Below are 119,237 nucleotides of genomic sequence, written 5' to 3' on the forward strand. Positions count from 1 at the left end.
TCCCCTACTTTCAAATTTCACCGCGAGCTCAAATAATTGTTCTAGCGTATTTTGGGTTTCTCAATTAAAGAAAAAAAAAATACTGAATTTGAGGCAACAACTTAGGCATGATAATTTGTATAACTTCTGTACCGCGTTTCTTCCTATACAATAAGTTTACAACTTTTATTTTCCTCAATATAAATTCAGCCAGTTGTTCGACCCTAGTCAGGTATCTAACAAACAGTTCCGCTTCCAATTTCGTCCTGTCTTTCAGCACGGGAAATACTTTTACATGGGCGTCTTTAAACACTTCCAACTTGTAACTGGGCCCACCAGCGGCCGAGCGGTAAAGACGCTGAACACTGGTAGTTCGGTCCGAGGTTCGAATCCCGCGAACGGGCTGGCTGCATGGGCGTTTTCGTGGTTTTCCCCATGTGTAACGTGTATACGAGCCAGTTTCCCTTAGAAAGTCCTCCACGAAAGTCCTCCCTCCCCTTAGGCAGATAGCCCTAGTGTGCTTTGCCATAATTAAAATACACACACACACACACACCAACTTATAACTCTCGCTGCCTTGTTCTCCCAACAGAAATTTGCCAATGGAACTTTTATTAGCTCAGTGCCTGTCATCGCAGTGCGGAGATAGCTATCGTGATTTTCTGTACTTCTGCAACCAGGTAAAGGAAAAACTGAGAATTCAATTGTTTATGAAAAGTCACTACCTAACTCCTGCCATTAAAAGTAGCTGCAGGTTTTCATGGCTGGCATCGTATCAGCGAGGAATCCGAAGACTTCCATGCGACTTGTTGGTGATAGTGAAGTCTGCGATCTTGGAGGAGGCAGACTAAATATTGCCTTGTCTTGTGAAATGGTTCGTAATTTATTCGAGCCCCATTTGTAGGGTTTTCCTTAATCGGGAACTGTTGTCCCCATAAGACGTAAAGAGAATTGTCGCTTTGTCTAAAGTAATTCCAAGCCGTGAAAAAGGTGCAAAACATACTTTTTTATTAAGCGGAACTAGAACACACATGCACTTTCTTGTGCTAACAGAATCAACCACAACTGATGTAGCTAATGATAAATTTCAATTTAAAACGTAGGTTAGTAGTCAAAGACCACATAATTTAATTTAAATATAGGCTGGCTCAGAACATCTTGCCGGCGTATCCGAATAATTACGCGAAACGAATAATTACACACAAAGTGGAATAATTACAAATTCCTCAGAATTGGCAAGAACTAATGGAACGTGCCGTGAAAGAGAGAAACGCGCTGTGTCTTATAATTCAAAAACTTCACCTTAAGTCATTGTTCATTGCTTTCGCTCGCATTTGGTTTCAACTTCTAAGAATTATTACCAATAGATCCATAAACCAATTACGGTAGTAATAAATAAAGATGTACTTTCGGTACATCTGTCACTCGGAGGCGTGGAAACTTTCAGTACCAAGATATTTTCTGGTCGTGGGGAGGCATAGATTTCATTCATTAAATTTCTAGCAATCAAAAACGCTAATGATTGTACTCAGTCTCTGAGAAATTGAGTTAAGAGTTTGTAACATGAGAAGGGTTTGTAGGTTAGGTTCGGTTAGGTTATTTAATTACGGCAAAGCCTCGAGGGCTATCTGCCTAAGGGGAGGGATGCCTTCGTGGAAAACTTTCTAAGGGTACTGACTCGTATACACGTTACACATGGGGAAAAACCACGAAAACACTCATGCAGCCAGCCCGTTCGAGGGATTCGAACCTCGGACCGAACCACCAGGTTTCAGCGACTTTACCGCTCGAAAAACCTTAATATCTCTACAGTGGCCCCCGAACCAAAAAAGGTGGTGGATGATGATTCTCCACCCCCAGGATTTGGCGATTGGGTTCCCTAATCCTCAGTCGCCCTTTAAAAGGGGGAGTATATAAGATATTCCTCCCACCTTCTTAGCGTGCCTTCGTCGTGTAGTGGTCAGTACGCTCGACGCGTATTCGAGAGGTCCGTGGTTCGAGTCCCGGCGAGGGCATTGCTCATTTTTCATTCCTCCTGCTTTCAAAAAAATACCTAATGTCTCTACACAGTTATAGCTCGAATATTTCCAAATCAAACATTAAAGCTTAAGAACCTAGCTCCTATAGTAACAAACCTTCTCACATAACTACAACGCTGTTAGAGCGAGACGGCTCCTGACCTGATGCAACCTCGAGGGTGCCAAACAGGATTAATACCGCCCCGCCCTTGGATCAATCTCCGTGTAACGACCCCACAGAGCAAGGGCGGACAAAACAGTACCAGTACGGTCCCTGCCGAGCCTTACCCTGTCCCGAGGCCTTACCCTCAGGCCTTGTATGAAGAGTGCTTATATACCCCGTGGTTGAGAACTGCCTAGGTACAGATCCTAACCAGTACTTCCCAGGCATTCGCCTGAGTCAACCCCTTGGGGGGGGGCTCACATAACTACAAATGAAAATTTAACTCGCCAGCAGTTGCCACAATACTTCACCAAGTTGAATTGATTGACAAAGTTCTCTCTCGGCCCACCAGCAGCCGAGTAGTAAAAGCCGCTGAACACTGGTAGTTCGTTCTGGGGTTCGAGTCCCGGTGAACGGGCTGGCTGCATGGGCGTTTTCGTGGGTTTCCCCATGTGTAACGTGGATACGAGCCAGTTTCCCTTAAAAAGACCTCCACGGAGCATCCCTCCCTTTCCGTGTAGTGCCTAAGGGCGGAGCACGTAATAAGTAAAAAGAAGTTCTCTCTCTAGACGTAGATTCCCGCTAGCTGTTTAAACTAATTTAATTTGGATTTTCTGGCGAAGCTGATGAAATAGTAGAACTCCAAGAAAGATTCAATATAATCATTAGTATTAAGCCATAAGGTTACACTCGCATTGCAATGAAGCCTAAAGCAACAAATCTTAAGTAAAATAATTAAATTTGTTAATTAAAATGAACTTCACAAAGCGACCTCGGTAGATAAGCACGTTGGTACTTGTTTATGCATGATAAAATCAGCTGTTTACTAAGCTTTCGCGGCTTACAGCGTAACACCAGTTTTTCCTACATTTTTGTGAGCTGAAGCTTAATTCACAGAACTCTAAAAGCAACTTTTTACGTGAAATTAATCTTCAAGAGTGAGATTAGTTTTATTAGCCTAATTTTTTTATGCAAACAGTTAATTTCTAATTTATGTCTTTTAAAAAGTTTTTTTTTCCCTTTCAGTTGTTACAAATAATGTATACTATGAAATTTAAGCCATATGTTCATAATTTTTACCTAAAGTACAAAACATTTCAAATCCATCTTTTAGCTAAGATTTGATACTTCAGTATGTACCAAAAAATTAATTCATCATGATTTTCCGCAAAATTAGTTCTGTAAACGACCGAACATACCTTGTTTTTGCACATAACTTATTTTTAAATAGATTTTTGCATCATATAAAGGTAAATTTTGAAAGGAAACGTAAATATTATTATATATTCTCAATGATATTCCAAAAATTTAGTTGTGTAAATGATTACGAGCAAACATCTAGCTTAATTTTAAAATATATATTTCTTTAAACAAAGATAAATTTTGAAACGTCGTTATGTGTCATCGGTCATCTCCTACGTTTTTCACGACATCAATATAACATCCTAAGCAATCTAAAAGCCTTTCCTTTGTTTGTATTTCAGGATACTGTAGTTTAAGTCATTTGTAACAACTAGATAACACGAGTGAAGAACACACTTTTACTCAGAGTTGCCTAAAAACAACTCGTTTTCTTCCTGTAAACGTCATATAAATAACCTTCTATCAAATTTTTTGTGAAACATCAATTTCCATGCTGATTTAGTTGCCAAACATTTTAAGGACGTATAATTGATTTTTCGAAGTCTAATTTATCACTGAAAGATTCTTCCAGAAAAATGCAACTCTGTTGGGAAAACAAATGTATATAGAATGAGTGATATGCTTTCATTACTTTCTAAGATGTCAGGTAAAGTATAAAGAAACTGAAAGGTTGGAATAAATTGATGTAATCTTAACAAATGCAGATTCTCTCATTATATATGTTGCTACATGTTTTGAGGGAGGGGAGAAATGATGACCTATTTAAGAAACAAAATCCCATCCTTGACTCGCAGGTAGTCAACGTTCAAGTCAAGGTCGTGTGTCGAAATATATTGTTCCCATAAGCAATCTCTTTAAGGGTGTCATAGATACTGTTTCTTTTCAGGGAATTGATGCTTAACTAGAATTAATTAATCGGGATACATCCGTCGAAACTGAAGGCCGTTTAGCCAATGCTTTCATAGGAAACATTAACTATGTACAACAGTGTGCTATCCTTTGATAAAAGCGAGTTGGTTACAAAAGACAATGAAATTAACACCGGGCTCTCGTTGTTCTACAGCAGCTTCAAGTCACGTGTAGCTCATAGTGAATGCTTGCGTTAGTTGCGAGACAATAAAAAGTGTTTCGTAACGAAACTACTAGTAGAGCCCATGGCAACCCAATTTGTCTGAATATTATGTGTTATTTTGTTATTGCCCTGTACACATAAAACAACAGTTTGATTTCCTTTTACATATTTGTGTTATATGTTGTATTAGTCCCAACTTTTGCATTTTTTTATTAATTTAAGATAGTGCACTTTTGTCTAAATTTGTTGATCGCATAGCCTTTTTTGTTCCTTAAAAATTTAACAAATTCCAGTAACAAAAAAATACTAGATATGCTTGCAGATAATAAAATGTCTAAAACTGTGTGTGGTAACTAAATTAGCGCAGAAATCAATATAATGTTTTAAAATTTTCTTTTGTAATTTTGTGATTGCAATTAAGCGGTACAGCCCAACAGGGCGAATCAAGGTTCCCTCCTTTGCCTGCCCGGAGAATATAACGATCTCATAAAGCGAAAGAAGTTTTGCCCTTCCCTTAGACACTATAAGGAGTCTTCACGCTTAGAAGAAATCTCTCTTTCAGAAAGCTAAGGGTTACTATTATAATATTTACTTTTCGAAGGTAATAGCAGCTAGAGAAATGGAATTACATACCAAAGTAAAAATTATCTATCAAGCAGGCTAACTACTTGAATAACAGTAATAAATGCAAGAGCTAGCAGAGAAAATAAAAGGTAACACACATATCTGCATTAGAAACATCTTTCATTAACTGCAATACTAGAGCAAATAGGATTATAATAGGATTATAAATTAAATAATTATATAGTATACGAATTATACTTCTCATAAATTACATCTGTTAATGCCATTATTCATTAAACATCTTTCTTTAATAATAATAGTCGTGGTATGTGAACAAGACTGGAATATTTAATATAGTTAATTGGTGCGCAAACCATTATTCCGTACTAAAATAGAGTTCGGGACTAAACATGTTATAGGATAGTACATATTGCATTAGTTCTGTTAACTACAGTTATGATGCAAGAGTTTATGAAAGTTATCATTTAAATATAAATTGGCATAAATACAATACCACAATATACAAATTCTACGTACATGAAAACTTGAATATAATGCTATATATGAAAATAATACATCATATGAAAAAGAAGTGGATGAAGAAGATATGAAAATCTCAAGATATGGAATATAAGGGAGGTCGAATTTTTTTTTATTAATTATGAAAATGCTGCAGATGCTCATAATTATCCTCTGTTATTATTTAAGTGTGTAGTATAAATCAAATGTATGTCAAACTAAAAGAAGAGTAAACCACGATTAGAGTAATTGAAAACAGAGTAAATATTTAAACGTTTCTAATATTAAAATATGGAATTTGTAAGAGAGTTAAAGAACTTTAAAATAGCTTCGGTGATTAATAATGGAAAGCTTAATAAGACATATATTACAATAATATTAGTATGAATTTAGAACCGCTTTACAAATCTTAATTTTTAGATTTAATAAAGAGAATTTTTAATATTAAATTAGAACTATTTACCTAAAACGGTAATTTTGATAGTTAAACCCATTCTACTGTATAAGAAGATTTGTTAATATTTATCTAAATAATAAAACTTATTTAAGGTACCCTACAAATCTGATATTTGATAGGCTGATGCAGCTAAAATCTACAACATGGAAATTTTTTAATTCCTGCGGAGATTAAACAAGTTCTGCCTCAGTATTTTTAAGGTATAAAGAATAAGATAATTCTTTAAGGTTTTACACCCATTATAATACGAACGTGAAAGAAATTAATTTTTACTTTTAACAAGCACCATATTTTAATTTAATATTTATTTTGTATGCACAATTTTTTAAATATCTGATAAACGAAAATAGAGGTTTGTAGTCTCAATCAAAATGTCCCATTTCTAAGGATAAATGACTTTTTAGCACCTGTCTTCTTTGCTTACTGTAGGGGAGTTGGCACTTAGATAAGGAGGGGGTCTTCAATTAAATTTCGCGCAGTTCCTAGCCTACCCAATTAAGTCGACTAGATATCATTCCCCTGCAGCATAACGCGAGATACTTATAACAAATGTTGGATGATACTGCCATCGTCATTGAGCATTGAAGTCCATTTATTCAGGGCTTAGTCATAAAAGTAAAAGCACTGTGTTAGTTACGATCGATACACGCCCCTTCTCATACTGTCTTTCAACGTTGGCAGTGCTGCTGAATGATCTCGGTAGCCGTGACTTCAGATATCCCTCACAGTGGAAAATATCAAAAGGTTTTTCAGGTCAGGAGATCTGGTTTACCATTCATATTGAAAATGAAAACTTATTACTTACTCCATTTGCATTTACTTTGAGAGTAAGTACGAAGCAATATGTGAAAATTCTGTATCCTGCATGAATGGTATAAAATGTAATGTTTTCCTACCTTAGGTTAGTCAATTGATTAAGAACGATAATGCTGGCCTGTGAAAATAATAGTGACGGCCTGTGACAGAGCAAAAGTAGAGTCATCCTATATCCGCAGAGATATAATTGTAACTAAATATTTGAGTAATGAGTTTTAGAAAAGCACAATTTTATGCATATCTAGCTGAATGCATTACCACATATTGCATTAATTCTCTGAAATACAGTTTTTTTATCGTCTCCATTTTTTACTGTACACTTTTTAGGAACTACGTCTTTGGTCATTAGAAATTCAGTAATTTCAGTGCCATTTCAATTTACGAGCTTTCGATTTTGCGAGCTTTGTTTCCAATCCTTACGAGTTCATATAATCGAATCTAATGCAGTTTGTATCAGTCAGTTAGAAATGAAAAATACTCTGACACTGAGGAAAAGACAGGTTTTATTCATCAAAGGCCTGAATCTTAAGCCTGCAACTTTGTATCCTGAATATTAGATGTTTGTAACACAATTTGTTTAGACATGCGAAAGTTTAATTCCGACACAGGCGAATTTTACGCACTTTATGTATAACTTACACCTTGTACACACTTTACTTATAACTTACATCTTATTTATACTAGCGTTTGATCTTATAGGTATTTAAACCTGGAAATAAATTTAGATTATAAATTAGAATTTCATATAAATTCTCATCTAGAGGCGACGAATAAACACCGATAGGTTATCCGAAACCTATCTACAATGCATTGGAACCCATTTTCATCGTTTCTTTTCTGCATATTTTATACATCACACCTCAACCTTACGCAGATCTGAGTAGAAGGAAACACATAATCATACATTTTATTTCACTTTTAAATGAAAATAAAATTTTGAAATGGAAAAAAGTTGCATTAACTCAACATAGACTTATTTGTCTTCAAGAATACATTATAAATAACACATTTTACGTAAACAGACAAATGTAATGTTTGTTAATAAATGATATTTGAAAACACAGAAATTAAAGTTTTTCTGGTTTTTCCGGTTTCTTCAACTGCAGAGGGGGTAACCTCGCTGAGCATTGGTAATTCGACCCAGGCTCATGTCCCCGCGAGCGAGCGGTTTTCTTACATGTAACGTGAAACAATTTCACTAAGAAAGTCCTCTTTAAAGGTTTTTCTTTCCCTCTGGCAGATAAGATAGTGTGTTTTCCTATAATTTAATAAATTCAATCCAATTTTCTAACTTTCTATAGTAAAGATTTTAATATGTGCAAGGGCTGTTTATGTGTTACATAAAAAAAAAATATGTGTTTTTAGTTAATAATGAATTAGATGAACTATTACTAAAAAAAATGTTGTTGAATAATTAATCAGTTATTCTTATTAAGTTATGACTGAATATCATTTTTTAAATATATTGAAAAATAAAACTTCTTCCATCAATGCTACTTGACACCCTGTGGGGTCTGAGGTTTTCTCCTCTTACTCTTGAGGCCGATTTATGTACTGGGAATTCCTCCTCTACTGAAATTTTGGATACCTTTCGCCTTAACATAGAGGATATTTTTATTATTTAAAAAAAAAAAAAATCCTTTTTTTGCGATTCTGACATGCACGGCCTCATAAATCTACCTCTGGCTGTTGGCTGTCTCCGTATGTTATTTAACAGGCAAAATAACGCCGATTCAAGGTAAACTCACAGTCATGAGCATTGCGCCATCTATCGGCAAAAGTTTCATTTAAAGCTCTACTCACGAAAGATTACTAACTCACACGAACCGCTTACCGTATTTGTTCATTTAACACTTTTTTATATTTATTCTGTGGGAGGCCAATCCGGTACTACTACTAATATTTCTCAAATAATTAGCACTGGATATTCAGGTTGTGCTTTAAATGCATTAGCAATACTTCCGAAAACAAGAATCTGAAGGTATATTATGTGTGAAACTCCATAAATTAACCACAGTGAGTTAAAAAATCAACTTGACCTATCAGTCAGTTTCAAAACTTGAAAGCCTGTGTGTTTAAAAAATTTACTTTAAAAACGTTAAAAACGACTCGGGACTGCTTTTTTTTTTTTATCCACGCAAATCAAAAATCATATTTATGGTAAACTTTTAGCGTTTTTAACAATTCATAATTTCGAAATTTTTTCAAATTTAAAAACTTAAGTAGCAATATACAATTTTACAGTATATTTTAAAAGTCATTTATTCATAAAACTGGGGAAAAAAATAAAATGTTAAGCTATGCTACTAACTTTTGCTATGCCTTTTTTTATGACAGCATTTATTTATCAATCCAATCCAGTCACTTAAAATTTTCTGAAGGATTTACTGGTTTTAAAAAAAATTCAAAAACATAATGCACGTTTACTTTGTATAAAACAGCTAGATTTTGGATGTTGCATAGTTAATTATGGGATAGCACTCCGTGATTTCCCGCCCCTGAAAGCTCAAATCGATTAGGGTTTAAACGCTCAAAGCGTCGCCCTTATGGCAGTTGATCTGCCAAAGTATGCAAAACGCACGCAAAATTATTAAGAATAGAACGAACACTTCAACTTTCAATGTCAGAATACTTACACCAATACTTAGATATGGCTTCCGTCGTTCGTATTAATACTTACACCTAAATCATATTAACAATTTGTGAAATTCGATTTTCCCAAGATGACGTCCTAAAGAAATATTTTTAGTCAGCTTCTTCAAAAGCCTTTGTAGAAGATTGTCTAAATCTAGTGATTGGTGTTTATGTTAAGCATTGAGAAAACACTAAAATAACTGTACGGTTGGGCTAATTCCACCTTGGAAAATAGAACCTGGAAAAAATTCTCAACATGGATTGGAGCGGATTATTTAGATCATGGCAAAGATTCGAGAGGTAACTGTCTTCGTGGAGGACATTTTAAGAGATACTAGCTCGTATTGATAGTATAGATGGGAAAAAACACAAAAGCTCCCATGAAACTAGCCCGTTTGCCAGGATTTCACCGAAAGTTGTACATGCGCGAGCATGTTCAGCGGTTTTACCCGCTCCGACAAGTAAATTACGCTAAAGTGTTTGCTCTGAAATACGCAAGGAAAGTTAATTATTATCATGATTATAAATTTATAAGTAACTTTGTTGCATAGATACTGTCACACTTCTTCATTTATTAATCATATGAAGAATTTGAAACCTGTATATTATGCATACAATAATTTTTATAAGCTCTAATAAAAATATACGAATCTTGTAATGCGAATGGATAAGCAATTATAATTTTAGGTCACTTTGTCTCGGTGCACCAGGCTAATGAATATTTAAAAGCTGTTAAAAGTAACCGGTTAGTGAATCTAGTGGAGTGTGTAGCCACTAATAAGAAGGTACTGCGATAAGTTCTCAATAAAAGCTTAGAATTATAAGAAAATCTTACTAAAAACAAAGAGTAATCGATTCCTTTAAAGCAATATTTAACTTGCAAGGGGTCGTTCCGCATCATACGTAATAGGGATGTGAAAGATGAAATCTTAAGGAGATCGGACACTCATTTAATAATATTCGCTATTCTGGGGTACCTTCTGTAAGGGAACATGATGGATGCAGTTAAACTAAAGTTCAGGAAGAACTTTATCAAATCTATACAATGAAATCTGGAAAGTCTAAGAAAGAAAGGTCATGAGTTAGAGCCGTAAGTTGCTTCTCCAGCAACACATTCCAGTTAAAGCATATGGCTAGAGGATGTCTCTTAAGGCAAAGCAACAACTGGTGTTTGGCGTAGATTTTAGTCCAGACTCTATGGATTTCGAGGGCAAACAGATGCTGGTCCCTCTTCATCAGAAGCAAAGCAATTAGCAGCAAAGGGAATGTCATGGTTGTATTTATTATACCCAAAAGGAATGAAGCGAACGAGAAGGTAGTGCCATAATGGTGAGACAGTTAGCAGACATAATAATGAGAATTCAAAAATTAAGTGAATAGAATTTTAAAAGCTTTAGGAACGACTGGATTGGAATTAAACCATTAACTGAACAAGATAAAACATTGTGAATGCGAAAAGCTTCAAGAAAATCTAGTTCGCCAATGGAAGAATCTTTTGGGATAATTTTTGCAGACCCAAAATCAAAATTGTACTTAAATTTCCAGCTATGATTAGCTATCGATTGACTTGTTAATTTCGCCTTTTCAGACATAAGATTCGTATTCCCTGATGCGAAACTTTAACTCTCTTTTAATCTGGCCAAGATATCTCAAACCACACTGACAAAATATGCTACAAATTCTCCAAGACTTAAAGTCAGAAATGAAATCTTTAAGAATCGAATCATGAATTTTATTAATAGGCGAGAAAATGACTTAACATTAAACTTCTGGAGAAGTCGTGAAAGTTTGTAGCTGTTAGAAGGATGAAATAAAACAGCAACAAGGTTATTAATGCTATTTCCAGACATAAGATTCGTATTCCCTGATGCGAAACTTGAACTCTCTTTTAGTCTGGCCAACATATATCAAACCACACTGACAAAATATGCTATAAATTCTCTAAGAATAAAAATCAGAAATGAAATCTTTAAGAATCGAATCATGGATTTTATTGATAGGCGAGAAAATGAGAAGTCGTGAAATTTTGTAGCTATTAGAAGAATGAAATGGAACAGCGACAAGGTTATTAATGTTATTTCAAACTTCTGAGGAATAAGCTTTGAGAGCGCAACATGTAATTCGCTGTTTCCTATTGGAAGAAATTTGGTGTTCTCGTTTTTGTATAACTCATGGCTCATTTTATAGTAAAAGTCTACTTTTCATACCTTACATTTGCTCATTTTAAAAACTAATACCTTTCACAAATTTATTTTGCTACAAGCCATGCATTTAAATATACACCTGATTTTTGTATATGCAGAAAGAAAGCACGTTAATTTGAAATTTAAATTAAACCTAAATGCAGTTTTAGGCCAGTGTTACCAATGTCAAGCTAAGGTTGAATATTGTCTTTATTTGAAAATCTTTATGCCAAATAATAAGGGAATAAAATGTATGAAAAAAATATATACTAGAGCAACATATTTTAATCAGGTATTTTACATTTTGAATAAATATTTAAAAAATATTCTTTGATATTTCCTAGCATTTCATTACACACTTCATCAATAAATTCAGGTAATAAAGATGATATAACACTCAATCTCCGTTCATATGTCCTACGCATAAACTTAGCTCTCATTTCTATTCACATTCTTTAAATTGAAATTTACATAGTTATAGCAGTTTGAATACTATGCGTAAATACGTAAGATATGTACTACTAAAACTAAACTAAAATTATCAAAACTAAAATTCTTTGGTATTAATTTAACTAAAATTACTTGCTCTGGTGATCTAGATGTTAATTATCATCTGCATACTATATTTCTTTTTGAAATCTTACAATGCTCCGAGCATAAAACTTAACCCTTTTGTATCGTATGTAAAAATTGTCAGGCAAACTAAACTTAAGGAGAAAAAAAAAGCTGTATCTCAACAGCGTTCGGTTTTAATATTGTTCCAATAGCAGTTAAGTCCAACATTTTTGTTACTTCTTTCACAATCTTCTTACGAGCGTTTGCGGCTTATCTTTGGACTTTCATTTACAAAAACAAAGACCTAGAACATACAACTATCTGATCTTCAAGCAGAATATATTTAATTTGAACTTAGAAGACATCGAAAGCGTCGTTTCGTAAAGGCTTGGATGACTGTTCAACAACTTTTCAAGATAAAATTTTATGGTTACTTACACCCTGGCAGAAAATTTTCAAATTTCATATAAGCATAATCGGAATCAAAAATTCTAGTTTTTCCTTCTAAAATGCGATTTCTTTGCAGTATTATGAAACGGAATAATAATTTAAGTTTTCTGATAAGAGTGTCTTCCGATATAAACATTAATATTAACAAGGGAACGCTAAATAAATATCTGAAATATGCATATTATAACATTTAATCAAATAACTTCTCTAAAAGTTTCAGTTTTCAGTACTTTGGATTAAGAGACGCTGCCGCAACTTACCATAGGATTGTGAAAAACTTCTATAAAACATAAAAACTCTACTTAGTCTTATATTGATGAAGTGATTACATTTTCCAATGACTAGAATAAACGTCTGAAACATCTTGAGGAAGTTTTAAGTACACCAGAAGAACCAAATTTCAGTGTTAACTTCAAGAATTGCGACTTTGCAAAGCATAAAATTAAATTCCTAGGATATATAGTTGGTTCTTGTCCTCATGAACCTGCCCCAGAAAAGACTGAAATCATCCAGAATTTAGAAGTTCCTAGTACTAAGGAGTAAGAAGCATTTTAGGACTGCTATCGAGTTACAGATCTTATGAACCCAAATTTTCTGCTATAACTCAACCCCAAAAAGAAAAGCGCAGAAAGAGCTTACTTGGCTGTAAGAAAATGCTGAAGCATTTGCTATATTGAAACGTGAAGCTTGCAATGCTCCAAAAAGTGACCCTCCAAATTTTAACTTGTCTTTCATCATTTACACGTAAGCATCATCATGCGCTGAAGAAGCTTGTTCGGAGAAAGACGAAAATAATGAAGCAAAAACATGATCCAGACTTATAAAAAGAAAAAAAGATAAGCTGTAACTGAAAAAAGCTTTTGCCTTTATTTTTGCCATTAAAAAATTTTAAACTTTCATTTTTGGTTCTGAATCATCATAATCAATAACCGCAACCGTCTCAAGTTTCTCACTGAATAATCTCATAAATTTCGTTTGCAACGCTGGTCTTCAGCGTTACAATGGTTTCATGCAGCGATTACGTACAGTGAAGTAAAAATCATTTTAATGAAGACTACTTAGCTATTGTTGAAAAGAGCTATTTAGCTTTTTGCATTACTTTAATTTTATTTATGTACTTAAGACAATCTTAAAAGGATTAAGTTTAATGAAAAGAACTTGTTGACACGATGTTTACTAAAAATTTTATGTATGTTTCTTTAATTATATTTTGAAAGAATATGATATGTTTAGGACTTTTTTTAAGAAGAAAAGGTACACTATTTGTAAAGTACTTGGCATCTGTTGAAACGTAATAAAGACTCAATAGTTTTTGTTTTCATTGCATTCATAGATGTGTTTAAGTTCTAAGTTGAAATGAAAATATTTATTTATTATTACTCCTTTTAATGATTCAGATTACTGAATTTTTTTTATTTGAAATTTGTAAGAATTTAATCATGCTCGAAAAGTTCATGATTATTTTTGTTTCGAAGTTTGAGAAATGTTTGAATATGGGTTTGACAAGTTTGTGAAAGACGTAATCAAATCTTTTTAGGGGGGGAGCTGTAAGGAACCAATGATGGGCGTAGCTAAGGTTTCCAGAGCCTGGGGACAATTGAAGAATTTGCGCCCCTTTCTGTGTGCCAAAGATGAAAAACATTTCATTAAAAAATTTCGTAGCCTCAATTTGGCGCCCCTTGGATGCTGCGCCCGGGAAAAGATGTCAGTAGTAAGTGCAGGTAACCGGGCGGCGGAAGTGACGTCACAGAAAAGGGGGCGTGGCATCCGCCAATTTGAATTTCTCCGGAAGTGACGACACTAGCGCCATCTTGTATCACGTGATGGAATGACATCGTCAAAGTTTCGTTTTTATTCTGTGGCAACGATCTTTTCAAAGTTTTTATTTTTTGTGGCATCGACACTATTTTTTATGTTTGTGGCAACGATCGCTTAAACCACGTGTTTGGAATGACATCATCCATTTCTTGTTGGGACATGTTGTTTTACAAAATGGCGTCTGCCGTATCACACCTTTGTATGCCTCCGCTGAGGTGTATGGATACTTTTCTGTAAACCAATCAGATTCTTTGAAATATGACCTCACCGTCTCTTAACCAATCATCGTTCAGATGAAATAAAGAGTTCTTACCCGATATAAGGTTATCCCGAGCAACGTTCCACATTTCTTTCCTGCCTGTTGCCCAGAGTGTACGTAACTGCTTTTGCTTCGATAATCATTCTTCACTGCTTCGAATGGATCAGGCACGAAACCACAGAGAGGTAAGTAACTTTTTGAAATATACTGATTTTTTAGATTTTTAATCTTTAAAAATAGTTGAATTTGCAATATGTGCTTAATTTGTCTTTACTTTTTTCAGATGGAAAACCTATTTGAGAAAGAACCTATGCCTTTGAATGATAAAGTGTTGAGCCATGAAGACCGCACCCAAAATGTTCCAAGAGAATCAGCTAGCTCTTGTACCAAAAGAAAAGCAGAAGAAACATCCCATTTCGAGAAAAAGTACGTATTTGCAAAAAGTAGTTTATATGTCGAAGTTGATATTGTATGTGACCCCATTTTTTATGTATGTTATTGGTATACTAACTGATTTTATTTATTTTTTTTTCAGCGCAAAGGACTCTTCACTGAAGAGGCTATTCCAGAGGAGCTCACTCACACGGGAAACAATGTTTTTGTGGGACCCAGCATTTACAAGGGAAAAGTGACTGTGCACATCCGAGAGTATGCCAAATATGGTAAAGCTTACTATCCGACAAGACGTGGGGTGAACTTTGAGCCATGGTGTTTGAATATTCTCACAACCAACATAACAGTGGAGGAACAAGACCTGCTGACACTAAATCTGGAGTTGCCCGAGAACTTTGTGATCACGTATAAGGATTCTCACTTCACTCTGAAACAACTTTCTGCTCAAGGAGATGAAAAAGTAGCCTCAGCATTACAACTACGCAGTGGGAAGAACTGGTGACCAACTTTAGCCGTATCAGCGACATTGTCACCAACCTCGTTTATCAAAACATGAACTTTTGTGAAGCCTACGAAAGCATATCCGACGAACCTGTTAAGGAGGAAAATCTGTCCCAGTCCTTCCACATTTCTATGGGAAGAGCACGCCTCCAAACCATTCTAAAGATTTCGCTTGAAGAACTTCTTAACCAACAAGAAGGACTAAAATATCCGCGGCGCATAGACTGTGAAGAACTTGTTCATAAAACAGAAACTGTGAATGCCATTGCTCTGAGATTCAGAGTCGTAGCTAGGGTTTTCAGCGCACAGGGACAACTGAAGATTTCGCGCCCCCTACTGCTTGCCGAGGATGAAAAACATTTAATTCTAAAATGTCGTAACATCAGTTTGGCGCCCCTTGGATTCTGCGCCCGGGGACAGATGCCCCCTCTAGCTACGCCCCTGCTGATATTCAATGCTGTTTACATCGTCAGACAATTTTACGGAAATATTTGGGGTGAAGAATCCTATTTAATGTTACTGAAACCTGCTCACTACATTACCAAGGACTTTTTAAAATCTGTTTGTTTAAACCATGTACTCGATGAAGTAAGAAACACATTTTGTACAACCAATGGTGTATTGAATACTATGAATATTTGTAAATTAATTATGATACTCAATAAAATTTTATTTTGTTTTACAATGGCCTCATTACTGTCTCCAAGTTCAGACCTTATTTAAAAGAATTAATCTGTAATGATTACTCACATAAATTATTTTCAAAATACCTGTTGACTTTTATAGAGTATAAATAGTGTTATTCTTAAACATGTATCATTCATTATTCAGCCTTTGAGATGTTAAGTAACATTCATTTTTCTCTCTTGTTTTGTAGACCTATTTCTAGAATCTTAATATAAGTGAAACTAGGGTATTTTTTCTGTTCTAGTTAAACATATATAAATGAATATCAGTGTACGTTTAGATCATAACAACTGTTGCAATGAACGCAGCTCTGGCTCAGACCTATCGGGATCCTCAGGTCCCCGCAAGCTTCGGGGGTGTTGCTGCTTTGCATCGTGCTTTAAAAGGTCGCGTAAAAACAAAAGACATCCAGAAATGGTTGCAAACCAAGGATTCTTATACTTTGCACAAGCCTTTAAGGCACACGTTTCCGAGGAACAGAGTCATCGTAGGAGGCTTAAACGAGCAATTTCAATCTGATTTAGTGGATATGCAATCCCTTGCCTCGTTTAATGACGGATACAAATATTTGCTGACCTGTATAGATATCCTTTCCAAATACGCTTGGGCTATCCCTCTCAAAGGTAAAACATCTACGTCTATCCAATCTGCTTTCGAAAAGATATTTTCGGAACGTACACCCGAATCATTACAAACAGATGCACGGAAAGAGTTTACCAATAAACACGTTCAAAATTTTTTGAAAAAGAGAAATGTTCACTTTTTCACGACACATAATGCAACCAAAGCTTCTGTCGTAGAACGATTTAATCGAACTCTGAAAACGAAAATGTGGAAATACTTTACTGAAATGAATACACGAAGGTATATTGATGTGATTGATAAATTGATATCCAGTTATAACCATACATGGCATCGTAGTATTAAGACAGAATCTGTATCGGTTACATTACAAAATCAAGAAAGAATTTGGAAAACATTGTACGGACAATAACCAGCACAAATGCCTGTTTCTTCAGATTTAAAGATTGGAGATACGGTACGCATCAGCCGAGAAAAAATGGTCTTTGAGAAAGGATACGAACAAAACTGGGCAAGAGAAATTTTTACAATCTATAAAATTATTCGACGGATTCCAGTTGTCTACAAACTCAAAGATCTAGCAGGAGAAGTTATACAAGGAACTTTTTACAAACAAGAACTTCAAAAGGTTTCGGACTCTGGTTATTATCCCGTTGAAAAAGTTTTAAAAAAGAGGAAACGTCGCGGGAAAGTGGAATATTTTGTGAAATTTCAGGGGTACCCCGAAAGCTTCAATGCTTGGGTAGATGATGTTAGAAGGATATAAAAAGCCTGTACATTCTGCTTATCTGTCATTTGAACGAAACATGTCTTTCTTTATCACACTGATCAGTGACAGCTCCATGCGCTTTTTTCCAGACAACAAAATATCACAATTTACCACTCAGCTTCCTACTCCGATTGATTTAAATAGTCAGTGAGAGTTGTCTCTTGTGGACTTTATTTACCCTCACACATGGTATAACGTCCGAAAAGACAATAATTTATTTGGATTTGATTTGGGTGATGGAAAATTGGAAGGACGAAGAGTGCCTCCAGGATGTTATGAAACGATACCAGATTTATTAAAAGCCATGAAAATACCTTCCCATAAAAATAAGATTGAATTCAGTTATCATCCTGTCACGAAAAAAGTGACCATTAAGACCGACGAAAACTGCAAAGTCATTCTTCACGAAGGATTAGCTGAGCTTCTAGGGTTCGAGCCGGGTGTTTACAAAGGATTGGAGCAAAGTCCTTTTGTAGCCGATCCCAAAGTATCTTTTCCTGTCATGTATGTGTATTGCGATTTCGTAGAGCCTCAAATTGTGGGAGATGTACAAGCTGCGTTGTTAAAAATTGTCACCGTAGAAGGAAATGACGGAGACATCATAAATGCACATTACTTCCGGCCCATTTACTTGCCAGTTATCCGTCAACATTTTCAGACTATACATATTGACATAAGACTTCACTCTGGAGATTTAGTACCATTCGAAAGAGGCAAAGTATTTCTTGTGTTGCATTTTCGTCTGAGACAAATTCTATAAAAGAAGCCTTCATTTGCAAATTGATTTCATTTGGATTGTGTATGCAAGATTAGAAGCATCAAACATGCGGGTGCCTTATACGTGTTGCACGAAAACATTTGAAGATTATTATTTAGCTCAAACTGGAAATGGATTACCTTACTATCAAGGATCCATTTTACAGAAAGGTTATGGTATTGGTGGATTTTTTGCAAAGCTGTTTCGCAGTGCTGTGCCTTTTTTGATGAGTGGAGCCAAAACAGTTGGAAAAGAAGCTTTGCGGACTGGAACACAAATTGCAAACGCCGTATTGTCGGGAGAAAATTTTAATGTCTTCCTCAAAACCTGATCTAAAGAAGCTGGCAAAAAATTAGCGAGGAAAGCTGTTCAGAAAGCAGATGAGATGATTGGTCACGGAAGGTTTAAAAGGAAGCGCAAAACCCCCAAACACTTCATTTCGTCTAAAGCCAGGAAGGTGCAACGACGTGATATTTTTGACTCGTAATGGCTTTTCTGTTAAAAGATTCTCCGGAATGCGCAAAATCCGAATTGGATTTATTTTCGTTACCTCCCACACAAACAGTTATCGAAAAAGGTCAGTGGGTTGAATTTCATCCATTAGCCAATGTATCGGAAGGAAGTCCTGTCGAGTTCAATGTTTCTGGAAGCGGAGACGACTACCTAGACTTATCATAGACACAACTCTACATCAAAGTGAAAATTTTAAAAAATGATGGCAAGCCAATCACGGCTGAAAGTAAAGTTGGACCTGTCAATCTCTTTTTACATTCTATGTTTTCTCAAGTGGATATTAGCTTAAATGAAAGACTCGTTTCCACCAGTAATAACACGTATCCTTACAGAGCCATGATAGAAAAATTATTGAATCATGGTTTTGATACGAAAACGTCTCAACTGCCATCAGAATTGTTTTTCAAAGATACAGCAGGACGTATGAACGTTTTTGATATTCAAGACACTCAGCCGAATGAAGGATTCAACCAACGAGCAGAATTGTTTAAACTGAGTGCTTCGGTCGATATGATTGGCTGATTGCACTTGGATATGTTTCATCAGGAAAGACTTTTGCTGAATATGGTGGATGTGAAAATTAAACTTATACGCAGCAAACCTGAATTTTGTTTATTGGGCGAAGGTGAATTTAAAGTTTTACTCGAACAAGCTTCATTGTTTGTACGCAAAGTGAGAGTCAGTCCAGGTGTTGTGCTAGGACATGCCAAAAGCCTAGAAAAATCAACAGCCAAATATCCCATTAATAGAGTGCTCTGCAAAGCCTATTCCATTCCAACGGGAAATATGAGTTTTATTCAAGACAATATTTTCATAGGTCAAATGCCTAATCGTATTGTGGTGGTATGTGTGGATAATGATGCCTTTAACGGAAACTATAAAAAGTCTCCTTTTGAATTCAAGCATAATATGAACTTTATCGGCGTTTATGTGGACGGGCAACCGGTACCTCATAATCCTCTTCAGCCTAATTTTGACAAAAATTATTTCATACGAGCTTATCAGAATTTATTTATGAATGCAGACGACAGAGGACTTTACCTTTCAAGATCAGAATTTTCAAAAGGATATTCCTTATTTCGCTTCGACCTGTCACCTGACCTCTGTGATGGCTCTCATTTAAATCTGGTTCGACACAGCAACTTAAGATTAGAAATAAAATTTGGGACTCCCTTACAACAAACTGTTTCGTTATTAGTGTACGCTGAATTTGAAAATTTGATAGAAATCAATAAAACTCGAAATATTCTGTACGATTTTGGAAACTGATGAATTCATCACAGATTCATCAAATCTTACCTCGAGATCCTATTTCTTTGAGATATTATGCGGGTGTTTTTCCTTGTGATAAAATACCTGCGATTCAAAGTTTTCCCTGTGCACTGGTGCTAAATACTGATAAACATGATGAAAAAGGAACTCATTGGCTAGCTGTCTACATTGCAGACAAACAGACTCTGGAATTTTTTTACTCTTATGGACTCCCGCCTGAAGTATATGGAAAAGATATCACATCCTTTGTCAAGAAATACCGTCATGTTTGCTGGAACAAGATTTCGCTTCAGAGTTTAACTTCTAATGTATGTGGACATTATTGTATTTATTTTATTATTAAACGCTGTTAAGGACTCTGTATGGAACTCATTGTATCACCCTTAGATGGGAAGAATCATGATTTCCAAATATTTCAATTTGTCAAAAAACGATATGGTGTAAACATGATTTTTAAAAAATAAAGTTGTTTTAATTTGTAAAAATGTCTCTTGTGTTTCTTGTTTCTACACTTATTTAAACAAAATGAATAAATGTCTTATGCAAAAGGATTTTCGGTAAAGTATAAAAGTCAGCGTTTTCTTAACATGCTGTCATTTCCAAAAATGGAACTGCCCAAGTTCGTACATCCTTCTACTTGTCTTCTGAGCAGACTTACCGGTTCGGTTAAAACGGTTTTTGTGAAGAAATTGAGAGATCATAAAATGTTCCATCCCATGCCGACCAATATTATTTATTGCTACGGAATTTATCAACCTCTTTTTAATTCCATGAAAAATGTAAATTTTGAAGAAGGATTACCATCTAACCTGCAGACTCTCCAAAATGCTTTAATTATCATAGACGATTTAATGTCTGAATTAGCAAGTGATACTCGCTTAAGCAAACTTTTTACAAAAGGAAGTCATCACCGAAACCTTTCAGTCGTTTTTATAACACAAAATCTTTTTCACCAAGGCAAGGAGATGAGAAATATTCATTTAAATTCCCATTATCTTGTCTTATAAAAAAATCCTAGAGATAAAAGTCAAATCATGCATTTAGCTAGACAAATGTTCCCCGGAAAAGTAAAGGCCTTTCAAGAAATTTTTCAGGATGCTACTTCAACTCCATTTAGATACTTGTTGATTGATTTACGACCTGAAACAAGTGAAACGCTTCGCCTTCGCACAGGCATCTTTCCTGGGGATAAATACTATGTCTACCAGCCCCGATAGTTCATTTCAGTTTGAGACGTCGAATGGCTAACATGTCTTCTCCCATCGTGATCGATTTCGAAGGTTTTCAGTGGATGCCTCATTGTTACATTGTTAAAGAATTAGCTTTTTACTCCGTGCATGAAGGATATCACAGTTGCTGGTCATTTTTACCCCCTCAGCCTTGGAAAACATTATCACGATCTCAGCAAAAGTGTTTTGCTTGGGTCACAAGAAATCGTCATCATGTGAATTGGAGTGAGGGTGTTTTACCTTATACTCATCTTCGTATTATTTTGCAATATTTGTCATCTATTTATTCTGTCATATACGTGAAAGAATTAGAAAAGAAATTATTTTTAGAAAATTTATTATGTAGAAACATCATAAATCTAGATTGTCCTAAGATAGAGAATTTAAAAAAGAAAAGTTCTTTAACATGTTCGATTCATGCAAAAGGATTTAATTGCTGTGCTTTAACCAAATCGGCTGCATTTGCTACCTATATAAAAGAAAGTGTGCAAGAAAACGAGCTCATTTGTCATCAGAATGTCTCATCTGAAGGATGTGGATTATCTAAAACTATTAGGAAAACGTCGAATAAAAGCAGCTGTACTGAAAAAGTGTCCGAATCATCTCATCAAATCAGTTTGTGAGTGTGTTTTAAATCTTCTAAAAGGAAACGTACCCATCACCAAACGCGTCAAAAATCAACTCGCCCCTTTTAAAAGAACTTTAAGAAAACTAGCGGACAAAAAAGTACCTCTTTTTAAGAAAAGACGTCTTTTGGTTCAAAAAGGTGACGGTTTTCTATCTTTCCTGATTCCTGCAGCAGTCAGTGTCTTATCCTCTCTTCTCCATGGAACACAGTAAAAAATTTGCCTTGGTACCGCTGGATCGTATGCACCAGTTTGAAGATTAACATTTGAGTGATTTAGATACCCATATTCAAAACATCTTAAAAAAGAAAATGGACGATGAAGAAAAATCCAAATTGTACATCCAGGTTCTGCAAAAGTATGTTACGTTTCCTCATGTGAATGCGTCTGAAAAACAACCGTCTGAACAATTTTCTAAGATAGATGTAGAAAAGGAAATTTTGCAGACTCTTCCTGTGAAACAGAAAAGAACGGCACAGAAAATAATGGATTTCCTAAAAGAACATCAAATTTCCTGGACACACAATAAAGAACTGATTCTGGACGGTCATGTGTTTTCTGGGTCCAACATTGTTCAACTGATAAACTTTCTGTTGAGAAATAGAACTGAAAGACCTACTGCCTTTGAACAGTTTAAAAATGTACTGAATGTGAATAACTTTCCTCAAGACTTTGTGAAAAACAAACATTTAATGTATGTAAAAACGATGTATGCTAGACCTAAAAGAAAATCCTCTTCGAAACTATAGCCCCGTTCACAAGAGCAGATTCGACCGGTAGCGAAAACCGGTTCTTCCAACGTGTCCCGTTCACATGGGACAAGCATTAACTGCCTCGCCGAATTGGAGGCAGAACTTGGTTGAATGTTCCTTACCTCTCGGGAGATTTCCCGTACTATACTGCGCGGTTCACTTAATTTTAGTTACTGCTCGCTGGACTGTCAGCGAAACAATCGCGCTGATAGATGTCTGGGGATGTGATAGCATCCCCTCAAAAATTAGATAGAACTGTACAAGATATGCAAATTATAGACAAATACAGACAAGGTTATCTGATGCTAGGTATTCTAGAAATATCGTTCAAATTAAAATTAAAGAAAAACAAGTGCATATCGGCTTCAACGCGACAAGGGACTCGGTATCTTTTGAATGATTTTTTTTTTTAATTTAAGCATTTTCATCTACTTTTTATGAATATTATTAAATGGTTTTGTGAAACAAAACAATTTTAAGCTGAAAAAAAGTTTTTGCTAGTATTTTTTTAATTTAAATTTTTGAAGAAAAATTTTACAATTAAAATGTTTTTCTTCTCCTACAATTTTTAATGTCTCCCCCCAGTTTTTTTATAGTATTTATTAGAGTGTTCTTAATAACTTCAAGGAATGATTTTGCAATTAATGAATTAGTTTCTGAGAAAAAAAAATACTCTTTTATCTAAAATCTTTAAAAAAACAAATATATCAGTCACATTTTCATTTCAAATAATTTTTCTTTTCAGTATTTTGCAAAACCCATCCTTGTTTCAATAAAGTATATAATTTTAAATAAGCAGTAAAAATAATAAATAATTTAGTCTATACCTGTATATGTTTTAGGACTTTAAGTAAAAGGATTTATTGAAAAAAATGCAAAAGGTTTCTCAGTTTGCATTTGCAGATTAAGGAATACAAACTGTCTAAATAGACATTTAAGGATTTCAAATCTTTAAAATTTTATTACTGAATTTCAGTACACACACACACACACACATATATATATATATATATAAATCAAACCTAGTGCTATTTATTTAATTGGTAAATATAAACATAAATTACAAACCTTTTTTTAAAACCTTATGTGGCCAGAAAATTTGCAAAAACTCATAAAACGGAAGCAGAATTTTTCTTTACCTGTTTCTGTTTTGTAAAACACGTTCAAAACAATTTAATACATTAATTAATTATAATATTATTGCGTGCGTACGGGGTTGTAATAGATTGATAATAGTTAGTAAATGATTGTCATTGCACTCAAATCCGATGATAGCTTAATTAAATTTATTTTATCAACAGAAACACTTCAAAGTTCTGGAATTTTCCACAGAAATACTCGTACAAGTGTTTAGAAGTAATCTTAGTGAATATCACTAAGTATAATCAGTAGTTATGCTTCAATCTAATAAGAACGTTAAACACAACGGAATGCAAAATGCATCTTAAGAGAAAGTTAACTCAGAAATATTTCCAATCTAACGCTGAACTAACAATTGGCACCAATAACAACTTATATAGCATAAATAATGTCATAAAAATAGTGTGGTATAATGAGATTATTACTTTGAAACCGATGTTTCGAATTGATGCCCAAGAAGAACCAATATTTCCCATTCTCCTTCATTGCACATCTTTCAAAAAAGTAAAAAAAAATCATCCAATTAATTTCCTCTATCATTTTTTTAATGCAAAACGTTTGTTTTATAAGCTGTAAAAATGTCGGAAGTTTGTAACCGATATATTTTTAGATATGAAATTTTAAAATTAATGGGCGTCAAGAAGTCTAAAAATATGAACGATTTTCAAAAATTCTCCCAAAATATTTTTTAAAAAAATTATGCTAAAAATTTCATTTAATTTTTTTTCCTCCACAGTGTGTTATGGTGCAAACTATAATATTCTGAGATTCTCAGTTTTTTTGTTAATATTTGCAAAAACTCGTTTCAACTTTAAATTTGAAAAAAATTTAGTCCTCTAAAAATCAGAAGTGTGACACCACATCCACAAGCAGTGTATGTACAAAGTTTGAGTTCTATATCTTATCGGGAAGTAGTTTAAAAATCCATGACCATCTTTTAAAAATAGCGACAAGCACCAAGAGTGAACTAAATGAAAGCTTATAAAATAATAATAATAATAATAATAATAATAATTAAAACGCATATATTTTTCAGGAACAATTACGAAAGTTTAGGTACCAGTTGCGAAAGTCCAGATTACAAAATTAACAACAGTAAACAACGTTAAAAATGTGTAAACAGTATTAGAAATCTGCCAATTCGGAGACGTGATTGTTCACAGAGGCTTAGGTGTAAAGCGGAAGGAAGACGGTGGTCTTCTGAACGGGTCCTAAAAACGAAACTCTTTCATGTCTCCCCTTTTTCTCCCCTTGCTAACGGCAGCTGTGCGAAGGAGCGTTGCATGTGAACGGGGCTTATGGCTGAAATTGTAATGAAATGCTCATAATAAAAGTTAATTTCTGATTATTTGTGTTATGTTTTTCTTTGATGAAGTTAATATATAAAATCATTTTTTCTGATTAAACTAATATATACATAATCATAACCATTATTTTCTAAAAAAAAATATTTAAAAAAAACTTACCTTTCATGGCATCTTTTCCAAAGGAAAAAAGAAAAAACACCATTATTTTATCATTCAAACTTCTATTTTATTTTACGTTTATTTACAGATACTGGATGTATCATAATGTATATTTTACATGCAAACATTTTTTTGTACTAGCCTATTATAATATAGTTCATAGTCTTTCTTTTAAAATCCAAATGGTAAGATGCTCAAGTCTTTTTGTATCACTCCTTTGTCGAGCGCAATTTTGTATAGTCTTGTTTTTGGTTTATTGATGACCTTTCTTCTTTTTGGTTCACGGGTGATTTTGGAGGGGTTGTGGAGAGAGATGACATCCTTTTGGTTCAGACTACATACCAGACTTTTGATGGTGTCAAAGTTCAGTAACTGGGAATTGCGAAAGTTCAACGAAAATCTTCTGACTTTGCAACAAGTTTTCCCACTGACCGTCTGGTACGCATAGTTTCGGACCTCCTGAAAAAAAAAATAAAACATGGTGAAAAAAAGACATAACAGAAAAACTTTCAAGATTTTTGGTACATGTTAAATAAAGAAATTTTTTTAAAGGTCCTTACCAGAGACAAAGGTTTTGATGACATCACCCTCCAGTTCATCCGTAAATTCACCCAGGAAGTTGCCCAAGGGGGGATCATTGCGGCCATTCGAGGCATAGATGATGGAGTCTGTGTCGTGGTACAGGACATCTCTACCCAACTTCTCCATTTCATTATACAGCTTGAGACGAGACCAAGCTGTTGTGAAGGTCGCTAGGAAAATGTTGGTAGAGGCATCCTGCGGCACAAACTCCTTCGCAGATTCCCAGGAAATGGCAGCCACCTCAAGCGTGGGAAGAAAGACATCTTTGATCTGAAAATAGAAGAGTCATGAGTTAACAGCTCAAAATACATTGAGTTTACAGATTAATAGTCTATAATTAATAGTATCGGTAAGGAAACTTACTTTTTTGGTAGGATCAGCCATCATCTTATTAAATTCTGGCACCGTATGCACATAGCTAAGCTGTCCTTTGTTGACGTTCATACCCCATCTGAAAATAAAATCCAACATAAATCACAAAGAATTAAAAATGAAAATGTTTACAAAAAATTGGGTATAAAAGAAATCATCTTACCTGCCCCAAAAGCTATTCAGGGCCAACTTGGCGACTTGGCGACGCCCAGGGTTCTTGGAAATCTTTCCTGCGTCTAACTTGACACCCTCTCTTTCTTCATACTAGCGAATATACTCCAATTTATCATCCGATGTCACACAATTTGTTGGCCTTCCACTACTTTCCTGCTTGATCTTAAGAAACAGATCAATGTATGATCTGTTGGGATGTTGGGAAATGGTACACTTCATAAATCTAGAAAAAAGTAATAAATTTCAGTTATGACAAAAGTAAATTTGGGTTATGACAAAAGATTTAAAAAATTTTTGAATACTTACGTGTGTGACGCGGTATCCTTTCTTTTTCGCCAGCTTAACTTCCTCCGATACCCACGTGCCGACAAGAGCTTGCTCGTCGTCTGTGTGGGTACACGGAGCTTGCATTTGATGAAGGGCGCAGGTTTGACACAGGGGGAACATGAGTTTCTTCCGGCATCGGTATGGAAGTACCGGAAGATAAAGGTTCCGTGGGGGAATCACACGACATTGAACGAGTCCAAAGTAGTTTTCTACATCCCCGAAGCTTTCCGTGATGATTTCCGGATGTCCCACGGGGTAGACGCAGTACTTGTTCACCTGTGAAATAAAACAAAAAGTCAGAAAAACACATCATAAAAACATACATAAAAATCAGAAAACACATCATCCATGAAAAGGTTTTATAAAATGATAAAAAAGTACGAACCCATGGATTAGAGGGATGTGAAATCCACATATTTAGCGTCTCCCTCGTGGAACAATTTGAGGGCATTGGTCCGTCCTCCGAAAAATGACTCGCGAGGATTAAGCCGGTCCCTCGGATGGTGTTGATCCAGGAAAGCTTGGAGGTTTGGATTTTCTTCCTTCTGTCGTTGAAACTCATGCTCCCACATTTCTATGACGTGGAAACCCTGGGTGCGAAGCTTTCTTGTCGTCTCTTCTGTCTTTTCTCTTAAAGTTGCCATGGAAACTCCTTTTAAAGGGTGGATGACATCCCCGTCATAGCATAAACTACATCCATGGAAGAACAGCCCTAAAATAATACAAATACATTAATAGTGTTCAATTGTAAATTAACATTAAAAATGTAAAATTATTCAAAAGAATCACATAGAAAAAGAATGGTTATATTTTCTAACCTGAAACTGATAGACGGTTTGTGTTTCTTGGCAGAAACCGTCTACCGAGATTCCGGCGATTCTATGCTCTCCGGAACCGTTCAACGCATGTTAAATGGCAATGCTTTCCGAAGCAGCAACAAAGTCCAACCATCGGATCGAATCAGGGCTGTAATTCGTGGAGTTGACGTAGCCGTGCGTGGGCACCATGGCAATCGTGTCGGGCTGAATGTGGCCACTCCGATACGTTGCCATACAGGCTGACGCAATGGTCATGTATCTGAAAAGAAAAAAACAACTTCATGAGCATGATTATTCTGTAAGAACATAACTGTAAACATGATCATTATTGTATAAAAGAATTAAGAAAATAACTTACTGGAATGGATACACACCCGCTACATCCAAAAACTGGGCTCGAAATTCCAGGAAGCAACGACGAAGAATATCCACGTCCGATCTATTAAAAGAAAAAAATGTTAGAACAATACGAAACATAAAATATATGAATAAAACAAAATCTTAAATAAATAAGAATTAAGGAGGGAAAAAATATACCTGCAATAGGCCAGCATCTCTGCTTGGAAGTTAAATACATCCCCCTTGTGTTCTTCGAGCCAGGATAGAAATGCTTTTCGCGCTGGAGTACTCATGGTGTCCGGGCTGTAATAGTGGGGCTCCGGTAGCGTTCCGACATAACTCTGGTTTTCTCGGGAGTTGAAGAGATGCGGGTAGTATCCTTTCTTCAACTCGCTGAGGCCGCAGCATCCCGGCAGTTTGGCCAACGCCATCGGTAGAAAATTTAACGAGTCTATGACCCGAATGTTCAGACTAGGATGTCTTAAACACATGATCACAGACCCGTTAGGGATCAATTCCGGCACTGTACCTTGCTCCAGGAGCCAGGCCATCACGAACTGTCCGTCGAACCTGTAAGTAAAAAAAATATGAATAATATTGAAAAAAATAGTCGTACTTAAAAAAGCATGCAAACTATGGTATTTTTAATTTACCCTTTCATGTTATGAGCCACGGCAGTGAAGCCCTTGTGATCTGTGGAGAACAGCCAGGCGCAGAAGTTTTGACATGCCGTGTAGCCCGGAAACACTTTTTCTATGCCGTCGGCATACTGAGCCACCGCAAAATTTACGAGGTGTTACCCCGAAGACTGATCCGTTTCGAAGTCCAAGAAGATGAGCTTATCCTCGGACTTCTTCGGAGCAACACGTCGCAAATAACAACGGTGCTCAGCAGCCACGACAAATTGGCCGCAAGACGGACACTTGGTGGTTCCGCACTTATGCAACTCTTTAGAGCAATCCCGCCTCCGGATCACTTGGCAGCATTCCCTGCACTGGTATACCTGTAACGACAATAATTTTTTTAAAACACAACCATTTTGAGAAAATTATATGATCAATAACTTTGTTAAGATAAATTTTCAAAAAACACTTGCCCTGTCGCAAAGTGAAAATTCTTGTTTTCCAGTGAGGGCTTTGTGTCCTGCATAACAGGCATCGGAGCGGCAGAGACAGTCACAATCCTGACATCGCTGAGGCTGGCCTGAAAAGCAATCAGTCCTTAGGCATATAGGGCACGCATTGGCACATCGATGGCGTTCCGGGTGATCGTACGGCTTTTCACATGCTGTGCAATAATGGTTGCTAGCAAAAAAACCCTTTGAGGGACTTAATGACATCATAATGTCCATCGTGAAGCCATAAGTTGATCCGTTAAGGCCTCTCTCTTCCTTTATAGACCACCTAAAACACAGAAAGACAAACGTTTTCTCTTAAATTTCAAAAATCAAACTATTTAGACATTTTAACATGGAAACGAATTGCATACATAATCATTTAAAAATTCCCTGTGCATTTATAACACCTTAACGAATTGTGTGCATGCATAAAATGAATCTAAAGATTTCACCATGCGTTTAATTTTTACAACTCATATTTTTAACATCGAATCGAACTGCATACATTCATGCATAAAATATAATCTTAAAATTTATAGCAATTCAAAATTTCACCATGCATTTTTGTAAGACATATTTTAGCGTCTAAAGAAATGCATGCATAAAATATAAATTTTATCTTAAAAGTAAAATTATTCTAAAAATTTTTCAAGTTATGTTTTTAGCATCTAAACGAATTGCATACATGTATGCAATTTATGCGAACATGCATAAAAACATAAAGTTAATGTAAAAATCTAAAGTAATTTAAAAAATAAAGATATTTTTTAAACTTCGTTACGTTATATTTTAAACTTCTAAATGAAAAACTTTTCTCTAAAAATAAATTCCAAAATCGAAAAATTTAGAAAAAGAAAACATTCAGTTTTCCCCCATTATATTTTTTAATGTAGAAACGAATTTAAAGTATTCTAAAAAGTTAAAGTTCTCTAAAAATAAAAATTCACCCTGCGTTCAGTTTTCATCCATTATATTTTAACATCGAAACAAATTGTATATAGGCATAAAGTTAATCTAAAATTTCACTACGCATTTAATGTTTACAAGTTCTATTTTTTAACATGGAAACAACGAAATGATCATAAACTCTGCTAGTAATTTAATTTTTCAGTGCGTTGAAAACTGATATTTTTTTAAGTAATTTTAAAAAGTATTTTTTAAAAATTATTCATGTACCCAAATAAATTTTTATCATATAGCCACAAATTATAAAAGAACTAAAATCAAGTTACAATATGAAAACATATAGAAAAAATATTTGTAAGTATGAACATTTAAAAAACAGAAATATCTTGAGATAAAAATAATGACTTACTCGGTTCAAGTTTTCCGAAGAAAGGACGGCAACTTGGACGTCCAGGTGATCTTCAAATATGGCTATCTCAGCAAACGTGCAGGGGCCTAAAGGAACATTCACAGCCATATGAAGTTTCTTGGCACGTTTCACAAGAGCTAGTCGACGACGATCTTTCATGCCCTTAATAGCAGCTTTGTCGTCATTCAGATGTGCCAACGCATACACAATTACTTTAGCGCAACACAATCCTTCGTCGTCATAGGGAATAGACAAAATAGACTGTTTTCTCAGTCTGTCCATGGAAATGTTGATCACTTTTCTGTTTCCACCGGCACCCACAGGGCGTTTTATGGTGATCACATCCACCGAGAATCCTGTGTCTAGCTCGATTTTACTTTGGATTGTAGCACTTTCATCACGGCAGCCAGAATCTTTTCAACTAATTAAGTCGAAACTGCCATCAGGGACGTGCTAATCGGCTTAGCCAACCCTTCAGCTTGAATGCAAAACCGGATGAGGTCCGAGGGACCCAGATTAGCTGTTGTCCGGCGAATCAGCTGCTCGAACAACTCCCGGACGGTATCTGGAATTCGGACCATCGGGATGCCTTGCACATTCAGAGGCAACCGTTCAATGTCCACACTGGCTCGGAAAGTAATTTCCTCGGCTTGATATTTATGGTTCCGTCGACGAGACTTTTCAGTAAGCACTCATCGATCTGAAAAGTAAAAAGAAAGATAAGTTCTCGGTAATAATCAAACACTTTAAAAAAAAACAGTATTATAAAAATATAAATACACACCGATCGTTCATCGGAACCAGCCATATACATAGGGCCACGAGCTGATGCTGAAGAAGTCTAAAAATAAATAAATTAAAATAAATACATTCATTTCTAGTACTAAGAAAAAAATATTCTAACAGAATCATAACGAAACGAAAATTTACCTCAAATCCGGAACCCACTTGATAATACAAGGGCAGAACCAGGGGATTTTCCATGAATATTTGATCAAGTTCATCAATTAACTATCAAAATAAAATAAAATACGTTTAAAATACATTCAGAAAAAAAAAAAAAAAATACGTGTAAAAACTTACATCGTCATCCAAATCGTGGAAAGGACAGTCGGGATCCTCAAATAACACCTAACAATTAAATAATTAGAATAAATAACACAAAAAAATCGTGTTTAAAAATAGTAATCTAAAACTAAATAGAAGCAATAAATATACTTACATTAGATGCAGAATAAACTCGCTTGGCAGACATCGTGTACAAGAAAACGAAATGGCGCAGGAAAATGGCAGAGTCAAAATGACGTTCACTCAGCAAGAATCAGAGCAGAAATGATTGCAACTGACTGACTGACTGGCAGGTTATTGCCGGCAATGCAGTCCTGTGAACTGCGTATCCGGCTCTATCAAACTAGCCCTAATGGCGACATCACGATAAGTCTATCGTCACGTACATACAGTAAATAGGAGGTGGAAAAAAAAGGGGGGACCGGCATCATTCGGTCAGGAGAGCTAAGCATTATGGACAGAGGTGGAGATGTTGTCATATAATACAAACAAACTATTTTCATATATATACAAATTATCAAGTGGGGAAGTTCGAGTTACAGACGTGGGCCGCGAATGGACGTACGGTCTTTATCCTCCATTAATATGATATAGTTGAAAGTCAGAAAAATATTCATGTGATCACACTTAAGTGCCTTATCATAAAAGTGCCTATTAAGTTTGCGTATTTGCTCCTCAAGTGTATCCAGACGCAAGTCATGGTGAAGAGTTAAGTTACTGACATACATATGCGCGTTAGTAATAGTACGAAGCACTCTATTCTGTATTAGTTGCAGCCTTTTAATATCATTTTTACGTATCGTCGACCAAGCAGGCGATGCATATGTGATAACTGGCCTAATAGTGTAAGGATCCTAAGTTTTACTAACGTTTATTTTATTTTAAATCTTTAATATCACTTCTTATTTTCTACTTCCGGCCAGAATTAAAAGCTTTTAACTTATTTATGCAAATTTGTTTTGCTAACGCCAAGTACTTAAGTTGTGGCTTTTTGCAAAGCAAGAGAGAGGAAGGAGTTATTAGAAGCAGGCCGCTTGCCATAGTAGTTTTACTCGGTTGCTGGTTGCCTTCAAGGCCAGAGGTTTAATCCTCTTGATAATTTTAAACGTATCATAGTTTTAGCAGCTCTCTGTACTACATACGGCTTTTTGTTAATTTACGGCCAATCTTAAAGTAGGCACTTGTATATTAATCCAAAGTTAGTTTAGTTAGAGTTTTAGTTAGTATTTTTTATATTCTTACGTTCAGACCACAAGTGGTTGGTCTCTGTATTCCGAAGTCCGGAAAGCTCTGTAAAGATAGAAAAATAAAGGGTTTCGTATACCCTTCCTGTGTGTATTGTCTACTTCACAATTTATCGAACATAGCTTGAGTAAGCTCCCTGTTCCGAGTCAGGACAGTTAATGTTTCCAAAGCAAGTAAAGAGGAATACAAGTCCTGATAATAGTAGTGAGGTAAATTAAACGCTTTCTTCTCATTTCAAGACTTGAAAACTTCCCTAGAAGGGGCTCTAAGCTATTAATAACATGGAACGCCTTTTTGCGAACACGTGTGATGTGGTCCTTCCAGGTAAGCTGTTCATTAAAGACTATACCAAGATACCAAGGCATTTCGAACTTTTGGAACAACTTCATTAAATAATGTAATATTCTCCTGCACAGGCGTCCTGGTGTGTTTTCGTCGCACTATGAGCAAGTTAGATTTTTGGGCGTTTATGGATATTCTCCAATTCGAGCACCAGTTCTCAATACTAGGCATGATGTTCTGCAGCTTACGAATAGCAAAATTTGCATTTGCGGACTTAACGGCCAAGGCCGTGTCGTCCGCGTAACATCCCAGGAAGAAATTGTTATCTAGCTGCGACCTAGGAAAATCTGCTACATACAAAAGATACAAAATGGGACCTAAAATGGATCCTTGAGGGAATCCTGCATTTATTGGTCTGACGCTGAAGTGATCTTTTCCAATAGCCACCGTAAAAGTTCTATCTTGGATGAAAGACGCAATTAGCTGAATTAGCTCTCTCTCTATATTATAATGGTTAAATTTGAAGATAAGTCCCTCATGCCAGACGCAGTCGAAAATTTTCGCCATGTCTGCATGAGGATTGCCACATTCTGTTTCTTATGTAGTGCGTCTCCGCAAAACTCTGTGAGTTTTACTAACTGCTTTGTGGTGGATAACTTGCTTCGAAACCCGAACTGCTCCGGGGGAAGGACGTTCAGATAAGGCTTTAATCTGTTAAATATAACTCTTTCATAAATCTTTCCAAAGCCTGGAAGCAAACTGATAGGCCTGTATTCATCAGGTTTTGTTTTATCTTTGCCAGGCTTTGGAAGAAGTATGACCTTCGCATGCTTCCATTTAACGGGAAAGTAACTTAACTTTAAACTTACATTTATGATGCTAGTAAATATCGTGATGCAATTGACAGGCAGATTTCTAATAGCCGTGTTACTAATCATGTCATAGCCAGGTGCCTTTCGTCTCTTTAATTTCTTAATAATATCCTGGACCTCAGAGGGCGATGAAAATTTTGGGAGATTTCTGACTGTCGGCGCGTTTAACCAGTCGCGTAAATAATCGCAAACTTCGTAGGTAAAATCAATATTACGTGAGATGCGGTTTGGCATAAATTGCTATTCAAGGTGCTGCGCCAGTACGTGTGCTTTTGCGTTGTTAGTAGTGGCAATATTGTTAAGACACAATAACACGTCGAATAAATACTAATTCAGAAGTCAAACAACAAAAATCAGCGTCATATTTACAAAATTTTCACAGGACTAGTTTCGATGGTTTTACCGAACCACCATCTTCAGCTGCAAAACCGCAAATGAACAAGATAGGAAATAATGATTAGATAAGATAAGAAAGCCTGGACAAGAATAAGCAAGTTGCGCCATCTGTTGGCGAATCCAGAACTAAAACATAATTTCTCTAAAAGCCGAAGGCAAATTTGAATTGGAATTAGGATCGTTAACTAGAACAGAAAGATTTTTATGAATGTGAAATGCCTCTAGAAAATCCAGTTCTCCAATGGAAGATGTTTTTTGGATAATTTTAGCAGCAGAAAAATTGAAAGTGTGATTTTCGGACCAACAATGTTGAGCAACAGAAGACTTCTGTGTTTCCTTTTTTCTAACATATGCCTCATGTTCTTTGACGCGAAATTTTAAGGCTCTCTTAGTTTGGCCAATGTAAATTAAACCGCACTGGCAAGTGTGGTTTAATTTACATAAATACCCCAGGAATTCATATCCGGAATGGAGTCCTTGAGTATAGAAGTCCGAATTTTATTGATGGGAGAATAAACAACCCGAAAGTTAAATTTCTGCAAAATATGTGCAACTTTATAGCTAATTGATGGAAAGAAAGGAATGACAACAGAATTTTTATAATCTCCTAAAATAAGAGTGTGGCTTTTAGTGTGTTGAGATGAGAATTTTTTAACTGCTTGATTAATAATGTTGGGTGAAAAGCCCCTGTCAATAGCTATTGCTTTTAAATAATTTAGTTCTTCATCAAGGGCTAGTTTGGAGGAGCAAACTTGAAGAGCACGGAAAACATAGGAATAAAATGAAGCTAACTTTTGTTTAGTCGGATGACATGATTTAAAGTGTGGTGGAAGGCAAACCGATGAAGGTTTACGGTAAACTGTAGTACTGAAGTTGGATGTGTTACGTGTGACCAGAATGTCGAGAAACGGAAGAGAATTGCAAGTCTCAAGTTCAAAAGTGAACTGAATAGCAGGATCAATAGAATTCATTGTTGAAAGAACTTTATTTAAATCATCTTTATTACCTTCAAACAGGGTAAAAGTATCGTCTACGTACCGGAACCATGCCGGGAAGTTTAAAGTTTCAAACAATTTTGATTCACAATAATGCATGTAGATATCAGCCAGGATGGGACTGAGGGGGCTTCCCATGGCTAATCCCTCAGTTTGCTTGTAATGTTTATTTTGGAAAACAAAATGTGTTTGTATCAAACAGAGTTGAGTGAGAGAAATTAGCTCATCAATTTCGATGCAAGAGAAATGAAATTCGCGAAGTCTGGTTTCTAGACATCTTAATGCACCCTCCACTGAGACATTGGTGAATAATGATTTTACATCAAAAGAAACCATGAGTAAATTACTAGGAGAAATGTTTTTAACCTTTTTTACAAACTCTATTGAATTTTTTATGGTATAAATGTTATTGTCTAATAGAATGGAAAATCTAGAAACTAAATATTTAGCTAATGGATACGAGGCAGTACCTAAATTTGATACAATAGGGCGGAAAGGAACACCACTTTTATGAATTTTGGGAAGAGCATATAATCTGGCACAATTCGCAACAGATGGGATAAGCGAATGTTTCATAAAAGTAGGGTTTCTTTCCGCCCTATTGTATCAAAATTAGGTACTGCCTCGTATCCATTAGCTAAATATTTAGTTTCTAGATTTTCCACTCTATTAGACAATAACATTTACACCATAAAAAATTCAATAGAGTTTGTAAAAAAGGTTAAAAACATTTCTCCTAGTAATTTACTCATGATTTCTTTTGATGTAAAATCATTATTCACCAATGTCTCAGTGGAGGGTGCATTAAGATGTCTAGAAACCAGACTTCGCGAATTTCATTTCTCTTGCATCGAAATTGATGAGCTAATTTCTCTCACTCAACTCTGTTTGATACAAACACATTTTGTTTTCCAAAATAAACATTACAAGCAAACTGAGGGATTAGCCATGGGAAGCCCCCTCAGTCCCATCCTGGCTGATATCTACATGCATTATTATGAATCAAAATTGTTTGAAACTTTAAACTTCCCGGCATGGTTCCGGTACGTAGACGATACTTTTACCCTGTTTGAAGGTAATAAAGATGATTTAAATAAAGTTCTTTCAACAATGAATTCTATTGATCCTGCTATTCAGTTCACTTTTGAACTTGAGACTTGCAATTCTCTTCCGTTTCTCGACATTCTGGTCACACGTAACACATCCAACTTCAGTACTACAGTTTACCGTAAACCTTCATCGGTTTGCCTTCCACCACACTTTAAATCATGTCATCCGACTAAACAAAAGTTAGCTTCATTTTATTCCTATGTTTTCCGTGCTCTTCAAGTTTGCTCCTCCAAACTAGCCCTTGATGAAGAACTAAATTATTTAAAAGCAATAGCTATTGACAGGGGCTTTTCACCCAACATTATTAATCAAGCAGTTAAAAAATTCTCATCTCAACACACTAAAAGCCACACTCTTATTTTAGGAGATTATAAAAATTCTGTTGTCATTCCTTTCTTTCCATCAATTAGCTATAAAGTTGCACATATTTTGCAGAAATTTAACTTTCGGGTTGTTTATTCTCCCATCAATAAAATTCGGACTTCTATACTCAAGGACTCCATTCCGGATATGAATTCCTGGGGTATTTATAGGATTCCTTGCCAGTGCGGTTTAATTTACATTGGCCAAACTAAGAGAGCCTTAAAATTTCGCGTCAAAGAACATGAGGCATATGTTAGAAAAAAGGAAACACAGAAGTCTTCTGTTGCTCAACATTGTTGGTCCGAAAATCACACTTTCAATTTTTCTGCTGCTAAAATTATTCAAAAAACATCTTCCATTGGAGAACTGGATTTTCTAGAGGCATTTCACATTCATAAAAATCTTTCTGTTCTAGTTAACGATCCTAATTCCAATCCAAATTTGCCTTCGGCTTTTAGAGAAATTATGTTTTAGTTCTGGATTCGCCAACAGATGGCGCAACTTGCTTATTCTTGTCCAGGCTTATCTAATCATTATTTCCTATCTTGTTCATTTGCGGTTTTGCAGCTGAAGATGGTGGTTCGGTAAAACCATCGAAACTAGTCCTGTGAAAATTTTGTAAATATAACGCTGATTTTTGTTGTTCGACTTCTGAATTAGTGGCAATATTGTTGTCAGTATAAATGGGCCTGTTGCAAGTAGCAGTACCTTTAAAGGTTTTTAATAAACTTCCATAGCGAACCGTCCTCTGGGTTTAAATTCAGGATCCTTTCTTCCCAAACCTCATTTCTATGCTCAGCAATTTTCTTTTTAATGAGCCTGTTTAATTGATTTAACTCTCTCTGAACCAGAGGACTCTAAGTCAAATTCCATCTTTTCCTTAGTCGGTTTCTATCTTTAATTAAGTCCCTAATGCTCTTCGGCAGTCTACCGGCAAATTCCTGCTTATTAACCTGACGAGAGGCGTTATTGACTGCAATGTTTATGCTGTCTGTCAAATTATCAATGGCTGCATCTATATCATTTCTGGTTCTTAGACTTCCAATATTCGGAAGGTTCACCTGCAAGATGTCTTTGAAAAGGTTCCAATCAGTAAGATTAATTTTCTCGCAGATTCTTTCTTTGGTCGTACCAAGTGTAACGAGGACCGGCAAATGATCAGAAGTCAGCTCATGTACAACTTAAGTGAACATCGGAATTGAGGTGTTAGTAAGTAGCAAGTCGAGGATATCTGCCTGATGAGTATTATCAAGACGATATGTAAATTCTGCAGGCGCTTCTAGTGTAATTGGGTAATTGTTCAAAAAGTCATACAGGGTTTTCCCGTTTATATTTGTAGAACGACAACCCCATTCTCTGTGCTTAGCATTGAGATTGCCTGCTAAGATAAACTGGTTATGTTCAGGACAAATATTCTTAAGAATATCTTCGTTGAATTTCACTTGAGGAGGATTGTAGAAGGCACTAAAATAGATGGTACCCAGAAAGGGGAATAAAACCGAAACTGTAACTAACTCGTGAGAGTTGTTTCTATCCTCGGCAATTAAGCAAGACTGAAGGGAGTTTCGAACGTACACCGCAACACCCCCCCCCTCTGTGACTCAGCCTGTCGCAACGATATGTACGAAAATTGTTGATCCTTATGCTACTACACGGAGTAGCGTAGGTCTCCGTAATCAGGGCGATGTTTCATGATCAAGTAGAAAATTTTCAAACTCCATTAATTTATTTTGAATGCTGTGCGCATTCCAATACACTAATCTGATGGGAGCCTTAGTAATGGTGTTATTGGCCATTATGTTCACCGGATTTGGGAGTTTCATCAATTAAATTTTTGGCGTGTTGTAATTGTTTTGAAAGTAAGAAGCCGGAGCTTTTAATGACACTTACTAATTCCGCTAAATCCTCGAAAACCTTTTTTGCTTCTTTGATAGTGTCCGTGTAGAGGCCAGCGGATAAAGCCTGCGCAAATGTTTTATTTTCGACTACACGGCTTGGGAAGGTCTTAACCTTGTCCTGTTTCTTCTTAGGGAACTTTACTCACCCCCTGAAGTTCGAAGTATGTTCTAATTGACAGTTCGCGCACTTCGGGGGTTTCTCCTTACTTTTATTTGGACATTCATAAGAATAATGTTCTTCCGCGCATCTCACACACTTGGGGGTAAAGTAGCAACCGGCCTAGGTGGGGTGGAACCCCTGGCAACGGTAACATTGCAGGGGCCCAGCCCGACCGCGGTAATCCTCAATTTTGGTACCAAGTCCACATAAATTAGTGATATTATAAGTTTCTTTCGATTCGTCTTTTTTGGGAAGTGTAATTAAGAATAATGGTAACTTTATAACGTCACCGTTACGCCTACGGGTCATCTGCTTAATAGATTTAACAGTAAAGTTTTGAGCTTCGAGTGCGTCTTGTATGTCATTGATTTCAGTATCACTTAGTAAACCCCGGATTACAACCTTTAAGTCTCTATCCTGAGGGAGTATAAATGAGTGGTGTTCAATTTTGGCAGCACGAAGTAGTCTAACAATGACTTTGTAGTCATTAGCATCCTTTGCAAAAATTTTAATACCTTTAGGGGTATTTTTACTCATGACATCTATGTTTCTCTCAATGAATGTGTTTCTTAAATTTTGAAAAATTTTATTACTAACTCTGATGGTAATGTGCGGAACTCTACTTTTCTTAACAAATTCCGCTTCAAGGTCATCATTTTGCGTGGTAGTGTCTATTTTTGAAGTGCTAATCTGCTCATTAGCAGCAGAGGAAGTATCCATTATTTCGTTATCAGCTGTATTTGCATTTTCTACATTCTCTTCAATATCAGAATTTTTAGCGTTATTCATTTTATCCTCATCATTATTGTTCACCTTAGAAGGAGATTTAGTCATATTTTTATTTTTACCTGTACTCTATGTGTTGCTTTTAGCGGGTGCAATATCGGGTTTAGTTAAGGGAGGTAAGTTACTTATAACAAGTGCTTTGTGCTCTTGTTTTGATTTCATCACTTTCGCCTTAACAGTACGACTACGTACAGTTTGATCGCCTCGCCTTTTCCTGTAAAATTCCTCATCGGAGCTTACATCTTGATCTAATGTTATTTCATGATCCGAATTAACCGCAGAGTTTTCATTCAACTTTATAGGGCTACGAGAACGATCGTTGTCACTGTGTGTAGCATTCCTGTCATCTTTATGTGCATCAGTGTTATGTCTAGTAACGCCACGTGTGTCACTATCTGATCCTGCAATGTAATTTCCAATACATGCTAGCATTTGTTGATAAAATTTATAATCGCGCTCCTTATCACTCGCAAGTGCACCAGCAAGGCTACGTACCTCATCCAATTCAGCTAGAAGCTGCTGAAAAACTAGCCTTACTCTGTCCATGATCCAAATGAAAAAGGAAATCGAAGCGCCCAAAAACGCTCAAAAGAAACCTGCGCCCTGTAACCGGGCCCGCTCGACGGCGTCCCGGCAGACAGATGGGCAGGCGGAAAACTCACTGGGCTCCTGACTAACGCGTAACTGCGAAAGCTAGGGAGTAATTAAGTAAGCTAAAAATCCAGCTAAAAAATCAAATAAAACAAATCAGTGCTAAACCAACACCAATAAGCAAGCAGACGTTTTAGAGCAACGACGTGATAAATCAATCCTATGGCGTTGAGTCGAACCGAGCATCCACTAAGCCTAGCACGTGGCTGTACTCATCAAACTGTGAAATCGTCGCAGAGACCGAGAATTTCAGATCGAAAAGAAAGCACAAATTTGTACGCTTGTATCCCACACAAGGCCTTTTTACAGATCTCAGAACGCAAGGTTCAACGAGAATCTAACCTTTTCAGAGCGAGATACAAGGAAAGCTAAAATAGTAGATAAATCAGCAAGGCTTAGCACAGAGTGAGGGGGCTGAGCACCTTCACGCTCATTCATTCATTCATTCATTACAAATTATGCCGAAATATTGCATTTGATGCAACGTGTCCGGCTCATGACAAGTACGCCCAAAGGGCACATGACATAAAAGTGTCTGGACCGAGTGATAGGAGGCAATAGGAAATGAAATAAAGAGGGGGTGACCACATGACGCCACAAGCAGAGAATCGAACTTAAAGCCCAAGACCAGGAGAGGCAGCAATGTGTGGAGTGTCAGAGTAAAAGTTGTTCATGATAGGTATGCTACGAAAAAAAAACATGATATATTAGCAAAATACAATTTTTATTACATAAGATAAATACAATAAGTGAGCATATACAATACAAAATACAAAAGAATACGAGTAATAATACGAAAATTTATGTACAATATATACAAAAAAGATGAAGTTGCATGAAAGACTGTTTAAGTAGGAAAATTAGTGTCCCTGGTAAGGAAGGCCGCTAATGGTCTGATTTTGATATCTTCAGGAAACACGGTGTAGTCGAAAACTTTAAAAAGTAATTCATGTACGAGCAATTTCTCGCCTTATCAAAAAATTTCCGATTTGCATTATGGAGGAAATTCTCGATATTCTCTATTTTTAAGTCTCTGTGCAGAGTTTCATTGGAAACATAAAAATGAGCATTCGTGATTTGCCTTAAAAATTTGTTTTGAGTGATCTGTAACTTCTTGATTTCATTTTTCGAATAAGTCGCCCAGGCTGGAGACGCGTAAGAAAAGATAGGCCGAATAATGGCAGTATAAATATGTCTTTTTCTTCGTAGGTCAAGTTTTGAATTTTTTCCAATTAATGGAATAAGATCTCTGATAGCCGCAACTGTTTTGCCTCTTACTTTTTGGATGTGGTCTTTCCATGTGAATTTATTGTTTAATACAACACCAAGGTATGTAGCTTTGTTCACAAGCGGAACTTCGACATTAAAGATTTTAAGTTTGTTTACAAATGGACTTCTAGAGTGCCTTTTTCCTATAATTATAAGCTGGGATTTTTGTGCATTGATGGCTATGCGCCATTTCGTGCACCATTGCTCAATTTCTGGAATTTTATCCTGCAATTTAGAAATGGCAAGTTCTTGATCCTTCACGCTCAGCGTCCAGCAAGCCGAATGATGATTGCAACCGTCCACGTGAGCGAATATATAGACGATGTATAAGAAACAAACACGCTGATTGGCTGAAATAAGATAGATATTGTTATCGGAATGCTGATTGGTTGTTAAGATTGTATACGTTCGCCACGGCGGATGCAGAAAGCGTGAAGCGGTTTCGACAGGCTGGAACGTGAAAGAGGTGACGTTTGCCTGTTTCCCCCAGCCTAGTGACTTCATGGTGATTTTCGCTCCAAATGGAAAAATAACAGGTTTGATAACATGAGGGGCTTAGCCGAGTGGTAAAGCGCTAGACTCCCATCCCGGAGATAGCGAGTTCGGATCTCAACCGTGGAGTTATTTTTAAAATTCATTAAAAATGGATTAAAATATAATGGAGTCAATTAAAACTAATTAAAAATAATGACGGATTAAATAATTAAAAAGGATGATTCATAATTAAGTAATGAAACATAATTAAAAAAATAATGAATAAAAAAGATAAAATAATAAAGAAAAAAATTGGTAAATTAGGAAAATAATAAAGTTGACGTCACGTGGTTTAAGCGACCATTGCCACAAACATAAAAAATAGTGTCGTTGCCGCAAAAAATAAAAAACTTTGAAAAGATCGTTGCCACAGAATAAAAACGAAACTTTGACGATGTCATTCCATCACGTGATACAAGATGGCGCTGGTGTCGTCACTTCCGGAGAAATTCAAAATGGCGGAGGCCACGCCCCCTTTTCTGTGACGTCACTTCCGCCGCCCGGTTACCTGCACTTACTACTGATGTCCCACCTTGCCCCACCCTAGCTACGCCACTGACATGCGCACTTTAGCCTAATGGACGTGCACCGCCTCTCTCACACTCCAGACACTCACAGATTCTCAAGAAAAAGCTACGAACGGGACGTACTTTACACGGCTAAAAATGCCAAAAGAATGATACTACTTTACTAGATTTGGTGTACTATATACTTATATTTATCTTGTTCCCACGGCCGGTAAAAAGCCCAGCGCCGGCGCTGCTTGTTGTGTTATAAACTGTAAATAAAGTGCTAAGTATATCTAAATTTCAAGCCCACATAACGTATGCATTAATTACGAAAAGAACCCACACGACGTTGACAGGCACCAATAATAAATTATGTTGGCATTAATATTTAAAAAATTCGAATGACAAACTTAATGCTGATGTAAAAGAATGGGCGAATGAATTTAAACTTGCTAATCAGTATATTATAATGTTGTAATGAATTGTAGAACTTTTCGTTCCTTAATATTGCATATAGGTTTCACTCTTCTCTGTCACCAAATAAATGTTGAGGATATTTCTAGTCAAATATTTTCATTAAAGACTTTTATAACATGATATGATGCCCATATCATTGCATAATTACGCACTTGCTTTTTCCTTAACAGTATTTCAGAAATTAGCTACATTCAAGTTTTTTTTTTTTTTTTTTTTTTTTTTTTTTTTTTTTTTTTTTTGTGCGTGACCTTGCATCAAAGGCACATTTGATTTAACATTATTTTTATTTTTAAAACATTTCGATTGACAAACTTATTTCTGATATGAAAGAAGTTTTGCTTTAAAACATATTCCGAATTACATTTTTTCAATAATCTGAAGACGTATTTTTAAACATATAAGATTTAGGCATTTGACTAAATGTTCGTTGTGTACTTATAATTAAAAAGCATCTTAGGATCTCAATATATGTTGAAAAGTCTTTGTGAAAATTAAAAAAAAGAAATAGCTCATTTTTCTTCAATAATATTGAATATAAAAATGTAACTATAAAAAAATATTTTACTATATTAAAATTAATATCTTAATATCAATTTTGATATGAAATACTACATACATACTTTTTATATAAATTTAATTTAAGCTATATAAATCAATAACAGTTTTAATGTATGTTTTCATTTTATTAAGAACATAACCAACATTGTGTTTAATTCATTATGAATGTCATAATTTCATCGATATTAATATACACATTGAGTATTTTTATAAACAGTTTTTTGTGCCTTACTCCCTATCGAGTTAAGTCATATTTCAATTTCATATAAAAGTTCAAGTAAATTTCAATTTATTTAAATGAGCTTCGGTAAATTACAATATCACTCAAATCTTATTTAAGCTTTTGTTTGGCAAATCGGTAGAAATATGTTCAAATATCATAGCAAGTTATTAACATAAAATTCATATTATTAGTTCTAAACATTAATTTCACTTAATTTGTATTTGAAATAAAACTGTTTGGTGTTTCAAGGGGCATAGTATCCAAGATTTTTAACTTATATAGGAAAACCAAAGAAACTGCATCTGCTAAATCACAACGATGATGAAAACGTGCATTGAGTGATCATGACAGATGGTCACTGAAGGGGATTGTGATGAAAATTACGAGGGCTATAGCCGCAAAAATGATTGCTTAACTAAATGTCGCACTTGCAAACCTTGTCAGCACAAAAAGCAATATGATAGAAGATCCACAAACAGGGCACTTTTGAATGAGCTGCAATTAAAAAGCCACTCATCAGGGCCCGTAAGAGCCACTCATCATTAACAAAAATTATTAAATTAATTAATGAATTAAAAAGCCACTCATCATTAAAATGCCCATTAGAGGAGAAAATAGCACTAAAGTTATAAAACCTGGACTATGGAGCAATGAAAGGCAGTCATTTGGTCAGATGAGTCTTGTTTCACACCATTTCTGACTTCTGGGCGAGTTTACTTCTAGCAAATGCCATCTCAAGCGTATGATAGATATCATCTGTAGCCGAGAGTGAAACATTGCGGGGATTCGGTCATGGTTTGAGCAGCCGTATTTAGTATTCCATGAGACCCATCATTACTGTGCAAAGTCACATTACCACCAAAGATTACGTGACCATTCTGGCTGATGATATCCATCCTATGGTACAACTTTTGTTCCCAAATGGTGGTGCCATGTTCCAAGACGTTACAGCTCCTGTTCATTCAGCTCGCATCATCCAGAACTGAGAAGACTGCAAGCTGATTTGAACGCCAGGGGTTTTCCTACACAGTATTAGGCACATCAATATTTTTTTTTATCTCGGTGTTTCCATATTTTTGTCCACCCCTGTAGCTTTTATACGAAAATATCTGTAATTTCATTACACGGTAACAAAAAGTTTTAGGATATAATGTAGCCAGTTTTTGTATCTGAATGTTACTATGCAGCCAAACAGAGACAATTTCTTTCACTAACACAAAAGGACAGTCTTTCCATGATTCATCATGCAAGGGAAAGAGACCCATTCCAATTATAAAACATACCGCGGGTTGTTTAACTTCTAAATGCTTTTCTTTTTAAATAAAGTCACTAGAAAAAGTTGTAACTTTAAATATGTTGGATAATTACAGATTCTACATAGATATTGTTTAATCGATTTTGGAAAATGCACATGAAGGCTATTAGTCTAAGGAAAGAACGCTTTTATGGAGGATTTCCTGCAAGAAAATTAATCATATTCATGCTAAATGTAAGGAAAATGAAGAAATATCATAGCAGCCAGCCTGTTTGCTGGATCGAACTACTAATGTTCAGAAGTCTTATTCACTTGGTTACTAGTGGGCTTTCCTCTGATGATATTAAAAATTAAACTGGTACATTATACTAACGAGATAGTAAAGTAGCAAAGATTAGAAGAGTTCATCATTTAGAATAAATTTTCCAAATCCTATATAACTTGATCAGCTTTTTTGATTTGTTCTGCCAACTAACTCTATTAAATGAAGATTATCACATTTCTACGATGTTCAAGCATTTCAAAATATAGAAAAATACAAAATGAAATTTCCTTTAAGGAACATAATTTTTTAAGAACCTTTAAATTAAGTTCAACTACTCATATTGCTCAGAAATAAGTACAGTTGCATTATTTTAATCACATTCAGTCAGAAATGAAGTCTTTTTCACAAACAATAGTGTATGAGTGTGTGTATGGGGGGGAAGAGAATAACAAATGAAACCAAATAGTAAATCCTTAAAGAGAAAGACTAACAAAAAACAACTATCATTTATAAACTTTTATTTAGCTATGTTCCATAAAAATTCTTCAGAAATTCTATTACAGTGCACATTATACATTTTTATTTGATAATATTAATTACATCATTCTTAAAGGCAAACTGCTGATTAGCTTTGAGATATAGGTCACCCCCCTGTGCATTTAAAATCATATACTGAACCAAGATAAAGGAAAATAATCAATAAAATTATCAGTTTAAGGTGGAATAGAGCAGTTTATATACGTCAGCTTTAAATTTCATTTAATTAAAATGTATAAACAAAGCAGTTTTGGCTAAGCACATAAAATTTAACACAAATAATGGGTGTTTTAAAATATAAACTCTTTATTTTGTTTTACATAAAAAAATCTACACTGAAGAAATCTCAATAATTATAAATATAATACCATTATAAAATTTGACTGTTACATAAGACTTTGAAGTTAAATATTATAAAATTTTGAAATGATTGATGGAAATGTATACCACAGTATTAGAGTAAAAGGAAAAATGGTTACTATAAATGAAATAATTTTATACACTGCGAAGCTTTAAAAAATAGGAACTTAATATGCTCTATCTATTCCTTTTTGTTAAAAAAAAATTTAAGAATGAAAATAAGACTAACATATAAACAAAAGAAATAAACATAGGTCTGACTAATTTTAAAGCACAGAACTGTCATGCTTCTATCAAATCGATTACAATTTTAAATTTCAAAATACTAGCTAGACAGTTAAATACTCCACTGTTACAAAACCTGTACACTGGACACAATCAAAAGGCATTAAAAATGCAATGGACAATTAACAGAAAAATTTTCATATCAATTTTGTTACAGTATTCAGTGAAGTCATATAAGCATAAGTCTGAATTTAAACTTTATGCAATTAAAACTAATTTGGCAAAATATTAAAATTTATATTTATTTTTCTACCATGCTGTATTTAAATTAATTTTATGTAATAAAATATCAGTTAAGATTTGTTCTAAGTAAACTAACAAATATTAAAGTTCATTAAATGACAGGAAAATCTTAACAAGGGAAGAAAAAAATCTAATTTTTATTAAATTCTAAGCAAGGCTTACGAACTCATAAAACAGAAAATAATGTAGTGCTAATAAAAATTTAACAAGTAACAAAAATAAAAAAGTCAGTTATAAAAAGCATCAACAAAAATTCTAAAACTAATTAGAACAAAAAATATAATAAAATATCAAAGGAACCAATATAGGTATCATTCCTCCATTTCTAAGTTTGAATTTTTCAAGAAACAAAATGGATAACTCATATTATAAAATGTTTTCAAAAATTAAAATTAAATTTTGACACACTTTATAATGGAATATTTCAGTATCTAAAAAAGAATTTTTTCAAAGTTTAAAAATATTTATATAAAATAGAGTTATTTTTACAATATAAAGTGTATACTCCATTTTTGTTTTCAGACATTTGACAAACTGGTTGAAAAATGATATTCAGATTAATTTCCCATATATCTTACTTCCTACATGAGATGGCAAGACACACAAATGCAGTTTACAACAAATAGTGTGGAAAGTAAAATTCATAAATAAAACAACAAATACGGAATTGCAGTAAGGGCTAATTATTTGCAAATGCAATGCAAACAATAAAAATAAAGAAATCCACAAATCTAACAGCTGCCACTACACAAACAAATAAATGCATTTTCATTCCAAAAATTGACTTTAAGTATTAACATTTTTTGTGCATTTCTTTCAATATCAATTGGCAAATTTCACAGATTTCACCCACTTATTGAAGATCCAAAATTTAATAATATTTAAAATAACAATAACAGTAAACACTTGTTCTTTTATTTACACCTAACCAATTTTACAAATGCATAAAAAAAATAATGCTTTGTGTAACAATCGTAAAAACAGAAGAAATATAATGTAGGACTTTTCCCATCATGCATAGTTTTTGCATCAACTATCAATGGCTAAAATTAGACAATTTCAGATAAAAAGTCCTAAAGTATTCCCCCCCCCCATACAAATTGCTTTCACATGGAAGACTTTCCAAGAGAATTTGTTCAAACTTCAGGAAAGCACAAAAACTAAGCAGTCATTGTCACTCTATCTTGGAAGCTATATGTGAGATAAATTTATCAATAGCCAACAATATTATATATTCTTTAACATTCGTAAGCAAAGTCAGATAAATTATCTTTAAATCTTATTCAACTTTGATCTATTAACTGCTGTAGATTACGAAAATTAGTTTAAAAGAAAATTTAGAATAATAAACAATACTAAATCTGATCACTGGCCTAAAAGACAATGCACCTATTTGTCACTCTTTATTAATAGAAAATGTATAAGTCTCTAAATGATCACTGTTGTATTTTCAAAAGTTACACACTTTTGTTTGAGAAGTAAAACTGAGTATTACAGGGAAACTCTGTCACATAAATAACATTTCATAGCTCAAAAAATGCACTTAAGTAACTGATCTAATCATACATATTAAAAGAATACATATGGTCACAAAATTCTCTAATAATAGATATCATTACTGATGTCTAGTAATATTTAATTCCAGTTAAAAATGATTAAGAACTAAAAACCTGCTTTAAACCACTGAAATTAACAGCAAAAGTAAAATATATGTTACTGTAAGAAGAGAGAATTACAGTTTGTGAATTATTGCAATAAGTGAATGGCAAGCAAGTTTTAAAAAGTTAACCTTTTTTCAGAATGCCCCATGATCAAAAACAAAAATTAAATTTTAATAATTTACAGGTAGGCAATGCATATATAAGCATGCATATTTATATTGCTCAAGATCAACAACACTTCTCACTTTCTCATTAACACATTGCATGCTGGTATTTTGCTGTGGACATAGTAATGTCAGTAAATTTCCAATAAATTAATACATACAATACCTATTGTATTTATATGATACTACTCTCCAGCACAAATTAAATACATACTTTTATATGACCTGCCCACTAGTGACAGACTACAAAAAAACATAAAAGTACATTTTCTGCATGCAATGTGTTAATAAGTGATATAATTTTGAAAGTGATGAAAAGCAGATAAAGGATTATAACATCATTAGAATGAACAAATTCTGCTTAAACAGCCATTTAAATTGTTATAAAAATTTGTATATTTGCTTAACAAATTTCTTTAAGGTTTATGGAATGTAAATGAAAGAAATTTTTAAATATGTTTCCTCTGAAGTATTTAAAACACACTTTACCCATGCATTTCAACCTTCCTTTAAGAGGAAAAAAATTGTGCAGCTATTCATTAATGCAGGTTTCTTTCTATATACATCTAAAGATAGTACAGTGTCAGTGTGAGTGATATTAATTATAGAAGAAGAATGTGCATGTTATTCATTAAAATAAAATTTTGTAGTTTAGAACATCTTGAATGAAAATTTGAATATGAAGAATATGAAGAAGTCTAATACAAACATCAAAACAGAAGAAAGGATAACAATTTTCTCTACTTTTATCAGTATTGAAAACATTCAAATTTTTAAAAATCTTAATATACTTTTATGATATTGATTAAAAACTTATCCCTTCCTTACACACAAAACAAACAAACAAAAAACCTTATTTTCATGCTACGATCAATTCCTATAAAAGTGAAAGGGATATGACATTTTCCACTAAGTTTACAAAATTTTGATCTAAAGTATCTTGAGTAAATAACTAGAATTCTTACTTAATGTATGTAATTCTGCTACTTGCATACACTTTAGTAAAGAACTGGCAAATTAATAGCCAAAATACCTCTATATGGCTACACAAAATGAACCGTTGAACTTTTTTTTAATGACTACAGCTTCAAATACCCGCTTCAGGACTTTGCATTGAAATATATGTACGGCACATCAAATCACTTTTTCCGTGGTTACTAAATTACAACAATAATTTGTAATATTTTAAAACTAAGCATTAAATTTGATAACACTAAAGATTTCCTTTAAAATAAAGAATAGCTTTTTCAGATTCAATGAATTTAAAATAAATTAAACTGTTAATTACAGCAGTGTCAATATATTGAAAAATACAAAAAATTCACAGCAGTTTCCATTCTTGAAAAATTATTATGTTTTCAGTGAAATGAAAAAAAAAAAAAAAAAATATTTCAAATCATTTTAGTGAAAAATATTCTGATACTTCTGTCAATTGAATAATGATGCAAATAAAAATAAATTATTAAATAATCATGCAAACAACAACCCACATAAAGATATACAGCATTAATGCAACCAAAGATTCTCAGGATAAGCCACAATAAAAGAGCACTACTCAGAACAGCTATTAACATTTGCAGAAACTGAATAATACTGGGGGGGGGGGGGGGTGGAAAGAAATAATTTGTCTCCAGTACCATAAACATATTTAACCTATGAGCACATGCAAAGAGATGTATTACACACTAGCCAGAAAATTGTTTAAAACTGTGCTTCCTCAAAATTCATACATTCTAGAAAGGGGAAGGGCACCAGTAAAATGTTTTCTTATTGTTTTTCATAATTTAGCCCTTAGGATGTACTACATCCCATCATATTCTCCATTTAGTGTTTGATTTCAGAACAAATTGCAAAAATAAGAAAATGCCTTCTTGCTATTTGCTTCTTGAGTTTTAGAGAAGAAACAAAATGTCTGCAAAATTTTGTTTGTAGAAGTTTCAACAGATGAAGAACGAATGAATCTGATGATGAGAATATGAATGATCATTATCCAGGTATTGAAAATGATGTATCTGGTAATATTGTTAACCGGATTATGAATAAAAATAATGACGTTTTTTACATGGTTGAGAAAAAAAATTTGATAGAATAAAAGAGTTAAAACTACAGAGGTTGTTCACACATTTTTTATACGATGTATATTGTATTCACAAAACTAAATTACATAAAATTCTTATGTTTTTAAATGTTCTATTTGACATCCCTTATTCTGAACTATATTTCAACCCCGCAATTTCCAGGATAATAATGCCTTTTGAAGTGGCAGAAGAGGTATTCTATCCCTTTCCTCCCGAACAGCTCTCCATAGTCCTGTTAGGGTTTTGGGACAACATTTGGATTATGCAGTTTTTAGAAGTCTGAAAGCGCAAAAATCCACAGGTGACACATCGGGAGATTTAGTAGGGATATCAGTGAAGGGTATGGCCTTGATACCAGTTTTTTGTTCCATTTCTTTTAGGAAATTTACAGTGGATTTTGATGTGTGACTGCTAGCTTTGTCCTGATGGAGTATCACAGATTGATGGCACTGTGGGTAAAGCGATGGTATTTCATTCAGAAAAATTGGCGATAAAATATGTTCCTGATAGTATTTGGAGTTAATCTTGACTTTTTTTTTTTTCACTCTCTTTATTTTTAACTTGCCATTATAGGAAAAACCAGCAGCAATCATGAATCCCTTAGAAAAACTTTATTTCGATTCTTTGAACCATGTACTTAAATTTTTTCTCCCCTTTTATGACAATAAATGGCTCTTTTTTTGTTACAATCATTTACATACACCCATGCTTCATCTATTGTGACAATTGTTTTCCATTTTTCTTTGGATAAGTGTTTCTCGTATAGAATTCTGCAGCGTGTCCTGCGCTGAGCGATATGCTTGGGAAGAAGACGATGCACATTGCGGTTTTTCGCTTTCTTAAGATTTAAATCAACGTTTATCATTTTGTTTACAATGGACACAGAGCATTTTAATAATTTTGCAACTGTCCTTTGACTGGGGGATTTTCTTTTAACATTAAACAACGTACCTTTGCAATAGTCGAAGATGTCCGTTTTTTCCTCGGATACTTGTTTCGAATTTTTGTCCCACTTGAGGCACCAATTTGATGTTATTTTCCTTTCTTGTTGATGATATTACCTATCAACGCTTTAGATATCACAAAACAATGACTCCCACATCGTTTTTGGATAACAGAGTATGCATATTTCTCTTCGGAAAGAGCATAAATGTAGCCTTTGAACCCCTGCTTTGTTAAATTTGCCATTTTGAATAAAAACAAAACTTTCAAGCCACAGACGATAATTTTGACTTTTAAAAACATAGTACAATTGCAATTACTTCTTTTGCAGCAAACGATTTTTTATTACCGCTTACCAAAATCGTCTAAAAAATGTGCGAACAGCCTCTGTAAAAGTACTGCATTGAAATTACCAAGATATTTGAGAAACCTAACAAATGAAATAACTCCCTAAAATACATGGTCTTTTTTTCAAGGTGCTGGAATTATTAAATACTGTATGCAAACTGTATAAAAAATACTGTATATAAACTGTATTAAAAATACTGTATAAAAAATTAAGGAGAAAGTCCATGTGAGACAGATATTAAACATGTAATTAAAAAACACACAAAATAAAAGCATTTATTAGTTTACTGTCTTTATGCAGATTTAACATGGCATTCCACATAAATGTCCAAGGTTTATGGAGAATACACAGCATTCGCATACAAATATTTAGTAGCGTTATGCAAGAAAAATATTTTCTGTTTATAATTAGATACATGGTATTCAATGTTATAAAAACACAGCAAAATAAGAGAGGTTTGAATAAACCAACATCAATTCAAGAACTTTTCAAAACTCTGTGAATGAATGCGAAAAAATATGTATTACATAATAAATATATTACAAATGATAAAAAATGGAGCTATTCAGAGGCATACTTGCAATTCAGTGACATATGGCAAAATAATATGAAAAATATGAGATAAAAATAATTGGATTTGTGAAATCCTCAGCTAGAAAGACTTCACAAAGTTAACATTACTTCAAGTGTAATAGTAAAGTGACTCATGAGTAAATAGCATAACTCTGAATACAATAGGTGATATGGTTACAACATACAGTTCCCCTAGAATTTCTAACAGATGGATAGCGGTCATCATTCTTTCAATACTGAACGTTCCTAAAATAAATACACAAGTATGACTTTTATCAATTAACTGGCTAGCTTCAAAATTTAAACAGAGAAAACATTTTATTAAAAATTTTGGCATTAGACCTCGTTGAACATAGCATAGTACAAAGAGGATAATCTAAATATTGTAAAAGAGAGGAATGTTTTGGAAAAATTAAGCTATAAAAAGGGAACATTTTTGAATCCCCATGAAGAATAAGAAAACTGAAGGAGTTTGTTACTTTTCAAGAATAAAATTTGCCAAGAATATATAATATCTGCTTGTTCAGAATGCTTGAAATAGAAATATAAGCACCGTTTTGCATTAAAAAAAAAAAACCCTCTTATTTTGCTATAATTAATATACTATCAAAAAGTATTATTAAATCTATGTAAATAGCATAAATGATATACGGATGTGAAATACCCCTTTGCACATGCTCATGTTTGATAATGAGGTATGCATGTTTGTAGATTGATGAGTGAAGCATAAGAACAGTATTAACGAAATATTGTAAATTAGGGGGTCTTCAACCTTTCATGCCTGAGAGCCACATCAACAAATTTACAAAGATCTGCCGGCCACATGTTTATCAAAAAATAGTGTAGTCAGAAAATTTATATAAAAAAGGGAGGTTTGTTTTACAAGACTACAATTAATTCTAAGCGAAGAGATAGTTTTACAGATTTGTATATATATATACATTGGTTTCAAAGTGGAAACCGAATTTAAATGTTTTGCAACTTTTTTTAACTATGGAAAAAAGTATAAAGATGATTGCACAGAACGATGTACAAAATGCATTTATGGTTAAAAAAAAAAAAAAAATTAAATTATTGGCAAGGATGGTAGTTACTTTAGTTTTAATGCGAAATTTGACATTGTTTATTCTTGATTAAAGTTTCAATACCCGGTTTAATCTGTGTTGTTGCAATTCATAAAAAGCTGTTGACATATATGTAGGTACTGCCAAAGATAGAAGACATGAAGAGTGCCTGTTTTGGAATTCCTGGATACTTGTCTTCGGTCACGTACTTCGAATAAAAATCAATTAATGTAGAATTTTCAAGAAACTTGCATTTTATTGCAGAGTCACAGTGTAAATCTATAAATTCTAATTGAAGTTCAGGTGAAACACTTCCAACATCTACTGAAAATGGCGAGAATAACATTCTGATAAAAATTTCATTTTCACAAAAATCTGCTTTTGAATTCCTCATTCAAATTTGAAATGCATTCTGCAAAATTATTTGAATTCCATGTTGTAGATTTCTTCAGAAAGTGAGTGAATTCTTATTTAGCAACTGACTTACAGATAAGATTAATTTTGTCTCAAAAGCTTTCATAAAATAATACAGATTGTGAACAAGTAGATTTTTTTCCAGAAAGCGGTAGTTCAAATCTTTGAGATCATTTTCAGAAACTTTTATCTCAAATAATATTCGGCAATGTCAATAAAATGCTTTAAATATCAAGAATAAAAGATTTTTTTTTACGACAAAAAGCTGACAAGGCAAATTTTCTTGAAATCAAATTTTTTTTTAAATTCTTCAATGCTTCCTCAAATTCAAATGTGGGTCCACTAAAATGCCTTCAGTGGGCTACTCGTTGCCCACGGGCCACAGGTTGAAGACCACAATTGTAAGTGATACTGTATAAACTGATCAGTTAAATGTTGCAGGTAAGTACAACTCAAAGTACAGTTAACAGTCACATATCAATTGTATATTTATACTTAGATCTAATTAAATAACAAATTTTTATGCATCTAGATCAATTCTAAAAGACCATGCTTATATGTTGCCGATTTGAAAAAAAGGTTTATACAACCACCAAAGCTAAATTAACCTATTTTAAAAACTATTATTCACCCTATACTTCTATTATAAATTTACCCATTCTCTGCTGTGATTTCCATTTGGGGAACAAGAATGTTTTAATGTTACTCCCATCCTAATTTCTTTATTTTTTAAATTTTGTACATAATCTTCCTTTAAAGTTAATGCATGTAATTAAAATTTTAATTTGATTTTAAATACAGTCAAAAGTCGTTAATCCAGACTTGTCGGGACTTCAGCGTTTCTGGATCATAGATCATAGATCATCAGTTTAAATCTGGTAAGATGGCATGCAGAAATTATAAAATTAAAAATATGAAACCGTAATTTATGAGATAAAGAACAATTATGATCTAAAGGGTATCAAAATTTACAAAAAAAGCTTAATATTTATTTGTTTACTTTATTAAACATTTCTTTCAATGTAAGTTGTTTAAGTTGCTTCGTTTTTTATGTGATAATACATTCTCTTTAATTCTATAAACAGACATAATTTCTTGTTGAGTTACAAAGTTCCGCTGTTCAAGTCCTATAATTGCTGTGTCTACCGACTAATTTGTCAATCAAAATTTTTCCATTTTCAATAACTTCTGTCACTTTCTTCGCTATCAGAAGCGAATTATAATGACGAGGTATTTGATTTAAATCATATCAAAGACGAAGTACATCAAGATGAAATACTACATTTAGTAAGGAATTATAAGCCAAATAAAATAAAAACATCTGCCCTGAAGATAAGGATAGTGCTGACAGATCAACTTTCAATTCATTGCGGGCTGCAGCATTAAAGATAAACAAAGTTTAGATAAACAAACTTAAAAGTTTAGATAAACAAAGGATATGCCTTTATCCATTTTTTGCAGCAATTCCACTTTTTGCTTAATGGACTTCGAAACATACTTTCGCTTTGTAGATCCTTTACATATTAGTAAATATATATCAGAAATTCTATTTGACATAATCGAAAGTTCAAGCTTACTTTTATAAAATTTCTCTAACAGTCTGCAAAAAATAATAAGCCGGATCCAATTTGAAGATTAAGGAACAATGCAATCTGCAACATTAACCTAAATAGATAATTAGATAATTTTAGCTTAGCTTATACCGTCCATTATACATTAAACGTGCATTCGTAAACGCATTTTGCGCACGCGCACACGCATATTCGCAGCCGTAAAGGTCTTACATGCATGCGTGCACGCATGCGCAGAAAGTTTATAGCTTTGAGGTCCGGATTATAGATCATTCCGGATTATGGGTGTCCGAATTATTGACTTCTGACTGTATATATATGTATATAAAACATTTATTTCAAAAGTTTGCTTTTAAATTATGCTTTTTCACAGCTGACTATTTGATAAATGATATTGAAACGAAATATTTTTCTTTTTGAGGTTATGTGCATATGTGTTCTGAAAAACACAGTATCAAAAACTGAGCAAACTGAATAACTTCACAATTATAATGCACATTCTTATAAATATATTTTTGTTGAAACAAATTTCAAACACTAAGAAAATTTGAAGAATATTGGGTCAATGATTTTGATTTGGCAGACAATAAAGACCATGGCAGTGCTATTGACACCGTTGATTTACCACCAGATACAGCTGATGATGTTTCCAATTTTAAAGATGACAACATACTAGAAGATACCATTCCAAATGTGGGTCCGAGTTCATTAGAAATTCACAAAGGGGGGTGTAATGAAGAGGTTACACTCCCAAAGAAAAAGAAATCTAAAAGAGAAAAACCCACATTGAAGCGGAATAGAAAGCAGGCAGCATACAACACGTTTAGTCATGAACAAGGGGAATGAAATCATACTAAAATAAACATGATAGAAAGAGCAAAAGGTAAAATACCAGTAGAAATTTCTGAAATGTTCTTCACAGATGATCTTGTAAACCATATTGTATCATACAGCAGATTGTATCTAATGCAACTTGAAGTAATCGTCACCAGTTTTACATTCTCTGGAGACTTTTTGAACAATTTTTGGGGGACTTTTACTGTTAACTGGATCACTGTTTACTTCAAAAGCAGATATACTGGTCAGAAGAAGACATGAATATTGGAATGATACGAAAATGTACGACAAGAAATTGTAATAAATCAGAACAAAGACAGGTTATTCAAAATATGACCAATTTTAGATGAGCTAAATGAACCATTTATACAATGAAAAAGATAAAACATGGATTAGGCATGTTAGCAAAATTGAATATATTAGCAACCACAGACAAACCAGAACACTGCTTTTATTTTGATAATTTTTTTCACGTGTTTTGATCTGATGAAAAATCTAAAAGAGAGTATATCTGTGACAGGAATGGTAAAATACAACAGGATAAATAAATGCTCTATAAAAGCAGATAAGGAAATCAAGGAAGAACTTGGTGGGGCTTTTGATTAGAGATTTAATGAAATAAATGCAATATTTGGCCTTGTTTGGAAAGAAAGGAACAATGGTAGGATACTATCAAATTATTTAGAAGTTTTACCTTTGGGACGTATGCGAAGATGGTGTAGAATTGAGAAAAAATAAATGATAATTCCACCATTGTAAATTGTTTGGAATAGAATGGAACCTCAAGATACGAGCACCTCTATATACGAGAAAAATGGAGATATGAGGAAAGTATGAATGAAAAATTAGTGTCTAAATACGAGCACTGACTCAAGTAATAAGCAATGAGCCAGGCTGTTGTTATGTGTGGCGCCATTTCCCGATCCGGCTCGACTCAGGAAATCACCTCGTCAGATCACTCAGTGTTCCTTGATCGACGTGCTTGCGAGTTAATTGATTTTACATTTAACGTGAAAATAATTATCTCACGATGCTTCCTAAGAAGATTGTTACCTCAGATAGTGCTGCAAAGAAAAAGAAGGAAGCCATGGCCATTGGAATTAAGAAAGAAATCATAGATAAACATAAGCATGGTGTAAGAGTGACGTAATTGGCGAAGATTTACGGCCGTTTGACATCGACGAGCTACACTATTCTGAAGAAGAATGAAAAAATTAAGAAAGTTGATGTGGCCAAAGGAGATACTGTTACTTCCAAGCACCATCCAAAACTCCTAGAAGATGTTGAGAAGCTGTTCTTGGTGTGGATTAACGAGAAGCAGTTAAAAGGCAATTCAGTGTCGAAAGCTATCATAAAGGTAAACTATGGTTATATTGTTTACAGTTTTATGCACTAGAAAAACTTACTTTTATATGTTGATATTTTTGGGGTGCGGAACAGATTCACTGGATTTCCATTATTTTCAATGGGGAAGTTTGTTTCTAAATACGAGAAATTCTCTATACGAGGTCAATGCTGGAATGAATTGAACTCATGATCTCGAGGTTCCACTGTATACAAAAGTATAGAATAAAAATTAGATTGCAAAAATTCTAACTTTCCTGTTTTTAGTAATGCAGTGGATATGGCCCTAGTTAACACACATACAATATACTGCAATACTAATAAAAAAATGCCTTTATTAAATTTCAGGTTTAGTTGTTTGCAGGTTCTATTTGAATTTACACTCAATATCTGATCTGAAAAATAGTGGAAGACCATCTTACAGTGCGAGTTCATAGAAACGCATACCAAAAGACATGAGAAAAATTCTAAATGACATTATTTAGAAAGAACATAAAATGGAAAACTGAGAAAATGTGTGGTTTGTAAAAAAAAAAGTTTGGAAACTATATGTAAAGTGTGATGTTGAATTAGATGTAGAATGTGTTATCGCATAGCATTCATAAGAAAATTACTCATATACAATTATTTACATATACTTGTGCTGTGATCACCAAATAGGGATTGATTTTTAAATGAATAAAAAAATCATACATTTATTTTCAATGATGTAAAATTTAGTGCACTATGTACGTTTACACACAAAAGAGAAACTATATTTGAAATAAAAAGTTTAAAAAAAATCTGAAAGCTTTCAGATTTCATATTATGCCCAATGGGGCATTTTTTTAACGTTTTGTGTGCTGCCTTTAATTATTAAATATCATGTTCTTTGCACTTAAACCATAAAATTCAATTCAACAGCAATATCACAAAATAATTAAAAAAGAAGAGCATATCTTTAGAATTTCTGATACACAGTCTTGTGTGTTGAAGTCCCCCCCGGTACAATGTCGCCATTGCTCGCTTCGAATGCCTATATTCAGGTGGAGATGTACATTTAAAATTTGATGGTTCCAGGTACCGTTGTTTTATCACAATGCGAGAAACATACATACATTTATGCAGATTCTTCATTATTTAATTTCTTTAAATGTAATACAAAGCGATAATATTTGATGGCAACAATCTGAAAAGTGATTCAGACTTTTAAAGTTTTCGACGCAAAATGCCAAAACCAAATCAATAGACCTATTAAGCTAATGGCATTTGGGCTAAAAATAAAAAAATCTGATGTGTACCCCACATGACTTCCTTGTACGGAATATTAAATTATACGCACTTTTTCTTGCATTTTATTTAAACTTATTAGATTGAATTAAACCTACTTCGCCGACAGCGCATAAACCACAATAGAATAAATGCATTCTTTAAAATTCACTTTGTTTACCATAGCGACACTCTGGCGCTAGGTTTACTTAACGGTATTATATTTCGTCATATTATAACTCTGAATGCACAAAATTTATATCATTTAAAGAATTATCTAATCGTTTCCACGTGTTCTATTCAAATACTATAATAAAACTATGTATAAAAGAAATTAAGCAAACAAAACAAAAAAGAAACAATTTTTCAAAGACGACTGAGTATTTCTCATTCAATTAATTCAGTTCTCACTTCGCGACAAGGCAAAAATACATAAAAACTCAAAATATCTGTATTAAATTTACGAAGTAAATCTTAAACGCTTATTTCCTCGAAAAAATTCAAGAAAGCATTAAGCATGATTTATTTGGCAATAATAAATGAATGCGTTATCTTTGTTGTTGCGAAGCTAAGTTTCTCTAGATTGGCAACAAATCCACTAGTCTCCTGTTTCAAATGTAAACATCAATGGCCGCCATCAAATTAGGCTTAGCGGCACTTAAACAATTTTAAAATTGTTGATAATTCTAAAAATATTGCATACAGATTTACTAAAGGCATAAAACCCTTAACCGGAAGATAAAAACAACATAATTCAATCATTTTTAAAGCAGAAAAATGTACAATTTACAAACACATAAGAGTAAAGAAACTGAGATCACTGAGCCGGGTAACAGAGTAGATATAAATATTTATATACGTTTGGCGCGACCGATTGAAACCAAAATACGAGGTGCACATCTACATGTTATAGCAGTCTTATATACAAAAGTTCAACGTTCTGAGGCTACTCGTTTTTGAGTTATGCGAGATACGTACATACGCACGTACTTACATACGTTCGTACAGGCACCACGAAAAATTCTTTTCAGAATTCATTTTAAAGTAGTTTTTTTGGAGGAAAAGAGTCTTTTATTCTGTCCTTACGTACAGATATCATGCAAAAACATCCTTAAATTGCATTTGAAAGCGGTCAAAGTGGATATTTTCGTTGAAATATGCTGCCTGAAGCTTTTCGCGATTACAATACTTCCTTTTTACTTCGTACAAGGAAGTAAAAACAACCAATGTATTAAAGTTAGTAAAACTAATTCTTGTAACAGAAATTTTGTTAAATTCAAGCAATAAATCTTACCTGAAAAAAATTAAGAGGGTAGATGTTGGAAGAATCACATCGTATAACAGCCTGTTAACAATTTCCAATAGTAATTTTCCAATTTACACAAACACTAAAAAAGAAAAAAAAAAAAAAAACTCCCAAACATTTTCTACTGAATATGTAATAAACATTTAAAGAATGTGATTTAAAAAAGCATATTTGAATTATTGAAGAATCCATATGAAATTTTTATGGAATTCCATTTTTTTATGAAATCATTTAGCACTGAAAACATATGACCCAAAAGAAAGATACCTGTTTACCTCAATAAAACATATAATACTGCAATTAAAACTAATAAAAATATACACAAATACACTTAATATCTTGATTACTGTAACTGGTGTAACACCTCTGCATATCAAGTAAAAATGTAAAAATCTACATAAAAAATACATAAATATACCATGCTTGAATAACACATACTGATAGGTGGAAAACAAAAGAGAAAGTAAATATAATATTATGTGTGCGTGCATACACACATAAACAAAATGCTTAAACTAAACATTTATCATTTATATTTAAAATAAAAGTGACTCAGCTTTCCAGAATAACAACCAATGTTCAAACTTCTGTCAATCTAAAATACATGAATAGTCAAACAAACTTAACTGTAAAAAAAAGAATGTCTTATAATAATTTTTATACACACAAATACAAAGGTAAAGCTCTTGATTTAAAGATATTTTTATACCATGAGGTAAAAAAATAACAGCCAAATGTCAGCTACAATATCTGAAATCTGTGCGCTTACTACAGGATAACAGACTTGCTACCAAATGTAAGAGGAACTGTTAATACCCATAACCAGGACATTGTTCAGGCATTTATACCACAAAGAAACTAGCTTTTCCAAATTTCATTAATTTGGATAAAATGTAATGTATGTATATTCAATTCCTTGTTTGTATAACGATTAGAAACTTTAAAGCAAACTTAATTTGGTGAAGATTTTGAATAAAACTACTGTGTGACAAGACACTGGTTCCTCTTCTCCAGGAACAAAAAATTTTTTGTGAAACATAAAAGAAAGCATAGGGAAAAAGAAATGTAACACTTATATGTCGAGGAAAATAGTTATGGAATGTGAAAAAGTTAAATAACTGAATTTTGAAAGCATTAGGTAGAATTGGATTAGGATTAATGTCAATTACTAAAGAGGATACATATTTGCAAAAGCTTCAGAAAAATCCAATTCACCAACTGAAGAAGCTTCATAGATAATTTTTGCAGAAGTTAAAACTGTGATTGCACAACTATGATTAGTTATTGAAGATAGCTTATTTCTTTTTTTCAAACATATGATCAATACTCCTTGATCTGAAATTTGAATGCTCTTTTAGTTTGGCCAGTGTATGCCAAGCCACACTAGAAATATGAGGAGACAAAATAATCTTCAAATCAAACGTTTTACCAATTTAAAAGATAATCAGTTATCACTTTTCATTTTACCTCAAAGAAAGGTGTTCAAACCCGAGAGTAAGTTTGGATATTTTTAAGTATATAGTGCCTCTGTTACATGGGGCATTTAAAATATATTACAAATCTTCTACAGTGGTCTAGTGGGAGAACTTCTGATTCATACTCCAGGAGATTCTCCTTTAAAACTGGGATGGAGCTGCACAAATATTCGTACCTATAAGGTTTCACAAGGCTCGATTCAACAACAGATGCAACTCTTGCCTTTTAGAGAACATTCAGACGATGGTATAGTTTTCATAACAGGCATAAACCAAACTTCTGTTCCTAAGCAACCAGCTATTGCTACATTGCGAAAATTGGCATAAGAAATTTGTCTAAATGTTCAAACTTGAATTTTATGCTAACCTGCTCATATAAAAATAAATCAATCACAGTGAAGCAAACATGATCTGACATACAGTTGATGATTCCCCCGAGTCAGCTGCACATTCACTCATGCACAACTTTATTTTCTCTGACTAGCTATAATTTTAACCTTGTTCCCCAAGTATGACCAAAGTTAAATGACTTTTACACCTTATGACTATAACAACTGTTACAGCTACACCATTGCCTGAACATTCCTTTATCCACAAATTCATAGAATTGTTCAGATATAACTGTTGGACAAAGTCACAACACACACAGTTTTTTCTACAAGATTCATTTAAAAATATTACAAGAATTCCTTCCAGTGGAGCAGGAACAGATGTAAAAATTTAAAATCCTCATTTTGAAAGGTATATAAATTTAATACACGAAAATAAGAGATTTCAAAATCAATATAATGAAGCAAGCATAATGTACATAAATTACACAAATAAAACTGCACTTTGGATTACAATACATATGTCCATTTCTGACGTGCAAGCAAAATGTACATAAGTACGCATATCAAACTGCATTTGGGATTACTACATGTTTGTAGTGATGAGATTTTTGGCTGAGACTGTTGAAATCCAATGACGTTTAGTGACGCACTAAAATATTTTACCGAACTGCAATGAAAACAAGCATAATTACTGGTTATGGAATGGAACTTTTGATGAAAAGATATTTCTGGCAGTCATTGTAGTAGTTGAGATATTTAGGAGAACACACAGTTGACATCTTTGACCGATGACCAGGTGGCGAGAGCCTAACTGTGTGGTAGATGGATGAATTGATTTGCACACAAACATGACCTGAGTTAATTTATAATTTATTTTTGAACATTCTTGGAAGATACTTTTCCCACATCACTACATTACAGTGGTGAATAAGCATGCTAAAGTTATCTATATGTAAAATATAAAATATCTACCTTTCTAATAATAAATCAACAATTGCCCTCTAACTCTTCGAGCATAATCCCCTGTAATATATAAAATATCTACCTGTCTAATAATAAATTTAAAAAGAGCCAAATATAAAATATCTTCCATTCTAATAATAAATTAAGAATAGCCCTTTAACTCTTCGAGCATGCTCGAGCAATTAAAGAGCTATTGTTAACTTATTATTAGAAAGGTAGGAATTTTATATTTTACATATTATCTCACTCTTTACACCCTTTCCCCCCTTTTCTTTGTGAAACTTAACATTGTCTGGTCGCTGCTTGGTTTCCTCTACTGTTTCAGAAATGTAAATATGTCACAGATAAATCCTGATGTGCTTATTTGCTACTGTAGTATAGTGATGTGAAAAAAAATATTTTTCAAGAACGTTCACGAATAAATTATGTATTAAAATCTCTCTTCATCAAAAGGTTCAGTCCATCATCCCAAATGATGCTTTTTTTCATCACACACACACACATGTCCATTTCTGACATTTGAAATGTGAATATGTCAAACAACAATGGACAGATTACATAATTTTACAGAAAATAAAATTTTACCATCACTTTGCATATGTAAAGCATATCCATATGTAAAGTGAAATAAATATACAGAGTTCTAGATGGAATTAAAACTGTTATCAACTTAACAATCTTTGGACAGAGTAGAAGTCATACTAAATAGTAAAAGAAGTTATACCAATATTCAAGGAAATTAAAATACTGGAGTTTGAACATAATTTAGCTGTTCAAGATCGGCGCTATATTTAAAAGCATTTTTAATTTGTACATAGTCATACAGATCTTAAAATCACACAGGAAAATAAAGGCATCTACGGACAAACACATTACCATGCAATATTTTGTTTTAAATATGGCTAACACTGTCTGGCCCCAAAGTAATGAGAATTTTTTTTTTGGGGGGGGGCTCAGCATATGAGGGTTAAGAAAGGAAAATAGAGGATTAAAGTAGGTAAAGGGAGAATTTTTTCTTTCCTACTCAGTATGTAAGGAACAAGAAAGGAAAATATAGGATCAAAGCAGATAATTGGAGAATAGCAACATCTCCACTCATTACCGAAGTATGTAATTATTTTTTAATGATGTCATAGGCAAAAATATAGACAGGTCTTAAGCTTAATTACACAATGAAGTTTGGGAAATCTGGTATTTAAATTATGTAGCTGTGTATACGATATGACGATAGTGTTTTTTATTCTAGTCGATATTTTAAGATGACACAAGGCATTCATGAGTAGAAGGAGAAAGTTGAGGTTAACCAGTGTGCATGCCCATTCTGCAACTTCAAAAAACGAGAGTAATGTGACTCATACAAGTCCAAAGTACCTTAAAGCTACTTAAGCAATTAAGAAAAAGAGTTACGCATGCTTGTCATGAAACTGCAAACACATGCTTCCATCACCATTCCTACGTGCTTAAATTACAAATCATTACCTATAAAGTCATTTTATCTCAAGAAAATACCACAAGAATTTTCCATTCACTCCACTGCCCTGCCATGGCTCTGTTTTCCTCCTTTTAGTCTTCACACTCAAAATCTACGTTAAAGTATATTACTTAATGATAACTGATAACATTCAGGCCTCTGCAATGAGAGCTTTAAAAAATTTTGCAAACAGAGTTCTGCTGCTGCCATAAAGACTAGCAGCAATGCTGGAATTGCTACACACATCTGTTTGATCACAAGGCAATAAATAATGCCACAAAAACAATAAATGCTAACTGCATGCATGTTCAAAAACAACAAAAACAATTTTTAAATCATTCTCATTACTTTTGGGACAGGTAGTCTATATTTACCCATATCCACATTGATATAGGACTATTAAATTTTATAAATACAATAAAAATATATAACTATGAAATTTTCCACTAAAAGAATTATTTTATTACACATGAACTCAAAAAATATAGCTGTACATAAAATTCCTCGATTATTTCACTCACTTTAATAACACAAAATATTTAAAGTTTTACACTGGTCATAACAGTGAATGAGCCCAAACTATGATAAGTTACAATTTCACTATATTTGGATTTTTTTAATTTAAATTTGCACAGTAAAAGAAACTGCTGGGTTTCCTTCTAAGAGGCACTTCTTTAAATTTATTATAAGTACAAGCCTAACAACCCAAAATTAACTTATTAAATTAATTTTTATGAGCAATTCTGAGAAAACATGCAACTTTTAATTTGATTCAATCAAAGGCATGTGCGACTCATTCAAGGCATGTAAATCAAACATAATTACACTGTAGCAAATAAATGAAGAAATACAGTTCCTCATGTAGTTTTTGAAGGAGACAAATTGACAGGATGTAAATTCTCATTGCCAAACCATTACATATATAAACCTCAAATAATTAGAAATTACTTTGTAAAATTACTTTTTATTAAAATTACTTTGTAAAGATAATGCATATTCAATTTCTTACACATTTAATTTCACCAAATTGGAAAAATTTATCTTTGTTTTATCCTGAAATTAATTTCAGGTTGCACAGATAAAAAATATAACCAGTACTCAAGGGATTAATTAAGAATTTGCAGCTTACTTTGAAATACTGGTAATAATAATTTTTCTACTTTTGTAGTTTTTTTTTTTTTTTTCCTCTTTGTTTGTTTGTTTGTTTGTTTTTTGTATGGATGTGAATAAAGAATCAAACACGTTTCATTTAGGCTTCCACTTTTTCTTCAGAGGAATTACCATTACATTCAAAAATATAAATTAAGACAGATTTCATGATATGTTCTAAGAGTAAAAACTTTTAGCAGTAACAAATTATCAAGATTATTAAAAAAAGAATTAATATTTCAAAAATTTGAAAACATTACTTTTTCACATAAAATGTGACTGCAATATATATATATATATATAAAGTAATTTAAAAAAATATTTTAAAACCTACACAAAACTTAATTAAAAAAATGCACTAAATTATAATTGACAGAAATGGAGTAAATAAAATTATGCTTGTTTAATTAGCAGAAACTGAAATTATTTCATGTAAAGTTATGCCCGTATGCAGAATAAACGGATAAAATGACCAATATAATCTAATGAAAATACATGTAAAACCACAGATAAATTAGAAAGAAAATGCAGTTTGAAAAGGCCACATAAACATCAAGTATTCTCAGCAACTTAAGTTTCCAAAAGGAAAATAATGCAAACAAATAAAATCCTCTAGTGGGAAAACATTGGTACCTGAATATATAGTCAGTGTGACAGAACAAGCAGTGAGTGGCATTGTATGTCTTTATCAGAAGGCACAGGATTAATTTCATTAGTTGCATTTTTATTTATAGTTAGCTTAGTTATATTTTAGTTATTAATTAGTTTAACTGCCTAGTTAGTTCTATCAATAAAATTTGACATGCATCCCTAGTTTGTTTCAAACACAGAAAAGTATTCAACAACTACAAACTTCAGATGACGTCTTAAGAAGGACTTTCTCAGCTAGAATCCTAATAGATTCTATTGAACTTCCTTCAAAATTTGTAGTATCTCTAGACTGATTCACTGCACAGAGGATAGACTTAAAGAGCTTTCAAATTTTATATCAAAGAAATTAAACATAGATGCGAAAGAGATTTATAAATTTTCTCTTGTCAAAAACTTCCCTGTAGTTTTCCCATCTATCCAAATATCAAAAAATATTGCTAATTTATTTAGGGATTCAAACTTTTTTCATTATCCATCTTTTGAAGATTTAATACTTTTATTCTATGTTTTATATTTTTACTTTAAAGAATGGCATTATAACAGTTTAAGAACTTCCTAAAAATGGCATTATAGCAGTTTAAGAAACTTCCATATCTATCTTATGAACTAATTTTCTGATGAAAGAAAGTCAATTTCTACTCCAAAAATGCATTCAGCCATTTTTCATGTTGCTACTAAATGTTAATTATACATTGTTTAACATAATCTATATTACTAGTCTATGACAGCATTTATCAGTCTGAGGTCCATGGACCAAGCAAGAGTGATCCTCGAAGCCTGCCCTTGTGGTCCTCTTAAATTTCAAAAAAAGACAAAAAATTTAAATCCATATTTACGGCGTATACCAAACTACAGCTGAAAATCTCAGAGTTTTGAAATTCCACATGGAAACTGTCATTGCTTTTCTTTTCTCAAAACAGATATTTTATCAAATTAATAACAGGTTACCCTGTTTACAGACTTACCAATCTAGTATTGGTGACAAAAGAGGGATTTAAAGCACTATGTTGCTTCTTATCAAGATATATCCAAACACAATATAGCAGGAAGAGAATCAGCCAGCTCATCCACCTCATTCTGAATACCAACAATTATTTAAGTTTTAATTAATAAGATTAGACAAACTCTGATAATTATTAAGAACAAAGATAAATTTTCTTCTATTAACTTAAAATAAAATTAAATGAATTTTATATAACTGTATTTTAAACATATAAGTACACTGGTAATAAATAACATATGCTGAAAAATTGTTTTCAATGAGGACATTAATAAGGTGGCTTACAGAATATTCTAATTTATACAGGTGGTTCCTGTTTAAAAAAAGGTTTGAAAAATGCTTGTTTATGCGATAAACTATAATTTGTATTACTAGTTTTTAATAATTTATGTATTTTATTTAATGCTTGCATATAGAAAACTACTTAGTAATACTAATTATACTCTTAAAGTAATAACTAAATAAAATAAAATGAGACTAATCTTACGACATTATCTGGATGGTAAAATTAGCAGTAGCAAATTAGGTAAAATGCATATCTTTTCGAAAATAGAAATATCCCTTCAGATAAATCATGCTTAATAAAACTGAGAAGGTGGGAGAAAAACTAAAGGACTTTACAGAATTCTATAAAAATTATATATAAATCAATTCAGTCAATTTTTATTGATTCAATATTCAATCAATAAAAATACAATTCAGTAGCACCTAGTATGGACAAAAATATGCCTTTACGATACCAGCTAATACTGGAAGTATGAAAAATAGAAAATTATCATCAAAAATCTATACAAATAAAAATTATATTTAATATAACTTTCGGGATCCTGAAAACTGGTTAAGTAAAATGTTTTGAGGTTAGTTACTTTTAAAAACATTTACAATACATACATACAGAAGAAGCTATTGTTACAATATATTTGTCTGATTCCATCTTCTTCCACATATTCAGCTGATTTTCATAAAAGGTCTTCCAAAAAGACAAACAAAAATATAATAAAATTTCCATGCATTTAAAAGGGAAAAAAGAAAACCATTACAAGAACTTTAACAGGTTAAATATGTAAAAAAGGGGAAAATACAGTCAAGAAACTGTAGAAAATGAGAACACATTTTTCTTGCATACAGCCTTCTAAGAGTTCCTTGATCTACAATTTTTGTCAATTACATTCTTTAGAACATGCAGTCAATATGATTAAAAAAAATTTGATCATCAAAATATCATTGACTAGATTTCTGTTAAACTCAACAACACAACTTACATACAGCATTTAAGTAATTCAGAAATAGAATTTAGACTTCAGAACTACTAAGTACAAAAATATACCTGGATAATTTTTGCAAACATTTATAGGCAGTATATCAACAATTTCTGAAGACAATTCAATAAAAATTACACACATCATATAATTCAATCCCCAAAATTTTACCACTTTAAAAGATATGCCAATGTAAGTTAGCTGCCTTTTTTAAAAAATAAATTAATTTTTAAATAAAGCTGAATATTTACATAAAAATAAATATTTAATATGCTTCATTCTAAGATTATTCAACAAAAGAGTAAAAACTATAAAAACATATATATCTTAAAAGTATTCAACAACTACAAACTTCAGATGACGTCTTAAGAAGGACTTTCTCAGCTAGAATCCTAATAGATTCTATTGAACTTCCTTCAAAATTTGTAGTATCTCTAGACTGATTCACTGCACAGAGGATAGACTTAAAGAGCTTTCAAATTTTATATCAAAGAAATTAAACATAGATGCGAAAGAGATTTATAAATTTTCTCTTGTCAAAAACTTCCCTGTAGTTTTCCTGTAGTTGTTGAATACTTTTAAGATAAAAAGAGTAGTTATAAGTACAGAGATGGAATAATTAACTCCACTTATGGATTGCATGAAAAATCAATCATCCATTAGAAGTAAAAACCATAACCAGTGGTTTAAAAGAAAATCCTTTTGCCACTTAGATACTTGCTAGAACAAATTTTAAAAACAAATGAACAAATTCTGAAAACAAATGAACAAATTCTAAAACATAATAAAATAAAAATAGCTAACATGAATTTTTATGCCAAACTTGGGATAAATTTAGCATAACAGTACATGCTAATAACAGTTATGTTAAATTTAGAATAACCATTATAAACATTTACAGATGATTTGTTCGAAATAAAAAAACAAATAAAACTGATGTACACTAAACATATGCAACAGAAACAATTCTGAATATAATATCACTCTCAGAATAGCTTACATTAGGAAAAATTACAAATTTGAAAACTACATAGCAACTGCAAAAACTTTTTTATACAAATACCGTATTTGACGGCATATAAGACGCACTTTTTTTCCTAAATTTGGTCTCAAAAAAGTTACCTGCGTCTTATACGTGAAGGACACAGGTTAACTTTCAATACTGAATGCTATTTTTAGCCCGGATAAAGGTCTAGACACACATAACTTTTTCTACATCTACATGTGTGTGGCCTTCTAACTAAGGGTGCGTCTTATATGCCATCAAATACGGTAGTTATTCTTTTAATATGATGCACTATACTGTAAAGAATGAAATTACAATAAATTTCATTAAACATCAAAGCTTATAGCATAGAAGCAACGGAATTTACAAATTTTGATACAAATAATTTTGGTAAAGTTACATAAGAGACCAAGGAAGTTTCACAAAACAATATCAAAAATTCAGAACTGTACGTTTCCAGGCTAATTTACCATACTTTCAGACTCACCAACATTCTGTCAAGGTTATGCATAAATGGCATTGTGCACATATTCTTCTGCCAAAGATAAAGACATATAGTTCACAGCATGGACTTTTGTGATAAATTAGCTTTGACAGATATATATATATCTTCAGTAAGCAAGGTAATTTAGTAATAAACTGCCTAACACTTGAGCTAAAGCTGCAATGTAATAAAATAATAATTTATTTTCTAGTAGATTATTAGAATATATATATATATATATACATATAATATTGGCACTGGAAGCAGAAGCCTACGGCAATTAATAACAAAATTTTTTTTTAAAAAAAGTGTAAAATGTAGAACACTGTGGAACCACACAATAACTTATGAAAGTCCCTAATCAATAATCCTAATCCAAAATTACTTATGAAAGTCCTTAATCTACTCCAAACCATCTATAAAATGCTCTCTTTCCAAAATCTTCATTTCAGCTTAAGACATACAATACAGTTTAAAAGAATAAAAAAAGGGAGGCTAAAGTTGGTTGCAAAATATGAAAGCTTATAACAAAATAGAAAGCTCTTTTATGTGAATATTTATTTAAATATTCACACATTTTAAAACCAATAATATGCCAAGTTAAAAACACATGAATTTGAAGCTTTTCAGATTATGATATTTTTGGCAATATGAGCCCCTTTATTTAAATACAAAGAATTTAAATTCTTACTCAGTCTTAAAAAAAACTTTCAATTAATAAGTTATTTTTCACACTGCATACAATTTCTTTGGGGAGAATGGAGAGAATGAGTTAAATGTCCTCGGGAATAACTGTTAAAATTATATGACTTTCATCACTTTAATGCACAAAACATCAATTATTAATATGCATAATGGATACAGTAGTATATTAATTTTAAGTAAAATAAATTTTCGAATTTTAGCATTTCTATGAAGGGGAATTAGAAACCCGTCTTTCTGTACAAATGTTTATCTAACATGTATGGTATCTAGGATATATCAATTCAAAAGTTTACTTACTATAAAAAACATTCCTCAGGAAAATTTTGCCTAAATTTAATCAATGCTGGTATAACAGGAGGTGGCCAGAGCACTAAAATTAAACAGGCATCAATTATTTAAAAAATAAACCAGTCTTTTTTTCTCTAGTAGCAATAAAAAGTTAAAGGCTGTTACAGTACGAAGATTTCTCCATCCAAACACAATTTTAATCATATACCGGTAAAAATTTTTTCTGCTTGACTAATTCAGCAGTGAAAAGCCCTTTTTCATACACACAATTTTCTTGTGGGGTCATGAAGTCAAGTTTTGTACATATAGGCCAAGTTTTGTACAAATAAGAACCAAGTTTTGCAACAAGCTGTTATGAGATATTTAGTACCTCACTTTTATCAAATAATTCATTTACAAGGAATCATAATTAAATCAAATTCTGCATCTAATATGAAACCTGTCTTAGCAACAGTAAGCTACTAGATAATCATATTAAGTGTTGGTTGGTACAATTTAGACAATTTAATTATTTTAAAATTGTTTTTTATTTTTAAAAGATGAATTGGAGGCACCAAAGTTTGGGGAAAATGGGGTTACAACTTATTACATAAACAATAAATCATGAACAAAATTTAATTTTACTTCAAAATTCAAAAAAGCAGTAATATACAGCAAAATCTTTTGTAACTGTCACTGATTTAATGTTTAGATAATGGTGGCCAAAAAGTAGATCAGAGTTGCAGTGCCTCAAAATAATGGCTCTGATCAAAATTTTCGGCAGATAAATTCTGCTGGCCCCTCAGGTTTCATAAAATTCAAATGACCTTTCCCGCTGCTTGCCTATTGACATTTGTGCCTGGCAAGGTTGGCACTAGGTATTTTGCCACCTAGTGTAATCTTTGCAACTACTAAATTCTGCTATTGTGTACCTAGATTCTAAAAAATTTTCTACCTCTGAATTCTGCCACCAGGTGTGACTGCACTGGCTCTGATGCCTAGTAAGTACTACTCACACATATTATAAAAACCAACATATTTTTCTGGTTCATATAGGGTGCATCAGAAAAATGTATACACACTTTGAACTGTCATAGAAAATTTATTTTCCAACCTATAAGGTTAATTTTCCAGGAAAAGTAAGTCTAGTTACTCTTTTCGTTTTGAATGTAACTGGAGAAAAGTACCTAACAATGCTAGCTGATTCCATTTTACCTGCCATTCTCCAATGTACGGTAATGCTAATTTTTATTACCAATAAGACGGCAATATTCTGCACTACCATAAAAATGTGGGAGAATACCTAGAACAAAATGTACCAGGCCATTGGATGGGACGTATGGAATCAATCGCGTTTCTTGCATGATTTCCAACTGCTCTTATTTTTTATGGGGCACAAGATCAGATGTCTTATCATCAACCATGTAACTTTGGAACACTTTCAGATGAGATTCAAGCGGTGTGTGCAAAAATTCCATTCGGCACTTTGGTGCAAAGTATGGAATCAGTCGTAACTCGTACTCAGAAATGTCAATATAAAAGGCCACCATTTTGAACAATTACTTTAAACACCATTTGGAATGTTCAGTTTAATCAGAAAATACGCTTTTTTCATACTAAACTATAGCCTTCCTTTTCCAGAAAAGTTTCTTGTAGGTTCGAAAATAAATCTTCTATGACAGTTCAAAGTGTGTATAAAATTTTCTGACACATTCTGTATATCTGGGAAGATTTTAATGGCCACCTTCTATATACAGACACACATATATGTACAATATACACATTACACAGGTGCATATAAGCCATACATGCATACACATATGCACAGCCTATACATATAGTAGCCAAGGGGTTAAGACCACTGAACACTGGTAGTTCAAACTGAAACTGAACCTCAGTGAATGGGCTAGCTGCAGAGCAGATTTCACCACTAAAACATGGATTTGAGCCATTTTCCCTAAAGAAGTCTCTCATAAAGGTATTCCTTCCCGTGTTCATGTAACCTGAATACTCATATGCATATGTCTATGATATATACATAAGCATATAAGGTAAATTCCCTTTCGTTTTCCTTCAAGAGTGGAATGTTAGCTCAGAGAAAAAAAAAATTAGTATGTTTTGCATGATTCACTTGCTTTGTTAAGTTCAATGCTAATATTTGGTTGTGCTTTACTTTTACAATGTATAGAAAAAAAAAGAGGGGGAACTGCTTCAAGATTTTGATAATGAAGCTTTCAGTGACAGTGATTCCGAATGTGTAATTGCTAATGATAGAGGAACAGATGTGTCTTTCTTTATAAAACTTCAGTCTGTTTCAGAAGATAATAGGGACTCTCATGCCTCCATTTTTTTCAAAATAATGTTACTGGATTTCATCAAGAAGGATTAGGTGTAACTTGAGATGATCTTGATATTTCAATGAAAATGGATGCCTATTCTATTAAAGGAATTAACGTTACAAAAGAAGATGCAATGACGAAACTGATTTTTTGAATGGTTATTTCAGATATATTTATTTGATATAACATTCGGAAGAAATAAATATGTCAAACAAATTCTTGAGTAAAGAGAAAATGTTTCTGTAATAGCTCATTCTGAGAAATGGAAAGATGTGAGCACATTGGAACTGAGGAATTTCTTAGTTTTAAATTTAGTGATGGAGTACACTTATAAAGAGATTTTAAAAGGCTACTTGCAACGAGATGATCAAAAAGCCATTTTTTTTTTTTTTTTTTTTTTTTTTTTTTTTTTTTTTTGAAAAAACGACGGCAAGAGACCTATACCTTAGCAATCTTTGATATTTTGATAACACAGTAGCATGAAATAAAGATGATCCTGAGTATGACCATGTGTGGAAAATTTGAAATGTCTCTGAAATATTAAATTCTCATTCCAAAGGAACGTATGATCCTACAGAAGAACAAAGAACTTGCTGTTGAATAAATTATCATTAGGCTTAGCAATCTTTCACTGAATCATCTCCCTCTCCCCCAAAAAAAATTAGTACTTAGGTCTACAAACTTGCAGATTAAAAAAAAAAAAAAAAAAAAGGTGCACTTTCAACATACACGTCTTCCTGAGAAATAAGGTCTTGCACACTGAAAAAAAATATCCTGTACACAGAATTGTAACACCGGACTTACACTTTTTATGGACAATTTCTTTTTATCCCTTCAGTTGCTTCTTGAACTTGAATACAAAGATCAAATAGACAGCTGCGGTAATATTAGGTCAAATTGAAAACATTATCTGAAGAATCTGGCTTCTTTCGAATGAAAAAAGTGGAATGTGGGGAACTGTTTTCACAGGGTATGATAGCAACATGCTAGAAGGATAAACAAGAGGTATTTATGATAAACTGCATGCATAATCCACCCAGACAATTAGAAATTTACCACAAAAGCCAGCAGGAATAACTAATTACAATGCCACTATGGCTCAAGCAGATCTCAGTCACCAAATGGCTAATAGCTACACATTTGGGTAGAAAACTCTGATGAGAACAAAAAAAAAAAAAAAAAAATATCTTCTCACTTATTAGATCTGTCTATTTTGAACACTTTCATTATATTCAAATAGAAATGTCTTGGAACAAACCATAAAAGTTTTAGTCAGAATTTAATTTATCCAATGTTTCAGAAAAGTTTTGCTCAAGAACCAGAAGTAATATTATTGCTTAGAACTCCACAGTCTGTTAAATGCAAACATACAATCAACAACCACAAGCACTGGCTACTTCAAATCAAAATTCAGGCATGTTGTATAGTTTCTAGAAAAAATGGAATTGAGAAAAGAATTTCTATTTCATGCAATAAATGTCACATTAGAATTTGTATAAATTGCTTTAAAATTTATTATGGTGGAAGAATTAAGACAGATACACAAATTTAATTCGAACCCATTTATTATACTTGGGACTTAGCTTATCATGTTAAACACATAAATTAAAAAAACAAAAGGTTGGAAAGCTCATTTTGGGGCTAAAATTTGAAAATATGATTCATGCATATTTATTACTCAACCTACAAACCCCATATATACACACACATATGTGTACAGGGTGGTGATGAAAAACTTCCCCCAGTACATGAACCTTCGCAGCCTATCTCTTCAAGCAATTGAAAAGAAATTTCAAATATTGTTACAAAGTATGCACTGGAGATTGTGATGATTTAAAACAATAGAGCTGTTATGGTTCCAGCTACAGTGAAGAAATTTTTTAATTTCCGAATGGCAACACCCACTTTTTTCTTGCATAAAAAGTGCACTGAAAAACCATAAATGGCTTTGGAATGATACACGTATGACAAAAATTTCTGGCATAAAACACTTGTGAAGAAGAGCATTGTAAAGGACCAATGACAAGATTGTTAGCTCTACCAGGTTTCATTCCCTGATGTCTTATTGAATAACTGCATAAAACTTGTTTTTTACCTCCATTTAAAATGAACATATGGGCTAATTCCACACAGAAAGTCCTTAACGATGTTATTTGTCCATATAGGCAAACACTGCTAGTATATTTCTGCATAATCATACAATCCCACCTATCCAGTTTATCTCATTTCATATTTTACTTATGACTGAATTCCTTTTCAGTATAGTTGCTTTTTAAATATAAGAATGAAATTGCCATTACTGTGGTGAATGAGAAAAAATGTTTTGTTCACATTTATAAGGTCAATATAAGCACATACACTCTGTACATAATGAAAATATAAGCAAAATACATGCATAATAGCATCTACGTTTTAATGAGATATCTATCCGTGTATGAAACTTCGGACTTGTGAAGGATATTTTGAAAGAAACTGGTTATATTGACATTACACACAAGGCCACATAGCCAGCTTGTTCACCGAGATGTGAACTGAGTCCAACTATCCATGTTCATCGATTTTACTGCTCAACCACTGCTGATGGGCCTAGATAAATAAATTTTTAAAATACAGGAAATCCATTCGAAATTTTATATTACTATTCATTTCTCCAATTTTTGAGTTACATCAAAAATGCATATTTTCCATTTTTATCATAATTTTTGCATTTAATATTGCCATCTGAAATATGCATTAAAGGTTTCTTTTAAACAAAAAAAGAATAAAATAATAATAATAAAACCTATTATTACAAAAATGCAAGAAAGAAAAACAGTGAAATTTTTTGAATGCTGAAATATTTGCTACAGTAAAATGTTTTTTTGCCAATTAGTGCAAGGCAATTGACATTAAGATTTTATAAAAAAATCTAGGAATAATTTTAGCTTATACATATAGATATATATAAACCAAATCCTCCTATATTTTTGTGATATTAGCTTCTTTTTTCATTCAGTATTCTTTATAATATTCTCATTTACTTAAAAAAAATTACTTTTCAAACAGAATGTATAAATTCAAATTGTTAATATATATTTGTAATTCTAAACTACATTCAGTGTGAAACCAAACTGATTACAGTGAATAGAGCTGTTATGGTTCCAGTTACAAAGTGTTATGGTTCCAGTTAAAGTAAGCACCGATTTTAGGCATAGCTAAATATTTCTTACCAAGGCTATTTTCAGTATAGGGCAGATTTTGTCATTATTTCAACTATGAAATAGCAACTTTGTGGGTTTCTAGTTTAGGGGAAAGAGGCAGCAGAAAAAAGAAAAATTCCTTTGTTTTACCTAGTCTCTTATCTGAATATTAACAAAGGCGAACACTTAAAGGAAAGGTTTTTAAAAAGCAGATTCCCTTTGCAATCTGAGATGAAAGTGCAATGAAACTGCATTTCTATTTACCAACTTTTTAAGTGAAACCTTTCCATACTTAACAAATTTTAAAGTTAAACCAGTAACATCAAAATAACTTCACTTCTGAAAGTCTAAATTTAAATCAAATCCAAAATTGAGGCCAATGAGGCAAAAAATAAGTAAGGGGCAAAGAATGTGGCAATACTCACTGTCATATAGAAAGCTGTGCCACATGCCCACACCTTTCCAGAATATGACTTCCCCTCCCACAATACTCCTAGCAGCTCAATGGCTTCTTTCATAAACCGAACAGACAGAACCTGAAAGTTACACTATCAAACTGCATTCAGATATGTACAATACACTCCATATGATGTCACTACAGCTACTCCCATTTAATGAGCAGGGTGAGAGATTTCTTACTTTTAAGTTAAGACTGGAATTGCTGAAGAAAATAGAAGAACAAGAGAAATAGAGGAATCAGCGGAATGAAATTTATGAAGGAATGGGAAATTGGAAGCTCAAACAAGATGCCAAACTTTAGAAGAGAGTTTGTATTTCTGGAACAATGGTGAAAGAAAAAGGAGTGGAACTGCATGGCAAAATGAATATTCAAGGTGAGTATAGGAACAGTTTAAAGAAAAACATAAAATTCATAAGTTACATGTGTCATGTTGAAAGAGGAGTGCAGATGAAGAGTCTGTGAACGAGTGTATAATGCAGTTTCAAAGAATTATGGGTGAAAATAATGCGATTCCAAATAAATACATAATGTTGATGAGATTGTATTATGAAGATGTCTTCCCACATCAATTTTAGACTGTGCGACAAAGGACTATCTGGACTTTAAACAGAACAAGGACCACGTAATTGTTATGGTATGTACAAATGTGGTAAGCAAGTATCACTATCCACATTGCTTCAAAAATGTAAAAAAAATTGTCTACGGAGAGATTGTGATTTAAAACATGGTTTTGTTTTTTAAGAAAGAAACGTTTACTACAAGATAGAAAAGTGAATCATTTGTTGGAGAACTGCCATGCCCTGCTTCCCAATTGAAAACTTTAATGTGGATAGCATTTGTGTTATGCTTCTGCCATCCAATCAAGCAGGCTAGAATATAATGAACAACCAATTATGCATTGAAATATGTCATATTTACTTTGTCACTTGTCTGGAAAGAAGTGCACTGCATCACTGTTCGTGTAAATTGTAGTCTTATAAATGTTTGTACATGACGAGGTGAGTGATAAAAACTCCCTTAATTAAAACACATTTGGAACCTGTGTGGAAATTGGATTTAGTGGTATGCTCAACAAAGGTTAGTGTATGGGAATGCAGAGCCTAAGCTGTGCTGAAGCCTGTTTAGGGTACTATTCATTTTTTGAGATAAATCACAATTCTAGCCAGAGTGCACCAGAGTCTAAAATAAGAGCAGCTTTGGCACTATTTTATGCAATTGACTACATTTTCTATAAAAAAAATTTTTAATTTGAAAAATTTAACTTTAATAATAAGTCTTAAAATTTAATTCTAATTTCTGACTGACTGCCTACTTTTTGCTGGGAAACAAACTTTTGAATGTAGGTTAAGACTTTAACTTCTGAGCGGCCTGGGTTTTTGGATCTGTTATGAAGACCTATATTTAAAGACCCTTTATTAGCTAAATATGTACATTTACCTATTTTAGTCTCTATTTTCATAAACTTAAATTCATCAAGATGGTATTTATATTATTAATGAAAGTAAGAAAGCAAAATATCTTAAATTATAAGTTAATATATAATAAGTAACAAAAAATCTCATGACCGGATAAAGCCAGTCATGGCACTCAGATGGTTAAGGGAAGAAAAGCCCCAATCCACTTGTCAAAACCTTATTCTCCAGGATGTGCAATAGACTTGTTTGAGAATGGATAAATTTTTCATTCAAAAAAAAGTTATATAAGCACGTGATGATTTACAACTAAGACAGCTGGACTTTCACAGGAAATTGACGCTTACCTTTATTTTAAATCTACAGCTTAAAAAACTGCATAGTGCTACCATCTAGTAGCTAGAAAAGTAAACAAAAGCATTCAAAACCATTAAAAAGCACATGTGAAATAATTTATGAAAGACTGGTTGTCAGTGTAAACTTTCATAATGCCCAAGCTACACTCAGGAGGAGCCAGGATAGTATGTCTGCCCGAGTTCAGCTCAGGGAAAGCTGGGAAAGGGTTAAGTTTTAATTTCAATTATTTTATTCATTTATTTTTATTTATCTTTTCTGAGAGCATTTCATAGGGCTCCAGCACTTCTAATTTTAGAAATTAAACCCTGAGAGTAGTCACAGATGAATATAGAGAATTACGTTCCCATCTCATTTTCTCAAGATGACAGGAAAACAGTCAAACATGCACTGTGAAAAGAGTAAATAATTAGGAGGAGGAGAGTATGAAGATAATATTCAAAGCAAGAAAGTTTCACAGAAGGCAGCTGATGAAGGACTGCAGAGATAAGGTTTGTTGAGCAATGCTCATGCAGGTCAGCACACGATGTCATGAAGCTTCACTGTATATAAGGCAAATTTTTTAAATTCCAAAGACAATCTTATAAGTAGGCATTCGAAGTTTCATGACATCTCACTAAGAAATTCATTACTTTAATGTGACAATTATGTGTGGTAATTTTAAAATACTGTTAAATTTTCTTTTCCTGAAATATAAAATCATGAGCATGGATTTTAATTTCAAATACTCTGTACAATTTTCCTTATTATTTATTTAATTGTGGATAATAAATCAGGGAGAAAGATTAATAAACTTTGCTTGTTATAATTTCTGCAGACGGCATCCCAAAATTTGAACACATTACGTTCTAGAAATTTACATTCAATATTCTACAAAAATATCATTCAGAATATGCAAGGTCTCATTGCTGCCACTTATGAAAGATTCTAGTATGTATGTGCGCATACAAATATATGTAATCCAAAATTATATTAAATAAATTTAAAGCACTTAAAATCCATCTCATTTTCAGTTGGGAACAAACCATATGCAAAAGCAAAAAATGCCAAAACCAAAAATAAAAAGAAATAAAGAAATTTACATGTTTCATTGCATTTTAATCAGGGGTTGGTGCACTGAAAAAATCAATACACCAGCCCGTTTCTGAACAAAAAAGACACAAAAACGAATAAATAAAAAGAAGAAAGCAGTTAAAAATCTAATCCAACCGCATTCTGAAATCAGCAACAAGTGATGATAATATTCTAAAATAATTTACAAATATAAAATACATTTAATAGCCATCCTATATTCAATTCAGAACAAATCATGAAAGAAAAAAAAAAAAAAACAAACCAGAAGTGGAAAATTGTATGACAGATGTAAAAAATGGCAAAATGTAAAGGGGGAAAAAATTACAACTTTCACTGCATCATCATTTAGGGCAATGGTGCAATGAAAGATGTAAATATATATATACTCTTATATTTTAGTCACAAAAGCTAAAAAAGGCAATCCTGAAAAGAGGTTGGGTGCAATATTAATGCAAGCAAACTTCCCTACCTGAGAAAATTAAATTTTTGCAGCTCATAAATAAATATTTTCTCCAAAGATATAAATATTCAATAGCATTTAAAATCAATTCAAATAAATATATAAAACAGATAATAAAATAATAACATTAAATAATAAAATGCAAATTTTGAGAAAATTAATTTCATAAAATATAATAAAAGGTGGATCAACCACTGAAAAAAAAAAAAAGTGAGCAGCTATATCAAACTTCATATTAATGATAATTAGCAGGGCTATTTTTCACTGACTGGAAGAATTTAAAGCCATTTTATAATTTAAACCATATTTCCTGTTTCTGTTCACAGTAGAGCTTCAAATTTAAGCTTTTTTTAACTTAGCTTACAAACAGAAATTATCAGACATAATTGAAATTTGTAAAATAATACATATACATAAGTAAAAACACAGCATGTGTGCATTATATAAATTTATCATTCTTCTCTAAAAATGCACACAAATATATATTTTTTTTAAATTTATGCTCATCATAATTTCTTTAGTTTTCAAACTTCAATGAAGAAAAAAAAATTATATATATGAACTTTATGATTTTAAATAAATATACATGCAAGCACAGTCATGCCATAAATAGACACTTTTAATATTGAACATGAATGGAATGAAGTTTTAGACTATCAAACTAGTTTTATATGTATAAATCGAAAAATGAATATAAATTATTTCCAGTTGTGCATTTACTTTGGTATTTTTCAAACTCTTATCTATTTAAAGAAATTAAAATATGGTACCTTAAATAAATATGTAATGTTTAACTTTGCAGTTAAAAAATGTTTGTAAATTTCAACAGATACATTCAGAGACAAAATATACTATGAATACACAAACCTGTAAAAATATTAAATTATTTTACAGAAGATTTGGCAGAGTTCAAATTACATTAGTTCTTCTTTTTCTAAAACATCTAAGATGGATCAGATTAATCTTCCTAATATATACTTTATATATGAAAAGCCTAATTCATTCAGCAGTAACAATAAAAACATGTTTTTAAACCTTCCTTAGTTTCCCTTCTTTCTTTGAAGTAAACAAACATATGATATTAAGCTCTAGTAAACAAACATAAATGACTATGAATTTATATCTCAACAAATATGATAATAAATAATACGCTTTTTTGTTAAAAATACAAAACCAAATAAGTTACACAGTAAAATGCAGTATAAAATAAAGTATCACTTGTTCAAGAAAATTTACAACAATTGTGATCATGACTTTCAATGGAGTCTATATAGCCTGGAATTGAATCAAGATGAGATCTGCCATTATATCGCTGACTGCTAATTTTAGCTTCTCGTGTAAGTTTTATGGCTATCTCAGTGAAAAGTTTTTCTACATTTTCTGCTTCTTTCGCAGATGTTTCAATAAAAAACATATTGTTCTGCCGTGAAAATTCTTCCCCTTCATATGATGGAACAGCACGATCTTCTCTATCAACTTTGTTGCCTGAAAGAAATTAAGCATAACATATAATATTAGCATAACAAAACAAAATAAAGAAAAAAGATGTGATAAAAAAATCTAGTCTGTAATGCATTATTAAAAATGCAACTGATCTAATTTTATTTGTTAAACTGCAACTATACAAAGAATCTACGTAAATAAAGTAATGAAATAATAATCATTGTTATAAATACTGAAAGCTGTCACATTTGTTTAAATGCAGTAAATATAGTGGGTAGATTTTATTCACTATGAAATTATGACAGCTTCAGAATAAAAATTTGCAGATGAACAGAAAATGAATTAGAGAAGGTCACAGTACATATTATGTCAAAAAATGTCCTTATGTAGCCTTTGTTTTTTCAATATTTTTGAAAAAATAGTGGGTAGATTTTATTCACTATGAAATTATGACAGCTTCAGAATAAAAATTTGCGGATGAACAGAAAATGAATTAGAGAAGGTCACAGTACATATTATGTCAAAAAATGTCCTTATGTAGCCTTTGTTTTTTCAATATTTTTGGCTCTAAAACTTGGTAGGGTCTTACAATCAAATATTTTATATGAAATTGAGAATGAGAGGAAGGATTTTAACAACCATACTATGATGACACCATTTAAATACTAGCGAACCATATAGGTAATTATCACATATATAAACAGCATAACTACCACTAATTGTAACAGCTCTGCCTACTTGAATGATTTCACTTTCAGCTTACATTAACTATACTGGTCACTGGTATGCCTGAAAACAAATAGGTAAAAATGTATCATTGACATTTCCTAATTTTCCTTTCTATACCATGGTCAAATATTGAATCTAATTAGACAGCTTATCTTTCATTTTAATCGGAATATATCTTAATCAAGATCATACTCACATTAAATATTCTCCGACATTTTTATATTTTTAAATTTACTATAAAATGTAAGAAATGCTATGTATTTGAACAAATAAAGTACTTCTAATTACAAAAATATTTTATATAAGTATCATATTTATGTTATGACACTTCAAAAGTCAATTTTGAAAGAAATCGTGAAATCTAACTTTTGCAGCCTCCTCATCCTTTTAATTACATTTAATACAAGTTTATACTAATTCTAAAACAAAACATCTGAGTCCCATACAAAATTTGAATGAGGTAGGAAATTGCACAGCAACATTTTGCAATTGCACATTAAAATATATATATCAATTTAGAAAAAGGTGTCTGTTAATATATCAAGTGATCGATAAGTATTATTAAGCAGACTGTTAAGAGAGTACTGATCAATGTAATTTTTTTTTTTTTTTTTTTTTCAAAAAGAACATTTTACTCTGAAAGAATTTGTGTTTTAGAAAAGAGACAGGCTGATGCATAGTTAATTTATAATATATCTGCATAAATTAAAACTTTTTTAGTTCAATGAATTTGGTGCATGATTAACAGATTATGATTCTAAAGTAATAAAACTTCATTCATAAAAAAATTGTTTAGAAATTAATAAATTACTTGCATAAAAATTATTTTGTCATATATTGCATAACAAAATTAAGCATTTATCTACTAGTGCAACCACCTTGGCATAATATGCACTATTTTACAGCAGAAAAAGAATGATGAAAAGTAACTGCAAAAAAAATTATTTGTTACGTACATATATATTTCACATTTTAGATATTTATCATAGAAAGTGGTCACTTAAAGATACTTACAAGTGGATTTTTGTTTCTTTTAATCTGGCGGAAATTTTGCGATGATTGCTTTAAAAACAGAAGCAACTGTTCCCTTTAGTGATTTTGTGATGAAATACAGTATGCTTGCAGAAATTTCAGTGGAATTTCTTCGATTGCAAACAAATCACATAGGCTCAAATTTTATAACTGGGGAATTGGGGGGAAGCATGATTTGTCTATAGAAACCACTGTAATTTAAAGGCACTGTATGTTAAAACAAAGGAATTGTTATGCTTATGGTATGGTTGCCAGAGTTTAGTACATTCTGAAAATTTTGTGACTCGCAGTAAGATGCTTTACAAATAAGTACACAAAATTATATACTAAAGAATGTTACATGCCAGTAAATCACAGAAGAATATGCTGAATGACATTAAAATAAAAAAAAACCCTTGATGGATTGTAATTTATTTTTTAACCATGCCCTCAAGGCAAGCAGAAATAAATGGCAAAAATTCAAAATCTGAAACTTACATAACTTAATCAATTTTTGTCATATGAGACTCAAACTCCTTGTATTTTACTTTTTATAATGAGTAAATATAAATATTGGGATTAACAGACCATATAAAAAGTTACATTTCATTTTTATAAAATGGATTTTTTTACAACTTAAGAATACCAAAAGATGAATATTTACATTTTTTAAAGCATTTGTGTAACTGAAAGTATATGTCTACCACCAACCAACAGTTCTGAAAATAAAGAATACACAAGGACTTTCATGAACTTTTTTATCTTTTAGGAAGCTGCCTGATTTCACATGGACAGAGAATTTGCTTCTAAGCAATTTCTTATTCATGCATAGTTCAGCAAGCTAGTATGTAATGTTGATTGTACATTTGGTTACAAAAATGAAATGCAGAAGCATATGGAAGCTTAGTAAGGGCATATTATGACGGTGTTACGTTATTCTGTATAACTCAGCAGTGGCTGGAAAAATTCAATTTGAGAAGAAACCTATTATTTTTGTTATAGCTATTGCTGACATAATTCATTAAGATTATCATCCAGTCACAATAAGACAAATGGCAAATAATAATATTCCTATTGAAAGTGTGTTTAGGGCTGTTTTTTTAATACTAGAATGTACATGAAACAAGTTAATGCTCGAAAGGTATCTCAAGTGCTGATGTCAGGTAGATACAAATTTGTGTTAGTGTATGTGAATTTCTTAATGTAAAGATTGCTTCAAAGAAAGAATACCCAAAATCTTGAGATGATTACTAATGATAGGAAACGTTTTCCATCACAATGAACCTGAGACAAAATCTAAAAATAAAAAATAATAAAAAAAGTAAAGTCTGCTTTACTTGGGGATCAGCTTCCTTTTGTTGTCAACAATAATGTGTCAGAATACAATATGCATAAAACAACAGTTAATCCATATTTAATAAATTAACTTGAAATAACTTGAAAGCAGTGACAGAATTTTCACAAAAATGGCTGGACATTGATTGCATCATGATAATGCTTCCCAATCTATCGCAAACACAGCACAAGTATTTTGGCCAGAAAAAACTTAAACACTTCCGTATTCTCCAAACAGCTTAGATATAAAAGGTGATAGATTATCAAAAATGGCTTTACATAATAAGGCAGTGGCATTCTTACAAACAATTTCCTCTGTAAGAAATCCATGGGAAGGAAGAAGCAGGTGGTAGGTAAATACTTATTTTTGATTAAAATGCTATTTTTTATGTATGCACAAATAATTTTTAAACAGTCCAATAGTAAAGACTGTATCTAATTTTAATTTTAGTATGTTTTTAATGTATAAAGCTTGACACAGCATCATCAGACTAGATCTATGGTTAAAGTAGAGCAATGCAAGCATCTAATAATATCTAGATCAAAATTATTATTTCAGCAATAAAAATTAATTGAAAAGTTCTATTATATCACAGTAACTGAAAGGCTCTTCTGTAAGTCTTAAAAACAGCTACAATGGGAAAGTGTAAACAGAAATGCAAACAAAAACCATTACACAGTTTACCATGAATTGCAAAAAAACACTACTGTGACCTTTGTAAAACTGACATAACTGGTTTAGAATTTTAAAAAAAGTTAATAATTTTGAACATGCATCTAATAACAAAATAAATTTTTACTTACAAGCAGGTAACATTTGAAATAGAATAATCTAAAAGTGAGGGGGGAAGCTGCTGAAGATGTACATACGTCTGAAAAATCTATTTTTACTTTATATACAGTAGAACTCCAATTATCCGAATCAAAAGGGATCAGACTCCATTCGGATAATAAAACATTTGGATACTTGGATTTTTTTCCGAAGAAAGATTCTATATACACTTTAATTAATTACTGTATTACTGTATGTACTGTATGTTGAAAACGGGACGGAAGGAAAAAAAAAACTATTTTTAAAGAAAAACAGGTTTTACTTAATTAAAATGAAAAGGCAACAATTTTACATACATGTTATATAGTGTACTGTACAGTACTCATTGCTTGCTGAATATCCCAGTCAAAGTAAGCTGTTTGACTGCATTCATCCGTTTTCAGGCAGCCAAGTCATGCATCCGCTTAACATTGGGAAGTTGCATATGGTCACACTCGGGCTGACACTCCATTCACTTTAATGCAGATTCAAGACTGGCAAATGCTTCACTAGCCGAAGGTACTGCGTCTGCTTCAACTTCAACATTAAGGTCATCTTCTTCCTCGACACTTTCTTCTCTCAACTTTCAATCAGTACATTATCATTTAGAATTTGATATAAAGGATCTGACAAATCAAATACTATCCATTCTGCTGTATCCTCAGCACTAACTTCTGAGCATCCAGGAATTTTCAAAAGAATGCTGTTTAATTTCTTAAGTGACACATCATCCTTATCTTCTCCTATCTGTTCCCTATCGTTTTCTTGAGCTTCTTTCTGAACCAAGACATTACCATTTACTAAAACTGTTACTTTGAATAATAAGAGATAGAACAAAATAATAAGGTACTTCAAATTAGAAAGTCAAGGCAAGAGTGCAATTTGCTATGCTAACTGAACTTAAGTTATTCAAATTCCAATTCCTTCTTCCAGTATGAGCAACATCCCATTCCAAAATAAATGTCTTGGGGACTTATTTATTATTTAGGTCATAAGTACAGGTATCAGTGGGTGGGACACTAGAATTTCATCATAAGTAGTACAAGTATAGATTCACCACACCAGCTGTGCAGCTGTGCCCCAATTTTAAGGGAGAACATACTCCAAAGACAGTCTGAGGGTCTCCCATTCCTTTTTTACCTATCACCAGCCACACAAGAGGAATTGTCGTTCACCATGTATTTTGAATGTCCTCTTGGCGCAAAAACAGTAGACACAAACATCCATGCCTTCTCTGAGATAAGAACCTGGGCCCATTGGTACAACAGTCAGCATCACTAACCACTATACCATTTGGCCAGCATTTAGGTCAGTTACAAAAATGCTAACCTTCTCAACCAATCATGACTGAAAATGTGGTCATGGATAATGTCACTATATCAATCCACATATTGTCTACACCACTAGAAAGAAGAGGGAAAATTCGCCAAGGGATTTGGCGACAGAACCTGTTGGCGAGAATTTCCCCCTTTGTGATGTACTGGACCTGGCCGAGATTTTCCTTCTCCGTCACGTGTAAAGGAAATTGAGGAACACGGATTAAGGTGAATAAGAAAATTAGGTGAAGTTTCACTTTCACTAGCTGTTGAACTTGCATTATCCATCACAGGTTGATGTCTGATTTTATATCCGTCAATATGGAGGGAAAAAATGAAGTCCCACAGCTTTAAAATCTTGATAAACGTGACCGTCGAACCTGTTCGAACTTCGACATCAGCTTCGAGCTTTGCCGCTTTTTGGCAACAGATATTTTACGCACGTGCAGTTGTTTCCTTTTCATTGCAAGGGAGCCACTCCTGCTGCTGCGAAGCTTTCCTTCTTAACCATACATATTCTTTGACTGAAGTAACCTCTTTTATCTCTTAGGTTAAAACAACACGCCAAACCATGATTATTTTCGAAATCAACAAAAATAAGCATTATATTTGCAAATTTTACAGGACTATTTTCGATGGTTTAACTACCGAACCATCTTCTGATGGTTTTCTCAACATAACTAAATACATTTTCATTTGCAACAATTTTACTTATCTTAGAACATTCTATGCATATTTATTCTTTCCAAATAACTTCCTTGTAAATCAGCTTTCATTTAAATCAGATCACTATCTGTTCTGTTACCTTGTTGAGAATTTATAAATACAGTGGTGGCCAAAATTGTGGACACTTTTGGAAACTTTTATGTTTTTGAACTTTGTATGCTTATAGAAAATGTTACGTTTCACAAAATGCAAACTTGTATACATCATTTTAAAGAGAATTTATTACTGATTTCAATACAAAACACAAAATTCAATTATTTGCAATACAAAAAAAGTTAAACAATAATAGGTTTCGATATACATTAGATAGTGATGACTGCAGTGAGTTATCAGTACTTAGTAGGATACCCTTTATTTTTGATTACAGCTTCCCACCAACGTTTCATTGAGCTGACAAGAGTTTTAAGCTCGTCTTTCGTTATTACATGATGCCAGGAAACAATTATAGCCTCAATTAGTTCCCTTTTATTTGATGGGCGCCTCATTCGGACAAGAGTTTTCAAACAGTGCCACAAATTTTCGATAAGATTGAGGTCAGGACTGTTTCCTGGCCGTGACAACAATTTAATGCTCTTTGTACGAAACCACTCTTTCGATATTTTGGCCGTGTGGAAAGGAGCAGAATCCTGATGAAAAATAAACGAAGCATTGCTGGGAAAGAGATCTCTGATGGAAGGTAGAAGTTTTGGTTCTAGAATAGTGTCAATGTATTTTCTGGCATTCAGTGTCCCATCGATGACATGAAGGCGACCAATATCATCTGCTGACATGCATGACCAAATCATAACACTAACTGGGTTCTTCACAGTTGCTTGAATGCAGTCAGGATGTAGCTCTTCTCCTATTCTACACGTCTTACACATTTTCGCCCATCACTACCGAATAACGATATCTTAGTTTCATCACTACATATAACTTGTGACCACTGATCATCTATCCAATTAATGTGTTCCTTTGCCCACTGTAGTCTTTTTTTTTTTTTTTTTTTTTTTTTTTTCGTTACTGAAAACTAAGATAAGGCTTTTTTCATGGAATTCTACCTCTCAGTCCAACATCTGTTAAATCTTCTCCTGATTGTTCTTGAACTGACAGAAACACCAGCATCATTCAGATCACTTCTGATGGGCACTGATGACATTTTTCTATCTTGGAGACATAGTCTTTTTATTCTTCTGTCATGAATAGATGTGGTGCACCTTTTTCGGCCTTTTCCTTCCTTGTTTTTTTTTTTTTATTATTGAATTTGTCTCCTGATATCGTAAACAAAACTTTCGGGCTCCAGATGTAGTCACTGAACCACCCACCTGTCTTGCAATTTCAGCATAGGAAAGGCCACTTTCTCGTAACACAATAATATTACATCTCTTTCTAGGTGTCCAATTTACTCTTTTATTTGATGTCCAAAAATTCCTACTTGTAATTGCAGTGTATAAGAAACAGGTCCTCCTTCTACAGAACAATGCAAAATAATGAATTGTTTCAAGTGTAAACATGATGTCAGCTTCTACTGGCAGTTACTAACATTTGATTGGTTCTCAGAACAAGAACAGTGATTGGCTAGGAAAGCTAGACATTACAAACCACTTCATAACTGTGTTTTTTTATTTATATTAAAGTACATACAACTTTTTTGTATTGCAAATAATTGAATTTTGTGTTTTGTATTGAATTCAGTAATAAATTATCTTTAAAATGATATATACAGGTTTGCATGTTGCGAAATGTAACATTTTCTATAAGCATACAAAGTTCAAAAACATAAAAATTTCCAAAAGTATCCACAATTTTGGCCACCACTGGATATGAAAAAGCAAATTTTTACTTTATATATTTTATTTTACACAACACTACTTAGCAAAACACAAAAATTCTTTTTACATTAAAAAAAGGTAGAACATTTAACCACTCTTGTCATTTTACCAGGGTTGCCACTCAAACAGGAGAATGAAATTCCCTGACTTTTCCAGGTTTTCCAGGTATGTTTCAAGAAAATTCCAGTCTATCCGCGCAATGTACGTTGGCTGTGCTAAGAGGTAAATTAATTATGGTATTACTTGTACTGTGTAGCAAATTCACTTAATTATTCAATAAATCCCAGAGGAGATTTATTCTTAATTATTCTCGGTACACTTTGTTTGATAATTTTGTTTACTTTTCCACTTACGAACTTAATAAAATTTAAGATATATACATTGGATAACAATTGTACGTTTTACTTAATTATTACTCATGATCATCACCAGTTCAACATGAGGCTAATCCGGTTCTTATAAATCACAACACAATGCTAAAAGTTAGGTTAGATTTTAGGTAAATTTAATTTGTGTGAGGTGTCTTCTTAAAAGGCACCTTAACACTTGAAAACACAAATATAATTATAATAGGAGTTGTTTTCTCCACTGAAGATTGAGAATAGAATCTCCCCAATCTGGAATAAAATAAGGCTTATTCTGCAGCTAAATGAAAGAAAGAAATTTATTTAATGATATTTTTTTACTAAATTGAGGTATTTTATATTTATTTTGCAGCATACATAAGGAAAAAATATTGCATTAAATTTCGTGATGTCATCATACTGCTAGAATTAATTTCAGGATTATGCCAGAGAAAATTTCCTGAAATTTGGAAATATTATTTACTAATGATAAATAAATTTAGAGGGAAATAAAAATAAAGATAATTACTTAAAAATTGATCGTAAATTCTTTACAATAAATATTTTTTCATTCTAACCTTCATGGTACTGTATACTAGGATTAAACCCATTTTGTTTTATACGAGAACAGGTACTTTCTTTAGTTCATGCACTGCACATGCGATTCTCGAGGTTACTGGAAACCAAAATTGCGGGAAACTTGATTTGCCTTTCTAAAAGACAATCAAATTGGAGCTGCGAAAATTGGCTCTATGCCAGCTGCCCGAATGACACTCATGTGATAAACAATTCGCCAAAAAAGTGATCTCTTCCTACGTTGGCGCAAAACTCGCCTTTTTTGGCGGGATCGTTGTATGAAATTCCCTGACTTTTCCAGATTTTGACTAAAACACTTAAATTCCCTGACTTTTCCCTGAATTTTTTGGTCAATTTCCGAATTCCCTGACTTTTTTCGGTTTTCCAGGTAGCGTGGCAACCCTGTTTTACTTAAGAGTCACTATTGTTGTGCATTCACTTGTAAATAATTATATAAATAAAAACTATCCTTCAACAAGGCAAGCTTCATACTAATGGGTACAGTTACATGCATATATTATACTTCCTATTCATATCCTATACATGATACAACTGGAATGATATAGAATATATAAAAATTAAGTTATTCACGTTTAGCAGTTTATTATTAGCTATTAATATAAAACATCTACAAGTTACACAAAATAAGCATATATAATAAAATTATTTACATAGCAAACATGTTTAAAAAAGTAAAAGAAATAAAAGAAAAATGACATACCAACAAGAGCTCTTAAAACTTTAGGATTTGCATACTGTTCAATTTCTTTTATCCACATTGGCAAGGACTTAAATGTAGATTGAGCGCTGATATCATACACAAGAACAAGTGCATGAGCACTGCGATAATAACTTTGTGTTATTGAACGAAATCGCTCCTGTCCAGCTGTGTCCCAGATCTGAAGCTGAGGAGGAAGGGAAAAAAATTGCAATTTGATCCTTTCAATTACAGTTTAATAAATGACTAGGAACTTTAACTGGAGCTATATCTTTTATTTTATCCTATTACGTCACAAATTTAGCTGTTCATACAGTTAGCGTAACTGTCACAATTTATGATATATGTTCTCATGCTCCACATTGCAAACATGACATATGTCATAAATTTTCTTCCACGATCAACTGTTTTAACTCTGCTGACCTTATTTATCCATTTTTGCTAAGCTTATTTGATTCCTAACTTTAATATGTTCATGGCCTGAATGCACATTTTATATGTACACTGCGCAAAAAAAAGGGGGGCAAATTTTTTTTTTTCCATATTTCGACTCTGCGATTCAAATTATGCCTAAATATTACACTATGTAAAATTTGGTGTGAAATTTACTGAGAAATTCACAAATTTATCTTGACATCTTTTTTTCAGTTTGCGCTAAACATAATTCACTTGGCAAACTTCTTAACTTTCCGTTCCATTGTAAAGGACCAGGAAAAAAGTCACATCGTTTCTACCTTTTTACATTGTGCATGAGAGGGAAAAAAGTCACATCGTTCTCCTTTCAAATAATTTTAACAAAGTGCCTAAACCACATTTGATGTTATTATCGTTTTCAACAAATACGCCAAATTTCATAATGCGCCAATATATAAATTCATGCATGTCTTTGGAACTTTTTAAAGAATATTTTAATTTTTTGGAGGTATGCTTAGAAATACATCTACTTTAAGATGATGGCAAAAATTTTATAGTTTATAATTCAAACTTTTTCAAAAAATTTATAAAAAATTAATGGATGAATTTTATTTGGAATGAACCTAAATTTCGAAACATGAAAGGAAGAATAAGTTTAATAAAAAAAGAGATATTAATAAATATATACCAAACTCAATTAATAATGAGGAGCTAAAATTTTCCAGAGCTATTTTTGAAAAACTATTCATGCGATTTTTGCAAAACTTGGCAGCGTGGCATAATTTGAGTCATAGAATTGAAATATGGAAAAAAATTGGCATGTCATTTCCAAAAAAGTCCGATTTTGTGTTAAAATACCTACATTAGAACAATGCTATATACAAATCAAATACATATCCTAAGTCACACTTTCGAGACATGAAAAACACAAGTTGAATTTTGTCAATCGGCCCAGTAGAATGGGAGATATAGAACTGTCCCCCACCCCCTTTTTTGTGCAGTGTACATGTAGTATCTGCAGTTTTAACAGCAAACATTTAATTAATAATCTTACTGTCTTGAAATACATGAATATATTATCAAGAAGCGTATTGTTTTAGATTGTTCATTTTATCACTATGTCATAATTTGTGAGACTTTATGGAAAGTGGATTTACAAGTTTTTATTAATTAGATGCAATATTATGCTTGTCTGGAAAAAAAAAATAACCACCGCTTTCAAAAGCTAATAATTCCTTTCAGATATAAATATACATTTAGCAATAAGAATTTAAATTACTGAAGCCTAAAACCTAAAAAAAGGGAGTGCTCTTTATACTTTTGAAATTATGCACTCACAAAAGTTGATGAACATTTCATCAAAAAATAATACTCTTCTAAATTAGTGAACAATATTTTTACATATTTCTGTTTAAATACAAATTAAATAATTTTGGTGGATATAAAGTAAACTAGGAGGGAAATATACTATCCATGATATTTACAATTTTGACCTTTACGCATACTGGCAATCTACAGCCTTGCAAAGACAGCTTTTGACAAGCCTTTGCAGAACAGAAAATCATGAGTGCAAATATCTTTGCTGCTTACAGCTCAACATATGTGCTACAATATACACAGTCATGTAGTTTTAAAAGAGCAGCTATAGGGGCAAGAATAAACTGCAGGTACTTTTGTTAGCATTATGTATGACTTTAACTGAATGTTTCATACTAGCACCATATTTAAAATACTTAAAACAACCATATTTAATTTCTTCGGTGTTTATTTCTTATGTGTAAAAGATTAATCAACCATAAGCACAGACTTTATTGAAAAGACTGCATAATGTTATGACTCTGAAATTATCAACTTGCATATCTTTCCTGGTAACCAGAATGTGTAAGTGACATGCTCTTTCAACGTATGCTGGTTACAAGTTCAAGGAGATTGCATAAATAAGACTGAGAAGTCTAATTAATCACTACCGAAATAGTTCTAAAACTCATGGGGAATTTTAATTAATAATCTGATGCATGCAATTGCAATATATCGAACTAATAATTAAAACTAAAAATGCAATGAATATTCAGCCAAAGATCACACTGAAAGGCTGTGGTATTACTTATTTCACTTGACTGACAGAAATCAGTTATGGTTACTTGGATTGATATGCTTGGCTCAGATTAAGCCATGTATGTCACGTTGGTGTTTCTTGTGCTCTCACTTATGCAGTGTTTGTTCGATGGAATTCGAACGCACGGCGGTGCCCGTTAGCGAATTTCCGCCACTACCTCACAATGGAGGAATGAATTAAATAATATAAATTAAATTATTGTCTAGGGAATCTGATTAATTATAATTTTAAAAAGTTAATTATTATTTAAACTTTGCTGAGCACTCTTTTGGCACACTAAAGTTTACCCTCCTACAACACCTTTTGATTGGCTAGGTAGTACTTTGCACTTTACCATGTCGCTCTCTTTCAGCCACTCAGTTACGCTCTGCCACAATGGGTGGCAGCACAGTGCAGTAGCTGAAACAGCTTTCCATCAGAGACTCATTCTACTGGACTATGTTAAGACTTTCAACTTCCTACTTGCAATAATTGTCAATAATTGCTTACAACTTACTTTTCTTCAAGTAATCATCATGATATGGACCTACATGCTATGGAAGATTCTTGCTAGAGAGTCATTTACAGAATATCCTGAGACTGCGCTGACACACGGGAGCCTTCTTCGGGAACTGCATTCACCTTAATTGATAGAAACATCACAACAATTCTATGGGTTTTATTGTGGTGAGGAATGCAGTGCTGCACCTATCATTGGCAAGGTCACCTTTGCAGGTGACAGTATGATTCTGCCTAACTCCATCTGAGTTCTGAAGGAGATTCTCCTAAAGAATAGATTTCAAAGGATCTCCTACCCCTCTTTCCCTACCATTAGGCCCCTAAAGTGGACATTCTACTTTCTATGCATTTTAAGTGCCCCTCCTGCTACAAAGACAGTATGCATTTACAAATATCCAAGCCTTCTCTGGGACTTGAACCTAGGTCCAATGATATGGCAACCAGCAATGCGAAATACTAAAGCTACCAAGGTGGTGCATTGAAAGATTGAAAGGCTATCTTATACATAAAAACCAAGAAACGTTGGAAAACTGAAACAAAAAACACATCCTCAGAAATGCAGACCTGGTTAGTCAAAATAAATAACAAAAAGAAAAATGTTACTTTCGAAAATGTAATTTATTGCTTATACAGTGTTCAAAACTGCATAAATAATTTTTTTAAATATAGCTTATAAAAAATTGGAATACAAGATTATAAAATAAAAATGTCTAACAGAATTTCTAGTGAAATATTTAATAATATCTACTTACAAAAATAATCTTATCCATATATCATAAACAGAAATACCTAACATAAAATTTCTTCTTCCATAAACCTCACATGAAAAACAACAAGGTGAAAATACTTATACTGAAAAATTATTAAATATGTCAAGTGTAGTAGTAAAAACATTAAGTACAAAAAAATAGTTGTCTGGAGACATGCTGGCACCATATACAGCCTGAATTCAGATTGACTGCTTTCTATTTTGGGATAAACCTTCTAAGTTGTGACTTTCAAAGTTACTATTTTAGTGGGGACTTTATTTTCTTCCTTGTCCTTCAGGCTATTAGTTCTCTTAGAAACGTGTAAATTAATGCTAATGCTGCATCTGTTAAAATCATTTCCCCACCATTTTGAATTATGGTGGGAAACCCTCATAAGAGGCCACTGACATAATTAATAAATTATGTCAGTGGCCTCTTATGAGGGTTTCTATTGTTTGGGTCAAAGTTTTGTTGTTGCAGGATAGCTGTTAAGAGACTGAATATAGCCATATCAGCAGCAATGGTTTTCTTGTAATGATACCTTATATTTTCTTTAAAAGTAAGCTGATTATTCAAGATGATTCCAAGATATTTCAAGCTATTATTACTGAGATGAGTTCATAGTTGATATTAATGTTAATAAAGGTTGTTTTACATATTAACATAAAGCATTGATTTTTGTTTTTATTAATACTGTGCTGCTATCAGTATAAATTGTCATTTTTTACTTAACTTTGATTACAGTACGAAGCTTGAAATTCAGGCATCTAATATTCGGAATGGTCTAATCTGCAAACCAACAGCAGTTTTTTATAGAAAGGAAGAGATAGATTCTGAGAGTAGTGTCTTGCTTTAGCATGATTCACATTATGTTAATCTTTCACACATGTGCAGCACTTTTCATAATAAAGCATGTGATGATCCTGTTTCTTAATTTCACTTCACTTAATAAAGCAACTCCACATTGAAAAAAAAACTCTTAAGTCATCATTGCATAAATCTGAATCATCAACAATATGGCTCCGTTACCCCCTATTTAAATGACACTAATACATTCTATGATATTTCACTGATTTTACACCTACTGAATACATCCGCGGTGCAAACCAGGGAAATCATTTTTATTATATTTTGCTTCCATTATCCCATCATTATTAACTCCTAACAGCTTGAAAAATAACTCATACAAAGATATCTGAAACATTTTTTTAAAAAATTACTTTTAACTGAATTCCAAACAATACTGAAATCTTTTGCGTTAATGTTATGCCTGGTAACGATTACAGACTTCAGCCAACTGAACTGTGAAGTGTTGAGTGTGTTGACTAGGAGAAATTTAACAGAAATTTCTTTCGATAGACAAAAAAACTTGTTTTGTAAATAACTGATTTGTTATTCAGATAACCTTTAAGCATATGAGGGATTTTATTTATTCGGGACTCAGATAAGCCTTAAGCATAACCCGGAAATATATGCAAGTATAATTAAACAAATATAACTCATGCCTAACTTCCACAGGCTTGAATTATATTTGTTATGAAAGAAGCAAGTCAAAATTTAGCAGAACAAGATGTCCTTAGTCACTAATCCCGTGCTATATCATCATGATACCATTATTTTTGCAGGCCATTATCATTACAGCATTGTTTGGACTATTGATTATGTTGGCCATTATCATTACAGCAAAGTCTGGATTTCTGATTATGTTGAAAAGAGTTACTAATTTTGGAGCTGCAGCAGGATCTGCTACTGAAGAAAATGACAAAGGTTATCGAGAACGAAAAAATTTCAATTGAGAATTTAGAAGAAATTCTTGACATGGCAAATGCAGGACTTAAACAATAGAACTTTATAACTGAGGAAGAAATTAAATCTCTATCTATAAAATTAGAGAACGTATTAGCACAAAAATGAAGTAACTTACATTGGGAGAACTGTTTAATGAAACAAACAAAAACAAAACACTGAGCACTTTGGTTCTCTTAAGATTATAAATGCTTAAATATTTCATAAACAACCATTACCTATTTCTAATTTCATAATTTCTACACATTATCTTAATAGATTTAAGTTGATGATCTAATATAGCAAACTGCCTTAATCCCAATCTCAGACTGTGCACTACTGCAATTATTTTCTTATGGACCAATCGTATATATTCATAAAAACTTTCTGATTATTTGCACCCTCCTAAATAGTATTCATGATAAAACATGCTATAAATAGGTTCCCCAAGACGCTTCCAGAATGTACTTATATGGCAACCCAGGCATGCATACATAAGTAGCAGATGAAGTAGTGGCCATTAGTGCTTGTTTTTGTTGTATTAATTATGATCATTAGAGTTTGTTTTTTTTTTTGCAATGAATGCATTTTTTTTTTTTTTTTTTTTTTTTTTTTTTTTTTTTGGGTAAGGAATCACAATAGGATTGTGGAGTTTGCACACAATCACAATCACAATCACTATCAGAGGAATCACAATCACAATAGGATTGTGGAGCTGGTGAAAAAGAAAGCATTGCATTTCCACAAAAATATGTAGTTTCACCTATCAGTAGAGAATGCGAAAATTTGCATTCCATGAAACTGTAATTCCTAAACAATCGAATTTATAGATAAAAATTTGTGTAATTTTCTGATAATTTTATAGTGAAAGCAGGTCACTGCATACATGTGGATGTTGATAGCATGCACAGTGTTCAGTTGTAAACTAAAACCAAGCTTTTCTGATATTCTTTTAAGCTAAAAAAGACAGCATTGTGCAAGGGGAGACGACATTGGGGGAAAAGGTTAATGTTTTAAATTTTGTTATTTGATTGCTGTTTTATGTAAATTTTAGGGTACTGCCATTTATTAAAATATGACTGTTGTGTTTCACATCTTCACTTGACTAAAAATTAGTTGCCAACTTTCAAGTTGGGGACATGGATAATCAGGAAGTACCATTCGTAATTACAGTTTACATAGCTACAAGAAATGGGAAGAAGAATCTTATACAATTGTGCAGAACTCCCTTAATTTTTAACAGCAAGTGACAGTTTTACCTTAACAGAAATTTCTTACAAACAGAAGATTGTGCAAATTTTATAAGTAGTACAAAAATGCAGGATTATTAATGAATTTGCAGGGTCATTTTGATTTCCCTTCTCCATATACAATTTTCTGTTATGTTTTAAATCATGGACTAAGTATTAAGAGCCGACACATATATTAATGAATTGTAAAATCTTGTTAGTTTTCCCTCTCCAGACTTTACATTAATATATCAAAGATTTCATCACACGTAATGTTTCAGTTTTCTGTAGAAGTAGTCTCAATTATCAAACCATCCTTTTTATAAAAAAATTTCTAAATTCTATAAATGAAATTTAAATAAACTAACTACTATTTTTCATTAAAAGTATACTGAAATATAAATGTAATACTAAATATTCAATGAAATATTGAACAATATTATGTAGCTTATTCCCTATACAGAATAAAACATGCATCTTTATACGCATGTAAAATGCCCTTTTATTCCTAAGAAAAAAAATTCCTCTGACTTTTTCTTTTCTTTTATGTATTTCTTTAAAAAATTTAAATTATACCATAAACAGTACAAAATTCAATCAGTTTTACAAATGAGTTAAGAACCATTAAAAAAATATTACCTTAACTTTTTCACCATCGATTTCAACAGTTTTAATTAAAAAATCAACACCTATAGTTGCTCCTTGGCCTGGAGGAAACAATCCCTGAATAACAAATGTATTATAATTAAAAAGTATATATTAATAATCTTAAAATATTACTGAACTAAAAGCAATAGTAACAGTCGGTACAGGCAAATAACCAGCAAATTTAAAACTTTGAGCTGTTTATTAATTTGCTTCTGGATCTATGATATTCTTATGAGGGTTAACACATTACTTATAAATGTAATATGTTGTTCTCAAATACATACTAGTTTTAAATATCAAATCTGATAAGTTTTGGATAATCTCATATATATATATATATTTCATGTATCATGTATATACATTTATGCAAGTCTGTTCAGAGCTTCAAGTAAAATATCACTTTCAGTTTATTAATTTTAGCCAAATTCCAATATGTTGTTTCCATTGATATAAAAGTCCTAAATACTAAAAGTGAAAAATTTTGGATTATATTTTAATACAATTTTTCATTAAAAACTGTTTTGGACTTAGAGTAAAATATCACTTGCAGTTATCCATTCATTAAAGAGTCTCACAGATTCCTGTTAAGTACCATTTCCAAATGTCCACTAAAGACTGTTATGGGCTTCCTGTAGCTCAATTTTACTCCATACCTAATGAATTCTTCATCTGGATGTAGAAAGCTTAAATACAAAAAACAGAAAGACATTCTTGGAAGTTTTATACAGAACGTTATTTTCGATGAAAAAAATCATCACACACATACATACTCGCAGATAGACATCATATTAAAAATAGTAAAAACGTGTTGTGCACCAGGACTGGTGCTAGGAATTTTCCCACTTGGTGCAGTCTTTGCAGACCCTAAATTCTGTAGCTTGGTTTTTTTTAGAAATTCTAAAATTTTTGCCACCTTGAAATTCTGCTGGCAAGTGCACACCCCAAGTTCTAAATATTTTGTAAGTTGCTCTATGCTTTACTTAATTCTAAAATTTTTGCCACCCAGTGCAGTTGCACTGGCCCTCGTAGAGACCCTAATTTATGCCATTCACATAAAACTCTATTGAATTTTTAAACCCAAGAGACTACCTCCCTTACTTACATATGTAGGCTGGCATGAAGTAAAAATATTAAGTGCCCTTTCTTCAATTTGGCGGAACCATTAATTTCATGAGCATTTCTTGGACTCAAAGTCCTGCTAGTATAAACAAGCCTTTATGAACTTCAAGTAAAGTACCACTGCCAGTTGTCTAATTTTACCCTAAATCTAATCAATGCTTCATGAGCGTAGAAATTGAAATTTCATATAAGATTTTTTGTTGACAAAAAAACTCACACATGTACACATATCATTCTAAAAATAGTAAAAATGTGTTGTGGGGAGCCTAATTCATGCTTATTCAATTAAAGCTCACTATCGAATTTTTGGACCAAAAACAATAATTTCCCTTGTATATACGAGGGCTATCCAGAAAGTAGATTACGTTTTGGAATAAAAAAATAAACAAAGTATAGGAAACAAATTTTATTATATACAGATGAAAGCCACACTCAAATACTACTTTTCTACATAGTCACCATACAAATTAAGGCATTTATCGTAGCGATGTACGAGCTTGGAAATTCCTTCGTCGAAAAATTCGGCCGCCTGCGCCTTCAACCACTTCGTTACCTCTTCTTGCAGCTGTGCGTCGTCATCAAAACGCTGCATAGCCAGCCACTTCTTCATTGCTGGGAATAGGTGGAAGTCGCTCGGTGCCAGGTCGGGACTGTACGGCGGATGAGGAAACAACTCCCACTTAAAAGATTCAAGAACTTTACGAGTGACATTTGCCGTGTGGGGCCGGGCGTTGTCGTGAATCAACAAGATCTTAGAGCTCAACATTCCTCTGCGCTTGTTTTGAATTGCCCTTCTGAGTTTTTGGAGAGTTTGGCAATACCTTTGAGAGTTTATTGTAGTGCCTCTTTCCAGGAAGTCCACCAAAATTACACCTTTTCTGTCCCAAAAAACAGTCGCCATCATCTTCCTTGCCGACATTGTTTGCATGCATTTCTTGGGTTTTTGGGGAGAACTTGTGTGCCCCCCCTGCATTGATTGCAATTTCGTTTCACAGTTCACATGTTTCACCCATGTTTCGTCACCAGTAACGATGCGATCGAGTAAAGAGTCACCATCCTTATGGTAAGCGTCCAAAAAGTTCAACGCTGCAGCCATTCGCTGATTTTTGTGGTCCTCTGTCAAGATTTTTGGAATCCATCTTGCACAAAACTTGTGGTAACCAAGCTTTTCGCTGATGATTTCGTGCAACAAACTTCGCGAAATTTGTGGAAAACTCAAAGAAAGTTCCGTTATTGTGAAATTTCGATTTTCACGGACTTTAGCATCGACTTTTTCGAGAAGTTCGGCGGTCACTATGCTGGGTCTCCCACTTCGATCTTCGTCGTGAACATTGGTTCGGCCATTTTGAAATCTTATGACCCACTGACGCACTCCACCTTCAGTGATAATGTTGTCCCCATACACTTCACGAAGCTGCCGATAGATTTCTATCGGTTTACAGTTTTTTGCAGTCAGAAACCTTATTAGTGAGCGCACCTCGCAGCTCGCGGGATTTTCAATTAACGCAGATATTTCAAACCGTCACAGCATCTGAACGGAGCACAGCACGTACCTCTCACTAGCACGGCTAGATGCAGACTGAGCTGCGCAACGCTCTGACCCCAAGATGGCCGCGCTAGCCCCGCCCCTAGCAGACACAGACGGAAACGTAATCTACTTCCTGGATGGCCCTCGTATATATATATACACACTGGTGGGAGATAAAAACAACTTATACATTAAAATAATGAAATTATTTGGTCATCTGGAAATTTCTGCAGATTTTTTATGATAAATACAAATGAAAGAATACAGAAACGTATGAGAAATTTACTGAATCATGTAAGCACCTTTATGATCTATATCTTTTCATTATCTCTCCAGCAAAATCCTCTTTTTTTAAGTCTAGGTTTATCCATAAAGAAGTTATCTAGGTACTATCTGATAGTCTCCAAAGAAGTTATTTCTGAGGCATTCAGAGAATTCTGGTGACCAAAGGAGATGAAAATCTGAGGGGCCAAGATACGTTGAATATAGAGGACAAAAAACATCCCAACCATGTTCAACAAGTCTTCAGCTGGCATTCATTGAAACATGCAGCTGTCATGATTGAAGAAAACACCTCAACAACTGCTCAGTTTTATGCACTTTGCTTTGATTTCTGATTTTAAACCTGCTATTTGGGAACAATATTTTTCTCAATTTATTGTCTTATTTGTGGGTAAAAATTCATAGCATGCAATTCCTTCATAGTCCCACTATTCACAAAACATCACTTTTTCGGGTTGCAACTCCTGTTTTGATACTACTGAAGGAGATTCTTTTGCTTACACCATAACCTTTTTCTTGTAACATTATTGCATACTATCCACTTCTGAAATCCTGTAAAAAGCCATTTCAAAAAAGAAGTTTTCTTATTTTCTTTCAACAAAGAGTCACTTGTAAAAATTCGAGCAATCATATTCTGCTCTGTTAAAATGTAGAGTATCCATAATTATAGCAGCTTACATACCTATCCTGAACAGTATTACATTGATTTTCAGAAACAGCTTCTTTCTATTAGGTCCTTGTTTACAGAGGATGATCTTCCAGACAAAATATCATCTTTGAAAATGAAATATCCATCTCAAACCACCTTTGAACTGTGTGATATGTAACAACATTTTCCCAAAATACAGTACAAATCTTGTGAGCCATCTCACTAGCATTTATTCCTTTTTTAAGATAAAGGAGCAAAAAATGAATGAACTTTCAGTTTCCCCATTCTAAAGACGTCACTTGAACAAAAAATTATTCCACAACAAACACTCCAACTACACAATAATTGAAAATACTGTATATAAAAATTCACTTCAATCAAGGTCACTGCTTATCAGTTAGTAATAAAATAATGAGGAGGAAAGGCACTTCGATTTGAGACTTTCTGAATGGCACAGTAATTTTGATTTAGCTCAGAAATTTTAATAATATTAATTAAAACCAAAAATGACCCTTGAATTACCCAAATTAATCTTTGTACATAATAATGAAGTTATTTGAAGGAACTCTGTATGTATAGAACACATTCCTAGGTTTACGCACTTTTAAAATTTATTCAGGTGTACATTTGGCATTAAAACTAATAATCATCAGTGCATTGATTTCATTTTGCGATTCCTCATCTTTCATTCATATATATAAATGTTTTCAAAACTGCAATATCTATGTTTTCTCTATTAAACTTTACATAATTAATTACAGAGATTCAATATACGAGAGGGAGAAGATGAAATATTACTTGTGTAAATCTTCTGACTAAACATGTTTTGCCCACTCCAGCATTACCAACAAGTACAACTTTGAATAAAAACTTGTAATCTTCCATTGAAATATGGAGAACCTAAATAGAATAGAAGCAATATTCATATACTTAAAATGAAACATGTAACATTCATACACACAAGTTTTACTGCAAAAATGATTTTTATTGCAGGAGTTTATAATACATATATCAAGATAAAATTAATAAAGTAATTAGAACAATTTAATAAAACAATAATATTTTTTTTTACTTTTGTCATATAATTCTGAAAGTATGAAAAACTATTACATTAATAGAGTTACATAAAAAAGGCACACCTGATAATTAACTAAATGGAAAAAAATTTCACTCTCAACAGAGACAAATTAGGACATATTTATACATTCAATAAATGCAACTGTAATAACACTAATTTATTTACTAATTAAATTTTAAATTTATTTAAAAAATAAAGAATTGAGGAAAATATTATCCTCTTAATAAGATAATGGCCATGGTATAATTCTGCGGTATTGATCTATATTTTAAGTATTATTGTCTTTGTCTTTATTTTTAGCATGTTAATTAAGATCTATAATTATTTAACATGAGTCTAAGAGTGGATACACAAAAGCAGAATGTGAAATACACTTAATAAATTTTTAGAAGTTTTACAAACTTAAATTACAGATGTTTTCCCATATCTGTTTTATATAAAAACATATGATATGAAAGTAGCTCTATCACAACCCAAACTAATTTTTTTTTTTTTTTTTTTTTTTTTTTTTTTAAGTTTCGATAAAAATTAACATCAAAGGTAAATTGCTTTACTAAGGCACAGAAGCCATGCTATCAAAAGTAATTCTCAAAAGCTGTAAATAAATAAAATAAATTTCACTCCCCCTTACAAAGTCTAGGAATTGAGAATGTAATACTCAAAAAAAAAGGGGGGAGGAAGCAGGTGTGCTGTAAATGCGATTTTTATGTAAACTGACATTCCTGCATGTCATCAAAGACCTGCTGGCTAGGGAAGTGGCACCAATGGCCAATTGACTGACATTGTATTGATGCTGGCCAGGATCACATTTTCGGACCTTGAGTGGCTGTGGGGGATGAGCACTTTTCTTATCTGATCTAAACAATAAGTCAAGCCTTATTGTTGCCATGCCTACCATGTCATCATACTAGATTTAAACTTAAGATATAAAATACAAAAATACGCAAAAATCGCCAATATCCCAACGATTCTGGACTTTGTATTGCATTATTTTGTATCAGTTGTAGTAATTTTACTCATTACCATGTAAAATCGAGGAAAATTCCTTTTTATTTAAGAGAAAAGCCAAAAACCATACGATGATGTACCATGTAAAAATGAGGAAAATTCATTTTTATTTAAGAGAAAAGCTGAAAGCCATATGATGATGTATACAAAATGCTTCACTTATTTTCAAACTTCATAAAACTACAAATTTAAAAGTTATGTAAAAAATCATGACTAACAGTCCTGCAAATTCGTACAACTTATAATGATTCCCATTGTTTTAGTAGCCCCAACATTAAATGTTATTACTTTATATATTACAATAAGCAATGTTCTGTATTTATAAGGGCAAATATTTACTTTATTTATTGCAAAAGGATTAAAATATTTAAACTTTATCAATAATGAAATATTTCATTTAACAGTACACATATTACTTAAATATGCTGCATAAAATCTATAAAAGATAACCTTGTATGTTACATAAAATTTACAAAAGATAACTTTACACAGTGGCGTAGCTAGGGTGGGGCAAGGGGGGACATATGTCCCCGGGCGCAGCATCCAAGGGGCGCCAAATTGATGCTACGAAATTTTTTAATTAAATGTTTTCCATTCTTGGCACACAGAAAGGGGCGCAAATTCTTCAGTTGTCCCCGGGCGCTGGAAACTCTGGTTACGCCCCTGACTTTACACCTCAGAATAAAATCCAAAATTCTGTAATTCATATTTTATCAGAAGGTTTTACACAAGACTTGGACAGAGGAGTAAGATAAAGTTTCTCATGGAATTTAGACAGCTAAATATTAAAAAAAAAAATCAAAAAAGTTAGGTTCTTCTCAGTTACTGGAATACCAATAGTAATTACACACCCAAACACCAATGTGTGAACCTGTTTCTTTCAGCTCATGGATAGCTATGCAATGATGTATTTACAAACAAATGAGAAGAATGAATCAAGTAATTTCTTTTCTGACACTTTTTTTTTTCCAATTGCTTTTCTGTTGAAATGCTGATTTCTTTCTTTATTCTTTAACCCCGAGTGACATGGCTGCATTTATCCAGTTATGAGATTTTTTGCCACTTGGCATACATTAGATTACAATTTAAATATTTTGCTTTCTTTTTTTTAATAAACTGAATATCATCTTAATGAATGGAAGTTTATGAAAACAGAGACAAAAATAAAAAATAAAAATTTAGCTAATAGAAGCTGTTTAAATACAAGTCTTCATGAGCAGATCTAAAAAGCGTGCCACTAAGTGGATTCAAGAAAGAATCAGTATGGATTATGGGATTACCATATAATGAAGAGTCAGAAATTCTTCTGAGGCAGAAATATGATCAATACAGAAAGACTACCTCAGAAACCACAAACGGAGACAGTATTTTAATATTACTAGAGCGCCTAAAGGCAAAGAAAGCGTGGATGCCAACTTGAAGGTACATATATTCATTTTCTTATAGCTATTTCATACATTTATTTCTGATATCAAAAGCTCACATTGGCAGACTTTGGTCAACTGCAGCTAAGAATAAATCACTGTGCAACTGTTAACTAGAATTATAAGAGTTCCTTTCCATAAATTTCTGTATTTGACAAATTTATTCTCGCATTTATTTTTTTTTTTTTTAATAAAACAACTTTTTTTTAATGAAGTTGTATGTATACTTTTATAACAATAATAATGATGCATTAAAAATACTACAGCTTAAATATTACATAAATAGTTATTAAATAGCCAAGCACATACTGCTACAGATTAAAAGTCACTTCCAGAGTGTCTAATTCTTATTTAGTCAAGCTTGGAAATTTTGAATTTCAAATTGTCATTTTAGCAATATGCAGAATTATTAATTGCTAATATATTCTTGCATCTGCACATGTAAAATTTCACATTCCTAGGCTTTATGCATTTTAAAAATTTATTCAGGAGTACATTTGTCATCAAAAGCTGATAATCATCAATGACTTCATCTTGCAATTCCTTATTTTTTATTCATATATATATAAATGCTTTTAAAACTGCAATAACTAAACTTTCTCTATTAAGCATTAAATAATTAATTACAGAGATTCAATATACAAAAGGGAGGGCATGAAATTTTACTTGTGTAAATCTTCTGACTAAATATACTTTGCCCACTCCAGCATTACCAAACAGCAAAACTCTGAATAAAAACTTGTAAGCTTCCACTGAAGTATAGAGAACCGAAATAAAAGTTGTCATTCTAACCTCTAGTTACATTTTATGCTTATATTTTGGTGCCAAAAACGGCAAAAGTTCATTTGAAAATGAAAAATGAAATGAAATGGGCCCATAAGGAAATTATTTATTGGCTGTAAATGCTTTATTTTATTACAAATCAGAGATACAAAGTTTTGATCCAGACAGCACACTGGTTGAAATATAACCAATCTGCAACTTTTTGCAAAAGGGAGAAAAAAGTTGGTATCTTTCTTTCAGTGGCACATGTGGTAGGAAAACTGAAACAGGTTGGCTGTCTGAAACAGAGGGATGTGTGATAGCACTTTAATATGATTCCTTTGTTCAGTTAGGTAGAAAATTGTTATGACAAAATTTTTACAGTAGAAATTTAAACTTAGCCACATAAATTCAGACTCCAGACTTTTTCCCAGTCTTCAAACAGAAAACTCAACATAATGAGGAAACTGCAAGATGATTTTACATGCCTAGGCTCAGCTTAAAAGGTATTCTGACCCCGAATAACCTCATGGAGTTAGATCTATTTGAAGTTTCACGCATCAAATTACAACAGTTTTCTTCTCTAAATTATAAAAGTTTCTGATTTGGAGAAAATCATAATAATCTAAACTAAGAAAAACATTTGTTTTAAGAAAATATACGAGTCACATAATTTTTTTTTAATACATACTGAAAACATACAACCATTACTCAGTTTATAATAAAAGCTGCTGCACTTAAGCAAACTTAAAAAATGCTGTACAATCTGTGATGCACAATGATTTTATGCACAATCACATTATACTGCTTTAAAATAAATGACTTCATTTAACTTTATTAAGTGTGTAGAAGTATTTATTCTATTCATGTAAAAGTGGTTATTTAAAGAGATGAGTTAAATCCTTTCAATTTCAGTAGAAGAAGTGTTGCAAATTTAGTAAATTGTTTCTTTTAAGAAGCTAAAATAAAGCTTTAATCAACTAAAAGTGCCCATAAAACAGAATGCTAAATGCTACATTATAAAAGGTAAATTCTTGACTCCTTTTAAACATCAAGATTTTCCTACTTTTCCCAATAACCAATTGCATCTTCTTAATTGTTGCATCCATATTGCACATTAATAATACAGTAATCCATCCTTTTAGTTTCTTAAAACCATTTGCTATGTCACTTTTAAACATTATGTGTGCTTTGGTAAACTGACAAGTTTCATATGCATTATTAATTTTATGTGGCTTGTATTCTTTTAGAAGCCCTGGTGAAACATCTTTTATCCAGTTCTCAGCCCTTGCTTCTCACTATGTAGTTTCTGACAAACTTTTTTCTCTCTTTCCATCTTATGAGCCATTCATCACTTCGAACAAAATTTTCTCCTAGACTTTTAGCGAATTCTACAGCTTCTGTGGTCAGAAGAGCTATAGAAATTGGAATGCTTTTTAGTCTCATAGCTTGAAACCATTCTAGAAGAGCAGTTTGAGTCCTTTGATTTTTCATTACTTCTGCGCTTCTTTAAAATAGCTGCGTTTTTTTACCAATTCTTTATCAACTTTATTTCTTTAAGTAAATTGCACAATACTGTTTGGGAAATTTCCATTTTAAATGCTGTTCCTCTTTCCCTACATTTACATGTGTATCATAATCTTTCAGCAATTTATCTTTTTTTTTTTTTTTTTTCAGGCTTAAACCATTTCATTCGGGCATTTTCAACATGCTACAAGGCAAGCACACAGCAAATAAGAAGTGTTTCTTTCCAGTGATTTGATGAAATTTAAAATCTCCATTTCCAGACAGCTGGAAGACTGCACTATATCTGTTGACCTATCACTTCATGATTATTATAAACATAATCAAATGCTTTCCCTTTCAGCCAATAATGACTATTCCCCATTTCCAATTAAAGATTGATAATGTACGCCAATATACAAGGAAGCATTTCATGATGTTTTCTGGGAACACCCTGCAAACTTAATGTGTGTATGAATTTCCATTCCTTGTCAGCTGGTGTTTGAGAAAGGGAACCAATGGTCACATAAGCACAATATTTTCTTTAATCCTGGGTAACACTTACTCATTTACAATCAAAGAAATTGTTTCCAGTGCCTCTAGATGATTGCTTTTGTTAATCATAAGGTGTCTGACAGGGGCTTGAAAAGAGTACCCAATGCTCCCAGGGAGTTCAAGTCCTAACTACACTGGCCAAAATTTCTGCTACGCCTGTTTCATTGAAGCACTACATAAATGAATGGACTATAAGCAGCTTTCATCACTCACAAACAGTTTATTCTGGATCTGAAGAATCAGTCTTTTGGCATTTTGAGTTTTCCAAGCAGTAGAGATGAATTTAATAAACAGTGGTTTTTCGATTAATTAGTATATTTGTTCCTGGAATTCTGAACATAATAAGCAGCTGAGTTTATTAACGAGTGAGTTTAACGAGCAGCAAGTACCAAAGTTACTGTTAGATTTCTTATAAACAATATACTTATTTTTTCTCTTGTTCAGACTAATAATTTTAATGGTGAACATAAAATATTTTTTACACATAAGCAGTTTCTTATTTCTTTAAAAATGTCTTCACAACACTTTTATTTTTCAAGAAGGGGAGGTTAAAGTAGTTTTTTTTTTTTTTTTTTTTTTGTGTGTGTGTATATTTTAAAATGCTACTTTTCTATTAAATCTTTATTGAATAATTCTTAAGCTATGAGTGTGTTTAGTTAGCTTTTTATATGCAAACAATATAGACTTGCTGCCCCACATGGCACAATGGGTAGCTCTGCTGGAAGTCATATTATTGAAATCAAGTTTGAATCCCAGAAAACGTTTAGGTGTTTGAAGTATATAGGGTTTGTACAACATACGGGTACTTAAAATACTAGTAAGTCAAAAATTATCTTGAGAAGTTTTGTGGTAGAGAAACAGGCACTGAATACTCTTGGATCCATCCGCATGATATTGGCATAGTGGTTAGTATTGCTGGCTGCCGTACTGCATTCACAAAAAAGCATTTGTGAGCCCTGCCAGAAAAAATAAAAAGAAAGACATAAAAGTCATAAGTTTCACATCATCATTTGTGAAACTTATGACTGTTTCTGAATTTAATTTCTGTTGTCAGGTAGATCTTGCCGATTCCCAGTCTCAGCCAAACAGAAAATACAAATTTATTATGTTGTATCAAGATCATCTCACTGTTTTTTATGTATTTTGAATAACAGTTCTTTAATGGCACTCCTTCATTAATTTTTCAAAACATCTGTATTTTTGAGAAATGAAAATAATGGCTTTATTATAATCTTTTTTTCATACTTTTCCCAAAGAGCATCTGTCATTCTATAGAATGGCTAGGTATTATGTGGAATGCCTAGGGATAGTGTGTAATACTTCTCATATTTCTTACTTTGCCTAAAAATGTCCAGCATTATATACAATGCCTAGGCATTCTATAGAATCCCGGCGTTTCATACTTTGCCGGTAGCATATACATATATGCAGATTCTTTATTATTTAATTTCTTTAAACATAACACAGGGCTATTATTATTTGGCGGCAACAATTTGAAAAATGAAACCCACATTTAAAGTTTTCAATGCAAAATGCCAAAATGAAATTAATAGCCTTCCTGGGCTAATGCTCTTTGGGGGGGAGGGTAGAAATCATGCTTAGTTGAAATTAAACATTATGTAAATTTTATTGTTTAATTAATTGAAAATATTACTCCTTGTTTATTTGGGTATGGCAAAGCACTCAAAGACTATCTGCTTAAAGCGAGGATTCCTTTATGGAGGACCTTTCAGAGGAAACTGGCCATCTACTTACAATATGTATACAAAAACACCCATGAAACTAGCCTGTTTACTGGGATTCAAACTCCTGGTTGAATTACCAATTTTTATGGGCTTTAATCAATTAGCCACTGGTAAGCTATTTAAATTCATAAAAGCATAAAAATTTTATGATATTAACTTAAAATTTTATGCATAGTAAAAATGGAGACAGTTACAAAAAATACAAAACATAATTCCATTGTAAGTATTTTCTGACTCCCAATCACTTCTTAACACAAAATAAGTTAAATTTGGAAACAAAACTAGCTACAATTTTCTGCATGGAAAAGAATTTAATAGTAACAGAATAAACAGCAATGTGGTTCAAAATTAAAATTTTTTTGGAGTTTTTTAAATTCTGTTATCCACAAAGCAGAACAGAAGAAATTTCACTAAAATATCCACAGTTTGTGTTTTAATTAAATTTTAATAAAGTCTGTTTCCAGACTTTGAATAGAAATACCACACTTCCTCCAAAGAAGGAAAAATGCTTTTTACTTAGCATTCCAATAGCATTCAACAAAAATTTTTATCATACAGAAGAATAAAGAAAGGAAAGAATGCTTTATCCTTAAGATAATTACAGTATATATGAACTAATAAAATCGCATACAAGCAGAAAAATAAGCAGGTCAGTCAGTCAAATCACAGTTACGACATCTTTAAATCAACTGAAAACTAAAATTATTTAGAACTTTATTGGTGATAAGATAATCGATTTAAATGTTTTTAAAAGTATACTCAACATTTATATTAGCAGAAGATACAGTTTTAAAATATTAGAAGTAATTTCATAAGACTAAAAAGGAATTACAGAAATCCAAATTTAATTCACAGGCAACACAGTTACCAGAAAAGTTCTTAATTTTGGGAAAACAACAAAATAATTTTACAAAGGATGAATCTGAAATAAAACTTTAAAATCCGTAAATCAAATACAAATGAAAAGAAAATTGTCTGAATTATTTTCAGGCTGCACCGGCATTCCCAGGAAACTTTCAGAACTCGAGTACAACTCAATTTTACACCAGCAAATATTCTATCATAATTATTAAACAATTATCATCAGGAAAACAGGTAATACAGATGGAAGTTTAAACTACCGACGATTGAACAGAAAAGTAATAAAAAATACATGGGCGCTAAAAATATTTACTATTTTAAAGATGCTAACCGCTTAAAAAATGAATAAAAATTTGTGAAAAAACATCGTAATGTCGTGCATTAAAACTCGAAACAGAACTCAGGAAGATGCAATCTTCACGTCCTGCAACACACAATATTTACAGGAATTTCATTACTTCAAAACATATCGATTTGTTTAAATTTTTCATAACTTCACTTCAATTGAGATACAAAAGCAGCTCGAACCATGAAGGACACGAGAAGCTAGAGCTACTTTATAGTAGCCTTACGAGAGACCCTTTATTTAGCCTTTAGAGCTAGAGCAAACCGCATGTATTCGTTACCGAGTAACGGGTACAGCGGTTGACTCGAAGTACCGATTCGGTACTCACAAATTCATTTCGTTACTTGCATCTGTTCGTTACTCGCATCTTTCGTACGATGCGGTTGCTATGCGAATACGAATGATGCGGTTTCTATGCGAATACGAATGACGCGGTTGCTGTTCGAATACGAATGATACATTTGCTAACAATACCCGTGTGCCACATTTTTCATTGATAATTTCGAATTTTTTTGGTTAACTCATCGGGCAAACTCTTGTTTACATTATGTGTTTTAGATGAAATATTGTTTAGTTGTTGATATTTAAGAAAATGATCAATTTTGATAGCGTGAAGCGTTATTTTGTATTTGCTTTTTACATTTAGATTTATAACGCATATTATGTTTGTAATTTGAAAATTTAGATGATTATTGATTTTTTTCTTGAGGGTGCCATAGGGAGATTTTATTGATTTGAAATATTTATATACTGCACTTAGGTATGGTTTAAATAAGAATATGTAGGTTAATATAAGTTCTTTACTTCCTTGTACGAAATAAAAAGAAAGTAAGTATTGTAATCGAGAAAAATTTTTGGGTATCATATTTCAACGGAAATATCCATTTTTGACGATTACAGAATCCATGTGAATTATTTTTTGGGTGACGCCTGTAAGTACAAACACATTTTTCTTTTTTTTTTTTTTTTCCCAGAAACGGATTGTTAAATGTAATCCCATTTACTCTAAGCTGATACTTATGACTAATGATTATAATTTCAAGTTGATACTTGAAAGGGATTTTTTCGTGATGTGTAAGTACATATATATGCATTTCGCATAACTCAAAAACGATTAGAAATTTTGTATATGGGCCCATTATAACATCTTGATGTGCACCTCCCTTTTTATTGCAATCGGTAATACTATAAAACGTAAATATGTATATTTTAAATAAATTATAATTAAATGTAAAGTACATATATATATATCCTTATAATTAAATGTAAAGTACACACACACACACATATATATATATAAATATAAAATAAAAGCCAAGTAAGGCGAAAATAAAAGCCTTGGATTTTATTTTATTTATTTATCACTAAGTAAGTTACTTGACTTTTATTTTCGCAATCGTTGGTTGTAGTCAGGACTTAATTTTTTAAATTAGAAGTGCTGGAGCTGTATGGAAGGCCATCAGGAAAGATGAATAAATAAATAAATAAATAAAAATAAAAAATAAATAAAATAACTAATGCAATAATAAAATAATTAACAACTAAAATATTAAATGATTATTATTATAATTCAATAAAAATGTAAAGACAAATGAGAATTTAATTAATTCTTAAATTAATGATGAACAACTAAGTAATGAAATAAAATACCAGACATCGTCTGGTTTGGGGGCTGTGGCTGAAATTGCAATTTAGGAACCAAGCCCAGCATTAGCTAAATTTAGGCCTTTAATGAGCAAATAATGTACTGTTTACCAGAGTATAGATAGAAATTTGGTTATGTAGCCTATTCTTCTAAAACGACGTTTTGTCGCTGCCTTCCCCCACCAATTCGCTTTTTTTCGGTTTCGGATTATTTGGTTACGGCAATGCACACTAGGACTATTGCCTAAGGGAAGGGATGCCTTCGTGGAGGACTTTTTGAAGGAAACTGACTCATATGCAAGTTACACATGGGGAAAACCACGAAAACGTCCGTGCAGCCAGCCGTTAGCCGGGAATTGAACCCCGGACCGAACTATTAGCCTTTAGCGACTTTACCGCTCGAGCGCTGGTGGGCTCTTCGCTGTTTGAAAAACAGGTGTTCACTTTACGATAAAGCAAGCACCTGTTTTCTTCAATTAAAACAGGTTAGACGATATGACTCTTACTACTTCATTCTCACTTAGCTTTTGATTTCTAATATTGATTCAATATTTTCTGTAGACATTCTGATTAGAATAATGGATTTCAAACATATGCAAAAGGTGTAATTAGGTTTTTATAACATAGGGCCCATTTTATTAATTTCTAAAGCAATAGAACCACATTATCGCTGTTTTGAAAAAAAAGCAAAAATGTGACATATGTATATTGAACATTAATATACATGCTTTACTAGAAATTCAACCTTTCGTCATTAGCGGTTCTGATGAAAGGAATGGGGAGCAGCAACAAACGAAATAATGAATAACGAAATCTAATCATTAATGCGGTCTCCCAGTTCCCAGTTTCTTTAGCCCACCAGCGGCCGAGCGGTAACGTCGTTGAACACTGGTAGTTCGGTCTGAGGTTCGAATCCCGCGAACGGGCTGGCTGCATGGTTGTTTTCGTGGTTTTCGCCATGTGTAACGTGTATACGAGCCACTTTCCCTTAGAAAGTCCTCTACGAAGGCATCCCTCCCTTTAGGCAGATAGCCCTAGTGTGCTTTGCCATAATTAAATACACCAACACGAACCCAGTTTCTTTATTTGTATTTGGGAAAGTTTTATTGTAATTATGAAAAGTGAAATTTGATATGGATACCGCATAACTTTTTAGATTATGCTTATTTTTGCTGCACTTCATTTAAATTTATTTCCTCGAATTATTCTAACTTAATTAAGCGATACCCGAAGGCAAGTTACAAATGGCATCAAACACTGCAAATTTTGAAATTAAATTTCCCGGTCAATCTCTGTCTACGGGACTCAAACTTCTTGTATTTTTATTTTTTCGTAACGAATGTAAAACTTTGCCAGCTATAAATATAGGAACCAGAAGACAACATTAAAAGTTAGATTTCATAATTTGTCCAAAATTAATTCTTTTTAAAATTTGACATTGACAAAATATGAATATTTTCGTCATTAAAATACTTCTGTATTTTTTTTTTTTTTTGCACCGTATTTAAACTTGCTTCTTGTAGTTATTGACATTAAATTACATTAATTCCGTTATCTATTAGAAAATAATTATAGCAAATCATCTAATTACGACATATGTAAGAGGTCACTTTCTAAGAGATCTGTATTTTTGAGAACATAAACAAACATTGGTAGTGAACATCACCTTTTTAAGACCACCATATTATATTCAGATATAACACCTTCTGAACACGTCTGAAATTCATTCTTCTGCTCAGCATAATTCGTCTGCATAAAATAATAAATAGTATTTAGAAATCAAAAGCTAAGTCGAAGTAGAAACAGTCATCTCTTCTAAACCATTTTAATTGAAGTAAACAGACATTCGTCTTATCGTAAAGTAAACACCTATTTTTCAAATAGCGGATAAAACGGAAAAGAGGGAATTGGCGGGGGAAGGCAGCGAACGATATGACACTTTTTGGAGCTGGGATGAAATGAAAAAGGACGAAAAGGTACTAGGCCAATAAGACAAGGTCTGGTATTTTACTTTATAATTTAACTATTCATCACAAATATAAGAATTATTTTAATTTTTATTTGTCTTTACATTTTTGTTAAATTTTACTTATAAGAATTTTATATTTCAGTTGCTAATTATTATGTTACTTTAATTATTCATTATTTTAATCACTATTTTTATTATTTTAATTATTAAGTTTTTAAATATTTTTTTTATTATTTTAATTACTAATTAATGTTATTTTTGTAATATTTATTTTATTTCGTTATTCATTTTTTATTTTATTTTTTCCTATTTCCGTAGGCGCTTCTGACTTCTGAGACACCACAAAAGGAGGTGAATTATTTGTATCCAAAAATACGACGCAAAACTTCCTATCGCATAGTGCCGTATACCGAATCCTAGGGCCGTATACCGATAAAATAGGCTCAGGATACGAATACCGATCGATTTTACCGAAAGTAACGAGTAACGATACGATAGTAACGAGTACTGGTTCACCGAGTAACGAATACATACGGGTACACAATTTCTCGTTACTTCTACAGCACTAGTAGCCTTACGAGAAGCTAGACTCTGCGCCGTACCCTTCTGATGTTGGCCAATTATGTTTGACTTGAAAATGACGTCATTTATAGGCGGAGTAATCGTGAATGGCTGACGATGTAAACGTGAAAGTTTTCTAGTCTAATCTTACTTTCTTTTATAATCTCAAGTTTTCCATACTATATTAGATTATTATGCCTTCTGAAAGTATCTCCTGGTGCTGCTTGTTTTTGCATTTTGGCGGTTGCTGAATCATTGATTATTTAATCCAAGTTTCAAAAATAATATTTTTACATGTCAACTTTTATATTAACATACATGAAATAATTTATAGGACATCACAGTGTTTAAGCATCTGTGCCATATAAAAAAATATCTGTACAATTAGTTATTATTCTATCAGTTTATGAATGCAATTTATACAGAATCACTATCAAACTTCAGTTAAAAAAAAAAGATTTATTGCATAATGAAAGTTTATAAATGATTAATTCTGAACTGCAGTTCAGTGCCACGTGAAGTTGCCGTTTTCGTTCTTGAGATAACATAAGGAACTATTTTGTATAAGGAAATAATTTAACTAATTTTAAAGCTATAGGAAAATATGCATTGTTTGTAATAAGGATGACGTTTTTGGAGCATTGTATGAATGAACAGCGTAATGAGCTTTTTTGTTAATAAAAAAAGGAAGTAGATGACTGTGAATGCATTTACAAGTATTCAACATTCTAGATAAAATTTTTCTATGAAATTAATAAAAAGTTGGATACACATTATTATTAATAAATGTTAAGTTTTTTTTCTCACAAATCTGAATAAAGAATGAAAGTTTTGGGATGAAGCATTCGAAATTACCTACAACATTAAGCGCATGCACAAGATTTTCATTATGTATTTTTATTATCTATAAAATATTCAACAGATAATATTTACAGCAAAAATTTTTAAAAAAAAGTAAAATCTTTGTTATTATGTGATTGACAATACATATTACATTAGTCAGATGTTATTTTCAAAAGTTTGATTATTTACAAATGTTTTCTTTAATCATAGCACACTTTCATTTAGCAAACAGATTTCCTGGGTGAAATTAGCTCTTAAACATCTTAAAAGTTCTAAAGCCACTTGAAATAATAATTTAATCTCTCATAGTTTGTTCTAAATTATTAATATAGAAAGAAAGAAACTTACAGGAGCAGTTAACAGTAAAAGTAATGATTAGATTGTATGATTAAATTTCTTTATCAAACAAAATAGTAATAAAGTTCACTTATTAGTGATGTTTCTGTATTGAATTGTCATGATAATTTCCTTTGCTAATGACAGGCTGTCCTAATAAAATATCTGTGAACTTTTCAGTTTCATTTGCTGTAGGTTTGTTCAGTTCTCATTTTTTTACAAATTTTTGTTGAGAAAAATATTTTTTGTAGAATAATCTTGTTACTTTTTAGATTCAAATTTAGTGCATATGTATTTTTTTGATTTGTGTTGCAATTTTCTGACTACTGTAATAATTTTTGAACAGCATTTAAATGTTGCACGATTTGCTGCTGTTAATATAGTCTGCAAATTTTTATTTTCATTCCTCAATTTTTGGATTTCATTTACTAGTCATTAAAAAAAAATATGATAGCTGATTTCTCAGAAGTGAAGTTTATGTGTGGTTTTTCTAAATTTCTTTTCATGATTGCTCCAGAATAACCTGTTTCACTTCTGTTGTACATTACTGCTGAAAGAATGTGTTTGCACAAATTATTTTGAATACTAAGGTCAATACATTCACAAATATATGCTTGCATGCTAATATTACACTGTGTATACATTTTCAAACAGTGTTTGTTACAATCATGCTCTGAATTTTTTTTTTTGACCTAATAGATTCTTCTTGATGAGCTACTTTTAAATTTAAATATTCTGTCATCAATCTTCTTAGACTGTAAACATTTTGCATCTTTGTGTAGCCTTAAAAGCATTTGAGATTTTTGTTGTAATTTTGCCTTTGTGCGCTTTTTTTTTTTTTTTTTTTTTTGTGCCAAGGCAGCAGAATGACCTAATAGGCAATGAAAAACTGTTGAATATTGTGATCACATTGAAACTCAGCAGCAGACTATCCTTGAAAGGGAGGGAAGACAACAGGGCACAAAATTTTAAGATGTAGTGATTGCTGCTGTAGGTGCCTGTAATGTAGTATATTAGGCATGAGTAACAGTGCTAATGGTACCCTAAACTATAACCATTAGTGATAGACTGATAGGATAGTTCATAATGCAAGGGTCATGATATCTGTTATTAAAATGTCACCAGACTAAGATAAGACCATCGTAATGGTAAGGCAAAAATGAGATTTGTCTGAAAAGAATGCTGTGCCATGCTGAAACTTCCCACATAAAGAAGCACTGGCAAAACATACAATCAAAGCAAAACATATTCCATCAAAGTCTATGCTAAGTCATCTAACAGGAAGATTTTAAGATTATTCGATCCTTTTCATGGTGTTGCATTTTGAATACCAGCAGCATAGAAAGTGAGAAAGGGAAACAGATACATATTATGACGGAAAAAACTTTAATATATTTTAGGAAGGGATTTTTGAAATAAATTGTGATAACTACAAAGAATGAATAACTATTACATTAATATAGAATAAAAAAGATTAAAATCATTACCAGCAATATTTTTCTTTTTGAGGTTATGGAATAAGAACATGACCTAAATTAAAATTGTGCTTGTAGTACTCGTATGTGTTGTAGTACTGTATTGAAATTTTATTTTCGTAAATTTTAATATTTATGCTAGCTGTACATGTCTGTCCACACTTTTTAAACCTTGAGCTTTTAGTTGCCATATTCTTTTCCCTTCAGATTTATAAAATCCACTTCGGCTACCTGTCATAATTAGAGAAGAATGGATTTTGAATTTTTTTCCCCCATGAGCTATTTATTACAAAGGTTGTTCTGGTATTTCTTTCCTCATCATGTAACCATTCATAAAAAGCTCTATAAAAAATTAAAAGCAATTGATAATCCATTATTTCTACAAAATTTTAGACAGTAAAAATTTATCTAATAACAATATGTTAATTTCATAATATGTAATAAACATATATTGTAATTTTGAATCAGCATCTTGTTAAAATATATGTAGTATTATAAAAACCAATTTTAACCTGTATATGTTAAAAAAGAATAGGAAGTCTATAGTTGTTTTTAACATAGTCGGTCATTTAAAAAATTCCGTCATTTTTAGTGGCTGAATTTAAAATTACATCATGCAGAAAGCACCCACAATGGATCACTTATGTAATCGCTATCATTCTCACATTTTCTCATCTGGAAATCAGCTTATAGGTGACTTATAAGCCAAATATTGTTCAATATACTGTTTAACATGTTTCAAAATATTTCACAGCTAAGAAATGTTAGAAGTACTGAAATATTTTAATGCAATGTTATTGTGTCTAAAATGTAAGGCAGATGAACTAGAACATGCAAAACAAGTATCATGTTTTTTTGTTATGTGTTTCAAGAGGCACGTAGGTGGTAGTTATCACTCAACAGTAAGAACTTTTCTCTATTTATAAATCCAAGCAGCCACTGGTAGTTTGATCCAGTTCAAATCTCTGCAAAATTGCTAACTGCGCAGTCGTTCATG

At 32.6% G+C, this 119,237-nt stretch overlaps 1 protein-coding gene and 2 long non-coding RNA genes across 3 annotated transcripts; 1 reads left to right on the forward strand and 2 right to left on the reverse strand.

Annotated features, from left to right (window-relative positions):
* Positions 1 to 14,414: 14,414 nt before the first annotated feature.
* LOC146992937 (uncharacterized) lies at positions 14,415 to 16,186 on the forward strand. Its single transcript, XR_015039057.1, has 3 exons — positions 14,415 to 14,815; positions 14,914 to 15,056; positions 15,166 to 16,186. It is a non-coding gene; the product is annotated as an uncharacterized LOC146992937 (long non-coding RNA).
* A 9,223-nt stretch (positions 16,187 to 25,409) lies between these two features.
* Positions 25,410 to 28,857, reverse strand: LOC146992938 (uncharacterized). Its single transcript, XR_015038876.1, has 2 exons — positions 25,878 to 28,857; positions 25,410 to 25,776 (listed from the first exon to the last, which is right to left on the reverse strand). It is a non-coding gene; the product is annotated as an uncharacterized LOC146992938 (long non-coding RNA).
* Positions 28,858 to 45,778: 16,921 nt separating this feature from the next.
* Positions 45,779 to 111,646, reverse strand: LOC118189658 (ras-related protein Rab-30-like). The gene is made up of 6 exons (XM_035360320.2): positions 111,398 to 111,646; positions 102,929 to 103,030; positions 98,544 to 98,627; positions 91,117 to 91,300; positions 60,242 to 81,778; positions 45,779 to 52,715 (listed from the first exon to the last, which is right to left on the reverse strand). Exons 2-5 carry the CDS (start codon positions 103,013 to 103,015, stop codon positions 81,516 to 81,518), a joined length of 618 nt encoding a protein of 205 aa, XP_035216211.1. The 5' UTR covers positions 103,016 to 103,030; positions 111,398 to 111,646; the 3' UTR covers positions 45,779 to 52,715; positions 60,242 to 81,515.
* Positions 111,647 to 119,237: the final 7,591 nt, after the last annotated feature.

Source organism: Stegodyphus dumicola, chromosome X2 (assembly GCF_044657685.1).
Source record: "Stegodyphus dumicola isolate Sdum_Otavi_A_Nest chromosome X2, ASM4465768v1".
Classification (NCBI taxonomy): Eukaryota; Metazoa; Arthropoda; class Arachnida; order Araneae; family Eresidae; genus Stegodyphus; species Stegodyphus dumicola.

Bases quoted from the DNA above. Each gene is read 5' to 3' on its own strand.
- LOC118189658 (XM_035360320.2), bottom strand. From the start codon at position 103,015: ATGGAAGATTACAAGTTTTTATTCAAAGTTGTACTTGTTGGTAATGCT. The intron at 91,301-98,543 runs GTAATATTTTTT...CTTCCTCCTCAG, and splicing joins TCGATGGTGAAAAAGTTAAG to CTTCAGATCTGGGACACAGC. The intron at 81,779-91,116 runs GTATGTCATTTT...AATTTCTTTCAG, and splicing joins AGTTTTAAGAGCTCTTGTTG to GCAACAAAGTTGATAGAGAA.